Source organism: Arachis ipaensis, chromosome B5 (assembly GCF_059453495.1).
Source record: "Arachis ipaensis isolate K30076 ecotype BB chromosome B5, ASM5945349v1, whole genome shotgun sequence".
NCBI lineage: Eukaryota > Viridiplantae > Streptophyta > Magnoliopsida > Fabales > Fabaceae > Arachis > Arachis ipaensis.
In genome coordinates, this window is record NC_142440.1 from 21,559,957 (window position 1) to 21,704,135 (window position 144,179).

At 36.5% G+C, this 144,179-nt stretch overlaps 5 protein-coding genes, 1 long non-coding RNA gene and 1 pseudogene across 11 annotated transcripts; 4 read left to right on the forward strand and 3 right to left on the reverse strand.

Annotated features, from left to right (window-relative positions):
* Window positions 1–16,892: 16,892 nt before the first annotated feature.
* Window positions 16,893–28,509, forward strand: LOC148563569 (uncharacterized; annotated as a pseudogene).
* A 12,810-nt stretch (window positions 28,510–41,319) lies between these two features.
* Window positions 41,320–68,605, forward strand: TOR (target of rapamycin). 4 transcript variants are annotated; one of them, XM_088488263.1, is made up of 57 exons: window positions 41,320–41,810; window positions 41,920–42,258; window positions 42,354–42,428; window positions 42,612–42,784; window positions 43,489–43,587; window positions 44,161–44,320; window positions 44,451–44,594; window positions 44,747–44,916; window positions 45,005–45,209; window positions 45,348–45,542; window positions 46,712–46,864; window positions 47,307–47,428; window positions 47,561–47,663; window positions 47,744–47,830; window positions 47,919–48,049; window positions 49,077–49,179; window positions 49,259–49,441; window positions 49,513–49,605; window positions 50,720–50,755; window positions 50,922–51,020; window positions 51,108–51,206; window positions 51,306–51,468; window positions 51,873–51,997; window positions 52,119–52,171; window positions 52,952–53,075; window positions 53,164–53,346; window positions 54,195–54,347; window positions 54,423–54,575; window positions 55,330–55,401; window positions 55,559–55,693; window positions 55,795–55,856; window positions 55,959–56,056; window positions 56,713–56,822; window positions 56,895–57,068; window positions 57,149–57,214; window positions 58,897–58,965; window positions 59,063–59,173; window positions 59,683–59,823; window positions 59,923–60,051; window positions 60,155–60,320; window positions 60,413–60,627; window positions 61,200–61,406; window positions 61,809–61,922; window positions 63,114–63,317; window positions 63,467–63,547; window positions 64,766–64,840; window positions 64,937–65,003; window positions 65,089–65,249; window positions 65,362–65,535; window positions 65,708–65,836; window positions 65,917–66,000; window positions 66,581–66,642; window positions 66,726–66,798; window positions 66,883–67,017; window positions 67,355–67,528; window positions 67,606–67,871; window positions 68,215–68,605. In XM_088488263.1, exons 1-57 carry the CDS (start codon window positions 41,691–41,693, stop codon window positions 68,231–68,233), a joined length of 7,416 nt encoding a protein of 2,471 aa, XP_088344389.1. In that variant the 5' UTR covers window positions 41,320–41,690; the 3' UTR covers window positions 68,234–68,605. The 4 variants fall into 4 exon arrangements, with proteins under 4 accessions (XP_088344389.1, XP_088344390.1, XP_088344392.1 ...); XM_088488264.1 differs by having other exon boundaries at window positions 47,564–47,663; XM_088488266.1 differs by having other exon boundaries at window positions 41,658–41,810; window positions 44,435–44,594; window positions 47,564–47,663.
* A 603-nt stretch (window positions 68,606–69,208) lies between these two features.
* Window positions 69,209–74,108, reverse strand: LOC107643287 (inositol-tetrakisphosphate 1-kinase 4). Its single transcript, XM_088488267.1, is given in 11 exon segments — window positions 69,209–69,414; window positions 69,499–69,583; window positions 69,671–69,726; window positions 70,118–70,294; window positions 70,411–70,530; window positions 70,820–70,912; window positions 71,490–71,610; window positions 72,451–72,483; window positions 72,642–72,662; window positions 72,664–72,730; window positions 73,806–74,108. Coding segments are annotated over 11 exon segments (1,041 nt in total). The 5' UTR covers window positions 73,982–74,108; the 3' UTR covers window positions 69,209–69,322.
* A 12,601-nt stretch (window positions 74,109–86,709) lies between these two features.
* Window positions 86,710–89,872, forward strand: LOC107643290 (pyruvate kinase isozyme A, chloroplastic). Its single transcript, XM_016346887.3, has 7 exons — window positions 86,710–87,424; window positions 87,509–87,596; window positions 87,685–87,875; window positions 87,986–88,104; window positions 88,645–88,888; window positions 88,968–89,202; window positions 89,321–89,872. Exons 1-7 carry the CDS (start codon window positions 86,921–86,923, stop codon window positions 89,647–89,649), a joined length of 1,710 nt encoding a protein of 569 aa, XP_016202373.1. The 5' UTR covers window positions 86,710–86,920; the 3' UTR covers window positions 89,650–89,872.
* A 3,246-nt stretch (window positions 89,873–93,118) lies between these two features.
* Window positions 93,119–97,517, forward strand: LOC110271827 (uncharacterized). The gene is made up of 2 exons (XR_002362612.2): window positions 93,119–93,557; window positions 93,758–97,517. It is a non-coding gene; the product is annotated as an uncharacterized LOC110271827 (long non-coding RNA).
* On the reverse strand, window positions 94,066–96,151 carry EGY3 (ethylene-dependent gravitropism-deficient and yellow-green-like 3). 2 transcript variants are annotated; one of them, XM_016346886.3, is made up of 4 exons: window positions 95,582–96,151; window positions 95,300–95,497; window positions 95,007–95,231; window positions 94,066–94,932 (listed from the first exon to the last, which is right to left on the reverse strand). In XM_016346886.3, the coding sequence occupies exons 1-4, from the start codon at window positions 96,149–96,151 to the stop codon at window positions 94,183–94,185; spliced, it is 1,743 nt and encodes a 580-aa protein (XP_016202372.1). In that variant the 3' UTR covers window positions 94,066–94,182. The 2 variants fall into 2 exon arrangements, with proteins under 2 accessions (XP_016202372.1, XP_088344969.1); XM_088488843.1 differs by having other exon boundaries at window positions 95,300–96,151.
* LOC107643291 (uncharacterized) lies at window positions 96,701–97,928 on the reverse strand. Of its 2 annotated transcripts, none has more exons than XM_021123325.2 (3): window positions 97,414–97,928; window positions 97,230–97,284; window positions 96,701–97,143 (listed from the first exon to the last, which is right to left on the reverse strand). In XM_021123325.2, exons 1-3 carry the CDS (start codon window positions 97,855–97,857, stop codon window positions 96,701–96,703), a joined length of 942 nt encoding a protein of 313 aa, XP_020978984.1. In that variant the 5' UTR covers window positions 97,858–97,928. The 2 variants fall into 2 exon arrangements, with proteins under 2 accessions (XP_020978984.1, XP_016202374.1); XM_016346888.3 differs by having other exon boundaries at window positions 97,230–97,287.
* Window positions 97,929–144,179: the final 46,251 nt, after the last annotated feature.

Genomic DNA, 144,179 nt, shown 5'->3' on the forward strand with positions numbered 1-144,179 from the left:
TATTTGCATTTTATTTAATTTTGCTACTATGAGCTGCATGTTTCTTCTGCCAAATGACACGTTCACTTCCTGATCCGCGCTTGCTAATATTCGATCCTGAAATTGAAAGAATAATTTCACGAATAAGGCGAGAACAGCGTAGGTTAGCCCGCTCTGAGGGCGGATTTGAAAGTGAATTTGAGGAAGAAACCAGCCCCCGTTCTACTGATTCGGTTGTTTTACGTGCAGAAAACATGGCAGCTAGAAGAGTTACCATTCAGGAGGAAGGAACTCCTGATTTTACAATGCAACCGTTTCAAGCGCATCATCCAGCGGTAGCTACGGATTTTGAAATAAAGACCGCACTGTTAAATTTGATGCCCAAGTTTCATGGCCTACCTGCTCAAGAGCCTATCAAGCACTTGAGAGATTTCCAGGCAGCCTGTTCTACTGTCAGGCGTGATGGCACTGATGAAACTTCAATTCTGCTGAAAGCTTTTCCGTTCTCTCTTGAGGGAAAAGCAAGAGAGTGGTACTACACTCAACCTATAGCAAATGTATCCAACTGGGATACACTCAGAAAGGAGTTTCTGGAGAAATTCTTCCCATCTGAAGTTACTGATAAACTGAGGAAGGATATCCCTACAATTGTTTAGGATGACAATGAGACTCTCTTCAAATACTGGGAGCGCTTCAATAATCTTCTGGAAGCATGCCCCCACCACATGATTGACAAGATCGTGCTACTCAGCTATATCACACAAGGTATGAGGCCCCAAGATAAGACCACATTGGAAAGTGCCAGCAATGGGTCTATGAAGAAGTACAAGACCACTGATGAAGCTTGGCAATTGATCAGTGATTTAGCTGAATCTACTCGGAACCACAGACAGAAGCAAGGTCGTTCAAAAGCCATTGCAGAAGTATCTTCTGGCATAGAGACTGCTGCTCTAAATCAAAGCATCTGTGAGATGACCAACCTGCTGAAGCAAATCCAGTTGAATCAACAAGCTCAGCAAACTCAACCGCAGCAAAACCAACAACTAGTTCCACAAAGAATTTGCGGAATTTGTGCTGATTACAGCCATTACACTGATGAATGCCCGCAGCTCCAACAAGAAGACAACATGGTGGCATCCACTCACAACTTCTATGACCGCCCCAACCAAGGGTACAATCAAAGTGGAAATAATAACCATGGATGGCAGGACAATTCAAACCAGAATTGGAGGGACAACAATAATAGGGGAGGCAGAGATAATCAGGAAAATTAGATGTGGAATAATAACAACAACAAGCAGCAAAATCAACCTTACCGAGCACCTCACCTGAGGCAAAACCAAGGACCACCAAACAATCAGCAGCAAACCTCTCAATTTACTCATTCTTCTATATCTTCTAATGAAGATTTATTACAAGCTTTTGAGAAAAGACAACTGGCCATGGAGAGTACCATCGTGAACACTATTAACGCCAGTCTGAATGGTCTCACCTCTACTCTGTAAGCTTTTATGACACATCTTGGTTCAGCACAAAATTCTAGTAACCAACATTCAAGCACCACTGGGGTCCGCTCTCAACCATTACCCAATCCAAAGGGAGGCATTAATGCCATCACCCTGAGGTCCGGAACCACACTGCAGGAGAGGAATCAGGAGGAACCAAGCTCACTAGAATACGCCTCAGCTGAAGAGGTGGTAGAAATAGAAGATGTTGAAGAGGAAGAGGATACACAGGACATAGCTGAAGAAGAGATAGCTCAACCACAGAAAGAAGCACAAAAAGGTGCAGGCACCACAGAAAACACTACTCCCATTCCATTTCCACAACTTGTAAGGAAGCCCAGGAAGCAGCTGGAACCTGATACTAAAATGGTAGAAATATTCAAAAAGGTTGAGGTAATTGTCCCCCTTTTTGATGTTATTCAGCAGGTACCTAAATATGCAAAGTTTCTAAAAGACTTATGTATCCATAAAGACAAGATTAATGAATTAGAAACTATTCCTTTAGGTAGTTCTATATCTGCTTTAATGGGAGGATTACCTGAAAAATGTAGTGATCCAGGTCCTTGCATAGTTAGTTGTACTATTGGTGGTGTAGTAATTTATGATTGCATGTGTGATTTAAGAGCATGTGTCAGTATAATGCCTTTGTCTATATATGATGTTTTAAGGCTCCCTCCCTTAAAAAGGTCGGCAGCTCGTTCTGTGTTAGCAGATAAAAGCATTATTATAGTGGCTGGAGTTGCTGAAGATGTTTTGGTGAACATTAAAGGGCTCACATTTCCCACTGATTTTTATATCTTGGAGATGCCCCATAATGATTCAGATAAGCCATCATCAATCCTACTTGGAAGATCATTCCTGAAGACATCAAAATTCAAATTGGATGCTTTTTCAGGAACATACTCCTTTGAAATAGATGGCCGTATAGTAATCTTCAATCTGAATGAAGTCATTGACAACCCCCCAGAAGATCGTTCTATCTTCCAGTGTGATGTCATAGACGAAAGTGTGGCTAAAGTTCAAAAAGAAGAGTTTGAAGAGAGGCACACTGGACAAGGTCCAAGTGTGGGGACCCTCTTAACCGACAGTGAGAGCACTTTGCCATTTTCACAAGCCCCAGATAATCCAGAGCCTGCCCATGATCAAAAGTTAGAATTGAAACCTCTCCCTCCACATCTCAAATATGCTTATCTTGAAGATGAGCAGAAGCTTCCGGTTATTATTTCAAGGGAACTGACTTCTCAACAAGAAGAGCAGTTACTTGATGTACTGAGGAAGCATAAGAAGGCAATTGGGTGGAGTTTGGCAGACATAGTGGGAATCAACCCTCAAGTATGCGAGCACAGAATATTTTTAGAAGAGGGAGCAAGACCTATCCATCAACCACAAAGAAGATTGAATCCCACCATCTTGGAAGTTGTCAAAAAGGAAGTGACCAGACTATTGGAAGCAGGTATCATATATCCCATTTCAGACAGTGAATGGGTAAGCCCAGTACAAGTGGTGCCCAAGAAGTCCGGAGTCACTACCGTGAAGAATGAGCATGGAGAGCTCATAGCAACTAGAGTTCAGAATGCTTGGAGAGTCTGCATTGATTACAGGCGTCTCAACCAAGCTACCCGTAAGGATCACTACCCACTTTCATTCATTGATCAAATGCTGGATCGCCTGTCAGGTAAATCACATTATTGCTTTCTAGATGGTTATACAGGTTATTTCCAGATTCATATAGCTCCTGAGGATTAGGAAAAGACTACTTTTACATGTCCTTTTGGGACTTACGCTTATAAGAGAATGCCCTTTGGCTTGTGCAATGCACCAGCTACTTTCCAAAGGTGCATGATGAGTCTTTTCTCTGATCTTATTGAGGACTGTATGGAAGTTTTTATAGACGATTTTAGCGTTTATGGTGCTTCTTTTAACCTTTGCTTAGATGGATTATCTAGAGTATTAGATAGATGTGTTAATACAAACCTTGTATTGAATTTCGAAAAATGCCACTTTATGGTAAAGCAAGGGATTGTATTAGGACATGTGGTATCTAATAATGGCATTTTTGTAGACCCAGCAAAGGTGAATGTTATTTCTAGTTTACCTTACCCCTCTTCTGTGAGGGAAGTCCGTTCGTTCCTTGGCCATGCAGGTTTCTACAGGAGATTTATTAAGGACTTTAGTAAGGTGGCACTTCCCTTATCCAGATTACTACAGAAGGACATTGAGTTTGAGTTCAGTGACGATTGCAAACAAGCATTTGATAAGTTGAAGACTGCTCTAACTCAAGCCCCAATTGTGAGAGGACCCGACTGGAGCCAGCCGTTTGAAATCATGTGCGATGCTTCCAACCATGCAGTAGGAGCAGCGCTGGCTCAGCGTGAAGGTAAGGATCCTTTTGTTATTGCCTATGCGTCTAAGACTTTAGACACTGCCCAGTCCAATTATACTACTACTGAGAAAGAGCTACTTGCTATTATTTTTGCTCTGGATAAATTCCAGGCTTATTTACTTGGTACTAGAGTAGTAGTGTATTCAGACCATGCAGCTCTAAAGTATCTATTAGCTAAAAAGGAATCCAAACCAAGACTTATACGTTGGATACTGCTGTTACAAGAATTTGATTTAGAAATAAAGGATAGGAATGGTAATCAAAATTTAGTAGCAGACCATTTGAGTCGCCTTAAACATATTAAGGATGATTCTACTCCTATAGATGATAATTTTCCTTTTGACAACCTGCAAGTAGTATCTGAGGTAGTCCCTTGGTATGCACCTGTTGCTAATTATTTAGTTAGCCGCACATTTCCTCCATATTTTTCTAAACATCAAAGAGACAAGCTGAAAAGTGAGTCTAAATATTATATATGGGATGACCCATATTTATGGAGATGTGGCGCTGACCAGATAATTAGACGTTGTGTGCCTCAATCAGAATTTCAGTCCATTTTAGAGGCCTGTCACTCATCTGAGAGTGGAGGACATTTTGGCCCTCAACGAACAGCTAGAAAGATCTTAGACTGTGGATTTTGGTGGCCTACTCTTTTTAGAGATGCTGCTGAGTTTTGTAAATCTTGTCACCCATGCCAGAAATTTGGTAACATATCCAAGAGGGATGAGATGCCTCAACAATATATGCTTTTCTGTGAAATTTTTGATGTTTGGGGCATTGACTTCATGGGTCCATTTCCAAATTCTAGTGGATATTTTTATATATTGTTAGCTGTGGATTATGTTTCCAAATGGGTGGAAGCAATTCCTACCCGCACTGATGATGCTAACACTGTTGTTTTCTTTGTGAGAAACCATATTATATGCCGCTTTGGATCACCACGAGCGATCATGAGCGATCAAGGCACCCATTTTTGTAACAGGAGACTAACAGGATTGATGAAGAAGCATGGGATAATCCATAAAGTTGCAACAGCTTACCATCCCCAAATTAATGGGTAAGCCGAGGTGTCAAACAGAGAAATTAAGCGTATCTTGCAGAAGATAGTGAAGCCTCATAGAAAAGACTGGAGCACCAGACTACAAGATGCACTGTGGGCATATAGAACAGCATACAAGACACCCATTGGGATGAGTCCCTTTCGCTTAGTTTATGGAAAAGCTTGCCATCTTCCAGTTAAAATCGAACACAAGGCCTTTTGGGCAGTTAAAGAGTGCAGCATGGAAATTGAGAAGGCCGGAGCTGAAAGGAAGTTGCAACTGCAGGAACTGGAGAACATTCACCTAGAAGCTTATGAGAATTCCAGAATTTGCAAGGAAAGGATGAAAGCTGTGCATGATCAAAACATCAAGAAGAAAGAATTTCAACTTGGAGATTTCGTCCTCCTTTACAAATCTCGACTAAGGCTAATGCCCAGTAAGTTAAGATCAAAATGGGAAGGTCCATACAGAGTAGAGAAGGCTGAACCGTACGGAGTTTATCACCTAAGCCATCCTTCAAGCTCTGAACTTATTAAGGTTAATGGACACCGCCTGAAGCTGTACCATGGTGAGAAGGTGCAGAAAAGCAAGGAGCTTGAGATCCTCCACTTGGAAGATCCCACATCGCAGCAGATTGAGCTAGTGGAGCGTCCAACTTACGGACGTTAAAGCAAAGTGCTTGGTGGGAGACAACCCACCGCAGTATGATCGTTCTTTTCTTCACTTTTAGTTTTTCTTCTTTAATAACTCTTCTCTTTATTAGTGCTTTCGTGCTTTTTCATTTACATGTCTTTATCTTTCCTTAAAAAAAAAAAATTTTCGCTGCGCGACGCGATCGCACCAGCAACGCGTCCGCGTGGCAGGAAGAGTAAAGAAAAATAAAAATGAACAGAAAGTTACGCAGGAGGAGCGCTAGAGTCGTGCCAATGGCACAAATTACCCCACGCGACCGCGTCGCTGACGCGACCGCGTCGCATGGAAATCATGGCCTCCCACGCGACCGCATGCCCCACGCGGCCGCGTGCCCTGAGGTTTTGGCGTAAAAGGATGCACTGTCGCATTCTGTGCCAGAGTGATGCTGGATTGGTGCTGGAAGCACAATCTTTGTCACGCGACCGCGTCGCTGACGCGGCCGCGTCACCCATTTTATAACGCACACTCATGCGATCGCGTGACCCACGCGATCGCGTCACTCAATTTTGGCTATTAAAATAAATTGAACAGAGAGTTGTGCTGGAGCGAGGCTGCACTCGCGCCAGCAGCGCAACACGGGTCACGCGACCGCGTGACTGACGCGATCGCGTCTTCTTACCTGATGCGCATCCACGCGAACGCGTGCCCCACGCGGCCGCGTCGCATGCGCCGCACAGCTCAACCTAATTGCCAAATTATCTTATCTTTCTTTCCTTCAAATCCTAATTTTTCTTTTCCCTCCTTCTTTCTTCCTTCTCCCTTCCCCTTTCTATCTCACCTCTCACTCTCTCTCTCTCTCTCTCTCCTCCATTAACAAGGTTTTACCTTCTTCTTCCTTCTTTCTTTTTCTATCATTTTTTTATTGTTCTACATGTATTTTCTTTTTCTTTTCTTCTTCTTTTAATTATTCCTATTTTCTTTATTCTTCTTTTCCCTTTTTACATGGTGTTAGAAATTTTTTTGAGTCATTATCCCTCATTATATGCTTGTGACTTGTTACAATTTATTTGACAATTATTATTATTTTTAAGGGATTACTTGCATGTTCAATTTCATACTTTTTATATCTTATTTAACATGCATGCCATGTGTTTGTGAAAAAGCCTATATAGTACTATGCACTTTTCTACATTACTTTACTCTACTATTCAATGCTTGCTTTTCACAAATTCTCCTTCTTATTTTATTAATTGAATGTAATTGTCAATATAAACGTGATGGTTTGTTACAAAGTATTGCTTGGTCTATGCTACTCATGCCCTTTGCCAGCATGCCAATAAACACCTTGCATTCATTTGTCTTTATATGCACTAGCTATTTTCCATCGTTGGCTTTTCACACGTACTCGCGAGCATGTGTTAATGTCAGCATATCTTAATGTGCATCCATCACCCTCTTTTCTGTTTCCTTCCTTGCTGTATATCTCTTTGAATTTAATTTACTTTCTCTTCCCTTCTTTCAGGATGGCCACCAAGAAAGGAAAAGAGAAAGCTACTTCCAAACCACCAGCAAGAAGAGGAATTAAACGAACATTAGTGGTAGAGCCTTCTTCAACCACAGTCAAGCCCTCAACAAAAAGAGTTAAGAGGATAATAAAGGTTGACGACAAGGAGAAAGCATTTCCAGCAAAGGACACTGCGCGATTTTCCAATCGCTACTGTGAGCAGATGTTCCCTATCCTAGCAGAAAGGAACTATAACAATGAATACCTTCTTATCCTCCCATCCAATATTGCCTCATTTGTTGATCCGCAAATTGAACGAAGACAATGGGGTTTCTTACGGAGACAGCCGAGGCAGGTCAATCTCTCTTGGGTAGTTGAGTTCTACTCCAACTTCTACATACCGACCCTGCAGTCTATTTATGTCCGGCAGAAGCAAGTGCCCATTACAGAAGAGGCCATCCAGCAAGCTCTGAGTCTTCCCCCTTTTCCAACAGGAATGGACGCTTTTCAAGAAGCCACCCTTCAGCGCCAAAGATACCAATTTGACTGGGACTCCGTTCTCGGAGTCATCGCATTACCTGGCAGCCGTTGGATCTACGGATACCACCGTACCCGCCCTAAGGGAATCTTGGCTTCCGCACTTACCTTGGACACTCGCGTATGGGCACAGATCATGTCACATTACGTCTTTTCAAGCACTCATGAGTCCTCCTTTACTGCAGACATGGCTGTTCTACTATGGTGCATCCTTACAGACCAACCTCTGAATCTCTCAAGGCACATCCGGAATGCTATGGAGCATGTACAAATCGCGGGCAACCTACCTTTTCTCGCCTTGGTCTCAGATCTTGTCTCAGCAGCCGGAGTCTCCTACAGAGCTGGGGACACCAAAGCCATGCTTCCACGGGATGATCAATATGTCCCTAACGAAAAATACCTCAGACTTTCAGCAGCCACTACAAGCCAACCTACTGAGCCAGTTGAAGATATTCCTTCTTCAACACCACAAGCATCTACCACTGAGAAATTGCTCCAGCAGATACTTGAAAAGTTGGATAGGCATGAATAGAAAGCTAAGATGAGAGAGCGCCGTAACAAGCGCCGATTCACATACCTCAAGGAGCTGATCATGGGCAAATTCAAGGACTCAGACACTCCGGACTCCACTTCTTTTACCAGCACCGGGAGCCATGATGGTCCCGACTGTGGAGATACTGCCACCAGCCCACCCCTGTTCCTGACAGATGGCACCGAGGACGGTAAAAAGCCTTATGTGTGGGGAGGTCGGTCAGTACCTGATTTCCGGAGGTAATTTCTCTTCTCTGTACACCAATAATTAGAATATTTTAGTTAGACTTTCTTTCTTTTATAGAATAGAATAAATTGCATAGGTTAGAATAGTTGCATGCATGTTCTACTTGATTGAAAAGACAATAAGTTTCTTTTAAAAATCTATCTTTGGAATAAAATTTCACTAATTTTTCAAAATTTTTATGATAAATCTGCTTGAGTTGTATTTGGAACATGATGTTTGAGCTAAAGAACACACAACCAGTGAAAGATTTGAGCCTTTATGTATGGTTACATCATTTAACCATAATTATTTTATTCTTGTGTGGTTACTCCTCTATGATTGTAATCTATATTTTGTTTTATCTTATATGTCCAATATTTATTATATTTACATGTTTGCACAAGATTGAGGCCATTATTTGTTTAAACTCACTTATCCAAATCAAGCCTACCCTTTTTAATTACCCTTGTTAACCACTTTGAGCCTTTAAAACCCTTTTTGTTCTATATTTTACCACATTACTAACCTTAAGCTGAAAAAACAAATTGCATATCCCAAATTGAATCTTTGGTTAGCTTAAGATAGAATTGTGTGTGCTAGTTAAGTATGGAAAATTGTGGGAACAAAAGTTGTTAAGGGGATGTGTCATGAAAATTTAAAGGGAATTTGGATACCTATTCATGTGAAACTATAAGAATAAAAAATCTATGTGCATTGATAAGCTTTATTTATTTCAATTCCAAAAAAAAAAAAGAAAAAAAGAAAAAAATGATAAACAAATAAATAAGGGGACAAAATTACCCCAATGTTAAATTCAGAATTCAAATATCAATGCACATATGATAGAATTAAAATACAAAGTTGAAACATGAGTATGGGTTGAAAAAGGGAATTATGGGTAACTAAGCATGAATTTAAAAAGTATGTAGAATATATGTATATTAGGTGAGAGCTTAGGTTAATTAAATATTCAATTTATAAAGCTCACTTAGCCATATGTATACCCTTACCTGCACCTTGGCCCCATTACAACCCTGAAAAGACCTCATGATGTTTGCATTGGTATATTAACTGTTGTTGATTGGTTAGGAGAAAAACAAAAGTTAGAAAACATGACTAGGGAAGAGTAGAGTGATTACCCTATACACTAGAGATTAGAGCGTACATACATTATCAGTGAGGGTTCAATGCTTAAATTTTCATGTTTCCTGCTTTCATAAGCTATCTTCTTGCATTTTTATCGGTTTTATTGTATAATGATAGAATTAGTGGAATTTGATTTGTAATTATTTTGAAGGGCTTATTTACTTTTGATCAAGTGGACAATAATCATATAGTTGTATTTATTTATATATGTAGGATTGCATCGCATTTCATGAGTTTCTGCATGTTCATACTTATTTCCTTGTCTCCTTCAATTTAGCATGAGGACATGCTAATGTTTAAGTGTGGGGAGGTTGATAAACCACTATTTTATAGTTTATATTGTGTTTAATTGTGTGGTTTTGTCATGATCCTTACCCACTTATTCATCAATTTAGCATGCATTTAGATTTTCTTCCTAAATTCAGTACATGTTTGAAAATTGCTTCCTAGAGACTTTAATTATTTAATTTTAATTCTCCTCTATTCCAGTCGATGCCGTGATCTGTGTGTCAAGTGTTTCAGGCTTTATAGGGCATGAATGAGATGGAGATTGGAGAGGAAGCTAGCAAAAATGGAAGAAACACAAGAATTTGAGGAGATAACCAGGAAGAAGTGACGCGGTCGCATGGCTCATGCGATCGCGCGAAGGAGCGCAAATCGCAGTGACGCGGCCGCATGGCTTGCGCGGCCGCGCGGATTGGAAAGCCAAGCGACGCGGTAGCGTGGACGACGCGAACGCGTGGAGAGGAAAAAGCGCAAGCGACGCGTCCGCATGGATGACGCGATCGCGTGACATGCGCGATCTGCATAATCTGCAGAATTCGATGGGGGCGATTTTGGACCTTATTTCGGCCCAGTTTTCGGCCCGGAACAGCAGACTAGGGTCAGAGAATATGTAGAAATAACACAGACATTCACTTCAGTAGTTTTTAGATCTAGTTTTTCACTCTCTTAGGTTTTTCTCTCTAGTTTTTAGAATTTGGATTTTCAATTGGTCTTAGCATTGGAACATTGAGAAGAGTTATTTCCTCATCAAGACTTCATCATTCTAGTTTGTTCTCTTAACTTGGTTTTATTCTTCCATGTTCTTTGTTATGTTCAATTTTGTCATTCAGATACTTTTATGATTAATTAATGCAAGGATTATTTCTTTTTAATTCAATTTCAATTCCAATAATCATGTCTTCTTTTAATTCCCTTTCATGTGCTATGGATTCTTTATTTACAATGCGTGAGTAGTTTCATTACTTGATGGGGAGTTGATTAAAAAGGAACTCTTGAGTTGGAAGGATTGAAGGAGAAATTTGTAGTTGGGTTAAATGTTGGATTGCTATCCTGTCACCAACGCCAATCCCTTTGAACTAAGTGGGTTACAACTCGTGAACAGATCTGGCATTCCAACTTGTTTGACTTTCCCTTACCTAGTAAAGGATAACCAAACAGAGTAACCGTTAATTATAAATCAATCTTAAAAATCACTCCATCAATGATAGAGATTCTAACTAATCAATTCCCAGTCAAGGCTTTTATTTATATTATTTAAAATTCCTCAATTTAAATTCCAATTTACTTAGCTCAACTTCTTGGAACATCTGATTAATAAAACAGCACACTTTTCTGCAACTCATTGGGAGACGACCTGGGACTTAAAACTCCCAGTAATTTTAATTTAAACTCTCTGTGACATATTTCTAAATTGATAGGCAGATTTTCGGTGAGTTAAGAACTATACTTGCAACGTAACCATTTTAATAAATTTTTAATTCACCAGCTTCTGCTTCCCATCACTTCCCCTCTCACTTCTCCCCTTTCTTTTCTTTCTATTTCTTTCTTTTTTTCCATGAATTTGCTGTTGGGTTTAGGGAAGAAAAGGGATTCGGTGGCTGAAGAGATAAGGCAGCTAGGTTTTTGGGGAAACTAGGGTTAGGGTGATATTTTGGGGATTTAGGGTTTTGGTAAAAATTAGGTATAGGGATAATTTAATAATTTTAATAAAATTAGAGCATAAAGTATTAATATTTGAAAAACTAATTTAATCTCTAAAATTACTTTAAAATATTATTTGTTGTATAAAAATACTAATTGATTTTCAATAAATTACTCTAATTGAAAATTTATGATAATATAATTAATTTCTCTTTATCTTTAACTTAAAGTATTAAATGATATAAATTATCTAAAATCAAATCATATAAAATTCTTATTATTTCATAACTACCAATTTTATAATTTAATTATAGAAAATAATTCAATAATTATAAAATTAGACAAAATTCTAATTTAAATAGCCAAACCTTATTATTTTTGAATTTCTGGAACTTTAAATCATAAATAGGAAAATAATCCATAGGTATAGAGTTTGGATAAAAACCTTAATTTATTTCAGGTCCAATTAATTGCCTTTAATTATTTTCAATAAAAATAATTTCTGAAATTAAAACTATAAATAAATATATAATTTGAGATTGATTCAAAATAGGACTTTTCAAAAGTCTTAGGTCTTACATCCTACCCACCTTATAAAAATTTTCATCCTCGAAAATTGATACAAAATTAAAAGAGATTTCATATTACTTCACTCTTGAACTTATTTAAAGAAAAGGCAAAAAGTTCTCAGTATATATTCATATAGTCTCAAATACCAAAATTTTCATATGGCATAAAAATATAAAGGGTATAAGTATGATGTGAAAAAGACGTTATTAGGTAGGCTTGATGTACAAGATGATATGTTTCAAACATGTGATGGTAAAATAAGGTAGAAAAAGTTTATAAAACAAGCCGGGGTTAAAACGATGTGCTTAATGTCCGCTTACTGATCTCATACCAACTTCAGAGATTCAAATATTTAAACTTCAACATAATTTATCTCCACCATTTTCAACCGTACTTTATTAGGCAACTCATCTGAAGGTTCTCAACTTTGTTAAACACTTTACAAACCTTACTATTGGTGATAAGCCCCATATCAACAGAACTCTTTTACGTAAAACAAGGTTTCACAACTCTCTGTGACATCGTATACTTACGAGTTTCCCTTTTGTATTCACCAAACGTGTCCTAAAGGACTAAGGTGTCGTTTACCTAAATCTAATGGTCGCAAGAAGTATACTCAGAAGGATAATAGACCATAGAAAAGAAAGAAAGCAACAAAGACGGCGTTCGCGAGAATTTGAAAGACTTAATGCAATTGCAGGTAAACAAGGATGCTCAAGCAACGAAGTTTGCTAGAAAGAAATCAATTGCCAAATTTTCACAAAGTTCCATGCCTTTATCACCAATGCTTCCCAATAATTCCCCCCACACTTAGAATATACACACTAATCCACCCAAGCTAATCAAAGAACAATTCAGGGACATCAATGGTTTTTCCGCTTAAGGGGAATAATATGCTAAAATCAGAACAAAAGGGAATTTACAGGCTCAAAAGGGGTTCACAAAGGTGAATGCAAGGGTTAGCCATATAGGTTAGTGAGTTTAACATCAAAGATGGCCTCAATCATGCTAAATGCATCCAAACAACAAATACAGGACATAAAGAATCATGTAAATCAATGATCACAATAAAAAAGGAGTGTAATCATACAAGAACAAACATTATGGTTGAAGAATTCAACCATCTATTAGAGCTCAAATCTCACAAGGTATGTTGTTCTAGCTCTTTTTCTATGTTCTAAAAACAGATTACTGCAAGCAAGTTGAAAAACACAAAATTTTTCTTCAATTCAATCAATGGCTCGCCCTAAGAAAGATTTCATGAAAATTTCTTGGTGTTTCACTAAACTTATTCACTCTATTATGCAACATGCAAACATTAACCACCATATAACTATAAACAATAAAGAAAAATTTACAAACAAACCAGACAAGGGCAATAGAAATAAAGCTACTACAAATGAAGAAAAAGGACTAAAAAGGTATTGCAAAGTGTTTTGAGAAAAGAATTTTTACCCCCCCCCACGAAGTCGTCAATCCTCCCCCATACTTAGTTCGCGCACGGTCCTCCGTACAAGCTTACGATCCGGGAGAAAGATAATTTCAGGGGTCCACCTTCAGTTGGTGGTTTCGGAATTGGGTTGGTCACCTTCATCATGCTCCTCTCCAACTAGCTTGGATGAAGTTTCCAGAGTTGGGCCAGGGTCTCTGATAAACCACTATTTTATGGTTTATATTGTGTTTAATTGTACGGTTTTATCAAATCTTTACCCACTTATTCATATGATTAGCATGCATTTATAATTCCTTCCTAAAAATACTTCATGGTTGAAAACTTGCTTTCCAGAGACTTTTAATTTTGTATTTTAATTCTCCTTTATTCCATTCGATGCCGTGATCTGTGTGTTAAGTGTTTCAGGCTTTATAGGGCATGAATGACTTGGAGATTAGAAAGGAAGCTTGCAAAAATGGAAGGAACACAAGAAATTAAGGAGATGACCAGCGAGAAGTGACGCGGACGCATGGCTCATGTGACCGCGCAACATAAAGGAAATTGCAGTGACGCGGATGCATGGCTCACGCGACCGTGTGGATTGGAAACTACACAAGCGACGCGAAGGCGTGGACGACGCGCACGCGTGGCAAGGCAAAACGCTGGACGACGCGGACGCCTGGATGACGCGATCGCGTGACGTGCGCGATCTGCAAAATCTGCAGAATTCGCTGGGGGCGATTTTGGGCCCTATTTTGACCCAGTTTTTGGCCCAGAAAAGCATATTAGAGTCAGGGAACATGCAGAGACCAAGGAGAACATTCATTCCGCCTAATTTTAGTTTTAGATCTGATTTTACCTCTCCTCTAGGTTTTCTCTCCACACATTGATAGTTCTTAGGATTTCGTTTTTATTGCTTTTTGGATTGGGATATTGAGAAGAGTTATTACCTCTACCAAGACTTCATTATTCTAGTTCGTTTCCTTACTTGTCTCTTACTCTTCCATGTCCTTAATTTATTCAGAATTACTATTGGGTTATTTTTAGAATTTATTAATACAAAAACTATTTTTATTTTTAATTGATCTTTTTGATTATTATCTATCATGTCTTTCTTTATTTCTAATTATTATTTTATGAAGTTTATATTCATAATGAGCGAGTAGTTCCATAACTTGATTGGGAGTTGATTGAAAGGAGGACCTTGAGTTGGAATGCTCAAGAGAAAAATTGTAATTGGGTTTATTGTTGGATTGTCCTCTAGTCACTGACACTAATCCTTTCCAAGGGAGAGGATTGAGACTTGTGACTAGAAATAGCTTTCCAACTTGCTTGACTTTCCTCTACTCAGTAAGGGATAACTAAGCAGAACAACCTTCAATCATCAATTAATCTTGAGAGTACTCCAACAAGAATAGGGCTTCCAACTAATCTACTCCCAGTCAAGGTTTTTATTTAAATTACATAAATTCCCTAATTTAATTTCCTATTTATCAACTCAAACCATTTTTGAAAACATTTGATTAATAAAATAGCACATCTTCCTGTAACTCGTTGGGAAACGACCTGGGATTCATACTCCCAGTATTTTAATTCTAATTTTTGTGATAATCCTTCTAAATTGATAAACGGAATTTCGGTTGGTTAAGGACTGTACCTGCAACGTATCTCTTATAATAATTTCTTAACTCGCCAATTTTCGCCACGTCAATTTTTGGCGCCGTTGCCAGGGAGTTGCAACAGAGTGCTAAGTTATTGATTGGAATTTATTTATTTGCATTTTATTTTATTTTGCTACTATGAGCTGCATGTTTCTTTCGTTAAATGACGCGTTCACTTCCTGATCCAAGCTTGCCAGTATTTGATCCTGAGATTGAAAGAACTATCTCACGAATAAGGCAACTCGGCGTCGGTTAATCCTCTCCGAGGGCGAATATGAAACGTCACTTGAGGAAGAAACAAGCTCCCATTCTGCTGATTCGGTTGATTTACGTGCAGGTGACATGGCAGCACCTAGGAGAATTACTATCCAGGAGGCTGGAGCCCCTGATTTTACAATGCAACTGTTTCAAGCGCATCACCCAGCAGTGGCTACAGATTTTGAAATAAAGACTGCACTGCTCAACTTGATGCCTAAGTTTCATGGCTTACTTGCTCAAGAGCCTATCAAGCACCTTAGGGATTTCCAAGCAGCCTATTCTACTTTCAGGCGAGATGGTGTAGATGAAACTTCAATTTTGTTAAAAGCCTTCCTATTCTCTCTTGAGGGAAAGGCGAGAGAGTGGTACTACACTCAACCCGCAGCAACTGTTTCTGACTGGGATATGCTCAGAAGAGAATTTTTAGAAAAATTATTCCCAGCTGAAGTTACTGACAAACTAAGGAAAGACATTTCCATGATTGTCCAGGACGAATCCGAGACTGTTTACGAATACTGGGAGCGCTTCAACAACCTTCTGGAAGCATACCCCCACCATATGATTGACAAGATAGTGTTGCTCGGCTACGTAACACAGGGCATGAGGCCCCAAGATAAGACCACATTGGAAAGTGCTAGCAATGGGTCTATAAAAAAGTACAAGACCACTGATGAGGCATGGCAACTGATCAGCGACTTAGCTGAATCTACTAGAAATCACCGACAGAAACAAGGCCGGTCAAAGGCTGTTGCAGAGGTATCTTCTAGCAAAGAAACCACCGCTCTGGCTCAGAGAATATGTGAAATGACCAACTTACTGAAGCAGATGCAGTTGAGTCAACAACAAGCACAGCAAAGCCAACAGTTAGTCCCACAGAGAGTGTGTGGGATCTGTGCTGATTATAGCCATTATACTGATGAATGTCCGCAGCTCCAGCAGGAAGACAACACTGTGGTAGCCACTCATAACTTCTATGACTGCCCCAACCAAGGATACAATCAAGGTGGCAATTACAACCATGGATGGCAGGACAGTTCTAACTAAGGTTGGAGATTCTAACCAAAATTGGAGGGACAACTATAACAGAAGAGGCAGAGACAATCAGGGAAATCAGAGGTGGAATAATAACAACAACAGGCAGCAGAACCAGAACCAGCCTTATAGAACACCCCACCTGAGGCAGTCCCAACGACCACAGCACAACCAACAACAAGTTCCATAGATCACTCAATCTAATTCCTCTCCGAGTGGCGAGGCTCTTCAATCCATTGCACAAGGACAAAGGAACATGGAAAGTTCACTTAATGGCCTAACATCTGCTATACAAGCTCTCATCTCTCAGCTGGCATCACCCAACACTTCAAACATTCAACAGGCAAGCTCCAGTGGAATTCCCTCTCAACCCCTACCCAATCCAAAGGGTGGCATCAATGCCATTACCCTAAGGTCCGGAACCACATTGCAAGAGAGGAATCAGGAGGAGCCAAGCCCACCAGAACACGCCTCAGCTAAAGAGGTAGTGGAAATAGAAGATGTTGAGGAGGAAGAGGACATACAGGACATGGCTGAAGAAGAAGAAGCTCAATCACAGGAAAAAGCACCAAAGGGCACAGACACTGCAAAAAATGTCATTCCTATTCCATTTCCACAACTTGCAAGGAAGCCCAGGAAGCAGTTGGAACCTGATCCCAAAATGGTAGAAATATTCAAAAAGGTTGAGGTAACTGTTTTCCTTTTTTATGTCATTTAGCAGGTACCTAAATACGCAAAGTTTCTAAAAGATTTATGTATACATAAAGACAAAATTAATGAATTAGAAACTATTCCTTTAGGTAGTTCTATATCTGCTTTAATGGGAGGTATACCTGAAAAGTGTAGTGATCCAGGTCCATGTATGGTTAATTGTACTATTGGTGGTGTGGTATTTTCTGACTGCATGTGTGATTTAGGAGCATGTGTGAGTATAATGCCTTTGTCCATATATGATATTTTGAGGCTCCCTCCCTTAAAAAGGTCGGCAACTCATTTTGTGTTAGCAGATAAAAGCATTATTACAGTGGTTGGAGTTGCTGAAGATGTATTAGTGGGCATTAAAGGGCTCACATTTCCCATTGATTTTTATATCCTGTAGATGCCCCAAAATGACTCAGAGAAGCCATCATCAATCCTACTCGGAAGACCATTCCTGGAGACCTCGAAGTTCAAATTGGATGCTTTTTCAGGAACATACTCTTTTGAAATAGACGGCCGAGTAGTAAGCTTCAATCTGAATGGAGTTATGAAGCACCCTCCGGAAGATCATTCTATCCTCCAGTGTGACATCATAGATGAAGCTGAAGTTCACCAGGAGGAGTTAGAAAAGAAGTACATAGGACAAGGTCTGAGTGTGGGGACACTTTCTGAGGAAAATGAAAGTACTTTCCTATTGTCACCAGCTCCAGACAATCCAGAGCCTGGCCATGAGCAGAAGTTAGAATTAAAACCCCTCCCTCCACACCTCAAATATGCTTACCTTGAGGACAAGCAGAAGTTTCCAGTTATCATTGCAAGGGAACTCACTTCTCAACAAGAAGAGCAGTTACTTAGTGTGCTGAGGAGGCACAAGAAGGCAATTGGATGGAGCTTGGCAGACATAGAAGGCATCAATCCCCAAATTTGTGAGCATAGAATATTTTTAGAAGAGGGAGCAAGGCCTGTTCGTCAACCCCAAAGAAGACTGAACCCCACTATCTTAGAGGTTGTCAAGAAGGAAGTGACCAGACTACTGGAGGTAGATATCATCTACCCCATCTCAGACAGTGAATGGGTAAGCCCAGTACAAGTGGTACCCAAGAAGTCTGGAGTCACTACAATGAAGAATGAGTATGGAGAGCTCATAACAACCAAAGTACAGAATGCCTGGAGGGTCTGTATTGATTACAGGCGCCTAAACTAGGCCACTCATAAGGATCACTATCCTCTTCCATTCATTGATCAAATGCTGGATCACCTGTCAGGTAAATCACATTATTGCTTTTTAGATGGTTACACATGCTATTTTCAGATTCATATAGCTCCTGAAGATCAGGAGAAGACCACTTTTACATGTCCTTTTGGGACTTATGCTTATAAGAGAATGCCGTTTGGCTTGTGCAATGCACCAGCTACTTTCCAAAGGTGCATGATGAGTCTTTTCTCTGACCTCATTGAGGACTGTATGGAGGTTTTTATGGATGATTTTAGTGTTTATGGTGATTCTTTTAGCCTTTTCTTAGATAGTTTATCTAGAGTATTAGATAGATGTGTCAGTACAAACCTTGTATTGAATTTTGAAAAATGTCACTTTATGGTTAAACAAGGTATTGTACTCAGACATGCTGTGTCTAATACTGGCATTTCTGTAGATCCAGCAAAGGTGGATGTTATTTCTAGTTTGCCTTACCCCTCCTCTGTGAGGGAAGTTCGTTCGTTCCTTGGCCATGCAGGTTTTTACCGGAGATTCATTAAGGACTTTAGTAAGGTAGCACTTCCCTTATCCAGATTACTGCAGAAAGATATTGAGTTCGAGTTCAGTGAGGATTGCAAACAAGCGTTTGATAAGCTGAAGACTACCCTGACTCAAGCTCCAATTATGAGAGGACCAGACTGGAGCCAGCTATTTGAAATCATGTGCGATGCTTCCAACCATGCAGTAGGAGCAGAGCTGGCTCAGCGTGACGATAAGGACCCCTTTGTAATTGCTTATGCGTCTAAGACTTTAGACGCCGCTCAGTCTAATTACACTACTACTAAGAAAGAGCTTCTTGCTATTGTTTTCGCTCTGGATAAATTCCGAGCCTATTTACTTGGTACTAAAGTTGTAGTGTACTCAGACCACGCAGCTCTAAAGTATTTATTAGCTAAAAAGGAATCCAAACCAAGGCTTATATGTTGGATACTGCTACTACAAGAATTTGATTTAGAAATTAAAGATAGGAGTGGTAACCAGAATCTAGTGGCAGACCACTTGAGTCGCCTTGAGCACATTAAGGATAACTCCACTCCTATAGCTGATAATTTCCCTTTTGATAACCTGCAAGCAGTATCTGAGGTAGTCCCTTGGTATGCATGGTGGACGAAATTGTGATTGCACTTTGATTATGTAAAATTCATTGCTCTTTCTTTCCCTGGCAATGGCGCCAAAAAACATGATGCCAATACCATGGTTCACAACTTCGCACAACTAACCAGAAAGTGCACTGGGTCGTCCAAGTAATACCTTACGTGAGTAAGGGTCGAATCCCACGGAGATTGTTGGTATGAAGCAAGCTATGGTCACCTTGTAAATCTCAGTCAGGCGGATATAAATTAGTAATGGGGTTTTCGAAAATAATTAATAAAAGAAGGATAGAAATACTCATGTAAATCATTGGTGAGAATTTCAGATAAGCGCATAGAGATGCATTCGTTCCTCTGAACCTCTGCTTTTCTGCTGTCTTCATCCAATCAGTCTTACTCCTTTCTATGGCTGGCTTTATGTAAGGATGTCACCGGTGCCAATGGCTACTTTCGATCTCTCTCGGGAAAATGGTCCAAATGCTCTGTCACAGCACGGCTAATCGTCTGGAGGCATCACCCTTGTCGTTGGTTGCATCCTATTCCTCTCTGTGAAAATGGTCCGATGCGCTGTCACTGCATGGCTAATCATCTTGGAGGTTCTCGATCATAATGGAATAGGATTTACTATCCTTTTGCGTCTGTCACTACGCCCAGCACTCGCGAGTTTGGAGTTCGTCACAGTCATTCAATCCCAGAGTCCTACTCGGAATACCACGGACAAGGTTTAGACTTTCCGGACTCTCATGAATGCCGCCATCAATCTAGCTTATACCACGAAGATTCTGATTAAGAGATCTAAGAGATACTCATTCAATCTAATGTAGAACGGAAGTGGTTGTCAGGCACGCGTTCATAGGGAATGATGATGATTGTCACGTTCATCACATTCAGGTTGAAGTGCGAATGAATATCTTAGAAGCGAAATAAGATGAATTGAATAGAAAACAGTAGTACTTTGCATTAATTCTTGAGGAACAACAGAGCTCCACACCTTAATCTATGGAGTGTAAAAACTCTACCGTTAAAAATACATAAGTGAATAGAGGGTAAGCATGGCCGAGTGGCCAGCCTCCCATGGAGGTCTAGAGATCTAAAAATGATCAAAAGATAATCCAAAGATGTCTCCAAAGATGTCTAATACAATAGTAAAAGGTCCTATTTATAATAAACTAGTCACTAGGGTTTACAGAAATAAGTAATTGATGCATAAATCCACTTCCGGGGCCCACTTGGTGTGTGCTTGGGCTGAGCTTGAGTGTTGCACGTGTAGAGGTCCTTCTTGGAGTTGAACGCCAGCATTTGTGCCAGTTTGGGCGTTCAACTCTGGTTTTGGATCCTTTTCTGGCGCTGGACGCCAGAATTGGGCAGAGAGCTGGCGTTGAACGCCAGTTTGCGTCGTCTAAACTTGGGAAAAGTATGAACTATTATACATTGCTGGAAAGCCCTGGATGTCTACTTTCCAACGCAATTGGAAGCGCGCCATTTTGAGTTCAGTAGCTCCAGAAAATCCACTTTGAGTGCAGGGAGGTCAGAATCCAACAGCATCAGCAGTCCTTCTTCAACCTCTGAATCTGATTTTTGCTCAAGTCCCTCAATTTCAGTCAGAAAAACACACAAACTCATAGTAAAGTCCAGAAATGTGAATTTAACATAAAAACTAATGAAAACATCCCTAAAAGTAACTAGATCCTACTAAAAACATACTAAAAACAATGCCAAAAAGCTTATAAATTATCCGCTCATCAATGCACCTGTAGCTAATTATCTAGTTAGCCGCACTTTTCCTCCAAACTTTACTAAGCATCAAAGAGACAAGCTGAAAAGTGAGTCTAAATATTATATATGGGATGACCTATATTTACGGAGATGTGGCGCTGACCAGGTAATTAGAAGGTGTGTACCTCAATCAGAATTCCAGTCCATTTTAGAGGCCTGCCACTCATCTGAAAGTGGAGGACATTTTGGCCCTCAAAGAATAGCTAGAAAAATCTTAGACTGTGAATTCTGGTGGCCCACTCTTTTTAGAGACGCTGCTAAATTTTGTAAATATTGTTTTCCATGCTAAAAATTTGGTAATATATCTAAGAGGGATGAGATGACTCAACAGATTATGCTTTTCTGTAAACTTTTTTATGTTTGGGGCATTGACTTCATGGGTCCATTTCCAAATTCTAATGGTTATTTTTATATATTGTTAGCGGTGGATTACATTTCTAAATGGGTGGAAGCAATTCCTACCTGCACTGATGATGCTAACACTGTTGTTTCCTTTGTTAGAAACCATATCATTTGTCGCTTTGGATCACCACGAGCAATCGTGAGCGATCAAGGTACCCATTTTTGTAACAGGAGACTAACAGGATTACTGAAGAAGCATGGGATAATTCATAAAGTAGCAACAGCCTACCATCCTCAGACTAATGGGCAAGCCGAGGTGTCTAACAGAGAGATAAAGCGCATATTGCAGAAGATAGTCAAACCTCATAGAAGAGACTGGAGCACCAGGCTACAAGATGCACTCTGGGCATACAAAACAGCATACAAGATACCTATTGGGATGAGTCCCTTCCGCTTAGTTTATGGAAAAGCATGTCATCTCCCAGTTGAAGTAGAGCACAAAGCCTTTTGGGCAGTAAAGGAGTACAACATGGGAATTGGGACAGCCGGAGTTGAAAAGAAGTTGCAATTGCAAGAATTGGAAAGCCTTCACCTAGAAGCTTATGAGAACTCAAGGCTGTACAAGGAAAAGATGAAGGCTGTACATGATAAGCACATCAAGAGGAAAGAGTTCCAACCTGGGGACTTAGTCCTCCTTTACAAATCTAGACTGAGGCTCATACCAGGCAAGTTGAGATCAAGATGGGAAGGTCCATATAGAGTAGAGAAGGCTGAGCCGTACGGAGTTTTTCACCTAAGTCACCCTTCAAGCTCTGAACTCATCAAAGTTAATGGACATCGTTTGAAGCTCTATCATGGTAAGAAGGTGAAGAAAAACAAGGAGTTAGATATCTTCCTCTTGGAGGATCCACTCACAGCAGAAGACTGAGCTAATGGAGCGTCCAACTTAAGGACGTTAAAGCAAAGTGCTAGGTGGGAGACAACCTACCATGATATGATCGTTCCTTTCTTTATTCTTAGTTTTCTTTTTCAATAACTCTTCTCATTATTAGCACATTTAGTTTGCATCTGCATTTGCATATTTTTATTTAAAAAAAAAAAGAGAGAGGGAGAGCACGCGACGCGACAGCATCGCCGACGCATCCGCGTCACAGGTGGTTCAGAAAGAATAAGAAATCGAATAGAAAGTCATGCGAGAGTGTGGCTGGAGGCGTGCCTTTGGCACAAATCGCCCCACGGGACCGCGTCGCTGACGCGTCCGCGTCATGCGAGAGAATTGCCTTCCACGCGTCCGCGTCACTCACGCGGACGCGTGACCTGAAAATCGACGTAAGAAAGGGTGCACGAGCGAAAGTTATGCTAGAGTGGTGCTGGACTGGTGCTGAACGTACAAGCCTTACCACGCGGACGCATGGCTCACGCGTCCGCGTCATATCCCAATAATGGCCACTCATGCGATCGCGTCAACCACGCGACCGCGTCACCCTGGAATTTGGCAATAATGAGTTTTGAACAGAGAGTTGTGCGAGCGCGAGACTGCACTCGCGCCCGTAGCACAAAACGAGTCACGCGTCCGCGTCAATTCATTTAAGTGCCATCCGCGCGAACGCGTACCCCACGCGTCCGCGTCGCTTGTGCCACACAGCTTATCCTAATTTGCCAAATATCTTATCTTTCTCTTCCCCAAATCCTACTTTTTCTTTTCCCTCCTCATTAATTTCTTCCCCTTTCTTCTTCTTCCTTCTTTCTCACTTTCTACTTTCTCTCTCTCACCACCATTATCAAGGTTTTTCTTTTCTTCTTCCCTCTTTACTTTTCTATTCTTCTTCTTAATTTATGTTTTCTTCTCCTTTTCTTTTTTCTTTTTACTTGCATTATCCATGTTTTTCTTTTCTTTCTTTTTCTTTTAATTGGTATTGGATGTTTATTAGGGTCATTATTATTCCTTATGGTTTGCTTGTGGATTACTCAGAAATTGTTTGACAATTATATTTTACTTTTTAAAAGGGTTGCTTGCATGTTCAATTTAATACTTTCAATAGCTTATTTACCATGCATGCTATGTGTTTGTGAAAACGCCCGTATGGCATTGTGCACTATTTTTGGATTTCTTTTAATCTACCACTCTATATGCCTGTTTTTCACAAAACTCTTTTTAATATTTTATTATTTAAATATAATTGTCATTACAAACAAATTATCAGTTTGAAAGGTTTGGTAATCTAACTTGGATATTAAATGCTTGATTTATGCTACTCATGCCTTTGCCGGCATGCCAATAAACACCTAGCATTTAATTGTCCCCATATGCACTTGCTATATTTCTATTGATGATTTTCCACATGTAGTCATGACCATGTGTTAACATCATTCATCTTTTAATGTGCATTGATTACCAGTTTTTTCGCCCTCTTCCTTGCTCCAACCCTTGACATTTTAACATACTATTTCTTTCTTTCTTTTAGGATGGCCACCAAGAAAGGCAAGGAGAAAGCTACTCCCAAACCTCCAGCAAGAAGAGGAACAAAGAGAGCATTAGTGGCAGAGCCATCTTCAACTGCAGTTAAACCCTCAACAAAAAGAATTAAGAGGATTATAAAGGTTGATGATAAAGAGAAAGCCTTCCCAGCAAAGGACACTGCGCGATTTACCAATTGCTACTGTGAGCATATGTTCTCCATCCTGGCAGAAAGGAGTTACAACAACGAATACCTTCTTATCCTTCCAACCCATATCGCTGAATTTGTTGAGCCGCAAATTGCACGAAGACAATGGGGTTTTCTACAGAGACAGCCACGGCAGGTTAATCTTTCCTAGGTAGTCGAGTTCTACTCCAACTTCCACTGCCAACCCTACAGTCTGTCTATGTCCGTCAGAAGCAAGTCCCCATTACAGAAGAGGTCATTCAACGAGTTTTAGATCTCCCCCTACTCCAGAAGGACTGGACGCATTTCAAGAAGCCGCACTCAAGCGCCAGATGTACCAATTCGACTGGGACGCTGTTCTCAGAGTTATCGCACTACCTGGCAGCAGATGGATTTATGGATACCATCGTTCCCGTCCTAAGGGAATATTGGCTTCTGCACTTACCTTGGAGGCTCGCGTATGGGCACAGATTATGTCTCATTATGTCTTTCCGAGCACCCACGAGTCCTCCTTCACTGCAGACATTGCCGTTCTACTATGGTGCACCCTTACAGATCAGCCTCTGAACCTACCAAGACACATCCGGAATGCCATGGGACACGTACAAATTGTGGGAAACTTACCTTTTCCCACCTTGGTCTCAGATCTTGTCTCAGCAGCCGGAGTCTCCTACAGAGCTGGGGACACCAAAGCCATGCTTCCATGGGATGATCAATACGTCCCTAACGAGAAATATATCAGACCTCCAGCAGCCACTACAAGCCAGCCTACTAAACCGGCTGAAGATATTCCTCCTTCATCACCACAAGCACCTACAACAAACCAACTGCTCCATCAGATACTTGAAAGGTTGGATCGGTAGGAACACAAAGCACAGCTAAGAGAGCGCCGTAACAAGCGCCGATTCACATACCTCAAGGAGCTACTTAAGGGAAAATACAGAGACTCAGACACCCCGGACTCCACTTCCTTTACCAGCACAGGGAGCCATGATGGTCCCGACTATGGAGATACTGCTACCAGCCCACCTTTGTTCCTGACAGATGGTACCGAGGATGGTGCAAAGCCTTAAGTGTGGGGAGGTCGGTCAGTACCTGACTTTCGGAGGTAATTTCTCTTCCCTAGCACCAATAAAATAGGATATTTAGTTAGTTTCTCTTTTGTAGAATAGGATAAATTGCATAGTAATAGATTAGTTGCATGCATGTTCTACTTGATTGAAAAGACAATAAGTTTCTTCTAAGACCCTATTTTTAGAACAAAATTTCACTATTTTAGATATTTTATTCTTGTGTGTTTACTTCTCTATGATTGTAATTTATATTTTGTTTCATCCTATATGTCCAATGTTTAATATATCTATATGCTTACATATGATTGAGGCCATTATTTGTTTAGCTCACTTATCCAAATTAAGCTTACCCCTTAAGTTACCTTTGTTAGCCACTTTGAGCTTTTAAATCCCATTTGTTCTTTATTTTACCACATTACTAGCCTTAAACGGAAAAACAATTATATATCCCAATTGAATCTTTGGTTAGCTTAAGATAAGATTGTATGTCAATTAAGTATGGAAAAATTGTGGGAACAAAAGATAATAAGGGAATGTGTCATGATAATATAATGGGAATTTGGGTACCTACTCATGTAAAACTATAGGAATTAAAATTCTATGTACATTGATAAGCTGCATTTAAAAAAAAATCCAGAAATATTCAATTATTAAATAAGGGGACAAAATTACCCCAATGTTAAGTTAAGAATTCAAAGATCAATGCATATATGATAAAATTAAAATGAAAGTTGATACATGAGTATGGAATGTGAAAGAGAAATTTTGGGTAGCTAGGTATAAAATTTAAGTTATATAGAATTTATATATGTGTGTTAGGTGAAAGCTTGGGTTAATTAAAGATTCAATTTATAAGCTTATTTAGCCATATATATATCCGTACCCTTACCTTGGCCCCATTACAATCTTGAAAAGACCTCATGATGTTTGCATTGGTTTATTAAATATTGTTGATTGGTTAGGTGAAAAATAAAAACTAGAAAGCATGATTAGAGAAGGATAGAGTGATTACCCTATACACCAGAGAGATTAGAGCATACATACATCATCAGTAAGGGTTCAATGCTTAAATTCTATGTTTCCTGTTTTCATGAGCTACCTTCTTGCATTTTTATCTGTTCTTACTGTATAAGAATTGAATTAGTGGAATTTGATCTGTGACTGTCTTGAAGAACTTATTTACTTTTGACCAAGTGGACAAAAATCATATAGTTGCATTCACATATATAGGTTGCATTGCATTGCATGAGTTTTACATGTTCCTACTCATTTATTTTATCTCCTTCAACTAAGCATGAGGACATGCTAATATCTAAGTGTGGGGAGGTTGATAAACCACTATTTTATAGTTTATATTGTGTTTAATTGTGCGGTTTTATCAAATCTTTACCCACTTATTCATATGATTAGCATGCATTTATAATTCCTTCCTAAAATACTTCATGGTTAAAAACTTGCTTCCCAGAGACTTTTAATTTTGTATTTTAATTCTCCTTTATTCCATTCGATGCCGTGATCTGTGTGTTAAGTGTTTCAGGCTTTATAGGGCATGAATGACTTGGAGATTAGAAAGGAAGCTTGCAAAAATGGAAGGAACACAAGAAATTAAGGAGATGACCAGCGAGAAGTGACGTGGACGCATGGCTCACGCGACCGCGCAACATAGAGGAAATTGCAGTGACGCGGACGCATGGCTCACGCGACCGCGCGGATTGGAAACTACACAAGCGACGCGAAGGCGTGGACGACGCGCACGCGTGGCAAGGCAAAACGCTGGATGACGCGATCGCGTGACGTGCGCGATCTGCAGAATCTGCAAAATTCGCTGGGGGCAATTTTGGGCCCTGTTTTGACCCAGTTTTCGGCCCAGAAAATAGATTAGAGCCAAGGAACATGCAGAGACCAAGGAGAACATTCATTTTGCCTAATTTTAGTTTTAGATCTGATTTTACCTCTCCTCTAGGTTTTCCTCCACACATTGATAGTTCTTAGGATTTCGTTTTTATTGCTTTTTGGATTGGGATATTGAGAAGAGTTATTACCTCCGCCAAGACTTCGTTATTCTAGTTCGTTTCCTTACTTGTCTCTTACTCTTCCATGTCCTTAATTTATTCAGAATTACTATTGGGTTATTTTTAGAATTTATTAATACAAAAACTATTTTTATTTTTAATTGATCTTTTTGATTATTATCTATCATGTCTTTCTTTATTTCTATTTATTATTTTATGAAGTTTACATTCATAATGAGCGAGTAGTTCCATAACTTGATTGGGAGTTGATTGAAAGGAGGACCTTGAGTTGGAATGCTCAAGAGAAAAATTGTAATTGGGTTTATTGTTGGATTGTCCTCTAGTCACTGACACTAATCCTTTCCAAGGGAGAGGATTGAGACTTGTGACTAGAAATAGCTTTTCAACTTGCTTGACTTTCCTCTACCCAGTAAGGGATAACTAAGCAGAACAACCTTCAATCATCAATTAATCTTGAGAGTACTCCAACAAGAATAGGGCTTCCAACTAATCTACTCCCAGTCAAGGTTTTTATTTAAATTACATAAATTCCCTAATTTAATTTCCTGTTTATCAACTCAAACCATTTTTGAAAATATCTGATTAATAAAATAGCACATCTTTCTGCAACTCATTGGGAGACGACCTGGGATTCATACTCCCAGTATTTTAATTCTAATTTTTGTGACAACCCTTCTAAATTGATAAACGGAATTTCGGTTGGTTAAAGACTGTACTTGGAACGTATCTCTTATAATAATTTCTTAACTCGCCAATTTCTGCCACGTCAGTCTCTTCTCTCTAGCTTTGCCGCTATCCACTCGAAACGCTTCTGCTCCAGATACTCCATTTGGTAGATATCGTGCAAGATGTCTTGGAATAATTCCGGAAGAGACTGGAGAAACGGTGAAGGAGTTGATGAAGTTGGTAGACTTGATGGTGGTGCTGTGGGTGCCTTCCTCTTCGAGGGTGGTTTATTTGTCGATCCTTCCAATTATCCCATCGGAATGAACTTGTTGCCTCTTGGAATCTCGAACATGATATCTGTCGTTTGCCTCTGTACCCCCGCTGCTATTGCTAAACGCATCACCATCGATGGAAAAGGAATGTTGATCTTCTTCTTTTCAATCAGTTTCCAAATTGATGCGCGTATCAAAGGCACAATGGCTATGCTCTTTCCTTTCATAATAGCCCAAAGTAGCAAAGCAGTCTTGAATCTGACATGGGTAGCATGGGTGCTAGGAATGATGTAGTCTGCCACAATTTGATGTCAAATACGAGCCTCGGCATTCAAATCAGAGTAAGCAATGCTAGTGGGAACAAATTTTCTCCCTTTGCTAAACTCCTAAGATGCACCGGGATCGCCAATTCTCTCAAGAATGGGAGACAAAGACATCCTCCCCTTGAACACATTCGCTTTGATTCTCAGATAATCATTTTTCTCAGGCGGAATGTGGGGGATCATCAGAATAGCTTCTAGAGCTTGGTTGGAAGTGTCCAACCTCTTTCCCCGGAGGAATATCGTCTCCGTTTTCCAAGTTTGGTAGTTGGCATAGAATTCCCGCACCATGGATTCATTAACTTCAGTTGGGTCTTGCTCAAGAAATTCCCAATGAAGTGAGGCAATCCGTTTATGGATGACCGCCTTGTATTTGCTTGGAACCTTTAGCGCCCGCTCCCAATGGTTTGATCTTTTCTCAAATTTTTTATATCGGAAGTCGGTTCTTTGGTTAACCAAGACATTTGGGTTATCACTTGGGCGATCCATGAAGTAAGGTCTGGATGGGCGAGTTGTAGGTTGCACAATCGGTGAAGTGACCGGTGCCTTACCCTTCTTCCGCATCCTAAAAATGAAAACAAAAGATTTTCGACATCATAGGGCAACAATAAAATAAAAGTAACAAGGAAGCACTAATAAAGTTAAAAGAAGCTTTTAAAATAGTGTGATTTGCAAGAAAGATAGTGTGTATATTCCAATGGTGGGCGCGCGTAGTTGGAACACACACACCGGCCGGATATAACAGCAATCACACTCTTAACCAATCAAAGCTCAATGCTTCTCAATTAAGTGCTTAAGTTGCAAATCCAAAGCATGGATATGAAAGCAACTTCAAGCAAGCACCCAAATGATTCATTTGAATTCTTTGAGTGGAATGGTCATTGAGGTTGTCAGTGTAAAAGTTCATTAGCAAAAAGGTTGTACAACAACAATAACCATTCACTCAAAGTGACTTGTCAATTGTTCATCCTAAATAAGTTGTAATCACATGTACAATGTTCTTGATTTAGAGTCAAAAGATGTTTGATCCCATCATCAAAAGTTGAACATTTGTAAAGCGATCACTTAATCAATATTCCAAGATGAACAATGAAACTTGAATTCCATCAAGCACAATGCATTTGCAACCAAAACCACCCATCAACAAAATACACAAGTCATGAAAGATGTGGGTGTTTGGAACTTAAAGCTTACAAACAAGGAAATGTATTCGTGAATCTAACTTGATTATCATCAAAAGTCATAATTGAAGTTGCACAATTCATACAATATGCCTAACAAGAGATAAATTGAACACATATGATGGCCATGTCATATGAATCAAACAAATTATTCATTGAGGCATTTTATCAAACATGTAGTATGCAATGTGCAAGCTTATCACAATTAAGCTCAAATTCAATCATAATCAACCTAACAAACAAGTATCAACACTTGGCAATAGAAAGAAAAACAAAGAAAGCAATAAACTTAGTCTAAGCAGCATGAAAAGAAAATAAAAACAACTTCAAAAATCACCATAAAAAGAGAATAAGAACCTGAAAATTGAAGGTTGAAGAAAACAAGAATTGGGGAGGAAACAATGGCACTTCTTATAGCCATTGTGAGCTTGCGGTGGTTGGCTTTGCCGGAAAAAGCACCGGAGGAGAAAAACTCACCGGTGGGGAAGAAAGAAAAGAGAAAGGAAAGAGAGAAAGAAAGAAAAGAGAAGTAAGAGAGAGAGAGTAGGAGAGAGAGGGCGGCGGCGGCTGACAGCGGCGGTGGCCGGCGGCAGGGTCGCCTGAGGGCTGGGGTGAGTAGAGAGTAGCAGCAGTGGAGGGAAGAAGTGAAGAAGGCTGCTATCTCAACAGGGCAGGTTGCCCTATTAATGCCCAAAACGAGTCGTGTGCGTATGCACAGAAGACGAAAAATAGAGGGGTGCGAGCGCACACTGTGTGCGATCGCTGCGAACAGAGGGTGTGAAAAGGGGTGTGCGGGCACACAACTGTGAGCGCGTGCACAAGGGTCGCTAGAAAGAGGGGTGTGTGTGTACGCACAAGCGAGTGTGCATGCACAAGACGCAGAAAGATAAGGGAATGCGAGCACACACATCGTGCGATCGCTCCCAACAGAGGGACTGGAACAAAGCGTGCGGACGCACAAAGACGTGCGCTCGCACAGATGGCTTCCCCCCGTTTTTTTTAAACAGAAATTCTTGAGGAAGAAAGAATCATGTGTGCGTGCGCACACAGGTCCGTGCGCACGCACAAAAGACGAAAATAGGGGGCGTTCACGTGCACAAATGATGCCAACGATCCCACCAGAGGGGCTGCAAATTGGCGTGCAGACGAACACGTCTGTGTGGCCGCACAAGGGCGCAAGAAGGGAGACGCGTGTGCACGCACAGGTCATAGAAAAAAGTGCAGTGCCTATGCACAGACTGTGCTGGCGCTGCGACCAGAGGGCACTACAAGGGGTGTGCGGACGCACCGTCTCGTGCGCATGCATAGATGGTGAAAATCGCAGTTGTGTGCGCACACACAGCAGCATGCATACGCACAGATGCCCTGTTTCATAAAAAAAAATTTCTTCCAAAACTAAGGTACCAACCCTTAGTGCATCAACATATCAACCCCAAATCATACAAACATTCATAAATTCATGATCCACAAGTAATTTAACTTATTTGACTCAAAAACATCAAACCAAACCTAAGCTAATCATCATATCACAAGAAAGAAACTAATTCAAAAAGCTATAAACAAAAGATAAAGTTGGAATAACGTTACCATGGTGGGGTGTCTCCCACCAAGCACTTTGGTTTAGAGTCCTAAGTTGGACTTGCATGGCTTCATTGATCAATTTGAGACCTCTCCAAGGAGGAAAATCTCCAACTCCTTAGCATTCTTGGGTTGAGTGTGATCCATTGAACTAGACCTCTTGGCAACATTCTTTTCTTCTTGCTTCTTGCTAACCTCAATCACTTGATCTTTAATTATATTGCACCCAAAGATAGAATAGGCTTCGAGAACGGGCTTCTTGGATTCCTCCAAAGTGAATTTTACCACCTTGCCATCGGCCTCAAAAGAATAGACTCCTGAAAGTGCATCCAACTTGAAACGAGATGTCTTCAAAAATGGCCTTCCAAGGAGTATGGATGATGGCTTGTTTGAGTCAATGGGAGGGGTCTCCAAGATGTGAAAAATCTACCAGGAAGAGTAATCCTCGGATGTCAACTAGGACATTTTCCGCAATCCTCACAACTGATACAATGCTTTTATCTGCCAACACAAATTTCGCCCCGGATCTCTTTAGTGGCAACAAGTTCAATCTCTCATAAATGGGGAGTGGCATAATGCTTACGCATGCCCCCAAGTCATACATACAATCCATGAACTTCATTCCACCAATCAAATAAGTAAACAAACACGGACCAGGATCATTGCATTTTTCAGGAATTAGAGAAGAGATAGAATCATCCACCGGCTTTTTGTTGAGCTCGCCAATCTTGTCCTTATGTGTGCAGACATCTTTGAGAAACTTGGCATATTTGGACACTTATTGAATGGCTTGAAAGAGATGGACGGTGACTTCAACATTCTTAAAAATTTCCACCATGTTGGGGTCAAGTTCTTCTTGCTTCTTAGCCTTCTTAGCCAAAGTTGGAAATAGAATTGGCATAGGCTCTTCAAGCGGATTCTTCCTTTTTGGATCCTTGACCTTGAGTGTTTCCTCTTCACCTCTTGCAACATTTTTCTCCTCATCTTTCATCACTTTCACTTCATCTCCCATCTCTTCATTGTGGGCTTCCTCACTTAAACTTGTAGGCACAACACCAATTTTATCCAACTTGGTGCCACTCCTAAGGGTGATAGCATTGATGCTCTCCTTTGGATTTGGTTGGGGTTGAGAGGGTAGACCACTAGAAGTTGAAGCTTGTTGGGCATTTTGTGTAGTCGGAGGAGAAAGAGTCAAACGGGAGAGAGCTTCGGCAATAGTAGCTATATATGTTTCTTGTTTCTTGTGAAACTCCCATTGCTCTTGCATAAAGGCTTGGAGTGTGTCATTAATGTAAGGTTGATTTGGAGGAGGGGCTTGATTGCCTTGAGGAGGGTTAGATTTACTATTTGAGTGTTGATACCTCCCTTGAGGTTGAGATTGTGGTGGTTGTTGGTAGGATTATTGATAGGATTGTTGGTATTATGGTTGACCTTGGGGAGGTTGATGATAGTAGGCTTGCGCGTTTGGGTATGGTTGAGCTTGAGAGGCTTGGTTCCACCTTTGATTAGAATTATCCCTCTATCCTTGGTTTTGATTCCCTCCATTTTGAGGAGCTCCTTGATTATAGTTGGACCTTTGTGGGTATGGATTGGTTACCGCTAATGTAGTGTCCTCTTGGAGTTGAGGGCACTCATCAGTGTAATGGTTGTTACAAGCACAAATACCGCATGATCTTGGTGGTCCTTTGATTCTTGGAGGTTGAGGTGGAGGAGATAGCAAAGCTTGGGAGATTTGTTGCCCTTGGGTGATTTGTCTCAACAAAATCGTCATCTCACCGAGGGTCTTGGTCAAAATGGCATCTCCGGAAGGAGAAACTTCGCTTAAATCTTTTGGTTGTGAATTTCTTGCCTTGGAGTGTTGAGTTGAGTCCGCCAAGTCCGCTATGATTTTCCAAGCTTCCTCGGCGGTCTTGTTTTTGGTGAGGGATCCTCCACTAGAGGCATCTAGAAGAAGCTTATCTTGGGGGTTCATCCCTTGACAAAAATAACTAATAAGCACCAACTTGTCAATATGGTGATAGGGGAAAGCTTCCAACAACTTTTTGAATCTTTCCCAATACTCATAAAGAGCTTTCCCATCTCTTTGCATAATGCAAGAGATTTCCTTTCGCATCTTATCTGTCTTCTGAGGTGGATATAACTTTTCCAGAAATTTCTTACGTAGCAAGTCCCAATTGGAAATCACATCTCCCGGTTGAGTATAAAACCATTCTTTTGCTTTTTCCTCCAAAGAGAAAGGAAAAGTGAAAATCAAAACTGCTACTTCATCTGCACCATGTCTTCTCGCAGTGGAGCATGCAACTTGAAAGTCCTTTAGATGCTTAAGAGGGTCTTCTCCAGGTAGTCCATTGTATTTGGGGAATAAATTTATCGTGCCGGTCTTGAGCTCAAAATTTGGATCCAAAGCCGGATACCGGATTTGTATCAGTTGCAAGTTAATATCTGGAGCTCCGGCTTTCCTTAAGGTGATTCTACGAGGTGGATCCGCCATGGTGCTGTCATCTGATTCACTCAAAGAGATCTCAGCACTCCCCACAGATGAATATAAGATTTTCTCGTTAATTGAAGAATAATGGTCACAGGTTGATGGTGATAATGAATTGGTGTGCTCTTCAAGCAAGCCTGATTCACTATTCACAAATGCTAGTCGGCACCGAGCTTGCCTAATATAAGTTAAAGTTCTTTCTATTTCCGGATCAAAAGGAGCCAAGCTCGGGTCTGGAAGTGACCGTGTCATTCAACTGAGGAAGCAATGAAAGCATGCAATTATGACAAGCAAAACAAGAATAGGCAAACAAATGAAAACCAACTTAATAGTCAATTACTACTAAGACTAGCTAGATAGAAGTGCTATCTACCAATTAGTGCCAAGTAGTAAACAAAAATCAAATATTCAAACTATTCACATATTTACAACAATCAAAATTATAGCACTCATTGCATTTAAAGTGTTTCCCCGGCAACAGCGCCAAATTTGACAATGCCTCAATAGGCTAGGTTTGGATTTTCGCACTAAAAATAGGATTGGCGTTGCAAGTATAGTCCAAACCCAACAATTGAACATCAATCAAATGTTAATTCAAAGAATGTCACAATTCAAAACCATTCAATTCCGGGAGTGTTTAGTTCTCGGGTCATCTCCCAAGGACACTTAAGATCAATGAGTGTACAATTACGGTTGTGGTGCTCATGGGGTTTTTAATGAAGAGATGAACATATAAAGAAATAAAAGAACATGAAAAGTTGCAATAAATGAACTAATAAAGGAGTTAAAGAACTAACTATGTAATATAGACAAGTAAGGTATAAAAAGGATTAATGTAAATGTGTATGAAAGATTAAAGCATGAAAGGTATCTTGGCTTGGAATGAGCTAAGGGTCCTTTCCTTGTTGGAACTACAGCTATAATAATTAGAATGGATTAATCTCACTTGGTCAACCCTCACATCGGAGAGCAAGTTAAATGAGCATAAGTGTTCTTAACCCACAAATCCTAAATTGCTTGCTAATTACCATAGGAATAAATTAGCGTTAGTAGGAACAAGAACAATTAACAATCCAAGAATTGACACTAAATATTGGACATTCCCACTCTAGGAACCCAAATACTCATTTTTCCCAAACCAAGAGATAGAAAATTAGCCTAAAACTATGATTGACATTTTGTCAAATACTGGGTGGGCAAAAATACTAAACATGGAAAAAATGAGAAAATGCTTGAAACTAAAAACAACAAATAATCTCAATCAACAATAATAACTCAAGCAAGTATGTAACAATCACCAATCATCAAATTCATCAACAAGAAATTGAAATTGCAAAAGAGAAGTAAAATTGAACTATGACTTGAATTATAAGGAAGGGTAAGAACAATGTAGCTATAAAGAGTAGTAACAAAGAGATACTTACAATGGAAGCTAGCAAAATCCAAGATCAAAAATGGAAATGGCACTTGAATGTAAAAATCCTAGTATAAACCCTAATGGAGATGATAAAAAATTTAGAGAAAAACTATACTAAAGCTTCCTACTACTACTCCTAAGCTACCCTAATGTTATTCTATGCTATGGTCTTCATTTTCTCTTCATTATGAGCTATTGGCTTCAGAAATGGGCCTCCAAATCCACCAAAATCGCGAGTCACGTGCAATTTTAATGAAGCCATGTGCGGACACCTGTGCGTACGCACAGACGTGTACGTACGCACACTCTACCAAAATCTCTATTTGTGCGTACGCACAAGTAGCTGTGCGCACGCACATTAGGCGATGCTCAAAATATTCACGCGACGCGTACGATGCAGCTCACGCGCGCGCTTCGTTCTTCTTTGGTGCTTGTGCGTACGCACACATGTCTGTGCATACGCACACATCGCTGTGCTCTTCTCCTTTGATTCTTCATGCTTCCTCCTCTTTGCATGCTCCTCTTCCATTTCCTCCTAGCTATTCCTACCTTATACATCTAAAAACACTCACAAACAACATCAAGACATCGAATGGAAGGCAAATGGGATAAAAATTTGATCAAATTAGGCATGTTTTTATAATTAAGCACAAATTAGGAGGAAAGTTCAAAATCATGCTAATTAAGGGAATAAGTGCAAGTTTATATGATGAAATCCATTCAATTTCAACCAAAAATCATCATCAAATATGGATTCATCACACCACAATTCTAGAAGCATGTGGATTCTAGCAAGCTCAGAAGCATTAACACCTTGTAGTTGGATCTTTGGCGATGAGACGTTAAAATTCCAATGCAAGTTAAACATTTTTCATCTTTCAAAGTCATAAAAAATGGTGTTGTGCCTTCTACTCTTTCAATTTTAAAAAATCTTTCCTTAAATCCCTGATAGGATTCATCGAAAAGGTTGAAAATCCTCCTATTTGAGTTACATCGGAAGGAAATAAACCCACGACATTGAGAACTGAAGGGCGTAGTTAAATTAAAGAAATAAAAAAAAATCTATAAGAGGCATCTAATTCTAAAAAATAACATAGAAAATTGAAGCTTCGAATGATGTCTCAGCTATTGGGATGAAGCTGTGAAGGGGCGCATCCTGTATATCTTAGAATGTCTTGCTGAAAATCTATGAAAGAAAGTCGGACACCAAAACACGTGAATAACGTCTTATACATCCATAACTAGTCAGGTTGGGAGCCCGCATGGTGGTTAAAATGGCAAAGATGATTGTTTTGGTTTGGGGTAGAAAGGATGTATAAATTTTCTACATCTGAGTTAAAGATGACTCCGACATCTCGTAATTCATCTAACTTATCTTGGGAGATGGTAGATGTGGTGGATGTCAATTCTTTGGAAACCCAAGAGTAGGGATCCACGTGCTGAGTTGGGTTGGGCCGAGAAGCAGGTTTAGATGTTCCAACACATTCACGTGTGAGGATGACCATTTGTCTTGGCATCTTAAAAAAACTTACAGGAGAACCACCACTATGTTACAAAAGGGAAAACTTTGAGAAAAACACTAAATGAATCCAGTGAAAATCCTACAAATTTCCAACAAAGACAAGAAATACCTAAAAAACTAATATTCAAAGTAGGGAAAAGCTAAATAGTGGTACCCGTACTAAACTGTAATTATTCAAAAATGCAAAGCAATGTCACTGGTAGTTCAGTCAATAATATGAAAACGCATGTCTACAATAATACCAAAGATCAAGGCAGAGGCATTAAGAAGAAGAAATTTTTGCATATCTCATCCTTAAAATAAAACAACAAGCATGATTTAGGAATAGAAAATGTGAAATATAAGTTTTTTTACATTGATAAGAGATAGCTGTTATGGGAATTTGCAGATGGATGGCTAGTAAATCCGCTTCGGACACCCAGTAGCGCTGGAGAAATGAGAGAACTTGAAAGTTTTCTTCGAAAGAGGATGAGATTTTTTCAGGAAGAAGTTGAAAATCGTAAGTAAAGGTTAAAGTGGAGTTTTTTAATTGAAAAATAAATGACATTGATTGATGGAGAGAGATGTTGCAATTAAAACTTGACCATTCAAAAATTGAGAGAAGCTGCAACTGCTCGAAGAAAACTGAAAAGGTTTCTTAATGGTTTTTTGACGCTTAAAATATAATGGGTACAAAAAAAATTAATCATAAGTCAAGAAACACAAGTTGGGACACTATTTTGGATAAAAATAATATAGTGAGATTCTGATTAAATGAGAATAGTACATTACCATCTTTATTAATGGATAACAGATATGTCATTAAAATAAATAAAATTATTATCTTGAAAAGGTGTCAGATCATGACATCGAAACATACATTTAAGGCCGTAAATGTCTAGCAGTTACCTCGAGAAAGGTATAATATAGGAAACAAGAAACTCATGAGGGAAGAGATAATTCATTACAATCATACTAAATATACTACCAACTTAAGTATAAGAGTGCATTTGTAGGTTGTCCTTCGAGCTTGATGTTGACACAGCTCAAGTTAGGGTCCTAAAATCTTGTAAGCTCGTAACTACATCAAAAGGTACTAACATATCCACTCCTTTTTTATCCTTTTACCATTTAGTAATGAATAAATAACTAGATTTTAATTTTAAAATGGGTTGAATATTGGTATAATTCATGGTTGTGAGGGTTGGTAGTGATTAACTTCAACATGGCCCATCTCTGCCTCTCGTTAAGTGCGAGGTTCTGATTTAGGCTTCACACAGTCAGCAAAAAGGTGGGTTGTCGACACATTCCCATCCGAATCCCACTCATGGTGGTGGAGCTATTACGATTGTTGTTCTAAGTCTCGTTAGTCCGTTTTGGGGAGTGGCGTTATTTGCTGGCGACGGTCATGGAGAGGTGGCGAAGAGGTCCTTGAGCTATTGTGCCGGTGGTCGCCGTGGTGGTAGTGTTAGGGAAATCTTGCATTGGCAAAGGATGGAAGCGACGACGATGGTGATAACAGTAGAAGGACGAATGAGGTGGGTTGCTCTAATGGATTCAAAAATCTTTATGTTGTGAGATTCAACGGATGACAAAGGATTGCTCCTTCGAAAAATAACATGAGCTCTAGTATTTTCAAGTGATCAAATTGTGGATTTGGAGAAGAAGTTTATCATTCTTTGTTTTTAGTCAAGGAAACACAAAGGACTTTATTTTAGTGGTTTCTTCTGTAATCTGTATTTCTAGTGAATAAGAGATTTATGAAAGAATCTTAAAGCTATAAATGAGTGTGATGTCATGGCATATGGGCATAAACATAATTGCTATTTTGTTCCCTTTGTGAAACGTTACTGCTAAGAACTAATTGAAGTACTCTCAGTTTAAAAGGATTTTACACTCAATATATTTAAATTTTGTGTAATGTTGTGATACTTTTCATTTCCACCACAAAGATATGAAAAAAAATGCTAAAACAGACAAAGTAGACTTGTTCAAAAAGAATATTATATATTTTTTTAATCTTCATTTTTTCTCGCACAATGCAAGATTCTATTTTTAAAATAATAAAAAAAATTGTATAACACTTCTCGTTCTTTGTTGAGACACAATTTTTTTAAAACACATTTATACATAATTATCCATAAGAGACATGTATTTTGTGTCTTTTTAAAATATTAAGACATAGATTAAATTATATTTTTAGATAGCTTTAGGCTTATTACTTTTTTAAAATTCCAAAATTATCCTACTCATTAACACCATGTCTCTTCTGTCTTTTTTCATTATCTTCTTCTGTGACACCTTTTTTTCTTTTTCATTTACCTTCTTTCCTTTTTATTTTCTTCTTTTTTCCTTCTTCTCTTCCTCCTCTAGTGCTTCCAAATCCTTCTCCTCTCGTGCCTTAATTTTCTTAATCTTCTTCCTTCCTCTCCTCTTTAGTCTTCTTCGTCCTCCTTTATCTTCTTCTTTTATCTTCTTCTTGTTTCCAAATTTAATTTTTTTGTTTCATTTGGTTTTTGAATAGAACATGGTGTTGCAAAAAAGAAAGAAAAAAAATATTAATACTAATTTGATAATAATGAATTTTTTTATTTTTTTTAATATGGTAATATTTATTTTTTATTTGATTTTTTATGAATTTAATTCTTTTGATTTTTTACTAGAGATTGAAGGAATTGATAAGAGAGAATGTTAGGGATAAAGAAGAGGATAATAAATTTTGCTTGAATGAAGGGGTAATACATATTTTTTAAATTGTTTTCATCTATTTTATCAAATAGAATTCATAAAGAAATATTAAAAAATTGTTGGTTGATCTAAACATGACATCGAAGGATAGCAATGAAGGCTCAATTCATAAAGATCAGAATATACCCTAAAGGGCATGTGGCAAGTAAATATTGAAAGCCACGAGGATTTTGCAATTTGAGACCCAATGACCAATTCGTATCAAGTTAAGTCATATCTGATAACGAGAAAATGGAAGCTAAACCAGTAGATATACTTGAAAACGAAAATTTTTTTATGACAATTAAGATGTATATCATATAAGATATTAAAAAGTGACTATTTTAAGTATTCAGTCTAGTGCACTTAGTTTGGAGCGGGTTGTCAATCAAGCATAGTCGTTTCCTATCGTCGAAGCCACTTCATATGGATTCGGGAGTCAGACGCATCCGGAAACAAGTTACCCCTATAATATGCATGATATATCTTCGGGTGTACTGTATGCATCGTTCTTTCGTAGAGTACTTATCCAACTCTTGACACACTCTCTTAGAATCATAGTAGATTGATGACCCATTTACTCTGATTCTGTTTATCAGTAAATTCTGGTACGACTCCTAAAAACTACAAAAAAAAAGAAGAAAATAAAATTCAAATTACAAAAAATATAAATTTCATACACATTAAATACATAATTTAAATTTTATACTATTTATCCAAGTCTTCTAGTACTATGATCATTCCTATCTAGCCTATACAAGTTCTGCTCGTACCCTCTTAATAAATTCTGCTCCATTCATATAATCTATATAAATTTTTAAAAATATAAAAATAATCAAGACATATTAAATCGAAAATAAAATTCGCATAAAATTAAATCATATTAAACCAATAATAAAGAATATCATCATAATCCTACTTATTTTATAATTTATTTTTATATATTCAAATCTAATATGCTACCATTAATAATTTATTTCTATACTTAATTTATAATTTATTATCATATTAGACTAATAATAAAGAACACCCACATAATGCTATACTATAAATTATATTATACTATTCTAAATATATTTTAAATTCAAATTAAAATTATAAACTACTCTATTTCTATATATTGTAATTTACTCTAAAATATTTATTCTTATAATAATTAAAAACGATTCTATATATTATTATGAACTCAAATCATAAACTACTCTAAAATATTTATTCCTATAATAATTAACAACTACTTTTACATAATGATAACCTAGCTATTCATATAATACTATCATTAATATTATTTAAACTAAATACTTAAATAAATATAATATGAAAAATAAACAAAAACAAGAGGAAAGAAGAGAAAACTAACCTGGTAAAAGATGAATAATGAAGAAGATTGTCATTGAAAGAGGAGGAGAAAGGAAATTGAGAAAGACTTGGAGAGAGAATTTGAGAAAAAGCAAAAAATATGAAGGGAAATGAATGCTTTTTATAATTGGACGAACTACATTCTCGACATGTAAATTGTTGTATTACTAAGCGATTTGAAAAAATTTATGCAGTTCGTTAAAATATTAGACAAACTGTATTTCAAACCGAAAACAAATAAATCTTTATAAATAATGCTCTTTTATTTTGTTTATGAAAATAATGTATTTTTTAATTTATTATAAAAATCTTACATTTGTCTTCAATTTATATACTATATGTCCTTAAGATTCTAATTTGAAAAATGAATGAATAAATCTATCTCCGAGCATTTTCAAGAATGCAAATGAGCTCTTTAAACTAAAGTTTCACCAATTGAATAAAATAACACATTATTCAAAGTTTATGGTATTAAAATGTCAATTCATCATTTAAGAGAGTTTAGGGGTCAATTTGCACATTTACTAAAGTTTAGTGTCTAAACTTGTTTATTATTATGTTGGGGCGGAATATTGTAACGGGTCGGACTGGAGTATGTTGGGTGCGTGTGGCGGGTGTGGTGCGTTCTCGAGTCGCTCCAGTTCTCGTCTCCTCATCAACCTCACGCCATCACCAGGGTGAGTTTGGTCACGCTTGGGAGCACCCAGAAACTAGTTAATAAACCTCATCTCGAGGTGCCCCCCTCACACTCACACTGTCTTTTCTTTCTATTCTCAGGCATGGCGGGATGCTATGTCTGATTCTCCAATCCATCGTTCCTAAATTTCAATTCAATAATAACACTAATAATTTAATCTGATTTAGTTTAGTTTAGTTAGGGATTAGGAACATCACACCAAAATCAAGGATGGCAATGGCAACACCCTCTCAGTCCCACCGTTACATTGGGCCACCGCCTGTCCCCGGCACCTCCTTCGACTCGCTCAACCGCATCCTCGCAGACCTCTGCACCCGGGGCCACCCCAAGGTTTCTACCTCACACTCTCTCACTTCTTCTGCTTCTGCTCCTCCTCCTCCACTTCAATTTTCACTTTCTTTCACTCTCACTCACTTACTAGTTCATTCTGGTGACGCAGGAGGGTGCTACGCTGGCATTCAAGAAGCATCTGGAGGAGGAAGCACGTGACCTAAGTGGCGAGGCCTTCTCTCGCTTCATGGATCAGCTATACGACAGGATCTCCAGCCTCCTCGAGAGCAGTGACGTGGCTGAGAATTTGGGAGCTCTGAGGGCCATTGACGAGCTCATAGATGTGGCTCTTGGGGAGAACGCTTCCAAGGTCTCCAGATTCTCCAGTTACATGAGGACAGTCTTTGAGGCCAAGCGTGACCCTGAGATTTTGGTTCATGCCAGTAGGGTTCTCGGCCATCTTGCCAGGGCTGGTGGGGCTATGACTGCCGATGAAGTCGAGCGCCAGGTTTCCCTCCCGTCTACTTTCACCCTTACCTTTAGCATTGTAACATGCTCTGTTTGACATGAGTTTTGAGTGCGTTGATTTTTCTTATCTCGTAGGTGAAAATTGCTCTAGACTGGCTTCGAGGGAACAGAGTGGAATATCGGCGATTTGCTGCTGTCCTCATCCTGAAAGTAAGTGCCACTATAGTTGTTATTTTGTCAGAATTGATAGAGGCTTCATTCCCTTTTCCAGTTGAAGAAGATCATTTTATTTTTTGAAGTTATCATTTGATTGAGTAAGGCTGATAATTTTTTTGTTCTCTTTAGCAAGTTTGGAATATCTATTCACTATCATTTTCCTTTTGGTCATTGCAGGAAATGGCAGAAAATGCTTCAACCGTGTTCAATGTCCATGTGCCAGAATTTGTTGATGCTATCTGGGTCGCTTTGAGGGATCCAGCGTTGCCTGTTCGTGAGCGGGCAGTGGAGGCATTGCGTGCCTGCCTTCGTGTTATAGAAAAGCGTGAAACACGCTGGCGTGTTCAGTGGTAAGTTCTTACTTTTTTTAGGCTTTATGTTTTTAACATTTGTGAAGATGGTAGTAGGTTTCTTTTTTGGTTGCCTTTGGTACCAGTGGATCTATTCCAACTAAATGACATATAATTAGTGAAGCTATGTTTCATGTAAGAGTTAGAGCAATTCGAGGTTGATTGTGTAGAAGTGTGACCGTTCAACTGTCTACCAGCTGAATGAGTTGTTTCGTTCCACAACTAAACTTTCACTAAAGATATCTGAAGGACAGGCGGATTCACACCTATTACACATCCAACATGGTAGAACACCTGAACTAACTATTGAATAGACTCTGAACTTTTCGCTAAAGCAGAAGTATGAACAAATATGGACTGCATTTCATGATCATTGTCTCTACTTGAGGCTAACATCTACTGTTGGGCATCCTTGTCAAAGCAAGGAGTGCCCATCAGCATGTACCCAACATGAAACCTGGTTTTACAGTAATATATGGCACCAAATCCAGCATTATTTCATTCAGTTGTTTACTTTCTTTGATATCCTCCATGGTGGTAGTAAAAGTTGATGCCAGAGCAGTGCATTTTGGAGGTTCTGGCTACACCTTTCATTCATCTGTTTTTTCTCACATCATGCTTATTTTGATGGTTTTAATCTTCTATTGCATAATATACCCCTGTTAGAGATCAGGTCAGGTTCATTACCTTTTATTTGGTATCAGGTACTATCGAATGTTTGAGGCAACACAAGATGGATTGGGTAGAAATGCCCCAGTGCACAGCATACACGGTTCGCTGCTTGCTGTTGGAGAACTTTTGAGGTTGCTATAAGTTTGAACATTTTGCACTGATCCATGAAAATTTTGTAATTTTTTCAAGCTAGCATTCTTAACAAATTGTTTACATTTTTAGTGAGCATTTTTCTACGCTTCTTCTAATATTTTCAGATTTTCCTGCATAAATTAAAAGTTCAGAATCATTTTAAGCTTGAAAATTATTTATTAAACACTTTATCCAGTCAACCCAGTATGTTGCTAGTGTTCTGTCCTTTATGAAGCATGCTTGGGGAAAAACTATGTTTTAACAGATTCATATACTAAATAAATATGAAAATGGAATGGAGGTTGTAAACTTACGCGGCTTAATGCTGCCACTCTATATGGCAACCTGAAAGTTAAATAACTAATTTATGGAAAGTAAAAATAAAATAGTCAAGTGCCAGTTGTGCCTAATAATATTACTGGAAAAATTCTACATGGACAATACTAAGAGACTGGGTTTGTTAATCACATTATCTGCTCGCTACTTTTCTATGTGTTATTATGAAACTCGGGTTGGTTACTAGTTAATCTTATTATTCTGAAATTAGTTTATATGTAATTATTGCTGTGAAGGAATACTGGTGAGTTCATGATGTCCAGATACCGAGAAGTTGCGGAAATTGTTCTCAGATACCTGGAGCACCGAGACCGGCTTGTTCGCCTAAGCATAACTTCATTGCTTCCTCGAATCGCACATTTTCTACGTGATCGTTTCGTTACCAACTATTTAACAGTATGTTAGCTTTTCCCTGTTAGTTGATTGCATTTATTAAACTGGGAGGAAGAGTATTCAGAACGGAGACTTTCAAGTAACTTAATGATATACTTATATGAGTTCCTATGGGAGATGAAATCCCTTGCAGATATGCATGAATCATATTCTTTCCGTGTTGAAAGTACCTCAAGATCGTGATAGTGGGTTCATTGCCCTTGGAGAGATGGCTGGAGCACTTGATGGGGAACTCATTCATTATTTGCCGACAATAACTACCCACTTACGCGAGGCGGTATGTTGCAGAAACTGTTGTTTGATGTCACTATTCATCTTGTTCCATGATGCATTTGCTATTAGGATTCATGCTTGGTTGTATTTTGCTCTATAATACGTGATGAGGAATTGAGGATATCATTTGACAGTATATCCATTCTATTGATGTAGATTGCTCCTCGTAGGAGTAAGCCTTCGCTTGAAGCATTGGCTTGTGTTGGAAGTATTGCGAAAGCAATGGGGCCAACCATGGAACCTCATGTACGTGGGCTTTTGGATATTATGTTTTCTACGGGTCTTTCAACTGTGCTTGTGGAGGCTCTTGAGCAAATATGTGCTAGGTATAGGTTTTGTTTGCAACAAATTTTCCACCTTTTTAGTGATTAATTTTTTAAAATGTTTCATTTGTGTTGTTTGTCATTACTTCAGCATTCCATCACTTCTGCCTACCATTCAAGAGCGGTTGCTAGACAGCATATCTATGGTTCTTTCTAAATCCCATTACCATCCTGGGAGGCCTGCAGCTTCCATTGGTAGAGGAACAGTGATGAATGTTCCGCAGCAGGTTTCTGAGCTTAGTGGTCCTGGTCTTATACAGCTTGCTCTGCAAACTCTTGCTCGTTTTAACTTCAAGGTTCTCAAAGCTCATTTTCAATAAATATAATGAACTGTTGTCATGTTCAATAAAGTCCTTATATATTGTCTTTATCATTTTTTTAGAAACATTGGAAAATGGTAGATGTTATAACCCTGTTTATCTCGCTTGATATAGGGTCATGACCTACTTGAATTTGCTAGAGAATCAGTTGTTGTATATTTGGATGATGAGGATGGAGTTACCCGAAAAGATGCTGCTCTTTGTTGTTGCAAATTGGTCGCTAGTTCTTTCTCTGGCGTAGCATGTGCTCATTTTGGTTCTAGCAGGTCAAATCGATCGGGTGGAAAGCGTCGCCGACTTGTGGAAGAGGTTTGGTGTTTACAAATTTTTTAGTTATTTATTTTTTGTATACTTCATATCTTTTGTCTTGTTCACTTTTGACTGTGCATTTCTAATTCTTCCCCCCAATTTTTTGAAACTTTCCTTTTTCTAGAATCCAAGATAAGAAGTCCTTTTTTAATTTAGAAAATAATTAGACTCTTTCAGATAGCATTTTATTGTGTATAATGAGCCGAGGTCAATTCTGTTACAGTGGACTATCTTATGCAAAGTTTAGCAAGGGTTAGACTTTTAAAAGGCGGACTTGTTACGGTGGACTAATTGCAGTCCAGTTATGCAGAAAATCTGGTTGGAATGAATGGTTTGGTTGGAGTTTGAAGAAGTTTCTGCTCTTAGATTTGTTGGAGTTATTGGTCCTTTTTGCTCTTACTAGTAGATACCCCCCCACCCCTCTTTTCTTTGTGATGTGCCCTGTAGGGAAAAAAAAACAAAGAAAGTTTCTTTGCTGAAGTACCATCTGAAGATTTTATGTCGGCCTCTATTCTTTTTGAGGATGTCCAATTTGGTTTCTGCATAGAAGTTTGTAATTGGGGACTGTAGTTTGACTTGTTTTTGGGTCCTATTATTGAAGCATCATTTTAACTCTCTAATAGTAGGCTAGGCTGAACATGTGACACATGAATTTTTGTAACTCCTGTTTCAAAAACCTTTTAATTGGGCCCCTGATTCCCATAGTTTATAATGGTGCTTTAACAGTAGGGATCTATGTTGAAAATTTTGGGACTATAAGAACTTAATTATGAAGGTAATAAAATATTCGGTTTCAATTGGAAAACCCCAAAATAGAATTTTAATGATTAGTGATTGATTTAGTCCTGACTTTATAATTACTCTGTAGGTCTGTCAGATGGTTGACAAGGGAAAAGTAATTTTGTGAAAAATTAATCTAATATTTTTCTTTTTTGAACTATGAAATTTAGACAATTGCGCCTTTGTCAGATTTTTCATGTTTCGCGGTTAAATTTTGTCAGAAACATTTTTTAATACAAGTTGCATATGTTTATAATATGGTGCCTATTCTCTAGTCTTTAGTCCTTACTCCTTATGCTATCTTTAGTGAATCTTGGTATTTTAATTGTGCAATGATGCACACTTATATATGATGTGCTTGTCACTAAATGATTTTGGACCTTTTGCAGCTTGTGGAGAAGCTTCTCATTTCTGCTGTTGCAGATGCTGATGTTACTGTTCGCCACTCTATCTTCACTTCTCTCCATGGAGATAGAGGTTTTGATGAGTATTTGGCTCAGGCTGACAATCTGAGTGCAGTATTTGCTGCTTTAAATGATGAGGTGTGACAAAGCTAGATATGTTGTGATTTGCTGTTGTTTATTGGCTGATTCTTATAGAGTAGTTTGCAGGATGTTAAGTTTAGTTGCAACTGTGGTAGCTAGATATCTTGGGAAATCACATTCACATTTATCTTTTATAATTTAGAAAAATGTTTTTCACATATTATATCAATAGACAACTTTGATGGTATTATGTACTTGTACTTTTAGTATTTAACTGGTAATTCCAATCTACATGTTTTTTTTTCCTGATAAATTTTGTTTCAGATTCATTGGAGAAAAATCGACAGATCAGACCTCTAATATCTTCTCTAGACCGAATTATGGCTGTGATTTAAGTGTTGTATAATGCTGTACACTTGCATAGGATTATATTTCCCTTATTTTTATTGGAGCTTCATTTTGTTGAATACTGTTGATATTTAAGAGTCTATTTCTGCAGGATTTTGACGTTCGGGAGTATGCTATTTCATTGGCTGGAAGGTTATCAGAGAAAAATCCTGCATATGTTCTCCCAGCTCTTCGTCGCCATCTTATACAGTTGTTAACATACTTAGAGCAGAGGTGAATTTGAATTGTTTATAATATTTAGTGGATCATCTTCATGTATTATGTATACCAAGATTCATTATTTTTATAGGATGCATTGGTAGCAGAACTATTCTGTTCTATTTCCATTTTGTTTTGCCATGTCAGCAGTGCAGATAGTAAATGCAAAGAAGAAAGTGCGAAGTTACTTGGGTGTTTGATAAGGAATTGTGAAAGGCTTATACTTCCATACATTGCTCCAGTGCATAAGGTTTTACTAGTTCTGGTGTTAGAGATACATTCTTATATTAAGTTTATTTAGTAACTTAACGAGTTTTCTCATTATTTCAGGCTCTTGTGGCCAGACTTGTTGATGCTAGTGCGAATAGTGGAATCATTAGTGGAGTCCTTGTGACTGTCGGGGACCTTGCCAGAGTGGTTAGTGAATTAAGTCTTGTTGGGCGTTTATTTGTTATTATTTTTTAATTTTGGTAAGTACCAAACTAACTTGGATGGTTCTGTGTAGGGTGGTTTTGCCATGAGGCAATACATTCCTGAACTTATGCCTTTAATAGTGGATGCTTTAGTGGATGGAGCAGCCGTCTCTAAACGGGAAGTGGCTGTTGCTACACTTGGTCAAGTTGTACAAAGCACAGGGTAAAGAACATGGTTGTATTTGTGCCTGTTTAGAAATTTTTTTATAGTTTTCTATAACAGTTTTAAAATCAGGTTTACTTTAAATTCAACTTCTTTACAAAAAAATAAATGAATAAAAGAACAAAAAACTAATTTGTAACAGTGTTCTTAAAATAGCATCTTAATGATTACGAATAAAATCTATTTGAAATGTTTGTTTTTTTGAACAACAACGATAAAGCCCCATCTCAATAGGTGCAGATAGTTACATGGATCAAATGATGCAATTGCACCCAGACTTGAATCATGTCTGAACTCATATCATTTATGCTTAAATCTCTTTTTAATTTTTTTTACAAGTATTCAAAAATTAATAGAACTTGAAACTTGTTTGGCAATATTATTTTAGAACTAGCAAATTGATATAATATGGCTATATTATCTTTTACATAATATTGTTTACATAATGTTCTTTTTTTTCTCTCCTAATTTCTTAACATTGAAAATTTATTTTGAGGATGATTGTTAAAGAAGTTCTTTGCTAGTATATAAATTATAAAATAATTCAGGATATCTTATCTTCCAACTTCGTGTAATGTTCTCTTTGTTCAAATGATATTTCTTCTTTTATCCCAAAAAAGTGTTTTCTTGTGCATCTTGATGATAATTTATCCAGATGTGTTTTCGTCAACAAAAAATTTGAAATTTAAAACTAGTACCCACGAAAGGGGAGCTTTAGGGTAACGGGTGAGTTGTTTCTGTGTGACCTCAGTTACAGGTTTAAGCTGTGGAATAAGCCACTGATGCATTTATTAGGTTAGACTCTCTACATTGCATCCTTTGGGTGTGACCATTCCTCGGACTTTGTGTTAGTGCATGATGCATGTATACCGGGATGTTCTTTAAAACTAGTACCCACGTTCAAATTCTTGCATTACCTTTTTTTATCGAGATGTACTTATGAATAAAATAGTTTGAAGAGGGCATTGAAGTCTAATGCTCAATTTTTCTATATTAATGTGATCAAATTTGTTTACAATTTTGATAGGTATGTTATAACTCCATATAATGAGTACCCCCAGTTACTTGGCTTACTCTTAAAATTACTGAATGGTGAACTGGTGTGGTCCACCAGACGGGAAGTATTGAAGGTAATAGTAAAAACTAAAAAGATGATATCTTTTGATATAGGCATGCTTTTGTCCTTAAATTGTACTTGGGTTCTTCCAGGTTCTTGGGATTATGGGTGCTCTGGATCCTCATGTGCATAAACGGAATCAGAAAGCCTTGCCAGGGTCTCATGGAGAAGTTACCCGCCCGGCTAGTGATTCAAGTCAGCAGATTCAGTGCATGGATGAATTTCCTGTTGACCTGTGGCCTTCATTTGCTTCATCAGATGATTATTATTCCACGGTAGCACATTAACACAAAACTTCTGTACCTTTATTTTTCACCCAACTTGTGTTGATTTTTTATGATTTCAGGTTGCAATTAATTCTCTGATGCGTATATTGAGGGATCCATCTCTTGCTAGTTACCATTTGAAAGTGGTTGGTTCTCTCATGTTCATATTCAAGGTATGCCAGCATGCAACAGGCCTGTGTCTTGTGCTTCCTCTATTATTTTCTGTGTATCCTGCAATTTCTAATTTTCCTGGTTTGTATTCTCCTGGTCTCCTCTTTCTTAGTAAGTTCTTCTATAAAAGTAAACAGGAGCAAAGTGTTGTCTTGTTATGATCAGCTCACTTCTGTCCCTGTATCTGATAAATGAATTAATTTGAGGAGATGCACCTGAAACTGAAATACAGAATACAACATTTCTAAAATAGTTGACATGGAATTGCAAAATAAAGAAATAATAATGGGCCATTGTCCTTGTCTGGTTACCATAGTTTTTTCTCCTCATAAATGCTATAAAATTTCCTTATTTTCTTTTATGTTCATTAATATATTAATGCAAGAAAAATTTAATTTAATTCAAATACAATTACACTTGTGATGTTATAAGTGTTGCTGAATGATTAGACTGACATAGAACTTGATTCTGCTATATATTTATGCCCTTCATTTTCTACTTACTTTCCTTTCTTTTTTTTTTTTTTTGTTTGGGGGGGGGGGGGGGAGGAGCAGGAGAGACCCCTTTTTGCTTATCCTTTATATTCTATACTCTATTTTTTGAATCACTTCATATTTTGTAAATTTTTAAGTTTGCATGTATCTTTAGTATTTCTATATCTCTCCTATGAAATTCATGTCCTGAACCAAGTGGTTGATTAATCGAAAGAACACACCAAGTTGATGGCAAGTCTTACCAGGATGGTTAATTTCAACTGAGTGTTGCATAGTTTGCTATCCTCTTTGCGGAATCCTCCTGCTAGCTTTTCTTGATATAGCAGATTTTGTGAAGGAAGTGTTGTTAAATACAAGAGTTTTAACCTCAGAGCATGAATTTTTTTATTGGGCTGATGTACGTGTGTTACTAATATTTGATTTATGAAATACACTGTAAAAGAATATTATTTAAGCAACCAAGTATTTTGATTTTGGTATCTTGATAGAATTTTTGTAACTGAAGGGATATTGAAGTGTTCTCTTTCACCAGTTGGATGTTAAATTGCATTTATGCTTCCATGCATCTACATTATTGATACTCATTGCTGGTATGATTGTTTTTTGTTGTTTGTGAGGTCAGTCAATGGGTCTTGGTTGTGTTCCGTACTTGCCAAAGGTTAGTTCTCTATCTTACATCTTTGCTCAGCCATACTTTTTCTTATGGTCTTTAGTCCATGTTTGTTGTTATTGTTGTATTTGACTTGGTGCCATAGTACTTGTCTATGGCATTTAAATTCATTTTGTGACCTAAAACTTTGGGCTTTGTCCTTGCTTTATTGTAGGTTTTGCCTGATCTCTTTCATACTGTTCGTACATGTGAAGATAGTCTAAAAGACTTCATTACATGGAAGCTTGGAACTCTTGTTTCTATTGTGCGCCAGGTAGTACATATATGTGTGTGTGTGCGTGCGTAATCAAATTGATCATTGTTTCCTTTTCTGCTCACATGCTTGGTTCTGAATTTGCAGCACATTCGTAAATATTTGCAAGATTTGCTTTCTCTAATATCTGAACTGTGGTCATCATTCACACTTCCAGCCCCAGCGCGTCCAGCTCTTGGATATCCTGTTAGTAGTGCTGCTTTTCCAATTTATGTAGATTAACCTAGAGATTTTCTCTGGTGGTTTTTCATTTTCTTTGTTTGGTTATTTGCTTGAATGTCACAGGTTCTTCACCTGGTGGAACAGCTTTGCTTGGCTCTCAATGATGAATTTAGAACATATCTTCCAGTTATTCTGCCAGGTTGCATTCAGGTTATTAGTGATGCAGAACGGTGTAATGACTACACATATGTGCTTGATATTCTCCACACTCTTGAAGTGTTTGGTGGTTAGTAGTCTTTACATAGTATGTTGTTCCCTTTTTTGTTACTCGTGCTAAATCACACAGGATTCCTTCAACTTGTGTCATTTGTCATTGCAACTTACAACTTGTTATTTATTCTTGAACCAGTCAACCCAACATTTATGATTGTGTATAACTGTATATCATACCCCATATTGCTACTATTCCTTTTGAATGGTTATTTGAATTTGAAATGCAAATTTTATTGGAAATAACATGAAATTCAGCAGAAAGAAAAGCGTGAGTGTCACTACTAGTAAAAATAGGTTTTATGCCTTTGATTTCATGAGTTCTATATCAGATTTACTGTACAAAAGGAATTTATAACATATGTGATTGTCTTGGCCAGAAAATGGTTAACCATGACGACCTTATTCTTGGTAATTTAGGCACCTTAGATGAACACATGCATCTACTTCTTCCTGCTCTTATACGTTTGTTTAAAGTGGATGCCTCCGTAGACATAAGACGTGCCGCAATCAAAACTTTGACAAGATTGATCCCTCGTGTGCAGGTTGGTTTATGAGGATCCATACGCATATATTTATAGTGGGCTTGTTTATGCTGATATAACATGACACTTTTATTTTTTTTCTTTTTGGTTATTCTATTGGTTTTTCTCCCTTTATCTGCAGGTCACGGGTCATATATCCTCTCTTGTGCATCACCTGAAACTAGTATTGGATGGGTGAGTATGCAAATTCTAGAATTTCATATTGTAGTGGAACCCATTGTCCTTTCCCCTTTGTTTGACATAATAGTTAATAATTAAAGGTAACACTTAAAGAGATCTTTGTTTTAAATGTGAACAATGATCATAAGGAGCTTTAAATTGTAAGGTGTGTATAATTAATTTGCAAATCTATCGCATCCTTACACAGAAGTTCATTCAGAATTATTATTGGAAATTTGGAATTTTGTTGCCATTCCTCTCCACACTATTTGATCTTAGGATTTTAACAGTGTCGAAAATTATTCCTAGAAGATTGCTAGTTTGCAAACCCTTGGCTCTTTTTCTAGCAAAGGGGTTATGGTGCACTATGAGGAGATAATAATTGTACTAAATACTTTCTGAAGTATGAAGTAATTGTAAGTCAGAATTTTGGTTTGTTATTGAGGAATTTGGGATTTGTTATCCATAATTAGAGAGTTTAAGGGCCTGTTTGGTTCTGTTCTCATATTTTGTTTTCTAGATTTTGTGAAGGAAATCGTGAAAACATGATGCGAAAACTGGAAATGATTTTATCTTTTTTACTGTTTTTAGTATTTGCTTTACAAACATTTGAAAACAGAAAACATGGAGATGAAAGCAGAAATTAAAAACAGAAATTAAAAGTCTGTTGACCTCCCATAAATTTTATATCTCTTAGTAGCTCAGTTTTCTCCATATTTAGTTCATATAATTTTTTAGACATTCATGTTAATTATCTGGTCTGGTAGTTCTTACAGTTTTGCTTCAAATTGACAGAAAGAATGATGAGCTCCGGAAGGATGCCGTAGATGCACTTTGTTGTCTGGCTCATGCCCTTGGCGAGGATTTTACAATTTTTATTCCATCAATACACAAACTTCTGCTGAAATATCGCCTGCGGGTCTGAGTTTTTCCAATTCTGTTTGGATTTTTAGGTTACATTAACATATCTTTCCCTTGAAAATTTGTTAAGTAATATATTACTGCAGCACAAGGAATTTGAGGAAATTGAAGGGCGTCTACAGAAACGTGAACCACTTATCCTTGGGACCACAACTTCTCAAAGACTGAGCCGAAGGCTTCCTGTTGAGGTTGTTAGTGATCCTTTAGATGATGTGGAGATCGATCCTTATGAAGATGGATCTGATGCCCATAAACTCAAAGGCCATCAGGTATCCTCTTGTGATGAGTCGAAATATGTTGGCTTTTTCTAAAACATGTCTACTACAAATTGGAAACCCGAGGGTTAACCAATGAAGATGAAAATCTTAAGGCTTCTGTTGTTGCTGTATTGATTAATACTGGTTGTAGAGATAAACAATTGGCAGAGGGGTTCCCTTTTTTTCCTTTTATATATTTATATTTTCGTGTGTTTTTTTTTTGGGGGGTGGGGGTGGGGGTGGGGGAGAGCAAGTGACAGGAAGATAGGATTTACAGAAGAAGCAGTGAAGTCTGAGTACTGAATGAAAAGTTTAAACTGGGAAAGGAAAGTATAAGTGCAAGTCGGTATAATTGAAGTAATGCTGAGGCAGGGGGAAAAATGGAAGTAAAGGAGAAAGGCAAATATTTGAAGATTGCATTTGTAAGATGTTTAGTTGGGTTAAGTCTTGTTCAGGTTTTATATATTGCACCTGAAAGCAGACAATAGTTTTCCTTAATGTTACATTTATATATTGCATCTGAAACCAAGACAATAGTTTTCCTTAATGTTACATCTGATACCACCCCATTAACAACACTTAATTATAACTGATTTAACATGAGATTATTCATTTGGGATCAATTGGTTTGTATAATCTATGAACCTTCCAATAAATAATTTGTTGATTGTCTTAATAATGTCATTACACATTGTGCTAGTGGAATCCCTACACACACGTTAGATGGGAACTCTACTCTAAAGATTGGTGTATTGGGACTCTTGAACTTGAATTTGGATATATGACATAGGAATCCAATTCATAGGTATCTAGGTTTTGTGATGTTCATTTTTAGGGTTTAAGCACATGTCTCCATACAGGTTAATGATGGCCGATTGCGGACAGCTGGGGAGGCTTCCCAGAGAAGCACTAAAGAGGACTGGGCAGAATGGATGAGGCATTTTAGCATTCAACTTCTAAAGGAATCTCCTTCTCCAGCCTTACGAACCTGTGCTAGGCTGGCACAATTGCAGGTATAATTGCCTGTTGATATTGTTCATTGTGGAATTACTGTCCCCTATCCAATATTCACTTCTTGCCTTTGACAGCCTTTTGTTGGACGAGAACTGTTTGCAGCTGGATTTGTCAGCTGTTGGGCACATCTGAATGAGACCAGCCAGAAACAGTTAGTTCGAAATCTAGAGATGGCCTTTTCTTCACCAAATATTCCTCCAGAAATCTTGGCTACACTTCTTAACTTGGTATGCCTTTTGTCTTGTTAACTCTATAGAATCTGTGAGAGGAAACTATGATATCTTTATATTTGCTTCCTAAAGATTATTGAATAGTAACAGCATCTTAGAAAGGGTCATGGGTGAGACTTTAGTTGATAATATGTAGATCAGTGGATATAATGTACTAGGACAGTGAGGAATTTAGATAATTGTGATGGAAATCTATTCTTGTTTTTAAGCTGTGTTGCAAACCTTATAATGTACCCCCTCTTTTTCCCACTAATATTTTTGGATTTCTGAGAAAAATACATTCTATCATCATTTATTTCTACTGTTTTTTTTTTAACATATACTTTTGCTTGAAGAAGGCTGAAGTGATGTACTTATTAATGTTAATTTTTATTTCCCAAATAGGACTATAATGGTAAAATGGTGTGGCTCCATAGAGAAATTTACTGCTGTAGGCTCATTAAATGGATTTTAAACTGAAGAATGAATTGCCTCTTGAATTCCATCAGCCAAATTACCAAGCATACTATTTTCCTTGTTCAAAATAAATACAATTTGATGTTTTTAGTAGTTTTGTTCTTGAGAGATCCCTTATCACTTGAATTTTCAGAGACTTTACTGTTGTGTTGGAAATTTTGTATAGCATGCTTGACTTTTGTTGAAGTTTAGTTTTAGACACTGTTCATATTTTAATATTAACGATACATATTTTGAAGATTTGGTGAGGTGAATCTTTTGCATTTTGCTCCTGTTGAAATTTATGCTCTTGCAGGCTGAGTTCATGGAACATGATGAGAAGCCTCTTCCTATAGACATTCGGCTACTTGGTGCTCTTGCTGAGAAGGTCTCCTCTCTTTCCCTTTATGTCTTTGGGTGTGTGTATTACATGTCTCCACTGTTCAACACATTTTGCTCTTTTAACAACTTTTAACGACGTTTTATTGGATAATTTTCCCAGATTTCTATGCACTTTTTCATGCTGTTATTTTTCTATGTTGCAGTGTCGTGCATTTGCTAAAGCCCTACACTATAAAGAAATGGAATTTGAAGGAGCACGTTCTAAGAAGATGGATGCCAATCCTGTTGCAGTAGTTGAAGCTCTTATACATATCAACAATCAATTACACCAACATGAGGTTAGTTTGAATTGATATGATTTCTCATCGAGTTTATAATTTGGCTGCTTCCCTCTATGTTGACTTTCTTCCCGTCCATTTCAATTTAACATATATTGTAGGCTGCAGTTGGTATATTGACATATGCACAACAGAATCTGGATTTTCAACTTAAGGAGTCATGGTAACTTTTGCTTTTTATCTATATCATTGATCTTGGTTTATTGAGCTTATATTTCTGACAAACTCTTCAAGACATTGAAGTTTTATAGTATGTATTGTGTAGGTATGAGAAACTGCAGCGATGGGATGATGCCCTCAAGGCTTATACTGCAAAGGCTACTCAAGCAACAAGTCCACATGTTATCTTGGATGCTACTTTAGGTCTGTAATGAACTATTGATGCATTTAACATCCTTTATTAGTCCCTTATTTTGAATTATTTGAATTCGCCTCTATATTGCCCTAGTTTGGCATGGCTGTGTACACTATAGGTGTATCTATATTATGCTGAACTAAATTTCAAAAATTCAAAACTCAATAATATCGAGACAAAAGAATTATGCAACTGTTGTATGTACGAAGTCTGGTTGGGATGCTTTGAAGATTGATGTTTCTGCTATATGGGCCAGCTACCAAGGTAAAAGAATTAATCAACAATTAAAAATAATAAAATACAAAGCTTGATGCAATGCACACAAGTTTCCACATTTTTGTCTCTGACAGTGAGGCATAGCTAACGATGTTGTGCCACTGCTTCCTGGTTAGTGAAACAATCTTATCCTATGTAAAGGGTGATGCCCATGTTGGCCATGAGATGAATACAAATATTGGCAATTTATAGATGATGCCCCAAGCAGAAGTGGCTTGATTGGCCTCAACAGTTTCTTGTTCATTCTCCAGTTTTTCCTTCTCAGTATACACTAAATATTGATAACATTTTCTTGCAACTGTACGTTTAAATTTGTTACTAGCTTAGCTTTTCATGTTGGAACTTCTTTTCCATCTTGGAAAATGTGTGATTGGAGCTGGCTTTGCAGGTAGGATGAGATGCCTTGCTGCATTGGCTCGATGGGAAGAATTGAATAACCTATGTAAAGAATACTGGACCCCAGCTGAGCCAGCTGCTCGCCTTGAAATGGCATCAATGGTTGGTTTCATAGCCTTTCCTTGTGTGTAAGATTTTTTCACTTGCCTGTGCTTATGCTGATTGTTATGTTAGGCTGCAAGTGCTGCTTGGAACATGGGAGAATGGGATCAAATGGCAGAATATGTATCTCGATTAGATGATGGTGATGAAACAAAACTGCGGGGCCTGGGGAATACTGCTTCCAATGGTGATGGAAGTAGCAGCGGTACTTTTTTCAGGGCTGTTCTTTTAGTTCATAGAGGAAAGGTATTTGTTTACTTGAGGTATCTGACCTTTCTTACCATTTTCTGTAGTTTGCTTATGTTGTGATCTAATTCTATTGGCAGTATGATGAAGCACGCGAATATGTTGAAAGAGCTAGAAAATGTCTGGCAACAGAGCTTGCAGCTCTGGTTAGTATGCTTCATAAACTTTCCTTATTTGGTTTTGTCCTTCAGCATTGGTTAACTTGAATTTCACTAATATTTAGTTGGTTACATAGTGTTTGTGAGTTATCATTGCACTACAATCACTCTCCCAGATACTAATTGATCAGTGTCACTCTGGAAACAGGGTGGGGAAGTTTTAAAGTACTTTTTCATGCTGTACTTGTGTTGTACTATATTCTATTTCTGGTAATGGTCATGTTGAATGAAAGATAAACACGAAAAGGTGTGTTTATATTTGTTTTTTGAACAATCAAAGGATGTGTGTGCTGGACCGGCATTCACAAGAAGTTCTCATACCATGTTTAAGTTGTTTTCGCAAGCTCTATTATTAATTTGATCTCAGGTTTGGGATGCATTAGATGACTTGAAATCTTGAATGTCACAGTGTTCATAAAAACCATACTAGATCTTTCTAAGCAATTGTGAATTGTGTTTTGCTGAGTTGATCTTTCACTTAATGGTCATAAGCTTTCTACAATTTTACTTTCATGTTTGAATCTTGTGCTGATTATGATCATTATTTGAGTAATATTGCTTTATGCACTGATTACCATCAAATGTTGGTTGATAAGCCTTTTATACATACTAGCTTTGGATTATTTTTATTGCCTAGTGCAATAACCTTGTACTGTCCACGTATTATATGATGTAATTCTTTGGGAAAACCATTGAATAAGGGATACTCTTTCAACCTAGCCTTTCCTCCTCTTTATCATCTATCTTCTTTGCATAATTCTCTTATTCAGTTATTAGGTCCTTTTGCATTACACAAGGTTCCTCTTTCTCTTGGGACTTCCACTTCTTTCGTAACCTTTATGATATGGAATCCGCTGAACTTTTGATTCTCTTAGGTCTCCATAATTTTTCTGTCTCCTAACCCTGACAAAGATATGGTCTGTTGACCCCTCTAGTAGTTTTAGTTGTAATTTCTTCTTCCTTTTTCCCACTCATTCCTCTAACACACCTTTCCATATAGCCAAATCCATTTGGAAGTCCAAACATTCCTCTAAAGTCAAATCTTTTATATGGATAGCTGTGCTTAACAGAATTAATACCAATGACTTCTTGTAGGTTCGAAGGCCACATAAGGCTATGTGTTTTATGTGTGGGGCAATTTCAGAATCAAATCCACATCTGTTTTGCATTGCCCAATAGCTGTTTTCTTATGAAACAACTTATTTAGCATCTTTGATGAGTGTTGGGCTACCCTAGACCAATTTCTTTTGACAAGGATTGATCGGTTTGATAGCGTAATGCACACACCTTCAATGACTGATTTTCTGACAAGCATGTTTTATGGGATAGAATTGAATGCCTTGGATCCAGTTGGTGTAACACTCATGATCTTTATAGGGGACTTTCCCTCTCAGACATGTTAGAGATTGGAAAGTTATGCTTTATAGATAAAATCTTTTGGTTTTTGTTTTGTTTTTGTATCGGGGATCCCTTATCCCCCAATTTGTACGGTCCTTCTCCTCACCTTAACCCTGTAGTTGTGTGCGAAGAAATTTGCTGTTCTTCAGTTTTAAGGTTTAATTCAATTTTTCGGTTTCCGATTTGTTCAGTTCTCAGTTTTTTTGGTTCAGTTCGTTGGTTTTGTTCGGTTTTGAATACTCCTAAATTGTATTATTTTATTTCATTTTCAGGTTTTGGAGAGCTATGAACGTGCATATAGCAACATGGTTCGGGTTCAACAACTATCGGAACTGGAAGAGGTTTGTTCTAATATGTCCAGAATTCTTGCCTTAAGTTACTACCCGTTATTTGATGTTATAATTGTAGCGTAACATGGTAATGCTTTTCTCTTGACAGGTTATTGATTACCGCACACTTCCTATAGCAGACAGGGTTGCTGAGGAGCGACGGGCTCTTATTCGCAATATGTGGACTCAGCGTATACAAGGAGCTAAAAGTAATGTTGAGGTAAACAGATTTTCCTAAAAGCAAATATGCTTAAACATAAGAATTTTAGGGATTCTTGCAATTAAACAGTCTTCTGACTGTATGCATGGAGTTCATCACTATTTCTTTGAAAATGAATGGAATTATAGATAAGTAGTGTCACAACCCTTGTTGCTACATGAGGCCATAACTGCGGTTATAAATTTGAATTGTAAGTCAACCAATAAGACAAATTTTTAAATATTGGGACCTAATTGAAAATTAAGTGAAATATAGGACTTCTAGAGTAATTAAACCTTTACTATTCAATGCTATGAGTGGGTTACTTCAGAGTTTTTGTTCTGTCTCAAGATGTGGGTATCTAAATTTTTTGTTATGAACATCATTTGTTTATGGGGTTATTGGGATTAAAGGAGCTCATGCAGCCAGAATTTTATCTAGGTAACATTGTTTAAAGTTGGGCCTTGATTCCCTTCCCTGTTTGTGATCTATTTTTTCCCTTTAATTTTCTGATACTTGTGTGTGTGCAGGTCTGGCAGGCACTTTTGGCTATTAGAGCACTTGTGCTGCCTCCTGTGGAAGATGTTGAAACTTGGCTTAAATTTGCTTCACTTTGCAGAAAAAGTGGTCGAATTAGCCAAGCAAGATCGACTTTAGTAAAGCTTTTGCAGGTTTGGGTTGTTACCTGCTTTGAAAAAGTTTCTGTTTTGTGCCATTTCTCATTATCCTGTACCTGACAGTCAACTACTCCCCCACCTTCTTTTCCTCAGTATGACCCCGAAATGTCTGCCGAAAATGTACGATACCATGGCCATCCTCAAGTAATGTTGGCATACTTGAAGTACCAGTGGTCACTTGGGGAGGATTCAAAGCGCAGGGAAGCATTTATTAGGCTGCAGGTAAAATATCTACAAGTGGTATTTGATTTTTTATGTTGAACACTTACTGGAGTTCAAATATTTAGCACCAATGATATGCATGCCTGCTTTACTTTTGACTTAGAGTTTGGCTATGGAGCTCTCAAGTGCACTGAGCATCCAACCTGTTTCATCTTCGGGCTTCACTAGTGGTTTAAGTCCGACTGTTCCCCTCCTTGCTCGTGTTTACCTAATACTTGGATCCTGGCAGTGGTCGCTTTCTCCTGGGCTGGATGATGATTCCATAACAGGTTCTTAGATGTCATAGTTTGAACATTAAAGATACAACTATATTGATCTTTTCCATTTTTTTTCTTTTACTTTTCTCCCCTTTTATGTTTAGATATACTTGGTGCATTTGAAAAAGCCACTCATCATGCAAATAAATGGGGCAAAGCTTGGCATAAATGGGCACTTTTCAATACAGCAGTGATGTCTCATTACACTTTACGAGGTTTTCCAGATTTCGCCGCTCGGTATGTTGTTGCAGCTGTCACTGGATACTTCCATTCGATAGCATGTGCAGCAAATGCTAAAGGTGTTGATGACAGTTTACAGGTAAGAGACAATTTCTTATAGTATGATCCAAAACGTGTTTCCATCAATTTTGATTTTGCAGTATAATGACAATAACGTAATTTTTTGCTGGTACTATTAGATGTCATGACCCAAGCACTAATCATCTTAGAATTAATTAGTGGATTTAAAGGATGAGAAAATCCCGTGGTTATTTGATAGTATCATAATTTTAATTCCACCTTTACATGTTTGTCTACAAATTTCTTTTAGTGATTCCATTATTCCTACTATTATCTTCTGTTGTTACCACGGCATTTTGTGTTTTGACCATTTTTGTCTTCCGTTGTATTCAATGGTGCTGTAAATCTCTAGGATTCAAATTGGCGTCTCTAAACAATCTGCTGGGGCCTCATGCTCATGCTGGTTTCTATTCTCTGTGTTCCTAATTTATCCACATAATATTTATTATGAACAGGCGACGTGACAATTTACTATTGTGCTTCCTTGGATTTTGGCCTGCTTCACAGATTGCCCTCCACAATTAGCTTCTGGCATATTACATTTCACCTTATTCAATCATTTGATTTATAAAACTTTGCTGTTGGTGGCAGGATATCCTTCGCCTTCTGACACTATGGTTTAACCATGGAGCCACGGCAGAAGTTCAAATGGCCCTGACGAGAGGATTCTCTCTAGTTAATATCAATACTTGGCTAGTCGTTCTTCCTCAAATAATTGCCAGGATACATTCTAACAATCATGCTGTGAGAGAGTTGATACAATCACTTCTGGTTCGGATTGGGCAAAATCACCCTCAGGTATGTGGCTTGAGCATGGAGCCATGCCCACCCAGTTATTTACATTTGTTAGTTGCACCCTTTAAGTGTTTGATTGCTGTTTCACACATGGAAGCTGCGAAGTGTTGTTTTTTGGAATATTTCACTTATTGTTGCTGCCTTGAAATGAATGAATTTATTGAAAATTGAGTACAATTTTTCAACCTTCCTATTTGGTTTTAACCTTAGTGGTTTTTTCTTTTTCCTTTATTGAAGCATCCTATTTAACAAATGACAATTTATTCTTGAGGGAAGAACCAGAGTGTTATGTGTTAAGCTTATTTAATGTTTCATGTTGTATTGTTGCCCACGTCAACTTATAATGCTTTGGATGCCAAATTTGTTATTAACTGATCGGCTGTTTGCATTTGATTTGTTCTGTAGGCTCTCATGTATCCTTTGCTTGTGGCCTGTAAATCAATAAGCAACTTACGTAAAGCAGCAGCTCAAGAAGTTGTTGACAAAGTTCGGCAGCATAGTGGTGTACTTGTAGATCAGGTTTGCATGTTTGAGACAATGATCTATCTGTTGTTAGTCCCTACCTTGGAAACGACGATAGAGTACTTTTGAAAATAACGTCTGCTCATAAATACTTGTTATAGTCATTTGGTCTGGTGCTTTGGATACAAACTAGGATTACTTGGGGAATTCGGTAGTTTGTTTTCATCCTATAAAGGAAGGAAGCTTGGGTCTTGGCAATATTGTGTCCAAGAATGTTGCTTCAGTACCAAAAATGGTGCTTTCCTTTAGAATCTCACTCTCTATAGCATCAAGTTATCAAAAGTAAAGATGGTATGGATAAGAATGGCAAGAATACTAGTTCTGCTAACCATGCTACTCATTTTATCCCTAGGAAGTTCATTTCTCAAGGTTACACTATTTTGAAATCTATTATTTCCTTTACGGTAGGTGATGGGATCTCATTTTAACTTTTGGGAAGACCATTGGATAGTAGATACCTCTTTTAACTTAGCCTTATCTCGTCTGTATCATCTATCTTCCTTGCACAATATTCTTATTCGCTCCTTTTGCACTTCATAGGGTTCTTCTTACTCCTAGGGCCACATCTTTTGTAACCTAAATGATAGGGAATCCTCTAAAATTTTTATTCTCTTAGGCCTCCTTGATTTTTCTCTCTTCTAACCCTGACAAAAAGATAAGGTCTTGACTCCTCTGGTAGTTTCAGTTGTAAATCTCGCTGTTAAGTACCTAAGGAAAGTGGGAAACCACATCTTAAAAGCTAGTTATTAAGGGGGAAGAACTACTCTCCTTAAATACATCATCAAGCATCCATACTACCCAATGTGGCACTTTGGGCACCCCATAATACCCAAGTCCCTAACATCCGCTTCCAGTTTTCAATCCTCCAAAACACAACCCCTTGCCATCTAGACAAACCCATTAGGGATAGGGTTAGATGCCTAGCATCTATTTGGTGTAAAGCTCGACTCAGAAAGATTGGAAAGTTAGGCTTTATAGCATCTATTTGTAATATTCTTCTCATTTTAACAAAATTCTTCTTATATATATATATATATATATATATAGCGTATGATCAATGCTGTTTAAATAGACATACAAGTTTAGATAACATCTTCTATTCATCGCTTACTATTTTACTTTCTTAACGCTTACTGTTTATTGTGTAAAACTGATGCAGTTTTAACCTTAACTGGGTTTTATTTGCAGGCACAACTTGTATCCAAAGAACTTATCAGGGTTGCTATTCTTTGGCATGAAATGTGGCATGAAGCACTGGAAGAAGCTAGCCGATTGTATTTTGGTGAACATAACATCGAAGGGATGCTAAAGGTTTTGGAACCATTACATGAAATGCTTGAAAAAGGAGCAATGGAAAACAATGTTACCTTAAAGGAGAGAATATTTATTGAGGTCATACGGTGATTTTCCATTTTGTTTCTTTATCCATATCATTATCATAAATGTTGGCGTAGCTTCATTAAAACCATATTATATTTCCACAGGGTTATCACTTTAAAGTTTTTATTTTAAATCCTTCAGTGCTTTCTTTTTATTGTCAGGCCTATCGACAGGAATTATTAGAGGCTTATGAATGCTGTGTGAATTATAAGAGAACGGGGAAAGATGCTGAGCTTACTCAGGTATGACATTTGGAATTGAAAATGTTACTTGTTATGAATGAAGGTCCTGGATATTGGGATGCTATAATATTTTGGCACAGACATTGTTCTAAATCTTATTCCTATTCATGGTAGAAAACTTCTCTCCTGGTCTCCACGAAGGGGGGAACCCTAGATAAGTTCAACCAAAATATCATGATCCCACTAGATCTCTTACAGCTAAAAGGATACACATAATGCAACACTTTGTCACATCCATTAAATTTTGGCAACCTTATTCCTATTGAAGCCTGTGAAGTTTAGGTCAATTTATCCTGGAAAGAGTGATTTGCAGACTAATCAACATGGACAGTGAGTGCTGAGTAGGATAAGAATTTTTGACAAATATGTACAATAGTACTAAGCACAGCTGCAAGAAGGATTCGGAGTTTCTGTCTTTATCTGATGCGGAGTTAAAATTGGAAGGACAACATTATTTTACCTATAGATCTTTATGATAAGATTACCACTGCATGAAGAATTTGGACTCTGGTGGGATTGGGTTAGAAATTGGAAGTAGGGGTTACATGTCTGGAGAATCTAGAGCCTAGACCAGACCTGCTATGTGACAACAGAAAATAGTTGAGCAGAAAAAAAAATGCTAATCTTTTTTATAATATCCAGGTTTCTGAAGTATTGAAGTACCAAGAAATATTGCAATCCTGAGTAGCATACAAATGCTGGGATTCAAATAATTAAATTAAAAATCTATTAATTGTTTGCTATGTTGTTTGATCCATTGTTGTCTGTACATTCTATTCTCTATTGGCAATGACATAAAATTTACTCCCTTTGTTTCATGATAACTTCCCCAAAACCAAAATGTCAAAAACAGACATCAAATGAAACAAAAAAATGTCTTAGTAATTTTAGAAAATTATATGGATAGATAGAATTATCCCTATGAAAAAAACACTTTATTTATCCTTTATTTAATACATGTATTCTCTTTCTAAAAGCTACATTTTTAGTATTGACAAAAATGGAAAAAGAAATAAATGCTACCTAGATATTGTAAATGGGACAAATATTTTGAAACCTTCAAAAATGCAAATGGAACAATTATTTTGAAATGGAGGGGAGAATTAAATATATGGGAAGGAAATATATATGAAAGAGATAATAGTTGCAGTCTGCTTCTGCCTTTTTTCCTTCCTGTGAATTTATTTTCCCCCTCTTTTCTGATTATTTCTTCATTAGGCATGGGACATCTATTATCACGTATTCAGAAAGATAGATAAACAACTTCAGAGCCTTACAACATTAGACTTGGAGGTAAGAGTAATGCTTAATCGTTGATTCTCTTTTTTAATTATTATTAGCATTATTTTTTGATAGTTATGCCCCCGTACTTTTGTGCATGTTTTCTAGGCTGTTTCTCCTGAATTACTAGAATGTCGCAATTTGGAGCTTGCTGTTCCTGGGACATATCGTGCTGGTAAATTAGTTTTTTTCTTTCCATCTTCCAGCATTAAATTATTTTGTACATTAAGCATATCAGGATGCCCACATCTTTATTTCAGATGCACCTGTTGTTACAATTGCATCATTTGCACGCCAGCTTGTTGTCATAACATCTAAGCAACGACCAAGAAAGTTGACAATTCATGGAAGTGATGGTGAAGATTATACCTTCTTATTGAAGGGACATGAGGATTTACGCCAGGATGAAAGAGTCATGCAGGTATCTTTTCTCTTCTGGTTATGAGCATGGTTCTTGTATAGTGGTACCTGGTCAATTTCTCTAGATTCTTTCTTGCTTCCTACTTGATAAGAACTTTGTTGTTCTTTGACAGCTTTTTGGTTTGGTGAATACTCTGCTTGAGAATTCTCCAAAGACAGCAGAGAAAGATCTGTCTATTGAACGATATGCTGTGATTCCTTTATCACCAAACAGTGGTTTAATTGAATGGGTCCCAAATTGTGACACCTTGCATCATCTCATTCGAGAATACAGGGATACCAGAAAGGTGGGGTCAGAATGCCCTTGGTGGTTTCTTCTATCTGTTTCTCCCATTCTCTCTCTTGTTTTCACTTAGTTTTGGATAAACCAGGTTTTAATAAAGTAGTTATTTCTTCACTCGTAGCTATGGTAGTTTCCAATTTATATTTTCTTGAATTTCTATATACTCTCTTTTGTAGATTACCTTGAATCAGGAACACAAATATATGCTCAGTTTTGCACCTGATTACGATCATTTGCCACTAATAGCTAAAGTGGAGGTGTTTGAATATGCTTTGAACAATACTGAAGGAAATGACCTGGCAAGGGTATGTGATGCTTTATAGATGTGTTATATGGTCTTCTATGACATACTCATTTGAGTTTCGCAATGTTCCTATTCCCCTAGGTGCTTTGGTTGAAGAGCCGTACATCTGAAGTGTGGCTGGAGAGGAGGACAAATTACACTAGGAGCTTGGCAGTTATGAGCATGGTGTGTGATTAATATGCATGAGTGGAACTTGTGATCATGTCTGTCTGCCTTATAAGTACTTGTATCATAATGAAATTTCAATATACACTGTACAGATTTGACTGGAGAACTTGTGCTTTTCAGGTTTTTTTTTTTTTTTTTTTTTTTGTGGTGGGGAAAGGGGGGGGGGGGGTTCTTCAATAAGGATTTTATTTTATTTTGAAAGCATTTGTTAGTCCTGTTGATTAGCTGAACTTAACCAGTTGGAATAGATGCAAGTAAAAATTCTTCCCATCACTTGATGTCCTTCCCAGGCTTCCCAGTTTTAAACTGGCTCATAACCACTATTATGAACCTTTAGTAGTGCAAATTGATCCATTTTCTTTTGTCAATAAGACTAAACTGTAAATCTAACATGCTATGCTATTTATTTTTTTTATCAACTCTTAATTAGTTGTGACCTTTCGTCATTTGTTTTTATTACATATAGCATATTGTTTTGTGGTTTAGTTATTCCATCTCTAAGATTTACCGTCTGTAATTAAAATTTCCCAGTTGTTCTCATTGTTTTCTGGGCCAAACTAAGGGTTTTTTTTGTCAGGTTGGTTACCTTCTTGGCTTAGGCGATCGCCACCCCAGCAATCTTATGTTGCATCGGTTTAGGTAATCTGTGATTAAGAAAGTTAGTTAGATTGACATGATTAGTAAAAAATTTTCATGTATCTCATGTTTATGATATTCTGCAGTGGGAAGATTTTACACATAGATTTTGGAGATTGCTTTGAAGCTTCAATGAACCGTGAGAAGTTCCCAGAGAAGGTGGATTCAAGAACAACTTATGAACTGTGGATCATAGGGACTGTGGATTTTTTCCTCCCTTTAACTTTTTAAATTCATGTGCAGGTTCCTTTTCGTTTGACAAGGATGCTTGTGAAAGCCATGGAAGTCAGCGGTATTGAGGGAAACTTCCGCTCAACTTGTGAAAATGTGATGCAAGTTTTGCGAACAAATAAGGATAGTGTTATGGCCATGATGGAGGTATGGATACTTGGATGAGCAATTACTTGTATCTTCACAACTTAATTTTTAAAAAAATAAAAATATATTTGACGACTTGGGAGTTGGTACTTGGTAAGTACTGGTTCAAGCTGCCACGTTCTGGAGTACAAGTGTTGGCATCTTTTATGCTTATGTGGGTTTTACTGTTCTAGGTTGTTAATTTACTAACATAATATAGTAAAATTTGTTTGGATGGAAAACATAAGGAAATTTGTGGAGTATTCATGTGTTGGACCATAGTGATGAGTGATCAATTAAGGCTTTGAGCTTTACGTGAAAGATCATAAAGTTGATGATTTGCTCTTCCTGCATTCAGGCTTTTGTACACGATCCTCTCATAAATTGGCGTCTTTTCAACTTCAATGAAGTTCCACAAATGTCCATGCTTACAAGCAATCATGTGCCTCCTGTTGTAAATGCTGAAGAATCTGCCCCAACTAGAGAGCTTGCCCATCCTCAGCGTGGTGCACGGGAAAGGGAACTTCTTCAGGTAACTAAAGACTCCGCAGAGATTTATTTTGTTGCTTCTTGATTAATGTTGCTTATTACATGTACGTACACTTATAGGCTGTTAATCAACTTGGAGATGCCAATGAGGTTCTGAATGAGCGTGCTGTGGTTGTCATGGCTCGCATGAGCAATAAGCTTACAGGACGTGATTTTTCAACCAGTTCAGCGGTATTGAACAGCTCTCTTCAGCATGCCATGGAACATAGCAGCTTAATTTCAGGGGACACACGTGAAGTAGATCATGCTTTATCCGTGAAATTGCAAGTTCAAAAGTTAATTGTGCAGGCTACCTCACATGAAAATTTGTGCCAAAATTATGTTGGGTATGATCTCTGACTCCTTTAATTTTCACTGTATAAATATACTACTAATACAAGGCAAACTTTTAATGTGTCCGAAATTTGGCAACCGCTATGGTGTATGGGCCAGTTATGAGAAATTTAAGAATGAGTGCTCCTCTTCGATCGTAAATTTGGATTGCTGTTGGGTTGTGATCAATTGGCTGCACATTCATTTTCCTCTCCTTTATTATTATTATTATTATTAGGAGAAAAATATTTTTAACCTGATGGTGATGTGATAATGTAAGTTCATAATGAAATAATTTTGATGGTTTCAGTGAATAGTAGCTTATAAATTTTAATGTTTTTCTCTTAATGTTTTCAGGTGGTGCCCTTTCTGGTGAATCTCATGGGAGCAGTAAATATTGTATATAACCTGTATATAGTGAAGACTCCCCGTGGATATTGCGAGATCCGGTTCCTCCCTCGTATTTATGTATGATATACACAGCAACTTGTTCAGTCCCTGTACTAGTTGGACCCCGTTTCGACCGGGTCTCTGTAAATATTTTTTGGAACTACGGGATTGTAGTCATGGTATTTTTTTAACATTATGTTGGGCTTCTTATTCTTAGATGAAAACATCAAACCACGAACAATGGATAAACAGCAATTAGTCGCTTTATAGCTCTGTTACGGTATGATTGTAAATAAGATGAACCAAAGACTACATTAACGTGAAATATAGAACTTTTTACAGAGGATTAGGAAGCTTAGTTCTGCTTGCCCAGGTCTGTTTTCTTTGTTTTGAAAATTAAATAAATAAATGGTTTGTTTGTCATAGCATGCAACTGCACACATGCGAAATAGGGTTTGCGATCGTACTTTTGCAACTACGGTGTATGAATGCATTTGTTTCTTGGAGCACAGTACTTGCATCTATGTTAATAACTTAATATGTTATACAGTAGGACAGTTCTGCGTCCGAATTTGTTCTTTTCCTTGCGCTTTAATGTAAAATTTAGGTGAATACTTGTGTTGTTGCGGTGGAATATATTGTGGCGGGTTGATAAAGATTAGATTATATTCGCAAGCTTTAGTCATCACACGCAATCAACAGTGACTGGAGCATATCGATCATTGGGGAGATGTGCGCTGCAGATCCCAATGGTATTGATATTTTAGTCGAGATGTTTCTTAGAAGATCATGTTTCAAAAAATTTAAATATCAACGGGAATGGGTTTGAAAGGCAAATAACATGAATTAAACAATTTACGAACCCGAATAACACTAATCACAATGTTATATACGAGAGAAAGCTTATTGGTGAAGCCTGGAGAGAGAGAGAGAGAGAGATTAGCGGGGCAAGATTATGATACCCCTATTAGAACATTTTTCACGAGGATTAAGTGTTAATGTATATAGGATTGATTGTTCGTAAATAAACACGTTAAAAGCAGAATGCAATTGGCAAGGATAGAACAGTCATTCCTCAGGTGTCAGGTCTCTTCTTAAACTTGTTCTGAACTAAGCTTAGTAGGAAGTCTGTAAATACGTGCTCATAGTCTGGCATTTTTCCATATCCTGCACACACAGCATATGCAACCATGGTCAGAGGTCCGATAAATATATGCATCATCCTCATCATCATGTGCTTTTGATACTTGCCAGGAAAGTAATTGATATCAATGACATAAAACACATTCTTCGTCCCATATTCCCGTATCATATCTATGTTGAACAAGTGGAGTCCCTAGAACCGAAAATGCAGTTCTGTTTTAGTACATTGTCACCGAATGAAAAGTATGAACATAACAAAATAGATAGTTACAGATAATACCAAACGACGTCAAAGCTCCCCTGCAAGCCTCTCTAATAAAGATCTTGGTGGATGCTCTGCAAGAAGTTGTAACAGTAAGTTCAGAGACGCTTTAGTTTCAACAACACAGTTGGAAGCAGATACTTCTCAATCATACAGTACTCATTTATAAGGCTTTAAAAAAATGGCCGTGCATATCAATAGACTCAAAACACGAGTTCATAATGAAATAAATTTTTGACTTTAGCATACATGGATGGATATAACACCATTCATTTCCCTCCTACCCAACAACTTAAGCTATTAGAAGAATTGGTTCTATCTATGACAAATAGGTTTAGTGTTTGATCCGATTTCCCCATCTTATGAAAATGAAAATTCAAAATAATATGATAGCATTCAAGTATAAAAGAAGCTTTTGTGTGAGAGTGTATATAAATGTTTTAAAGACTATTTTACAAGTCTCACCAGCAATAGTAGGATCAAGATCAGCTTCATCAGCAGACGCGGCTGCACACGAAACTCTTGGAAATCGGAATAAACCATCCACTTTAGATAGCTCATGTTCACTGATATTAGGCAGAGAAAAACGCCTCACAACCTTAATGGTTTCCCCAACAATATAAATCTTGAAGAGAAGTCCACCTGCGATGTTACAAGTTACAACCCAACCCCAAACAAAGAAAAAGGGGGGAAAAATGGAAATTAGAGAACTGAAGATCAAGCAGAAAAGGTTATGGTGTTCAGATCAATTCACAAACCATGATTGACAAACTCTTGCAGAACAAGTGGTGGCTCAAGCTCTGAAAGAGAGAATTCATCATATGCAAGAAACAGTTCATGTGACTTTGCAGTCCCATCCACAACTAGTGGTTTAGCAACTGAAATGAAGACAATATTACATGAATAATACAGTAAATATTTAAGATACACCACAGTAAATTCTGTAGTAAGAGATATTATACTATATGAGAATTATATGGGAGCATAACAGCAATAAAAAAAAATGTCTACGTATAGATTCTGTTTACCCTGGTTGATTGGCTTGTTTCTGAAATGCTACATATATCTCAGTTAATAAAACATATCACGTTCTAAATAATCATCCAACCGATATACACCCTAATCAAAAGAAAGTACAGACCTCAATGAGAAAATAAAGATAGGTACCTAATGGTAACTTCATCCCAGCCTTAGTGATTTCATAAGGGATAGTAGATGGATTTTTTGTTACAAACAATTCCCGGGGAACTCCAACCTTGCCTAAAATCAAAAGTTAAGGAGTAGTTCAACCACTAATCCAATTTACCATAATAGAAACAGTTTCACTCTAAAACATTGCAAGAAAATAACTTCTTGTTATATTAGCTAAAATGACTTAATAGTTAATACTAATTATTAGCATGGAGGTATGAATAGACAATAACAATCCTGAAACTATAAGATCAAGGGTTCAATTGATCTTGTTTAAAATATCTTTTGAAAAATTAAACCTATTTTACATTTGGATCTTTTAAAAAACCTAAATTAATTTATATTTGGATGTAAAATATTAAGCTCTTTTATCCTTGAATATATTTTTTATATTACAAAAGATCATTTTTTTTAGAAGATGGAAACAATAGCTAATCAAATAAGACATTGTTTTATTTTACTAATGAGTCTAGTTTTACTAAGACTATATCCAAAACATAGTAAAATAAATAAATAAATAAATAATATCTTCTTTTTTATTAGAAGAAATTTGATTGAAATAATGGCAGCCAAACAAGCAAGCACCAAGTGCTTGTGTAATCATGTATCACAGTAACGGCAAGGAAAATTTTTGTAAACAAGTTACCATAGCAATCAGATAAGTTTAGATCTGCCACATCTTGTAGCATGGATTGCCGGTTTTGTAAATGTTGAATTGCATCAGGAGGATCAAGGATGGTTACTTCAGGATGTTTTTCACTGTATTCCTTTAAAAATAAAACAAGAAGAAAGGTAATTCTCATCATAATGCAAATTTCACACAATAATCAGAAAGTATGACATAATCACCAATCTATACTTCCACTCAGCCATGAACATAACCAAAGGTTTAACACACTAAGACAAAGACATTCAATGGTCTCAACTCTCAATAATGAAAGAACTGGCAAAGATTCCAGGGAACCAAGTTATGATGGATATAGGACATGCGAGAAAAGGATGGCCAAAATGAAAAACCTAATCAAACAGCCAAATTCACATTTCGTCCCTTTAAAGGAAATAGTATTCTCATTTTGATACAGCTAGTCAATACAATTAATATACAAGCATAGAATTGACAATTAATAAACGCCCAGCCTTCTGATTGTTGAAAAGAGGAAGCATATAAAATTTTATCAGAAAAAAATTATTTCTTTAATAGTGAGATTAGGAATGTATTCAATCTATGGAACACATAATACTCGTCTAGGGAAATAAGAATTCTTTATGTTTGGAACAAATCCATCAATGCCTAATCAAGTTATTTAGATTAATCATAAGAGTAAATCCTCACTTGTTCCAATACTTGAGGGACTGATTTCAACTCTCTGATCATGATTCATTATGAGGAGAGCAAGAACTCTGCAAGTTATGTCAGACAATAAGAAGTTTTTAGGAATGTAGAAGATTAGGTTGTCCGGCCAATCATCACCATTTCACACTTTAACAGCGTTATCAGATGCTAATGATTTCATGCAATGCCACAAATGGATATATTCAACGACCATAACAACACAAGATTGCTAGTACAATGTGAGACTGGGTAGAATTACTTGGAGTTCACAAACCTCAATAACCTCACGCCACTCTTTTCCTGACAACTGTAAAGCATGAATTATGATACACAGAACACAAAACAATAACAATTATTAACATAGTGAAAATGATGTTTGACAGGCAAAGATGAGGCAAAAGCAAAACAATAAATCCAGGCTTGAAAGAAAAAATGAAAGAAGAGAATATGAAAACTTTCACAAACCTTATGCAAGACAACATCAAAACTCAAAAGGACCTTGTTCTAACAGTGGCTTGTTTAGATCAATGGCAACAAAGAATATTCCCTTATTCCTTCATTAAATGTAGCAGCATTCAAGGATTAGTATCGTGGGTGACAAAATTAGCAACACATTCTTCTCAGATAGCATATATTCAATATAAATTTCTTGAGTAGCGATTTATAGGAAAATTATAATTCACCATATATTAAATTTTAAATAATAATAAAACAAATTAAAAAACACAAAAAAGAAACAGCTGCACTGTTTGCTACAGTAATTATCACTGCAGTTGGCAGCAATCCTGTGTGAATTGGAGTCAGAATAAAAAATAATGGACAATTATGTAAAGAGAAACTTTTTTAGTATTTTTTATTGTTATTTGACTAGTATAAATACTAAATTATTTTTAACAAATAAATTTTATTAATTTATATATAGAAACTCTAAAAAATATGAGTACAAACTATATTGATTTATATGTGTAAATTCTGGTAAATATAAATACAAATTATATGTTTTTTGTGTGCAAAATTTTTGTAAATATAAATAAAAATTATTACGGATAAAATGCAGGCCAAAAATAATAATATTTGCTGTAGATTACATTATCATTAAAGATACACCCACTAGGAATAAACGTAAATATTTTGTTTGGTTGTCCATCATACTAATTCGCCGCAGATCTGAGCTCAATTTGAAGACGCTGGCCAATGTGTTGCTGTATCCATAAGACCGAATTTGATCCGATGCTTAAGCAGACGAAGGAACTAACACTGGACCAAGTTGGTTAAATATTTAAATACAGATGAAAGAACAAGGTTCTACTAATAACTATTTGACCTTGAATTCTCATCGTTGACAAATCAAAAGGAAGAGATGACGGAGCATACATGGTGGAATATTCTCATGAGCAAGACCTCTAACATTAAGAAGAGAAGAAGAAGAAGAAGAAGCAAAACCAACCAATCAATCAATGTAACAAATGTTGACTGATACACGAAAGTGACAGCCGGGGTGTGGCAAAAATAGCAGAACAAGAAAAAACTAACGATGAAACCCATTTCTCTGGAAATGATGAAATTAAACAATGCATAAGAGGCACGTGAAGATGAACGTGGAACTGTTGCAGCAGATGGCAACGCAACAATGTTGAGGAAAAGTGGGTACCTTGCAAAGCTAAGAAACTTTAACTCTTCTTCTTGGACGTCAAGGCGTACCCGACCACAATTTCCTGCGACGAACCTACTTCGTTCTCTGCTTCCTCCTCCCCTTCTCCTTCTCCTTCTCTGTCTCGGTGAGAGATTTCTCCGTTCAACCTCATGTCTGCAATCCCCAACAAAGCCCTAATTAAAATCGGTTCTTTTTGTCGTCGTTATGATCTCGCTTCTATTTGCCTTCGGAATGAATCCCCGATCCACGCGCAAATGAAATTTGCAAAATCATAAGAGCAGAGAGATTCTTGTGTTTTGGCCTCTCAAAAACTGCTTTTATCTTGTTTCGATGTAATAATCTTGAGCCGAGAGTGAATCAAGTGTCACAGAGAGAGAGAGAGAGAGAGTTGTGTGCAGATTTTGTGGGAGGAATATTCAGGTTGCAGAGTGTCTCCGTGCGCGAGTGCAAGAGAGATGCGATTTTGTGTATGGCCAAGACAGTGAGTCTCTGAGTGACATGCATATATATATATAACCAAAATCAATTAATTATTATAAAATATATGTTAAAATAAAAAAATATATTAAAAAAATTTAAATAATATATATTTATAATAATTAATTTTAGTATATATTTATCACATTAAAATATATGTATAATTAAAGAAGGTATATATATCTTAAAAATTAATTATCAAATTAATTATTATATATTTATATATAAATATATATAATTAAATTTATTTTAATATATATTTTATATTTTGATATGTATAAATACTGATACTGATTAAACATAATTGTTTTACTTTCATCAAATATATGATGCAAAAAAACTTATGGATAGAATAAAAAATAGAAATAATAAATTCTTTATATATATATATATATATATATATATATATAAAAGTAAATAATATATGCACCATTTTTCTTGTCTTTTTATGTCCTTTGTTAAATTAGATGTTTGATTAGTTTGAGCCAAAAATTAATTATAAAATATAATTATATCAAGTGAAAATAAAATATTAGTTATTAAATTTATAAAATAAAAAATATTATATACATATTAAAACTAAATTTTTATATTTTATAAAAATACACATATTTTTTATTTATTTTTTATTTTAATATATATTTTTTATGAATGATTAATTTGATTATTAATTTTTTATATATAAATAATATAATTAATTTAAAATAATATATAAAATATATATTAAAATAAGTTAATATTATACGTATTTAACTATTATACGAAGATATAATAACTAATTTAATAATAAATTTTTTTATTCACATCCTACTTTTATATAAAATAATAGGTTTCCGTAATTTTGTAAAAAGAAAGAAATCATTTGTATAGAATCCAAATATCAAATTTGACTTTCGATGTTTAAGGAATAGCCCGACTTACAAATAAGAAATTGTTTTTGGTTAGGGGATCAGATTAGTTTTATCTATTAACCGAGATTGGAATAGAAATTAATAATAAAACTGTTTGGAAATAATTAAGAGTAATAATATCTTTTTTAAAAAATTATTTGTTATTTAGAAATTTTTTTTTTTTAGTTCGAGATTTAGGACAATGAGATGTAATTTGTGAAATAAATTGTTTGAAGACTTTCAATTTTGTTATGAAATATCATGATTTAAAAGTGGTATATTGATAGACGTTTAATTTTAAAAGATGCAAATATAATAGCAGATACTATAACAAAAATAGAAATGAGATCTCATTTTTAACATGTAGAGCTTCTAATGACATAGAAAGAATTTAAAAATAATATGCAACCAAACTATTCTATACTTTCGTAGTCCCTTACGACTTTATTTTTCTTTTTTATTTGGTTGTATTTTATTTTCTAGTAAAAAAAAAAACTATTTATTAAAGGCATATTATCTTATTGAAAATCCAAAAATGTTTTAGATCTTTAAATACTCTTTTTCATTTCATAGTAAATATCGTGTTCTAATTTTTAATGATGTTTTTGTTACCTAGTGTTTTATATAGTAGTTAGGGATACACAAAATTCAATTCGATCTAAAATTTGACCTAGAATTAAGATATATTTTAGCAAGTTTGAATTTATTATTTTCATTTAGTGTTATTTTTATATTAGATTCAAGATATATTTTAGGTCACACTACAAGAAATTCGTCGGATATCGTCTGATTTATCTGTGAATTTACCAAAAAAATTTGTCAATAATATATTTTATTGTTGAAATAAATTAAACGGTATAAACCTTGTCGGTAATTGTATAAAGGCATATTAAAACTAAATAAATAATTATATATGTCTCATCAACATTTTATCAAAATACAAATCTTTCCACTAACATTCTCACACTTAAACAACAGAAATATAAAAAAAAAAATTATAACAGAGAATTCTAACAATAACAAAACATAACTAAAATTAAGAACCAAGAATATCAAACAATAATTGGAGAACAATAAAAAATTGCAAAAAAAAAAATCTCAACCAAAAATCAATAACAAATTAAAAATATAACAAAAATGAGAAACATAACAAATTAAGAACAAACTAGAATTGAAATCATAATAGAAAATAGTGAATTTAGAAATCAGAAATTTCAAAATTAAAATAAAATAATAAACTCAAATTAAATCCTAAAATTCAAATAAGAATAAACCAAAAAAAATCAGAACAAATTCTAAAATCTAATAAAAATAGAAACAAAATCAAAATAAAACAGGAACAGAGGAATACACCATAAATTAGGGTTAGAATTTAACTATTCTAAACTAATTAGTGATGAGTGAGTTACCCAGAGATAGTAGTGGCACAGAGGACATTTCTGGTATAATGGCAGCATGGACAACACAGTAGCGACTGCAGTGACCAACTGGCAAGTTGCATTAGGGATTTTTTAAACAATTGCAAAAAAAAATAGCAAAAGAGTGGATGACAATATACCTGGAGGAAAGGAGGGAGTTTCCGCGACAGAGGGAGCAACGGCAGGAACAACGAAAACAGCAGCTATAGAGCGACCAACATGACACAAGGAGTCCATGCAGTCTTTGGAGACTATTAATGGCATCGGTGCTGCCAGAGGGGGCTGTTGAGGTGGTTTGGGGTTGAGAGAGAGAGAGAGAGAGAGAGAGAGAGAGAGAGAGAGAGAGAGAGAGAGAGAGTGTGTGTGTGTGGGTCTTTCAAAATATGAGGAGAGGGCACATGATTTCAATTCAGGACAAATTTACTATAGGATTTACTGGCGGATAAATCCAACCGTAATGCATTGCGCATGACCAAAACACAATATTCCATTAGTTGAGTTTTATTGGCGGATAAATCCACTGGTAATTTCAACGATAATGATCGTGCCGATTTTTTCTCTCTAAATATCAGCGAATTTACCATTCGACGAATTTATTGTCAAATCTAAAGGTAAATCCGCCACTAAATCTGACAGTATTCAATGTTTTTCTTGTAGCGCCACTCGGTCCGACGCCGCCATCAGAGCATAACCAGTGCGCGGTTTGCCAATAAGGGGTCGCAGGTGAGGCAGATGCCTTGCAAACACGTCTATGGCAGGGGGCAGTGGCGGCGATGGTTCGAGGTCTGGCAGTGGCAGTGGCAACAGCAGTGACATGCTTGGCAGTGGTGATGAAAGTTATCGGGGGAGGCGCGACAACGTCCATACGCGTCAACATCCATGCGATAGCAACCATGGCGTCTGATGATGGTCATGGGAGCGAAGCACGAGGCTTGGTCTTGACTCCTTGTAGCAAGTGACTAAAGTTCATCTTTGATGACGATGTGTCTTGGTCTGCAAATTTGATGGTGAAGAAGAGGTGGGTGGGTCTCAGGATGGGTTGGGTTTCATGCGGGTTCTGATTGTGGTCGGTCAGTTCTCTGGCAGTATCGAACCATAGCTGAGCTCTTGCGCTCGTCCTCTTTGGTTACCCCATTGATGAAATTGAAGAACCTCGGCGTCGAGGACTCGTAGGTCTTATCGATCATGGTTATAGTGGTGCTGTTGCCATCACCGATGCTACTGCTTCCAGTTTCCTCCGTTGCCATTACTGCCATGTCCAATTTATTTGAACACAACCTCGAATTGAGGTGAAAGAGGGTTTTTCTTTCCTCTGAGTTTAGGTGTCTCTAGCTTAGATAAACAGAGAGAAAATAGAGAGCGGGTGTGTTTATTTTCTTGCTTGCTATCGAAGAAAGATGGAGAGGGAGAAACGGTGACTTTCACTCTCCCACCTCAACGATGCGTTTTGTGCGCTATACCCTTAAACGGCATCGTGTTGGTGGTAAGGATAGGGACCGATTTGTTCATCTGGACACTTGTACACATTATCGGATACTCTGAAAATTAAATATGCCACTTCAATATTTTTCGTTGCCACAAACGGAAAAGCGTGCCAGAGACTATTAGGTAGCGTTTGGTTACTGTCCATGTCCCTCTAAGATATAGACACAGTAACACACTTCCTCCGTTTAGTTTGGTTAGACACAAAAATTTAATGGACATAGATGGACATAAATACGCAAAATTTATGTACCATTTATAAGCTAAGACACTAAAACATAGACACAAGACACTGATTTTTTCTCTTTAAATTCTAATTTTAACCTTAAACCCTAATAACGTTTCTTCCTCTCTTTCATTCCCTCTTCCTTCCTCCATCTTCTTCTGCCTCTATCTATATCCTCTTCCCTCAATCACTCATCCCTCTGTCACCGCCGCTGTTGCCACTCCTCAAGATCTGTCGCCCACCATTAAAACCGTCATCGCGCCGTCGCTGTCCAAGTCGTCGTGTCGTTGCAGAACCATCATCTATCGTCCACCCCTCGCAACCCAGCATTGCATATCGCGTCGCCCTATCATTGCATATCATCACTGCCACGGGTCTCATGGTGGTGATGGGTCTCATTACTTCACAGCCACGGTCTCACGGCTTTTTCACTATAATTTTTCAAATCTATTCCAGCTCTCTCTGTTTTCTTTTATTTTTGTTAGATCTGCACTTTCTTCGACTCTCATTACATCCTTTTCATCTTCATTTTTGTTTTTTTTTTTAATTGTGGATTAGTGTTTGATTTTTAAAAGATAATTACTAAATTTTTTGCTCTGATTCATTTTTTAGTTTAAATTATTGAAGTAATGATTAAATTTTGCTGATGATATTAATTTGGACTAAAGTTGAAAAATTAACATTAATGGTGAAAATAAGTGATAACGATAGTGACAGTAGTGGTCATGTTTAGGATAAAATAGACATTTAAATTAGAGAATTATGTCTTGTATAACATCACCAAATATAATAAAAAAAATTTGTGTACATCTATGTCTATGTCTATTTGTGTATTTATGTTTGTGTCTCTGTATCTAAAGAATACCAACCAAACACAGTTTGACGTAAAAAAAATATTAGAAATTGTTCTACTGTTAATCTTTTTGAAGGACTAAAATGTTGTTTTTAAAATTTTCGAAAACTGATTTGAATAATTACTCTAAATAATATTAGCCATAATCAATAACTGAAATTTATTTTTTTTAGAGATATTCTCCACATCCAAACAATTTTGGCATCCAAGCTCATCCAAGTAATTTTAGGTATGCGCTTTTTCTATTTTTCTTCTTTCCTCACGCTTCTTCTCTTCTTCTTCTCTTTTTCCCGTGCTTCTCATGCTCATTTACGCACGAAGCGTCTTCTTCTTCCTCGCCTTCTTCTTCGCGTTCCTCCTCCTCCTCCTCCTCATTCTCTTCCTTTTTTTCGCGTTCCTTCTTCTTCATATGTTTTCTCCTTATCGTCATTTTTTTGTTATTATTGCTGCTATATTTTTTTGTCTTTCCCTCCTCTCCTTGATGAAGAAGCAGTAGAAGGTAAGGAGGAAGAGTTTTGAATTGTACAGAACAGAAATGAACCGAACATGTTATTATGGTGAAACAATTGTATAGTACTAAATGAATGGAATATTATCCATTATATAAATTCGAATTCGAACAGCTTTCTGCGTAATGAACTGCACACGTACTCATAGTGAAACAATTGTATAGTATTGAGTGAACGAAACATAATCCATTATATAAAATCAAATTCGAACAACTTTCTGCATAATAAATCGAAACACATACTCATGGTAAAACAATTGTATAGTACTGAGTGAACGAAACATAATCCATTATATAAAATCAAATTCGAACAGCTTTTTGCATAATGAACCGAACACGTACTTATGGTAAAATAATTGTATAGTACTAACTGAACAAAACATAATCCATTATATAAAATTAAATTCGAAATACCTCTGTCTATAATTTAGAGATTATCAATTCAATTCAAGTTAATAATTACAATCCATTCAATTCGATTGAAAAATAATCTATTAGCAAAATGTTGGTGTTGTTGGTGATAACGATAACAAAAGAAAAAGAGGAGAAGGAGAAGCAGAAGAAGACTCTGCGTGCGCAAAAGAGAAGGAAGTATTCATGAATTTGAGAAAGAGAAGAAAATGATGTATAATTGTATATGTATTTAAAAGAAGAAGAAGAAGCACGAAAAAAAGAAGAAAAAGAAGTGCGTAATAACGTTCTTTTTGTTGCGATAAGGATAAAAATGGATGACCATGAGCATATCATATTTTCCATGCTGAATGGCTACATTATCAATGTCCTTATATTTAATGATAGTTGAAAATTATAGCCTCCTTGCATGTATAAATAGACATCCTCAGTGCATGATATGAACACTACAAGCAATAACAAAATACTATTCTCCCTTCCTTTTCATACAAATAAATCAATCTTATTTTATGCTGCAATCAAATACTCTTCTTCTTATATTTCTACTACAATTCTTTCTCTTCTTTTATTTTATAAGTATTTTAAATTCTATTTTCTATTACTCTTTACATATAATATTAATAGCAATATTAACCATCTTTATTATATTGAGATTGCAACAATAAACAGATGCGATTCTCTCTCTCTTTATTTTTAATACTTCTTTCTATCTTTGTATATATATACACATTACAACATATAATATTATTATATATATATAAATTATTATTGGGCTAATTATTTTAATACTAGAGTCTTCTATTTGTACATCTCTATTATATATCTTTTATTTCACAACACGTTATCAGCACGAGACTCTGATCAAATTTTTAGGAAGACTCAGGTAACAAATTTTCATTATGTCGAAGCTCTCTCATCTTGAATTCAATGCTCTTGATATATCTGGAAACAATTATTTATCATGGATACTAGATGCTGAAATCCATCTTGATTCAATGGATCTTGGAGATACCATTAAGGCTGAAAATAATGCATCCCAGAAGGATAAAGCCAAAGCCATGATTTTTCTCCGTCGTCATCTTGACGAAGGATTGAAAAATGAATATCTTACATTAAAAGATCCTGCAGATCTTTGGAAAGACCTTGAAGAAAGGTACAATCATCAGAAAACGGTGATACTTCCTCAAGCCCGGTATGAATGGACGCATTTGCGTTTACAAGATTTTAAATCTATAAATGAATATAATTCTGCAATGTTTCGGATCACCTCACGAATGAAATTGTGTGGGGAAAAAATAACTGATCATGATATGTTGGAGAAAACTTTCTCAACTTTCCATGCCTCGAATGTGCTCCTGCAGCAGCAGTATCGAGAGAAAGGGTTTAAGAAATATTCTGAGTTAATTTCTTGCCTTCTTGTTGCCGAACGCAACAATGAGTTGTTATTGAAAAATCATGAAGCGCGCCCAACTGGCGCCGCCCCATTTCCTGAAGTAAATGCGGCAAATCATTACCCCAGAAGAGGTAAATGGCAAGCTTTTAATAACAAGAAAAATTATGGAAGGAAAAAGAATTATGTTCAAAAGAGAGGATCTCACCAGAAGTGGGACAAAGAAAAGAATATCGGGCAGAATAAATCAACCGAGGAGAAGTGTTTCCGCTGTGGTGGAAAGGGCCATTGGTCACGTACCTGTCGTACCCCAAGGCACCTAGTCGATCTTTACCAGGCATCTTTGAAAAAGAACGACAAAGGAAAGGAAACAAATTTTGTTTCAAATGATGCTGAGAACTCCACCACTCATTATGATGTATCTGATTTCTTTGAGGACCCTGAAGGAAATATTGGCCATTTGATCAATGATGGAATAGTTTAATATGTGAAATTGTGAAGTATCTATGTAAATAAATAATGTAAAAAATTTATTGTTAAAATTTTATTTTCTATGTATTTAAGTTTCAAATGTGATGTACATAAATAATGAAATATTAATATTTATGAATTTTGAAATTATTAATTGTGTCAAATTTTAAAATAAAATTTTGGTATATGACATTATTTTATGTACAGTGTTTCTTAGAAAATAATTCTGATCAAGTATTCGATTTAACTGTGCATACTACTCATTTTATTATTATTTGTTTTTGAAGAGAATGGCAAGGATATGTAATGAAGATGTATGCCTTGCGGATAGTGCAAGTTCGCACACTATTCTCAAAAGTGATATATATTTTACCCATCTTGTGCCAAAAGAGGAATATGTTAACACTATTATTGGAACAGGCAATGTGATAGAAGGCTCCGGAAGAGCTATAATTTTGTTTCCTGGAGGAACAAAATTTATAATAAATAATGCACTATTATCTACCAAGTCTCTGAGAAACTTGTTGAGTTTCAAAGATATTCGCCGAAATGGATATCATGTTGAGACGATGAATGAGGGAAATCATGAGTATTTATGCATCACAACTCATGATTCAAATAAGAAAGTTATATTAGAAAAATTACCCTCACTTTCATCTGGGTTGTATTATACCAAGATTAGTGCAATTGAATCACATGCCACTGTAAACCAGAAGTTTACTAGCTCAAATGAGTTCATAACTTGGCACGACCGATTGGGTCATCCGGGAACAACCATGATGAGGAGAATTATTGAAAACTCTCATGGACATTCACTAAAGAACCAGAAGATTCTTAAAACTAGTGAATTTTGTTGTGCTGCATGTTCTCAAGGGAAGTTAATTTTAAGGCCATCACCAGTAAAGATTGGATTTGAGTCTCCTGAATTCCTAGAAAGGATTCAAGGAGATATATGTGGACCTATTCATCCACCATGTGGATCTTTTAGATATTTTATGGTCCTGATAGACGCATCTTCGAGATGGTCACATGTGTGCTTATTATCTTCTCGCAACCTGGCGTTTGCGAGATTACTGGCTCAAATTATTCGATTAAAAGCACAATTTCCAGAAAATCCAATTAAAGCAATTCGTCTTGATAATGCTGGTGAATTTACTTCCCAAGCGTTTGATGCTTATTGTATGGCCAATGGAATAAGTGTTGAACATCCAGTAGCTTATGTTCACACACAAAATGGGTTAGCAGAATCACTTATTAAGCGCCTCCAATTAATTGCTAGACCCTTGCTTATGAGAACAAATCTCCCAACCTCGGTTTGGGGGCATGCTATTTTACATGCCGCAGCACTTATTCGTTTGAGGCCAACGAGTTATCATCAATTCTCTCCTATACAATTAGCTTTTGGCCAGCAGCCAAATGTTTCCCATTTAAGAATATTTGGGTGTGCGATATATGTTCCCATTGCACCACCTAATCGCACCAAAATGGGACCCCAAAGAAAATTGGGGATATATGTTGGATATGATTCTCCCTCTATAGTGAGGTATCTTGAGATACAAACTGGTGATGTGTTTAAAGCCCGGTTTGCGGATTGTCATTTTGATGAATCAAAATTTCCAACATTAGGGGGAGAGAATAAGCTTCCTGAAAAGGAACTTAATTGGAATGCATCATCGTTGATGCATTTAGATCCTCGATCAGCGCAACGTGAACTAGAAGTTCAAAAGATTATACATTTGCAAAGAATAGCAAATGAATTGCCTGATGCATTTTCCGATACAAAGAGGATAACCAAATCTTATATACCAGCGGAAAATGCCCCAATTCGAATTGATGTCCCAGTAGGACAAGTAGCTACTGAAGCGAATTCACGCCAGAAGTGTGGCAGGGCGGAAAATGTCCCAATTCGAATTGATGTCCCAGTAGGAAAAATAGCCACTGAAGCAAATACACGCCAGAAGCGTGGCAGGCCTGTCGGTTCCAAAGACAAAAATCCTCGAAAGAGAAAAGAGGTAAATAATATTCCTGTTGAAAAAGACATAGTAAAGACACCTGCAGTTGTCCAAAATTCTGATATAACGCCAGAAGACGTTCAGGTACCTGAAAATTGTGAAAATGACGAGATCTCGATAAATTATGTCTTTACAGGAGAGAAATGGGACCGAAATAAGACAATTGTCAATGAAATATTTGCATATAATGTGGCATTAGATATCATGCATGAAAGTAAGGATCTTGAGCCAAGATCAGTCGAAGAATGTCGACAAAGAAGTGATTGGCCAAAATGGGAAGCAGCCATGAAGGCTGAATTAGACTCACTTGCAAAACGTGAAGTCTTTGGACCTGTAGTCCGTACACCTGCAGATGTAAAACCTGTTGGATACAAATGGGTATTTGTGAGAAAACGAAATGAGAAAAATGAAGTTGTGCGCTATAAAGCCCGACTTGTGGCACAAGGTTTTTCACAAAGGCCCGGTATAGATTATGAAGAAACGTATTCCCCAGTAGTGGATGCGATAACATTGCGTTATTTGGTCAGTTTATCTGCATATCATAAACTGCATATGCATTTAATGGATGTGGTAACAACCTATTTATACGGCTCATTAGATCGGGATATCTATATGAAAGTCCCCGAAGGACTAAAGATATCTAAACCATCCAATGAATATTCGCAAGGGTTATACTCAGTCAAATTGCAAAGATCTTTATATGGTCTAAAACAATCTGGACGAATGTGGTATAATCGTCTTACTGAGTATCTGGCCAAAAACGGATTCAAGAATGATGATATCTGCCCATGTGTTTTCATAAAGAAAACTACATCTGGGTTCATTATAATTGCTGTGTACGTTGATGATTTAAATATCATTGGGACTCCTGAAGAGATTCCAACAATTATAAAAACTCTAAAAGAAGAGTTTGAAATGAAAGATCTTGGAAAGACTAAGTTTTGTCTCGGCCTGCAGATCGAGCATATAAAAGGTGGGATCTTTATTCATCAAGCAACATACACAGAAAAGATCTTGAAAAGATTTTATATGGATAAGTCACATCCATTAAGTACCCCAATGATCGTAAGATCTTTAGATGTGAAAAAGGATCAATTCCGTCCTAAAGAAGAAAATGAAGATATCCTTGGTCCTGAAGTACCATATCTTAGTGCCATTGGAGCACTAATGTATCTTGCTAATAATACGCGACCCGATATATCATTCGCGGTGAATTTACTAGCAAGGTATAGTTCCTCTCCAACCAGAAGACATTGGAGTGGAATCAAGCAAATCTTTCGATATCTTCATGGAACGGTTGATATGGGATTATTTTATCCCTACGGATCCAAGTCACAACTAGTTGGCTATGCAGATGCCGGATACTTGTCTGATCCACATAAAGGGAGATCTCAAACAGGATACCTGTTCACATATGGTGGTACAGCTATATCATGGAGGTCCACGAAACAGACGATTGCAGCAACCTCCTCTAATCATGCTGAAATACTGGCGATTCATGAAGCTAGTCGTGAATGTTTTTGGCTGAGGAGTCTGATTCAATATATTCTGTCATCATGTGGACTGATTGATCATAAGATAGCTCCAACTGTCCTGTTTGAAGATAATACAGCATGCATTGCTCAACTTAAGGGTGGATACATCAAAGGTGATAGAACAAAGCATATTTCTCCCAAATTCTTCTTCACTCATGACCTTCAAAATCAAGGGACAATTGATGTCCAACAGATCCGCTCAAGTGACAATCTGGCAGATTTATTCACAAAGTCACTCCCGAAATCCTCCTTTGAAAGATTGGTACATGAGATTGGGATGCGCCGATTTCGAGACATTAAATGATGTCGGCAAGAGGGGGAGACTGTACTCTTTTTTCCTTGGTCAGGTTTTTTCCCATTGGGTTTTTCTTGACAAGGTTTTTAATGAGGCAGTCCCCATCACAAAGGATATTGTACTCTTTTTCCTTCACTGAGGTTTTTCCCACAGGGTTTTCCTTTAGTAAGGTTTTAATGAGGCAATAATCCTTAATGGTCATCCAAGGGGGAGTGTTGCGATAAGGATAAAAATGGATGACCATGAGCAGATCATATTTTCCATGCTGAATGGCTACATTATCAATGTCCTTATATTTAATGATAGTTGAAAATTATAGCCTCCTTGCATGTATAAATAGACATCCTCAGTGCATGATATGAACACTACAAGCAATAACAAAATACTATTCTCCCTTCCTTTTCATACAAATAAATCAATCTTATTTTATGCTGCAATCAAATACTCTTCTTCTTATATTTCTACTACAATTCTTTCTCTTCTTTTATTTTATAAGTATTTTAAATTCTATTTTCTATTACTCTTTACATATAATATTAATAGCAATATTAACCATCTTTATTATATTGAGATTGCAACAATAAACAGATGCGATTCTCTCTCTCTTTATTTTTAATACTTCTTTCTATCTTTGTATATATATACACATTACAACATATAATATTATTATATATATATAAATTATTATTGGGCTAATTATTTTAATACTAGAGTCTTCTATTTGTACATCTCTATTATATATCTTTTATTTCACAACACTTTTAAAGAAAAAGTGATTTTTGTTAATGTTTGACGTACTTAGATAAAACTTGAATAAATAAATGTTTGGATGTGTATCATAATCCTTTCTTTTACAGTTTTACGGTTTTACCACAACAGTTTTATATAATCACGTGCGTTAATATGCAAGTGTTTTACAAATTACAATCGTAGTTGTATTGCGACGAAACCAAAGCAAAGTATAAACCCCTGACGGAGTTTACGACGGAGTCCCATTAAAACCCACATCAGCAATGGCGCAAAGTTCAAAGCTTTGAGTTCCGCATTATTTAGACTTTGACCTTTTTTTTTTTTGCCTCTTCCAACAAAAAACAAGTTTGCCTCACACTTTCTGTGGTCACCATGGCCGCGGCGGCGCGCGATCTGAGTCTTGTTTCGCAATTTTGCGTTGCCGGAAGCCGTCTAGCTGCTTTGGGAAAGTGTGGGGTTCATCTGTTGAAGAAAGGGAGAAGGGGAAATGCTGGGTTCAAGGTTCGTGCAGCTGTGCAACTGGGTTCTGAGAGTGAAAAGGCAACTAAGCCATTGGAGAAGACTTTTGGGATGGATGTGGTTTCAGAAGTGGGTTTGAGAGAGAAGGGCTTCATGGGTTTGAGGAAGACGAAGCTCGTTTGCACCATTGGCCCTGCTTGCTCCTCACTCAACGATCTGGAGAAGCTTGCATTGGCCGGTATGAACGTTGCGAGGCTCAACATGTGCCATGGCTCCAGGGACTGGCACCGTGACGTCATCAGGAAGATCAAAATGTTGAATGAGGACAAGGGTTTCTCTATTTCTCTCATGATTGATACTGAGGGTAGCCAGATCCATGTTGTTGATCATGGTGCTCCTTCCTCTCTCAAAGTTGAGGTTAGTTCTTATAATTTGGAACACCATGAAACATCCAACACTCTTTAAGAAATGTTTCTTCTTTCTTGTTTGTTTCACTGTCAGGAAGATTCTATTTGGCTCTTTACTGCTAAAAATATTGAGGGTTCTCGTCCGTTCACCGTTCAAGCCAACTACGAACGCTTTTCTGAAGGTGCTAATCTTGTGGCCAATCAAAACCTTAACTTTCTTTCACAACAAATTTTCTTTATTATATTGGTGAGCTTGTTAGTGATAACCAGGTATTGAAGTGGGCGATGAAGTTGTTATTGATGGTGGAATGGCATGCTTTGTGGTTTTTGAAAAGACTGGAAATGATTTGCATTGCAAGTGCATAGATCCAGGTCTTTTTCTTCCTGGAGCCAAATTTAGTTTCTGGAGAGATGGAAAGCTTGTACGAAGGAATCACAGGCTCCCCACCCTGTCCACGAAGGTATTCATTTTTCACCTTCCATTATTCAGAACCCAGCATTTCCTGTAAAACAATAATCGTTCTCTTAGATTGCATGTGTTTCTCATATATTCAGGTTGTTTAATGCACAGGATTGGGCTGATATTGATTTTGGTATCTCCGAGGGAGTTGACTTCTTTGCCTTGTCCTTTGTCAATCATGCTGATTCTGTTCAACATCTGAAGAACTACCTCTCTACTAAATCAACCAAGTAAGAAAGCACAAATTTATAAAAGGGTTATTATGTACAGTTCTATCCATATTAAGAACCACTCTAGGAATTTGTCACAAGGGAGGCATTAGATCCATTGTTTTGCATTACTCACCATACATCATGGGGCTTTTCATTCACTGAAATGTCCTTATCAATCCGATGTGTCATTTTCCATATTTTATTACTTGATATCATTCAGGTTGCAACTGTTACCAGTCTCATAAGTTTATGTTTTGAATCTCTTATGAGAAATTGGCTTGTTCAGCACTTTTTCTAGATTAAGCACCAATGCATTGCTAGATTTATAATATCAATCAGGTCCCTCCCTGTCATTACTGCATGATAGTTGTTCTGAACATCCTATTCATATCATGGTTAATTCCCTCATATTGTCTTAACTCTAAACATCGTTGCCTATTCTGCTTAAAAAAAAAGCTTTGTAATTTTAACTCAAATCTCATTGGGATGAGATTTCTTAATTTATCAATTTATTGTGATTGGAATATTAATATCATGAATCATAAATGGTCATTGAAGATCCATCAAAGTATTAGCAAAAATAGAGAGCTTAGAATCCCTTCATAATCTGAAGGAAATAGTACAAGCTTCCGATGGAATCATGGTAGCTCGTGGTGACCTTGGAGTTGAAATACCACTGGAACAGATTCCCACAGTTCAAGAGGATATAATTTACATTTGTAGACAATTAAACAAGCCAGTCATTGTAGCATCTCAACTTCTTGAGTCAATGGTTGAATACCCAACACCAACACGGGCCGAGGTAAGCGAATCACATTATTCAGTCAATTTGGTCGAAGGGAATCATATCAAATTGATAGCATTTGGTTTTATGCAATAAGGTAGCAGATGTTTCTGAAGCAGTTCGACAGTATGCTGATGCTTTGATGTTGTCTGGTGAGTCAGCCATTGGATCATATGGACAAAAGGCTCTTGCAGTCCTAGATATGACAAGCACCAGAATCGAATCATGGGCCAGAGAGGAAAACAGGCAAAGCCTTCTCAATCACTATCAACTTGGAGTTTCTTTACCAGATCGCACTGCCGAGCAGATATGCAATTGTGCTGTTGAAATGGGTAATTCCATGCAGTTCTTCTTGCAACTTGTGATTAAAATAGTTTAGTATACAATGAATTCATCTTCTTGCGAAATGTAGTACTATCTTATGTTTGTACGTGTATGCATTGTTTGCAGCCAACAATCTTGGTGTTGATGCCATATTTGTGTACACAAAGCATGGATACATGGCATCACTTCTATCACGAAATCGTCCCAATCCTCCAATATTTGCATTCACAAAGGACGAAAGTACCATAATGGCTCTCAACTTAAATTGGGGTGTTGTACCCTTCCAGGTTGACCTGTCAGATGATACAGAATCCAACATCTCAAAATCCATCGAGTTCATGAAATCCAGAGGACTTATCATGCATGGGGATGTTGTTTTGGTGGTGTCGGATGTTGCTCCGACACGCGCAACTCCGATGGCTTCCCAGTCAATTCAGGTGAAGACCATTGTCTGAGACGGAGAGGCTATGTTGTAGTATTGTTATACTGGGTACTTACTATGTAATTTATAGACCTTATTTTTAGTATGCCTTGACAGTTTATCTTCATTTCGAGAACCGACTTTCAGCACTAGTCGTTTGTACTTTATGTTATGCCCATTTTACTTTCTGCAATGATATTTAATATTAACAACTATTAGTATGAATTGCATGATGGATGGACTTACTTGCCTTGAGCAATTTTTCAATGTTAAAATAATTAGTAGCATACTGGTTTACACGCAAATTGAATCCAAGCATCATTCGATCCCAATTTTTTGAGTAAAACCTCTCTCCAGTACCTAACCATTTACGAAAAGGACCTGGTCCTTATTCATTCTCTCGGTTCTTATTCATTCTCTCCGTGTGATCGAAAGGATCCTCTTGTCGATTTTCGAATAAAAAGTAACCGGAAGAGCCTAATAATTAGGGGTAGGGCTGCACATGGATCGGATAATATTTGCATATCCGCAGTAATTATTTGCATCCGATCCGAATTTTGCGGATATTATCCGATCCGCAGAGCCATTGGATCGGATCAGATCCGATCCGCACTATGGTAGGATCGGATTGCGGATTTGGCAGTGATATCCGCGGATCCGATCCGCAAATCCGCATATCCGCACATCACATATAAGTAGCATAGTTTAAGAAAATAAACCCTAATGTGATATGAATTTTAGTGTGTTATTTTATAAATTTTATGATATCTTGTTTTTTATTTTTTATGTTGTACTTCGACTTAGAATAATCAAACTTAAATCTTGTGTTATTATTTTTTTTTGTTATTCATGAGAACTTTTATTGATAATATTTTAGAATTAAATATGTTTAAACAAGTGAAAAATGAATCTTTTTTTGTAAAAACAGCCAAATGGAATTTGAAAACATTTTTTTTTGAATTATGCAGATATATCCGATATTCGATCCGATCCGATCCGCAAATCCGGCCTGAAAAATTGCGGATATCGTATCCGATCCAATCCGATGAGTGCAGTGCGGATCGGATAGAATTTTAGGCTATATCCGATCCGTGTGCAGCTCTAATCAGGGGACGCCAAAAGAGCATTGCGATCACACGGAGAGAATGGATAAGGATCGTGTTTATTTTTTAATGGTCAAGGGATGACAGATCTTTTTCATAAATGGTTAGAGGTCGGGGAGATGTTTTACTCATTTTTTTATGAATCTTATTGGAATTCTTTGTGGAGAATGTGAGTGTGTTTAACAAACGCGTTGTGAGGAGAGAAGCGCGTTTGAGCTTTTTGAAAATTTCAACTTTATGTTTGACAATTTTTATCTTTAATGATTAGCTTCTATGTTTCACATTCATGGTTGCTGATTATCCTTAGAAAATTAGGTGAAAAATTTATTTCTTTTTTACCAACCCTACCCTTCATCTTCTTCTATAGAAAGGATACCAGTAACTATTACCTTCATTAGTTCTTTGTAGTTCTTTCTACTTCTTCATAATTCTTTGTTCCAATTTTTTTTTATCAAAATCGTTCAAATTTGTTTCAATTACGAGCAAATTGAATATTTTAATTTTTTTAATTATTTTTAGTACTCATTTTCATATTTTAATTTTTATGTTTTTTAATTATATTTTTATTTATATTTTTTATTTATATGATAAATATTTTTATATTATATGTGTAGTATTTTTATTTCTCATGTTATGTTTTTACGAGTTTTTTTATCATTTACTATACTATTTTTTATATGTATACTTTTTATGAAATTTATTTTTTTTGTTTGGCTTTGTTCATATAATTTTTTATTTATTTTATTGTATTTCTTTTATTCATATGACAAATGTTATTGACTTTTTTTTATGATATTTTTATTATTTTTTGTTCATATGAATTCTTTTTTTTATCCTTTACTGCACTGTATTTATGTTGTGTATGAATTTTTTTATTTTTTATTTAATTTTATTCATATGAATTTTATTTACTTTTTATTGTATTTTTTTGTTCATATGATATATGTTGTTGGTTTTATGTAGGGCTGGAAGTGAGTCAAGCCAGCTCATGAGCCAGCTCGAGCTCGACTCGTTAACAGCTCGATAAGCTAAGCTCGTGAGCTAGTGAGCCAAGCTTGAGCCTGTAATTGAGCTCATAAATTAAATGAGCCGAGCTTGAGCTTGGATAAGCTCAGCTCATTAGCTCGTGAGCTGGCTCGATTATATATATATATATAATATTTATATTTATTTTTTACATATAATTTTAATATAGGACATAAATAAAAAATTTATAATTTATTGATAGATAAACAATATATAAAATTGATCTTTTCAAATATTTTTTAAAATATATAAGTTATAATTTATTGATATAGAATTATAGATTATGTATTTATGTTTCTCTTATTTGATCCAGCTTGTGAGCTCGAGTCAGCTCGTGAGTTTTTGGTGAGCCGAGCTTGAGCTTAAGAAATAAGCTCGATTGTTAATGAGCCGAGCCGTGAGCCAAGCTCAATTTTCGTGAGCCGAGCTTGAGCTTGGTCTAGCTCGGCTCAGCTCGGCTCACTTCCAGCCCTAGTTTTATGGAATTTTTATTATTTCTTATCTGTATGATTTTTTTCTATTCTTTGATATACTCTATTTTTATTTTGTATTAATTTTTTATTTTTTATTTTGACTTTGTAAAATTTGTAATTGTAATTATTATATACTACATTTATTATCAAAATTTTGTATAATATAAATTATGATCCAATAAAAAAAAGACAAAATAAATAAAAAATTAATTATAAGTAACAATAGAGCCATAAATAATGAAAATTTATAGTCTAAAATAATACTAAATTAAAGAGCACTGACGGTACTAGAAAAATTATAGAATATTTTCTTCTTGCTTGACATTATAAAAGTTATAGTACTCGCTTTTATATTTTTATTTTTTATTGTATTATTTTATTTATATGATAAGCATTTTTTATATTATTTTTATTAGTGTTCTAATTTTGCATGTATATAAAAATAAATTATTTAAATTGATGTCTCTTTTAGTAATTTTTCATCTAAAAATAATTTTGAGCAATATAATCCAAACAACATTTATTTTATTATAATAAATTTTGATATAAAAATTGTCAAACATAAATCACGTTAACCCAAACTTACTTTTCATCAAAATTAATTTTATACAAACTCTCGTTTACAAACTGTAGTCCAAACACATACTGAATTATTCCAAAAAAAAAATGTTAAATAACCAATATAATTTATTATTTTTGTCGATACCTGGTCAAGATAGATATTTCTATACTAAATTTTAAAATCTAAATCCTAATAGTATAAATATAAAATGTTATTTCAAAATATTAATTAATATTAATAAAAAATATTTCTGATTTTTTTTCCTTAGAAAATGAAGTGAATTCATTAAAGTTTTACCTTACACTTGAATATGAGATGGAGTGTATTCTGCATTTCCAATTTTCTTTTGCAATGCAAGGATTTTTCACTGAAATAAAATAAAAAAATTTATTATTTTTCAAAACTCCATTTTTTTTTTTGAGCATTTGAATTGAGCTATAAGTCATTAGCGAAATCTTGATTTTATCACAGGAAATAATAATAATAGTAATATTCGGTTTTCGTTTTATCCCGTGGCCGGTATACGGTTAACGTGAGCCTCAAATTCTGGCCACAAGAAGGGACCATATTCCGCGCACGTTAGACACTTGTCCGCCTGCTACCGCTTCTGTCTCTTCCTTCCTCTAGAAGAGGAGAGACTTTGGTGTTCTGCTTGTTGGCTATGGCTTCCTTGCAACTTTAGAAACCCGCCTTCTCTTCACGTTCGCTTTCTCAATCCAATTTTACCAGAAAATGGAGCGATCTATGGCCCTCAACAGTCAACAGCCAAGGCCTTGAGGTTGCTGCTTCTCTTCTCTTAACACATTCATTTCTTTTAACTGCATATTAGTATTAATTAATTAATTAATTAATAATTGGCATTGTAAGTGTGGCTTCATTGGATCATACTCCTACTTCTATAGTGTGTATTGTACTGAGATCTTAATCAACAAACCTGCTTTGATGAAATTGCTGAAATCACTTGATGTATTTTGTCAGGGATTGGTCCCTCGGGCTAAAGTGCCGTTGACACTTGGAGGAACATTTTTCTTGAAATTTTGGCCATTGATCCTCATAAGTCATAACTGTGGCATCTTTTTCTGCTCTCTACTTTATAAGCAATTTGACTTGACCATCTTTCTTATTTGAACAAGAAAACTTTATAGAGCATTACTTGAGTGTGTGAAACATGTTGCCCTCACTAACTTAATGCAGTTTGTGCATGATGGGAGTAAGATGCAGCTGTTATGTGGATCCATATGAACTCCTCGACGAAGACTCTAAATCCCAGTTTACATACATAGCTCTTAGCTAAGAATCTAGCTCCATGTTGATTTATTTCCTTTTATAATGTATATGAATCACATTTACATAAATAGCTGGAATTGAAATTTGAAATATAAGCAAGCAAAATTGGCAGAAATCTAGATGTCTCCCCGGAAGAAGGGAGCAGAGAGGAAGGAAGAGGAGAAAGTGCCGCCGCCGTTGGGGAAGAGGGTGAGGAAAGAGATGAGCGCAAGGACAATACCCCAAGCAAATCTGGATTCCCCGAGAGGGGTAATCTCGTCCTTTGCAGGCATCTCTTCTCCTCCCCTCAAGAAGGTTGCAAACAAGCCCCATGCCAGACACAGAACGCTCCCACTCAGCCCGCCGATCCCAAGCAACAGCGACGTCCCAAAAGACAAGATTGCAGCTGTGCTTCTCCCAAACATGGCCTGCGCAATGCGCCCTCCCTCTAGTCTCCCGCATGGCAAGAGGTTCAATGACGTCACCACCATCCCCAACAGCCCCGCAAATGCAAGCGGATCCACAGGCACTCCCACTCCCTCCACCGCGTACGGCAGCACATTCCCAAGATCATCCGTGTACGGCCCTATTACCAGCTGGATGAATGACAGCAACGGGTTGTTGTAGAAGAACTGCGGCCTTATGTACAGTGCATTCTCCCCTCCATTGAAGCTTCCATCTGCTACGAATGCCGCTACTGCAAGCACTAGTGATGTCAAATATGCACTCGCTGTTCGGGCCACTGGAATATCAAACAGTGCTTTCTTGTTTGGGAGCAGGCTTTCGTAGTTGTTCATCACTCCCAAGCACCCTGTCCAATTTGATGGAACCAAGAACGACGGGCTCAGTTTCACACCATAACGAGCTGCCGTTACTCTCGTTGCTATCTACACATTAGGAACACATCCATCATCATCATCATCAATTCGTATACAATAGAATAAAATTGACTCTTTCTTACCTCAGAAACGCCTAGAATAGATAAGAACCCACCAAACAAAGGTGCAACATTAGCTATATAATCATCCAATGTTGCGTCCGGTTTGAGGAAGAAGCCACTCATGAGAGCAATTGTCCCAACGGTAGTAACAGATAATGCAATGGCGCTAAGATAGCCCAAGGGATTACTCAGCTTAGTTGACTCAAATTGGAGATCTATTTCTGCTTTGGGTTGCACCACACAAGCCTGAAAATAATGTGTATGAGTATGTATCATGTATGTCTACGTACATTAGTTCATCAATGTGCGTGTACCTGCTTGGTAATGTCATTTGTTTTCTCTTCCATGAACCAAAGGACGACCTCACGGCCAGCAGCATCGGAGAGCTTCTTCTCCAACCTGGGAATGACTTCATCGATGGGTCTCCTCAAGTTGCCGATGAAGATGCCTCCATCTCCGAACCTTCGAACATCGGTTGCAAAGAAAGTGTCAAAGCCAAAGCAACTCTTCAACTGCATTATTAGAAGTAGCAAAAGAGCAGAGTGAGTGAGAGTCATGCATAATGGCAACTTGGCAAGGGTGATTGAGTTGCCTACCTTGTTAAGATCAAGAGCCCTGAAGGTTTGCTCTGCTTTCTCCAACCTCTCCTTTTCCTTGGTTAGAGTATCACGGCGTAAGGTATTCAGAAGAGCCACAAGGGGATTAGTAGCACCGCTTGATTCTCTGCTTAGCTGCTTGAGCTTGGTGTCGGCCCTCTTCTTCTCAAGCTTGATGGCGGCCTCGATCGAAGGGTTGCCCATGAACTTCTTGAACTCCTCATCCGTCTTCCAATCCGTTTCCTGTTCTTGTTTCTCCTTTTGCTCCCCATCTTCTTCTTTGTGGCTCTCATTCGTAGGATTCCCATCAGGGGAAACGGCAACCGCAGTAGCAGAGTCAGAGTCAGAGTCAGAGTTAGAGTCAGCGGAGTGGGTTTGGTGCTGGTAGTCGTCTTGTTTCAGGGAGCAGTTGAGGGGTTTCAACAACGAAGCATGTTTTGAGCGCAGAGAAACGGAAAGATGGCCGTTTCGGTGGCTGAGTGGAAAAACGAAGAGGCTTCTCCCGCATCTGCAACTGTATCTGTATCTGTATGGGATCGAAGAATAGGAAAGAGCAGAAAGAGTTGCCATGGGTGTAGATAGATGATCATATAGTTGAGAATTTGGAGATGAGGGGACATACTTCTACTTGTGCCAAGTTTCACGTATATGTTGGCAAACTCCAGAAGGTTTGAGAATTTTACAGGTGTACACTGCAATCAACTCAGCGACAAATTTCCACACAGCATCTCGGATTTTGATGGTGACACACGCCCCACTTCAATTGGTGGAATTTTCATACTATCCCATCAAATTCTTTACACTTAATTAGAAAAAAATGTGGGTCCATTCCATTTCAATCAACTTGAATTCTTCATAAACCCAACTCAGAAGCAGACAGGTCCAACTACTTTCTTTTCTTTTTTTCCTTGAAACCTTTCCACTGAGGTGCATCTTAAATCTCCAACGGACATTAAATCTAGTTACCTGATTGATTAACCGTATAATGTTAATAAATTCAGTTAGTCATGTTAAGCGTTAATTAAGCCATATTATTGGAAACCAAACGAAGACAAGGCAGTATATGCCTTCTAGATATGAACATGGACCATGGTGTATCTATTTTATTCAAAGTTAAAACTAAAACAAATTAATTGTTTCGCTGATAATGTCATATAAGATGGCATCTCCTATCTCCATTTGTATCTCCCCACTATGTACTATTTGGAACATGTTCCACTCCTGGGATGTGACACAACATTCCGTATAAAAGAGGTCGCTGATACTATTAACTTTTCTCCACTGTTTCCCAAAGAAGCTTAAGTGCTGATCTTTAACACTTAGAATGTCATCTGAATCTGCTTGTATTGAAAGACTTCTGCCTTGGTCTTGCTGTAAATAGAACTCTAACGGTAGCTGGAACCGCTCCCTCTTGTCAACCGCATCCTCTAGTTTATGCTTTCTTGCTGGCCTCAATTTCAGAATATTTGGGTTCAGTAGTAGCTTTCTCAAATAGGTGGAGAACAAGGAGTCTCGAACGAGTTCCGGTGGAGAATTTGGCAGCTGGGATTCTAGACTTGTCTCTGTTCCAATACAACCAAAATTTTGAGAAATGGATCATTATCCTAAATGATAGTACTATTTTGAGACTGTGAGGGGAATGTGGAACCTGCGTTGGGTAGTGACATTCTGCTGATCCGATATGGTTCGTAAGCTATATGCAGCTGCTGTTAGGTTAATGAGTTAGTTTAATGAGTTAGTTTTTGACAAATGATGTTATGATAATGAATCAGTGATTATGTGATTGCATAATGCATAAACATAGGCATATGAATACAACACCTTGTACTTACCTCTGATGTTGTGAATGTCTGAAACACGTCCTCAACTTGGCTCTTAGTATAATAATCAGGAGCAGTTAATGATTTCAATGAAAAGAGCTCATCATCTGTTTGTTTTTTGTCACCGCTGTGGCTGTGGTGTTCATCATCCCAGTCTGAGGGAATGAACTTGTAAAGTAGTGTTCTTAGGATGCCAGTAGCATGTAAGAACCTCTTCCTTATCTTGTGTATATCATCATACTTGAGATGCTTTGCACTACTATTATCAGACTTGCACTTGTTGAACAAGTAACTTCTTTCTATGATGTAATCTTGCAACGAAAACGGCTCTTGTTGTCTTTGAAGATGTTCTTTAAGTGTCTTGGAAACATCCATGTGAATGTGAAGGACAGAAAAGAAGATGTTCACGCTCTGAAAGTGAAAGTGAATGAGAATAGAGAGAGAGAGCATGGCCATGGCTGTGTTAGTTGTAATAGCCTATTATAATTAAAGCAAGGGGTTGGAGTTGGAGTGAGTGAGTAGGGAAGAGCTACTCATGTTTGTGGTGCCATCCTGTCTGTTTATTTCATATATCAAATTTCTTCATTGCTTTGCTTTTTTCTTCTTTTCCATCTTTTATGCTCCTCTGTCCAAATTTCTTATATCTGTTATTCCTTACTCTAAAAGCAATAGTAGCAAGTATTTGTTAATTATTTATACTAGAAATATTAAAATGAACATGTGGGGGTGGGTCTTGATGCAATGAGCAATATACATTATAGTGGTACTTTTATGATCAGGGATTTGGGGAAAGTATGAGTGACATGGGGACGTCATGTTATTGTTTAAGCATCCAAAGGAGGCTCTTAGCCTTCAAAGGTGGGCAAAGACAGATATAAATAGAATCAATGCAGATTTTCTTTCATAAGAAAAAAGACCATTTGAAGTACTTCAAAAAAAATATATTTATTTACTTTTAACGTTGAAGAGAGCAGATATCTGAAATGATCTTCGACATTCGGCAACCTTTTACAGCAGGAGAGACGAGCCTAAAGAAAATGGTTTGTCCTTCCTTGCAGTGTTTGAGGTGCCTCTGACATATCTGAAAGGAAAAGTATCATTAATTCACATTCACTACTTGCCTTGCCGTTGCCGATTGTATTGCCTAACCTCCATCTCTCTCTGAATTTCTATATTATTTATTTTCTTCTTGATACTTGATTCAAATGTTCGTGATATGAAGAGTTCAAGAGTTATTTAAAAGATATTTTAGTTTACATTTTTAAAATATTTTATTTAATGTATTTTAATTTTGTTTATTTAATTACTAGATTGGACCTTATATTTATGGGCTTTAGGGTTTTCTTTGTTTTAACCTAATAAGAGGTTATAAATACCTCTTTGGCTATTGTAGTCGTAGCATAGAATTTTTAGAGGTTTCAAAACCCCTTTTTGGTTTCGTGATGAAACCATGGTGTGGACAATTGAGGTTGAGGAGTCCCTCTACTGTTACATCGGGAAATTGAGTAGAAGGTTGAGGAGTCCCTTCGATTCAATTTCCAAACTATGGCGTTGATAAGTTAGGTTGAGGAGTCCCTTTTTTGTTGCGTCAAGAAATTGGATAGAAAGTAGAGTGATTCTTTTTGTATTCAATTTCAATCTATCTTTTTTATTTAATTTCAATTCTTATCTTGTTTATCCTATTATTTCCGTATCATTTGGTATCAGAGTTTAGGTATTAGATTAATTCTTATTAATCTATATTTGTTCTTCTTTTATCATAAGAAAAAGAGTCCAGTGTTTGTCGCGTCTTTCTTTTTGTTCTTGTGTTCTTGTTTTCATTTGCGTTTCATTATTGTAAAAAAAAAAAAGCATAAAGTGAAAAAAAAAAACAAAAAAAGAAGAAAAAAAAAAAAGAAATTATATTCCTTATAATTATTGTCCTTTTCATATATTTTTTTTCACCTACAAGATTCGAGGACGAATCTTTTTTGAAGAGGAGGAGAATGATACGTGCTTCAAATGTTCGTGATACGAAGAGTTCAAGACAAGACAAGAATTGAAATTAAATAAAAAAGATAGATTGAAATTGAATACAAAAAGAATCACTCTACTTTCTATCCAATTTCTTGACGCAACAAGAAAGGGACTCCTCGACCTAACTTATCAACGCCATAGTTTGGAAATTGAATCGAAGGGACTCCTCAACCTTCTACTCAATTCCCCGATGTAACAATAGAGGAACTCCTCAACCTCAATTGTCCACACCATGGTTTCATCACGAAACCAAAAAGGGGTTTTGAAACCTCTAAAAATTCTATGCTGCGACTACAATAGCCAAAGAGGTATTTATAACTTCTTGTTAGGTTAAAACAAAGAAAATCCTAAAGCCCATAAACATAAGGCCAATCTAGTAATTAAATAAACAAAACCAAAATACATTAAATAAAATATTCTAAAAATGTACACTAAAATATCTTCTAAATAACTCTTAAACTCTTCGTATCACAAACATTTGAAGCACGTATCATTCTCCTCCTCTACAAAAAAGATTCGTCCTCGAATCTTATAGGTGGAAAAAAAATATATAAAAAGGACAACAATTATAAGGAAGATAATTTCTTTTTTTTTTCTTCTTTTTTTGTTTTTTTTCACTTTATGCTTTTTTTTTTTACAATAATGAAACGCAAATGAAAACAAGAATACAAGAACAAAAAGAAAGACGCGACAAACACTGGACTCTTTTTTTTATGATAAAAGAAGAACAAATATAGATTAATAAGAATTAATCTAATACCCGAGTTCTGATACCAAATGATACGGAAATAATAGGATAAACAAGACAAGAATTGAAATTAAATAAAAAAGATAGATTGAAATTGAATACAAAAAGAATCACTCTACTTTCTATCCAATTTCTTGACGCAACAAGAAATGGACTCCTCAACCTAACTTATCAACGCCATAGTTTGGAAATTGAATCGAAGGGACTCCTCAACCTTCTACTCAATTCCCCGATGTAACAATAGAGTGACTCATCAACCTCAATTGTCCACACCATGGTTTCATCACGAAACCAAAAAGGGGTTTTGAAACATCTAAAAATTCTATGTTGCGACTACAATAGCCAAAGAGGTATTTATAACCTCTTATTAGGTTAAAACAAAGAAAACCCTAAAGCCCATAAACATAAGGCCCAATCTAGTAATTAAATAAACAAAATTAAAATACATTAAATAAAATATTCTAAAAATGTAAACTAAAATATCTTCTAAATAACTATTGAACTCTTCATATCACGAACATTTGAAGCACGTATCACTTCTGGTGTTGTTCTATATTTACTTTTAACATATTTTTCAGTAAATTAAAAAGCAATGTTTAAAATGAGTAATATAAAGCTACAATCACCCACTCACATCGAACCTCTTTTTACACCATCTATACATATCAAGGTCTAAAGAGTTAAAATGAATTGCAGGAAACAAAAAGTATCTCAACATCACAACGTTTTGTACTATTTGCTTGCTATTTTCTGATAACAAACTGCCAAATGGGGTGCAAACACAGAACCTAATGTGGAATTCAGTACAACAAACTGCCAAATGGGGTGCAAACAACACTAACGAAATTCATAAGTTGATCTATATCAAGCGTGTGAGATGATAAAATGTCAACACTGTATTTTTTTAATGTACAACCCCTGACTAACACTCTCATACTTTGGTTTTTGGTGTTAATGATTTTGATGCTTTCTGATTAGAAGAAACTATGTTGGGCCAAAGAAATCTATGTTCCAAGTTCCAAGTTATGGGAGTTTAATCGGCCATACACGAAGTATGACTAAACAGAGAGCTGGAACCATGATAGATATGATACGATTACGATAACTAGGAGATAAGGGATTATATAATATTATCAGATGTAAAACCTTGGTCCGATAATAAAGCAGGAAAAATTTTAAGTGTATATGTGGGGGTTAATGTTCAAATTCGTCCCTGAAAGATTACGCGATCTTCATTTTCGTTCCCGAATGATTTTTTTAATCAAATTAATCCCTGAAAGATAAACTGTTAGTCAAATTAGTTCTTCCGTTAATTGGATGATGACGTGTCATGTTAAGTGCCATGTGGCATGATGACGTGACACGCCACGTGGCAGGTCAGTAACACGTGCACGTCACGTGACAGGTCAGTGACACGTGGCATGCCAGGTGTCACTTGACATATAAAAAAGTTTTTTTATTAGTTAAAATAGTTCTTGAAAGTCCAGACGTAAGTCATTTTCATCCTTCAAATTTTAAAAATTAGTCAAACTAGTCCTTATATAATTTTTTTAATTTTTTCTTCATAAAATTATCTCTCTCATTTAATTCTTCTCAAAATCTCTCTCATTCTTTTCTATTCTAAAACATTTTTCTTACATTACTACATTTTGCTGGACTATATATACATATACTCAAAATTGAAATGTATGTATTTATTAACCTAAACAAAGTTATATGCTCAAAATAAAAATTTATGTATGTTAACCTAAACAAAGTTATACCACTATTTTTTTCTACTACATCTTTTTTTTTTCATTACGATATTACTTATATATAGGATGTAATGGTAGTGATACTTAGAGTCAAAATTCAAGAAGATTGATGATGGGCTTAGAGCGCATGAGAAGTGGGATGAGATTGGAGCGACGAGAGAGGTGCGTGAAGGAGGAGGAAGAGAGAAAGAGGGTGAAGAAGAGGGTTCTTGCCGTAGCTCCCGCCATTACTGTTGTCGTGGCAACACCTTACTATGTTTTCGAGTTTTGAGTATAGAATATTATAATTTGGACAGGGGTATTTTTGATATTGCACAGTTTAAGTGAGATTTAGGTGAGAATTGATTTTGAAATCAGACCAAAGTAAGTCTGATTTGTAAATGAGGGTAAAATGAAAATTGGAATTCTCACCGGAATTCAACTTCATGCTTTTTTTCTATTCCAAAGCAAGGAATAGAATTCAATTCATCTATGATTTCAAATCAGATGCATTCTAAACAGGCTGTTAATTTCACAAATCAATGAGATAAAATGAAATAGGAAATATTATACATATGCATAACACAGGCTACTCCGCACTAGTACATTATATAAATAGATATGCTTCATATTAAAATAAAATTCCTTTTGTTTTAAATGAAATACTTAAAAAATTATATTAGAATATTAAGATTCAAAAAGTGATTCCATAAATCAATTTTTCAATTATTGAGTTTTACTATATAAATTAAATAATAATAAAAGTTATAATTTTAAAAAATTTAAAAGATTTAAAATTTAAAATAATTACTATATTATTTAGTAAAATTTAAAATATTAAATTTTTAAATATATAATCAACAATAATTTGATAAACTCATTTAAATAAAAAAAATTCACATAAAAAATTACAATTTGAAAATGTAAAATTTTAAAATACAAATGACAAAATAACTTTATAAAAATTTAATTATTTTTATTATTTTATATAAAGAGAAATTTGTTTATTAAGGTTTAAAAAATAATATTAAAATTAGTAGTATAAAAAATATTATAAATTTAATATTATAAAAAAATTATATAAGGACTAGTTTGACTAATTTTTAAAATTTGAGGAATGAAAATGACTTACGTCTAGACTTTCAAGGACTATTTTGACTAATAAAAAACTTTTTTATATGTCAAGTGACACGTGACATGTCACGTGTCACTGACCTGTCACGTGGTCATCATGTCATGTGGCACTTAACGTGACACGTCATCATCTAATTGACAGAATAATTAATTTGACTAACAGTTTATCTTTCAGGGACTAATTTGATTAAAAAAATCATTCGGGGACGAAAATAAAAATCGCGTGATCTTTTAGGGACGAATTTGAACATTAAGTTCCGTGATTTTCACAGTTGATTTTAAGTAGTGTATATTATATATATTTTTTCTAATTAAGATCAATGGTTAAAATTATTACAATACCGACATTTGATATTTTAGATATACTTAAAATTCTTTTAAAAAAGCATGTATGTTTTATTTGTGATGGTATATAAAAAGTAGACGAGAAATACTATTTCTATCTCTGAGTATCCAACTCGATCCAACTCGTTTAGATAAGATTAATAATCTGATATGCAGAAAGGTGAGTCAAAAATAAAACGAGTTAAACTACAAATACAGTTATTTTATTATTTTTAATTTTAATATAAATTTATTTTTTTTATTTTATCAGTATAATTATGAAATATAGAATTATTAAATATTGTGTTTGATTGAAAAAAATAAATTTTTTTGGATAGAATTGGATGAAAAACTTTACGGTTCAGATTAAAAATTTTTTGACGATAAAATTAAATTTTAAAAAGATTTGATCTGCAAATAAGATTGAAATAGAGTTTAAATCCTATCCATCACTAGTCCTAATAAAGAGTTGGTTTAATTACTCCGTATGTCTCTGTTATTTTACCAAATTTTCAATTAGATCCTTAAATTTTTTTTTTCAATTGGATTTTTATACCGTTTAATTTTTTTCAATTAAGTCCCTATTGGCGTTAAACGTCTAAAAAACGTTAGTAAAGTGTGAATTTATTTATGGGTAATGCTAGGTAGACAAAAAAAAAAACAGTCAGAATTTACCTTATTTAGCATTGATTTTCTTTGATTACTAAACATTTTCGTTTATTTACCTATACTCTAGATTTATAATTTCTACCCTTATTGCCCTTCACCACTCCCCTCACCTTGTCCACCATCTTCTCACCCTCTTTCCCCATCACCACCCTCCTTCTACCAACAAGCTCCCTTTCTACATAGTAGAAGGAATGGGGATCGTACTTTCAAGCAAATTTCACGGCCAATGGTGCGACGAAGCTGAAGGAGAGTGTGAAGGAGAAACTTAAAGAGTTCATGGGAGAGTACACCTAATGCAACATGTGCAACACAGTTCCACCCAATAATAATAAAGTCAAAATCCAATATAAGTACAAAAAAAATTAGTATGCATTAAAACTTGCAATAGGCATTCAATCAGAATACAGATTATTGGGCCATCATGGAAAGCTCTTGACAACCGAAAAGACTTCCGGGAGGAATCAAGTGAGAGAACATAAGATGAAAGCCTCCTCACACTTGCAACATTAACAATCTCTCCCTCAAATGTGAGCCTCCACATCAAGCATCAACTCCCCCTCTTTCTAACTTTTCCACCACGAGTATTCGTTCATCATACTGCCGCAACCACACCGCGGGACACGCCGCCCGGACCACCTTTGTTGGGAAGACTTTCGATACTTCACCTTGAGTACTTCTTACACCAGACCGATTAACCACCGGCTCTAATATCACTTGTTGGGCCACTGTGGAGAGCTCTCGACCACATGAGAGACTTCGGGGAGGAATCAAATGAGAGAATATAAGATAAGAAGACACCACATCCAACTCAAAACCTTAAAGTAATAAGTTAATAGATCTCTCATCTTATAAATTTCTCACTCTTTCTTACTTTTTTTGATGTGGGACTAACTTCTTATACTCTTCACACTTGTAACATTAACACAGATAACCTTCAATTCTATTACCAAAAGTAGCCTCTAATTAAAATTTATATTTTTACTACTAAATTCATAGAATTCTACACCTTATATGCACTTTTTACAGGAAATTTCAACAGAAATTCTACTCCAATTCATCCAACTGAACTCATACCACATCAATATATTCAGAAACTGACACCGACAACGGACGGGAAGAGAGCAACTCATTGGCAACAAAATCACGGCAAATTCAAATTACAACCACAATTTCAAATCTACAATTGGAGCTTCTGATTCAGGAACCAACCTACTTGAATGCAGAGCATGAGCTTTGAACGCTGGCGATCATACGTCGTGAGGAATAGAACCAGTTGAGAAAGACGACGATGTCCGCAATGGCAGATCACCCAACACGATGATAGCGTGCGATGCACGGCTGGAAACGGCGCCTCAAGTATCCCGAGCTTATGAACTGAAAAACCCGCTTCAACGTTGTTGTTTTGGTGGCCAAAGGGTTAGAGTACTTGCACCATTGCTGTGGCCTTCTAGTGATTCATGGTGACATAAAACTGAGAAATATTTTGTTGGATTCTGAGTTGAGGGCTATAATTGGGGATTTTGGGCTTGCCAGGGTAAAGGAGGAGGTTGAGGTTGTGGTAGTGGCGGGCGGTGGTGATGAAGAGTGTGATCGAAGTTCGGCGGTGAAGAGTGTGCGGAGTAGGAATAAGAAGAGGAAGAGTTTTGCGGTGATGAGGGTTTTGGATTCAGATATGTCTTCGGCGGCTGCGGGGACTTCTCCGGAGGTGGGGTTAGAGAAAGGTAGCTTCTTGTCGGATGGGGTGAGTGTGGAGAGTAAAAATCAGAAGAGGAAGAGTGACATTAATGGCGGTGATTTCGGCCGCGCAGGGATTGGTGGTAGAAGCAGGACAATGATAAAGGATTATCTTATGGAATGAATTAGTACTGAAGAAGAATTGAAGATAGAAAATAAGAGGGTGATTTTGGAATTTAGAAAAAATTAAACAGTATATGGATCCAATTAAAAAAATATAAAAATCTAATTAAAAATTTGATAAAACTATAGAGATTTGAAGAATAATTAAATCTAAAGAGTCACTAATACTTAAGGAGCAATAATATAATCGATTGAGTCACAAAATAAAAGGCTGGTATTAACCATGGTATGAGCAAAAATTTTGGGTTAATAGTCAAATTCGCTCCTAAAAGATTATTCATTCTTTAAATTAGTTCTCAAATAATTTTTTTAGTCATATTAGTTCTTGAAAGATAAAACGTAAGGCAAATTGGTCCTTCCGTTAGTTAGATGATGACGTATCACGTTAAGTGCCACGTGGCATGATAATGTGGTAGGTTAATGCCACGTGTCACAAGATGATTGGTTGACGTGTCAAGTCAGTGACACCTAGCACGCCACATGTCACTTGACATGTAAAAAAGTTATTTATAATCAAAATAGTCCCTGAAAGTCCAGACTTAAGTAATTTTCATCACTAAATTTTAAAAATTAATCAAATTAGTCCTTATATAAATTTCTTTTATTTTCTCCATAATATTAAATTTAAAATATTTTTGGATCGTACTAATTTTAATATTATTTTTTAGACTTTAATATACAAAATTCTCTTTACATAAAATAATAAAAATAATTAAATTATTATAAAGTTATTTTATCATTTGTATTTTAAAATTTTATATTTTCAAATTGTAATTTTTTATAGTGAATTTTTTTTATTTAAATGAGTTTATTAAATTATTGTTGATTATATGTTTAAAAATTTCATATTTTAAATCTTACTAAATAATATAGTAGTTATTTTAAATTTTAAATTTTTTAAACTTTTTAAAATTATAATTTTTATTATTGTTTAATTTATATGGTAAAACTCAATAATTGAAAAACCGATTTGTGAGATCACTTGTTGAATCTTAATATTTTAATATAATTTTTTTAAATAATTATTATATTTATTTAGTGAAATCTAAAAGATTAAAATATTTAAAATAATTACTATATTTATTTAGTAAAATTCAAAATTTTAAAATTTTTAGTATATAACTAATTTTAATCTTTTAGATTTTACTAAATAAATATAGTAGTTATTTTAAAAAAATTATATTAAAATATTAAGATTCAATAAGTGATTCCATGTTTCAATTATTAATTTTTAAAATTTTAGGGATAAAAATAATTTACGGTTGGACTTTCAAAGACTATTTTTATTGTAAATAATTTTTTATATGTCAAGTGATACGTGGCATTAACCTACCATGTCACCATGCTACGTGACACTTAACGTGATACGTCATTAACTAATAGAAAGATAAATTTGACTTACGTTCTATCTTTCAAAGATTAATATGACTAAAAAAAATTATTTGAGGATTAATTTAAAAAATGTGTAATCTTTCAAGACGAACTTGACTATCAATCCCAAAAATTTTATATTAAAATGATTCTCCACGTGTACAGTGGGTAGTGAGCAAGCAATTTCGATTTACTTTTCAAATGTAACATCATTACACTACACTAGTCACTGGTCAGTAGGACACAAATCCAAACTTGATCCACCACCAGTAGTAGTAGCAGCAGAGATTAGAGCTGAGGGAAGGTTGAGTGTGAAGTGTGAACTCAATTTTGAATCCGTCATCATCTCTATTTATACAAGAGCCACCACCCATGCATGTATCCTTTTCAAAGGCAACGAATCTCAACTACATTTATAATTATGAATATGGTGCTCCTACTTCCTACTATGTAGTAGAAGCTCGTGAAGATACTATTACTGATCGAGTTTGATTGCATTATAGACTAGAGTATAGACGCAAATGAAAAGTACCATCCATATTATTTCCAAATTAAATGTCTCATCTAATCTAATAAAGGCGAAAAGAAGTGCCCTCTCATCTCATCGTTGCTTGATGCTGCAAATGCTGCCCGGAACTTTCACTGCAGAAAAATATATATTATGATAGTTGTCAAATTTAGGCTCACACATTATATGCATGGGTTTCCACTTTCCACTTTCCCAGTTAGGTAGCACGCATGCCTCGTTAATATATTTATGACTTTATTTCGTGAGCAACAAAAATCATTCTCACTTTTACGCAGATTTTTTATAAATTTGAGTTGGTTTGATATTTATAATTTGGAAGCCAAATTTACTCTTCTTTCGTGAGTATCAATTTTTTTTTATGCATTAAAAACTTTACTTTGAACGAACAAAAAGAAAGAAAAATAAAATACAAACTGAAATAAAGATCTTTAAATTTAGAAAGAGAAATTGAAAATTAAGAAAAAAATAAACCATTGTTTTTAATGAAGTTGAAGGAGGTTGAAATTAAAATAACAATTTAGAACTTAAAAAAAAAAGAAAATGAATTTTGTGAAAAAAAAAATGGATTACATGCATGAAAGTAATTACAAAAACTTAAAAGAAATGTAAATATATGGAAAGAATTTTACTGAAAATAAACTCGTGGCAAACTCAGGAAGTCATTGGGATATAAATGTGCGAGAGTATTTTTTGAATATAAATTTCAACTTCTTGTTTCCTCCGAGTCTTGTCAATTTATAGACCAATCTAATCAATCTTGTGCTGCCAAGTATCACCTTTGAAGACTTCGAAAGAATAACGGTTTCCGCCAAAGTGCAAAGCCAAGTAACTGCCCTTGTGCATTACATCATTGAACTCGACATGTCAATTATCAGCTTCATTAATCGACGTGTTAGATCAAATTGAGACCCCTTTTGTCAACAACCACTTTTCAAATTGGCATTTTCAAAAATTTAACTAGCAACTATTCGACTAACAAATTGTCCCCTGGTGATTAAGATTACCTAGTTTATCGTCTAAAAAATCTGCAATGACCTGACCTTTAACTACCCTAGTAAGAACATATTGTAAATCGTATTCTATCATGATAAGTATCCATTTTCCAATTCAACCTCACAAAACAGGATAGGATAACATGTATTTGACAAGGTCAGTTTGTGCAATAATCCTAATAGTTTTGGCTATCATGTAACATTTAAGTTTAGTACAAGCATAGTAAAAAAAATAGATATAGTCTTTCGATAAGGGAATATCTCGTCTCAAAGTCGGATAAGACTACTAAAGTAATAAATAGTCCTTTCATTTTGTACTTTATCATTCTGTGCAAGCATACACCCAATTGTATTTGTTGAAGCTGCGATATACAATTTTAGTGGTTTTAAAGGACGAATAGTAGCCATGATATGTGCGTTAGAAAGATAGGCCTTTATTGAATTGAAAGCCTCTTGATGGTCCTTAGTCCATACATATTGTGATGCATCTTTCAATTTAACTAAGGAAGAGAAAATTCGAATTCGACCAGACAAATTCGAAATGAATCATCGTAAGAAATTTACTTTCCCCAAAAAAGATTGGACTTCCCTTTTCGACTTTGGAGGAGATAATTCCAAAATAGCTTTAGCCTTATTTTGGTCGATTGCAATTCCTTTTTTTTAGCTACAAAACCTAAAGAAATTTTCAGTAGACACACTAAATACTCATTGTAGGGAATTCAATTTTAATCCTTTTCGATGCATTATCTTAAAGGCTTTATGCAAATACTCAAGATATTGGCCGATAGAATTTTGACTTGACTATCACATCATCGATATAAACTTCCATAAATTTTCCAATATACTCTAGAAAATTGCATTCATTGCGCGTTGATATGTTAATCTTACATTCTTTAAACCAAAAGGCATCATCATCTATTCATAGGTACTCAAAGCACCTGGGTAACGAAGGCCGTTTTTGACACGTCTTCCTCGGCAATAAATATTTGGTTATAACCATCCATAAGACTTAGGACTTCATTACTAGCTACAGAATCGATCAACATGTCCGCTATAAGCATAAAATATTTATCCTTAGGAGTTGCATTATTTAAATCTCAAAAATCAATACACACATGCAATTTCTCATTCCTTTTCATTACAGGAGCAATATTCGATACCCAATCACCATACGAGCAGTCCTAATGAATTTATCTTTCATCAATCGTTCGATATGCTCTTTAATTTTGAGATTTATTTCATGTGCAAATCTCTTAAGAGCCTACTTTACTGGTCGAGAATATGGCTTTAATGGCAATCGCTCAACTAAAGATTAATCAAGACCAGACATCTCGTCATAATCTCAAGCAAAATAATCTTTGTACTCACTCAAAAGCTTAGTAAATTCCATTCGAAATTCTCCATGAATATGTTTACTAATGTAAGTGGGCCTCGCGGCACCATCAACTCGCAAATTAATTTTTTTGAGGTGGATCTTGGGATTCAAATCCCTTTTCGATATGATCATCGTTAACTAAAGTTTTTTCAAAATCCAAAGATTCAAGATCATAGATACAATCGAAAGATAAATTAATTGAATCACATAAGGAAATATTATTAGAATCATCAGCCAAATTAATTGTCGAGTAATTTACAATACAAAGATCTTGGGATACATCAACACTTGATTGACTGACGATCTTAGACTGATAAACAAAGTAGTACTTATGGCACTAGACTTAAAAGGGAAGGTACATGCTGTAGAAAGTAAATTGCTACCAAGTTTGATCTTAGTAATCGAAACTGCCTTAGAAATTGAATTACATGTTGCTGAATTTAAATCCCTAATTGATTCAACTTTATCAAAAGAATCATCACTAGAAGAAGAAAAATATGCTGCAGAAGTAAAACTATTCACATAATTTAAAAAAAAAAAAAATAGTCTGACACATCCTTTTCATTAGAAATCTTGAAACGTTCCTAATCAAACTATTTTCAAATGGAGACACTGCTCCTAAACTAAAGGAGTATACTCCGATGTTAGGCACCTAAGCTTTATGTTAAGACCCTCAAAGATTAAGAAACAACCTTCAAAGTTGTAAGAATGCAAATTCCTATCGTCATCAAGAGGCTTCAGTTTGTCGTTGTAAATCTTGAAGTCGACGTGCATCTGCTCATCATAAAGACTATCATCAGCATCTATAACTTTAGTCTTTCTTTCATAAGTCCAAAGGAGAAGTTTCTGGTGAACAGTCGAAAGTACCACACTGACATCGTGGATCTAGTCTCGACCCAACAGAATATTATAACTAGCCTTTGAAGATGCCACTACGAACATAGTTGTTCGTTTTGAAGAACCAACTTGAACTTTGAGAGTAACCAACCCTTTTGCTGGTATTGAAATTCCACTATAATAAGTGACAGAGATATTGGTGGGTACAATATCATCGAAATGCTTCCCAATCTTGACCAACATTCTTTTCGGAAGTAGACTAATCGCTGCCCACCATCGACCAACACTTTGTTGATAGAAATAACACTCATCATGGACTTGATATGGAGTGGTCGAAGGTGTGCTCTTTATTTATCAGTAGGCTTATTAAAATATCCCACTTCTGCATGATCGCAAATGAATGCGAATGCATCTTCATCTTCAAACTCGGCATCATAATCCCCACTAAGATTTCTTTCATAACTACCCAAGAACTCAAACGAGATAACGGAGACTGTACCAACCATCTCATCATCCCCTTCCTCAAAATATTCTTCGTCAAGATCAGGGTTTAAAACAACATTTTCATTAGTCTTAGCAGGAGTCAACTCGACTGCTTTCCCTTTTTCCAACAAATCTGAAGACTCTTTGCCCTTAGCAATAGTCTTGCCATCAGACGGGAAAACCACTCTTGTCAAAGCAGAAGGTTTTACCCCCTTGTCTGCAAAAGTTGAAGGCTTATCTATTACTACTCGACGGAAATGTCTTGAACCTCGATTATCCCCATCCTTCCTTAGGGATATGGATATCAACCTAACCACGCCCTCGACAACCCCTCCGAGCTTGTTGCTGTTGATATTCTCGAAATTTACGCTCCCCAAACTCTTGAAAATTTTTTATCCTCCAAACACTAATAGTCTGGGAGTGGAAGAATCAAGGAGAATAGTTTTCTTAAGGATTTTGAGAATCCAGACCTTCTTGTCATCAAGGAGGGTGCCTCTAACGAGCTTGCTCCTCTTTATGAGCTAGCTCTTTCTTCATTCTTTTCTTCTCAAAGATTGCTGCAGATGCAACATCAAATACAACATTGCACCTTGGACATAATGACATATCTCTGTATTTTAATTTTTGGTGCATTAAAAATTCTGGTAGCCTATCATCGATACTAGGGTACACTTGCCAGACATTAGTCTCAAAATCTCCCAAAGTTGTATCGAATTCAAATGAAGTAAAACCAGCCATATTCCCCCCAGGAAATGAGGTTCAACAAGTTTACAGCTACGTCAAAAGGATCTACATCAACCTTCATGTCCTTTTTCCTTTTTTCGAACTTCAATCTTCCTTCCATAACTGCTTCTTAAATTAGATCCCTGAAAGGAACACAATTATTCGTCAAATGACTAGTTGCTTGATGAAACTTACAAAAAAGTTTTCCTTTTAAGTCTTTAATCGAGGGTAAAGTTTTTTCTCAGAAAAAATAAATTGCTTATCTTTAAGCAACACATCAAATATTTGTTCCAACTTCGAAATATCGAAACTATATTTCTTACCACTCTTATACATAGTTTCGCTAACTTTATCAATATTTGCAACTTTTTCCACCGAAGCACAGACAAAAGGTGGTGTGGCCCGTTCTTTAATTCAGCCAAATCAACTTCAAAATATTCGCGTTCAGAATCTTCACTCGATGATTCTATTTCAACGTAAGAAACCTTTTCCTTTCGAACAAGTGACTTATAATTCTTAAATTTTTTTCTCATTTTTAAATGTTTCTTTTTGTTTCTTAAACAATTTGATCTGTCTAACTCTCTTGGCCAAATTAGAAATATGAACATTCAACAATTTTCAACGCATGTAAAAATCCAAACTTATGATAGCTATTGGTGCACGAAATCACAATCACACTTTTGCAATTCTGCACAACTAACCAGCAAGTGCACTGGGTCGTCCAAGTAATACCTTACGTGAGTAAGGGTCAATCCCACGGAGATTGTCGACTTGAAGCAAGCTATGGTTATCTTGTAACTCTTAGTCAGGATATCAATAATTCTCATATTTAATTGTAAAAAGTAAAAGAACATGAAATAAATACTTGTTTTGCAGTAATGGAGAACAGGTTGAGGTTTTGGAGATGCTCTATCTTCTGAATCTCTGCTTTTCTACTATCTTCTTCTTCATGCACGCAAGACTCCTTCCATGGCAAGCTGTATGTTGGTGGATCACCGTTGTCAATGGCTACCACTCGTCCTCTCAGTGAAAATGGTCCAAATGCGCTGTCACCGCACGGCTAATCATCTGTCGATTCTCACTCATGTCGGAATAGGATCCATTGATCCTTTTGCATCTGTCACTACGCCCAGCACTCGTGAGTTTGAAGCTCGTCACAATCATCCCTTCCTAGATCCTACTCGAAATACCACAGACAAGGTTTAGACTTTTCGGATCTCAGGAATGGTCGCCAATAATTCTAGCCTATACTACGAAGGTTCTAATCTTAGATTAGAAACCCAAGAGATATGCACTCAAGCTATTGCAGATAGAACGGAGGTGTTTGTTAGGCACGCGTTCATAGGTGAGAATAATGATGAGTGTCACGGATCATCACATTCATCAAGTTGAAGTGCGAGTGAATATCTTAGAATAGAAACAAGCGTGATAGAATGGAAAACAGTAGTAATTGCATTAATTCATCGAGATACAACAAAGCTCCTCACCCCCAACCATGGGGTTTAGAGACCCATGCCATAGAGAATACAATATGAAATGTGTGAAGTGTCATGAGGTATCCACATACAATAGCAAAAGGTCCTATTTATAGAAAACTAGTAGCCTAGGGTTTACAGAAATGAGTAAATGATGCAGAATCCACTTCCGGGCCCACTTGGTGTGTGCTTGGGCTGAGCATTGAAGCTTTCACATGTAGAGACTTTTCTTGGAGTTAAACGCAAGCTTTTGTGCCAGTTTGGGCGTTTAACTCCAGATTTTATGCCAGTTCTGGCGTTTTGACACCAGAATTTTTATGCTGACTTGGAACACCGGTTTGGGCCATCAAATCTCAGGCAAAGTATGGACTATTATATATTTCTGAAAAGCCCAGGATGTCTACTTTCCAACGCAATTGAGAGCACGCCAATTGGGCTTTTGTAGCTCGAGAAAATTTACTTCGAGTGCAGGTAGGTCAGAATCCAACAGCATCTGCAGTCCTTTTTTAGCCTCTGAATAAGATTTTTGCTCAGGTCCCTCAATTTCAGCTAGAAAATACCTGAAATCACAGAAAAATACAAAAACTCATAGTAAATCCAGAAATATAATTTTTGAATAAAAACATAATAAAAACTAACTAAAATATACTAAAAACATACTAAAAATAATGCCAAAAAGCGTATAAATTATCCGCTCATCACAACACCAAACTTAAATTGTTGCTTGTCCCCAAGCAACTAAAAATCAAATAGGATAAAAAGAAGAGAATATACTATAAATTTCAAATTATCAATGAAACTTAGCTCCAATTAGATGAGCGGGACTAGTAGCTTTTTGCTTCTGAACAATTTTGGCATCTCGCTCTATCCCTTGAAGTTTAGAATGATTGGCATCTTTAGGAACTCAGAATTTAGATAGTGTTATTGATTCTCCTAGTTCAGGATTTGTTGATTCTTGAATATAGTTACTTTATGAGTCTTGGCCGTGACCCTAAGCATTTTGTTTTCCAGTATTACCACCGGATACATAAATTCTACAGACACATAACTGGGTGAACCTTTTCAGATTGTGACTTAGCTCAGCTAAAGTCCCCAATTAGAGGTGTCCAGAGCTCTTAAGCGCACTCTTTTTGCTTTGGACCACGACTTTAACCGCTCAGTCTCAAGTTTTTACTTGACACCTTCACGCCACAAGCACATGGTTAGGGACAGCTTGGTTTAGCCGCTTAGGCCAGGATTTTATTCCTGTGGGCCCTCCTATCCACTGATGCTCAAAGCCTTGAATCCTTTCTATTACCCTTGCCTTTTGGTTTAAAGGGCTATTGGCTTTTTCTGCTTACTTTTTTTTCTTTCTTTTTCTTTTATTTTTTTTCACCTTTTTTTTTCGCAAGCTTTTCACTGCTTTTTCTTGCTTCAAGAATCAATTTTATGATTTTTCAGATTATCAATAACATTTCTCCTTTTCCATCATTCTTTCAAGAGCCAACAATTTTAACATTCATAAACAATAAATTCAAAAGACATATGCACTATTCAAGCATTCATTCAGAAAACAAAAAGTATTGTCACCACATCAAAATAATTAAACTAATTTCAAGGATGAATTCGAAATCATGTACTTCTTGTTCTTTTGTGATTTAAAACATTTTTCCTTTAAGAAAGGTGATGGATTTATAGGACATTCATAGCTTTAAGACATAAACTTTAAATTTTATTAATCATGGAAAATAAAAATAAGACTCAAAAATAAATATAAGAGTAGACCAATAATAATAGAAGACAGAAAATTAAAAACAGAAAAATAAATGACTCTTAAAATAGATTCATAATAATAAAGGTTATCACAGAGTTAGGACTCAACAACCTTGATTTTGAGAAGTGGATGCTCCTTCCTTCTGTGGGGTGTTTGGTCCTTCAAGGGAGAGCTTCTGGCGCTTCAACTCCTGTAGCTCACGCCCCTGCTTTTCCTGTTCCTTAAGCAGCTTGCAGAGCATGCAGTTTTGATTCTGCTGTTCTTCCTTAAGTTGCTCCACAGCTTCTTGCAGCTTGGTGACAGATGCTTCTAGGCGGGTCCAGTAGTCAATTTCAGAGATTTCTGGGAGGAACTCCTGCGCTCTCCTTTTGATGGAGTTATCTTGCACTTGTTGTCCTTCCATTGACTTCTTGGTGATTGGGTGTTCGATTGGGATGAATTCATCTACTCCCATCCTCACCCCAACATCTTTACATAACAGAGAAATTAAGCTTGGGTATGCCAGTTTGGCTTCAGTGGAGTTCTTGTTTGCAATTATGTAAATCTCACAAGAAATCAGATGATGAATCTCCACTTCGTTTCCCAGCATAATACAATGAATCATCACTGCTCTTTTGACAGTGACCTCAGAGCGGTTGCTAGTGGGCAGTATAGAACGCCCAATGAAGTCCAACCAGCCTCTTGCGACTGGTTTGAGATATCCTCTCTTGAGTTGGTTTGGGACACCTTTTGAATTGGTTATCCACTTAGTTCCAGGGAGGCATATGTCCTCTAGAACTTGGTTCAACCCCTTATCTACTCTCACCATTCTCCTATTAAAGGATTCTGGATCATCTTGTAGTTGAGGCAGTTTGAAGACCTCTCTTATTTTGTCCAGGTGGAAGTAAATAATCCTCCCTCTGACCATAGTTCTATAGGTATGAAAGGCGGTTCCAGTTATTCTCTGCTTATCTGTCAGCCACAGATTTAAGTAGAATTCCTGAACCATGTTTCTTCCAACTTTTGTCTCAGGATTAGCTAGAATTTCCCATCCTCTGTTTCGAATTTGCTCTTGGATCTCCGGATATTCGTCTTCTTTCAGATCGAATTTAACTTCCGGGATCACTGACCTCAGACCCATTATTTTGTGGTAATGGTCTGCATGTTCTTTGGTTAAGAACCTCTCTTGATTCCAAAGACTCTTTGGAGTATTCTCTTTCTTGCCTCTTGAGTTGGTTTGTTTTCCTTTAGGAGCCATGATCTTAATGAGTCTTAGCTCGGTGATCACGGAAAAATACACCAAACTTAGAGGTTTGCTTGTCCTCAAGCAAAAGAAGGGAAAAGAGAGAGATAGGAGGATAGGCAAATTTGAATGGTGGAGAGGTGGGGATGGCCGAATGTGTATTTATAAGTGGAGGGGAGAGATTTCGAAAATTTGAAAAAGATATGACATAAAGATATGATTGGTGAAAAAAAATAGAACCATGATATGAAAAAGATGAGATTTTTAAATGGAAAAGATATGAAGAGGTTAAATCTGAAAATTTGTTGATGCATCTAAGAATTAAGAGATGATATGATAAGTTGGAAAAGATTTGGAAAGAAATTGAGAAGATATTTGAGTTTTTGAAGAAGATTTGGGAAGGATTTGAAAGAAATTTGAAAAGAGATTTAGAAAATTGTTAAATTTTTTAAAATTGAAGGTGAATGATGAAAATTTGTAACATGTTTATGCAGAAAATTATGAGTCAAAACATGAAAATTTGAAAAATTTTGAAGTGGAAAACAAAATCCTCTCCCCCTGCCTTTCTGGCGTTAAACGCCCAGAATGGTATCCATTCTGGCGTTTAACGCCCATATATTGGCCATTGTGGGTGTTTAACGCCCAGCCAGGTACCCTGGCTGGCGTTAAATGCCAGAAATCTTTTGTTACTGGGCATTTTTCTGAACACCCAGGATGCTGCAATTCTGGCGTTAAACGCCCAGAATGGTACCCATTCTGGCGTTTAACGCCCAAAATGGTATCTTTACTGGCGTTAAACGCCCAGAATGGTATCTATTCTGGCATTTAACGCCCAAAATGCCCCTTACTGGCGTTTTCTTGCCAGTGAGCTCCTTTTCTCTGCTTTTTGCACTGAATCCTTGTGTAACTCTGTGAATTCCTACAATTTGATGATTAATCTTGAAGAAAATTTATATCAAACTTCTATAAGTATTAATAAAAACAAATAACTTGCTACTGGCTGGGTTGCCTCCCAGTAAGCGCTTCTTTATTGTCTTTAGTTGGACCTTGACTGAGCTTTATTCTAGTCTCAGTTTTGAGCATTCTTGCTCAATTTGATTCTCTGTCCATTAACAATGAACTTTTTGTCAGAGTCAATATCCTGAAACTCAACATATCCATAGGGTGACACACTTGTAATCACATATGGTCCCCTCCACTGGAATTTCAATTTCCCGGGGAATAGTCTGAGCCTAGAGTTAAACAGCAGAACCTTCTGTCTTGGTTCAAAGACTCTAGATGACAGTTTCTTGTCATGCCACCTTTTTACTTTCTCCTTATAAATTTTTGCATTTTCAAAAGCATTGAGTCTGAATTCCTCTAGCTCATTCAGCTGGAGCAATCTTTTCTCTCCAGCTAACTTAGCATCCATGTTTAGGAATCTGGTGGCCTAGTAGGCCTTATGTTCCAGTTCCACGGGCAGATGACAGGCCTTGCCATACACAAGCTGGTATGGAGAGGTTCCTATAGGAGTCTTGAATGCTGTTCTGTATGCCCACAGAGCATCATCCAAGCTTTTTGCCCAATCCTTTCTACGGGCAATTACAGTCCGTTCCAGGATTCTTTTTAGTTCTCTATTAGAGACTTCAGCCTGCCCATTTGTCTGTGGATGATATGGAGTTGCTACTTTATGGCTAATTCCATATCGGACTATAGCAGAGTAAAGTTGTTTATTGCAGAAATGAGTGCCCCCGTCACTGATGAGTACTCTGGGAACACCAAATCTGCTGAAGATATGTTTCTGGAGGAACTTCAGCACTGTCTTAGTATCATTAGTGGGTGTGACAATTGCTTCTACCCATTTAGATACGTAGTCTACTGCCACCAGAATGTAAGTGTTTGAGTATGATGGTGGGAAAGGACCCATGAAGTCAATACCCCATATATCAAATAACTCAATCTCTAAGATCCCTTGTTGAGGCATGGCATAACCATGAGGTAAGTTACCAGCTCTCTGGCAACTGTCACAGTTACGCACAAACTCTCAGACATCTCTATAGAGAGTAGGCCAGTAGAAACCACATTGGAGGACCTTAGTGGTTGTTCGCTCACCTCTGAAATGTCCTCCATACTGTGATCCGTGGCAATGCCATAGGATTTTTTGTGCCTCCTCTCTAGGTACGCATCTGTGGATCATTCCGTCTGCATATCTCTTAAAGAGATATGGTTCATCCCATAAATAGTACTTTGCATCAGAAATTAATTTTTTCGTTTGCACCCTGATGTACTCTTTGTAGAACCTATGCACAATTACTCAAGAGGGGGGGGGGGGTGAATTGAGTATTGCAACAACAATGAATCTTTTTGCGAAAGTTAAAGACAATATACAAAAGTGTTATTGTACTAGTATTTTTCCAAGAGCTTAACTCAATTGCTAAGCATTTATAAGGAGCTTTTACTTTCCAATAGACACCAACTCAAATAAATTGATCAAGCTTTTCACCAATCGGACTTAAGCCATTCCTTAAGTACTTACGAAGCTACTTTTCGATCACAATTTATTTGCTCAAAGGTAAAAGACAATAATATTGAAGAGATGAGTTTGGAGAGATGCAAACGCTATTTAGAGTGGTTCGGCACAATCCTTGTCCTACGTCCACTTTCTTTCTCAATCGCTATTGAGAAGTTCCACTATTGCCAAGCTTCAAGGTGCTCGCGCAAAACCTTTTACAATCCGAGTCCTTAGTTTCTAACACCTCACGGTATATGATCACCACTCGTATACTAACCCACTCCACTTAGAGATTCCTTCTCTAAGATTTGCCTTGAGTACTTAGTATACTTCCTTGGTATCCTCACCGACTATAGTGTTTATAACTCTTGACTCAACCTTGGAGATCACACTCCAATTTACAAAGTGTTACAAGAAAACAATTCTCAAAGAATTGTTGAGATGAAATGAGTACTCTCTAGAAGAGTGTATGATTACAAGTTTAGCACTATTGAACCAATTGATATTGCTCTCTCAAATTGTGTATTATAACACCTTAAAAATGTGTAGAATGAAAGAATATGAACAAGATAGTTTGCAAATACTCACATGTGTGAAATAAGGCTTTAATCCATCTATTTATAGACTTCCCAAACCTTAGAAACGTTTGGGAGTTTAATGGGATGGAGCCGTTTTGTTAAAACTAGCCGTTTTTTATGTTTTTGAATCATTTGCATCGATGCATAACACTTTGCATCGATGCAAATGTGTCTTTGAAGCTGAAATTTGAATTTTCAGCTAGGTTGCATCGATGCAAACATCTTTGCATCGATGCAACAAGTCGTTGCATGCTTTGCATCGATGCAAGATGAGTGTGCATCGATGCAAACCTTAAAGAATGGCTTAAAATCACTTCAAACTACTTAGGATTGATCTCAAACTTGTTGGAGTCAATTCCTATGCTTTTGTACCTTTGAAAACAAGTTTTTAAACCATTTGGCTAGCATTGAATTGCAAGATGTGCATCAAAACATTTTGTGAGTGTGTGTTGAGAGATTTAGCAATTGGTTCTTAACAAGAAGTTACCTAAGTCCTAAGACACTATACTTGTCTTCAAATGTTGTGGACTTGAGTTTCTTGTTGTTGTTGTGTTGCTTTCAACTCTTCATTCCTCAACGTTGAATGTTGGTTGATCTTTCAATATGCTTGTTCATTCAAGTTGTTTGTTGGTTTGTCTTTCATGTCGTTTGTTGGTTTGTCATTCATCAAAACCTATGAATACAAACTTCGCATACAAGCAACATGATTTACAATTTCCCCCTTTTTGATAATGACAAACCAATTTTGAGGATATGCATTTATAAATGATTTTTGAAAGCAACAATAATGCACTTTGTTTTATAGAAAGCTTTGGAGAAGACTTCACAAAAAAAATTTTGCAGGAGTTCCCCCTAAATATGTGCATTTGTTCCCTTAATGGGCGTTTATCAAAGAAAACAATTTAGATATCAAAGTTTTTGCTTAGCGGAAGTCTTTTTGAAAAAATTGTTTCGCAAACTTATTTCTTCTTTTCAAATCCTTAAACTTCTTCTTTTTCAAAAGTTTAAAATTTCAAATATCCTCAAACTTCTCTTCCCCCTTTTGACATTATCAAAAAGAAAGGAGTTTGAAATGTGTCATAGAAGCATGCATAAAACAATGTATTTTTTTAAGTTCAATTTCTCTATTAATTTCAAGGATGAGATATTCCCCCTTTCAAAAAGAATTTGATTTCCTCTTTTTATATATATAAAAAACATGCATAATTCCCCCTAAATAAGTGAAATATATTAAAGCATGTACATTAACTTAAAATAGGGGTACCAAGCCTATTTTGAGTTATTCACCAAATAAGCATACAAGCATTAATCATTAAACAAAATTATGAAGGAAATATCAAAGTATTTAAACCATAATAGAAATCCTTAGCTTACTAGGAGTTAGTTTAACAATTCATATAATCAAATAAACATAAAGCAATAAAAAGTGACTTGATGAAGAGGAGACAATCAATCTTGGTCTTCATATAATCCTTTGGTGGTTCTTTCTTCAATCCTTTGAGTTCCATCATGTATATACTCACTTAAACTATTATAAACTTCAATTTGTTGATCTTCCATTGTTTATAATCTTCAAATTCTTCAATCTACCTCAAGATTAATCACTCATTCATCAACTCATAAACCTACAAGACAATGGCTAATTGGATATCTCCAATGCTTAAGTTAGTAAGAGATACAAAAATAGTAATATAAATGCAATGAATTCAAACAAATCATATTAGATTAGAATCCAAGATACCAAGTTCATTTCAGATGTTAAAAAAACTTTCTTTACATAAAGGTTTAGTGAAGATGTCCGCTAGTTGTTTACTAGTTTCGACAAATTCAATAACCACATCACCCTTTTCAACATGGTCTCTTATGAAGTGATGTCTAATCTCAATATGCTTGGTTCTTGAATGTTGAACCGGATTCTTGGTTAAATTTATTGCACTAGTATTATCACATTTGATAGGAATGTGATCAAGCACTAGTATTATAACCTTTAGCTACCAATCTAGCTTTGTTTCTAACAATTGTACCATTTTCATTGAGTTTATTTCTAAAAACCCATTTTGTTCCTACAATTGTTTGATTACTTGGTTTAGGCACCAATTCCCAAACGTCATTTCGTTTGAATTTGTTAAGCTCCTCTTGCATTGCCATAGCCCAATGTTCATCATCAATTGCGGACTCAATGGTAGATGGTTCAATTTGAGAAACAAAAGCACTATTTGTAAATAAATTTCTAAAAGTAGATCGAGTTGTTACCCCTTTCGAAACATTACCAATGACGTTGTCTAGAGGATGGTCCTTTGAAGTACGCCAGTCCTTTGGAAGTGCATTTATTTGTGCGTGTGATGGTTCAATTTCTTCAACTTGAACGCTATCTTTTGTTGAGCTTGTAGAGGCTTCATTTAAATCTTTTTCTTTGTCTTCACCATTCAAATTTAGTGAATCAAAGTTTTCTACATTTTCATCAAAATCTTTTCTAGCACAACAATGGTTAGTTTCATCAAAAGCGACATGAATACTTTCTTCCATAGTCATGATGCGTTTATTATATACTCTAAAAGCTTTGCTAGTTAAAGAGTAGCCTAAGAAGATTCCTTCATCAGCCTTAGCATCAAATTTGCCTAAGTTATCTTTTCCATTATTTAGAATAAAGCATTTACAACCAAAGACGTGAAGGTGGGAAATATTTGGCTTTCTTCCTTTGTACAATTCGTACGGTGTTTTCTTAAGAATAGGTCGAATGATAATCCTATTCATAACATAACACGCGGTACTAACCGCATCCGCCCAAAAGTACTTAGGAATATTAGCCTCATTGAGCATAGTTCTCGCCATTTCTTCTAAATGACGATTTTTCCTTTCAACCACACCATTTTGTTGTGGTGTTCTAGGAGAGGAAAAATTATGCTCAATGCCATTTTCTTCACAAAAAGTTTCAAAAAGATTGTTTTCAAATTCTCCACCATGATCACTTCTAATAGATGATATATGCAAATTCTTTTCATTTTGAATAACTTTGGCTAATCTTTTGAATGCTCGAAATGCATCACTCTTGTTTGCTAGGAACAAGGTCCATGTAAATCGAGAGTAATCATCAACAATAACTAAAGCATAGTAATTGCCACCAAAGCTCATAGTCCTGGAAGGACCAAATAAATCCATGTGCAAAAGTTGTAATGGCCTTGTTGTTGAAACAATGTTTTTAGATTTAAAAGAGGCATTTACTTGTTTTCCCTTTTGACATGCGTCGCAAAGGACGTCTTTTTCAAAACGTAGCTTTGGTAAGCCAATTACTAACTCTTTAGAGACCAACTTGCTAAGATGGTCCATGTTAGCATGAGCTACTCTACGATGCCATAACCAAGTTTCATCATTTTTACTAACAAGGCATTTCACATCATTTGAGGAAACTTCATCTAGATTAATCATGTATACATTGTCAACACGGTGTCCAATTAGCACAATTTCATTAGTGTCTTGCCTTTTTATCAAACAACATTTTGAGTCAAAGGTGACTAAGTTTCTTTTGTCACAAAGTTGGCTAACACTGATGAGATTATGTTTGAGACCTTTGACAAGTATAACATTATCTATGGAGGTAGAAGAATTTTTACCAACTTTTCCAACGCCGATTACTTTGCCGGTGTTGTTGTCTCCATAGATCACGTTTCCTCCGTTTGTAGGCTCTATTGCGGTGAACTTTGATTCATCACCGGTCATGTGTTTGGAGCATCCACTATCAACATACCAATTTGTATCCTTAGCTCCAACACGTACCTACAAAACAATTAAAATTGGGATTTAGGTACCCAAGTGAATTTGGGTCCTTGATGGTTAGTATGAGCATAATGCCCATAAGGTGCCCATCTCGTATCTTGACTACGAAAGTTTATATGTTTAATTCTAGTAAAGCATACGGGTGCTATATGACCTACTTTTTTACAATAATGACATATGACATTTGGATTATGCATCCTATGCATGTTTCTAAATGGTTGCCTAGGTTGTTTCCTAAATGCAACATCTTTTGATCTATATGCATTGTGATTATAATTTCTAAATGAAGCATGTTGAGGAGGATGTTTAAAGGCTTCATTCCTTTTAGGCATGCTTGCCTTTTGGGCTTGCGGTTGCCTAATAGGAGTTTTAGCATTTTTAAATTTTCCTTTTTCAAAACCTAAACCTTCCTTATTATGAACATGCTTTTGGTTTTTCAACATTTTATCTAAGTTCTTTGAAGATTCATTGAACTTAGCTAAAGTGTTCTTAAGATTTGTAATTTCATTTTCATGCATTTTACAAGATTTGTATGGATCACTACTTGTGCTACACTTATCTTTTCCAAGATTGATATTCTCATTTTTCAACATCTCATTTTGTTTTAAAAGATCCATATTCTTTTTCTTTAGGAGAGAATAATCTTGGGTAAGTTTTGTGTACACCTCAAGTAAGGCATCATATTCATCTTGTAAATTAAAAGAAGTAGAGTTGTCATTACTAACCTTTTCTTCGCTTGCCATTAAGCAAAGATTTGCAACCTCGTCGTCATCGGAGTCGGATTCATCCTCGTTTTCCCATGATATGTATGCTTTCTCCTTCTTCTTAAATTTCTTGTTTTTGTCCTCCTTTTGAAGTTTTGGACAATTGGGTTTAATGTGTCCAACTTCTCCACACTCATAGCATTTTGGTACCTTTGTTTTGCTCTTGAAGTTTTTCTTCATTGCAAACTTATTGAATCTTTTTAATAAGAGTGCAAATTCTTCATCTCCTTCTTCTTCATTATCATCACTCTCTTCTTGTAGTGATGTTGTTTTAAGGGCGAGACTTTTCTTCTTGCTTTCTTCACCTTTTTGTCTATTTAGCATAGTCATCTCATAGGTGAGAAGATTACCTCGTAGTTGATCAAATGTAAGTTGATCATAGAGCCTTCCTTCCACAATGGCGTTCACTTTGGAGTTCCATTTTGGTGTAAGGCTTGTAAGCACCTTGGTCACAATTTGTTTATCATTGTATTTTGTGCCAAGCATGTTTAGGTTGTTGAAGATCTTGGAGAGTCTTTCAAGAGCTTCTTCAATGCTCTCTTCATCTTTCATTTTAAAATTTTCCCATTCATGAACCAACATAAATACCTTTGATTCTTTAACGTGGTCGGTTCCTTCGTAAGTGATTTGGAGTTTATCCCAAATCTCTTTAGCGGTTTCACATGTAGAGATCTTCATATAATCATGCTCGTTAAGTGCACAATGAATGAAGTTGATGGCTTTATCATTCATTGCCACTTTCTTCCAATCATCGTCACTATATTCATTTTCTCCTTTCGGTACTTGCTTTAAGACGGAGACTTCTCCTTCTTTAGCGCTTGTTGTCTTTGTTGGAATGTGATTTCCATTCTCAATCACTTTCCAAATTCTCACATCTTGAGAACGGATCCAAATTCTCATCTTATTTTTCCAATAAGAGTAATTTATTCCGCTAAAAAGAGGAGGTCTAGCGGTTGAGTTACCTTCACTAGTGTTGTTGTTGTTAAAGCTTGTGCTTGCCATGATCTTTTCCCTTAAACGGTTAAGTCTTTCAAAGGGTTAAGCTCTGATGCCACTTGTAGAACCTATGCACAATTACTCAAGAGGGGGGGGGGTGAATTGAGTATTGCAACAACAATGAATCTTTTTGCGAAAGTTAAAGACAATATACAAAAGTGTTATTGTACTAGTATTTTTCCAAGAGCTTAACTCAATTGCTAAGCATTTATAAGGAGCTTTTACTTTCCAATAGACATCAACTCAAATAAATTGATCAAGCTTTTCACCAATCGGACTTAAGCCATTCCTTAAGTACTTACGAAGCTACTTTTCGATCACAATTTATTTGCTCAAAGGTAAAAGACAATAATATTGAAGAGATGAGTTTGGAGAGATGCAAACGCTATTTAGAGTGGTTCGGCACAATCCTTGTCCTACGTCCACTTTCTTTCTCAATCGCTATTGAGAAGTTCCACTATTGCCAAGCTTCAAGGTGCTCGCGCAAAACCTTTTACAATCCGAGTCCTTAGTTTCTAACACCTCACGGTATATGATCACCACTCGTATACTAACCCACTCCACTTAGAGATTCCTTCTCTAAGATTTGCCTTGAGTACTTAGTATACTTCCTTGGTATCCTCACCGACTATAGTGTTTATAACTCTTGACTCAACCTTGGAGATCACACTCCAATTTACAAAGTGTTACAAGAAAACAATTCTCAAAGAATTGTTGAGATGAAATGAGTACTCTCTAGAAGAGTGTATGATTACAAGTTTAGCACTATTGAACCAATTGATATTGCTCTCTCAAATTGTGTATTATAACACCTTAAAAATGTGTAGAATGAAAGAATATGAACAAGATAGTTTGCAAATACTCACATGTGTGAAATAAGGCTTTAATCCATCTATTTATAGACTTCCCAAACCTTAGAAACGTTTGGGAGTTTAATGGGATGGAGCCGTTTTGTTAAAACTAGCCGTTTTTTATGTTTTTGAATCATTTGCATCGATGCATAACACTTTGCATCGATGCAAATGTGTCTTTGAAGCTGAAATTTGAATTTTCAGCTAGGTTGCATCGATGCAAATATCTTTGCATCGATGCAACAAGTCGTTGCATGCTTTGCATCGATGCAAGATGAGTGTGCATCGATGCAAACCTTAAAGAATGGCTTAAAATCACTTCAAACTACTTAGGATTGATCTCAAACTTGTTGGAGTCAATTCCTATGCTTTTGTACCTTTGAAAACAAGTTTTTAAACCATTTGGCTAGCATTGAATTGCAAGATGTGCATCAAAACATTTTGTGAGTGTGTGTTGAGAGATTTAGCAATTGGTTCTTAACAAGAAGTTACCTAAGTCCTAAGACACTATACTTGTCTTCAAATGTTGTGGACTTGAGTTTCTTGTTGTTGTTGTGTTGCTTTCAACTCTTCATTCCTCAACGTTGAATGTTGGTTGATCTTTCAATATGCTTGTTCATTCAAGTTGTTTGTTGGTTTGTCTTTCATGTCGTTTGTTGGTTTGTCATTCATCAAAACCTATGAATACAAACTTCGCATACAAGCAACATGATTTACACTCTTTGGGTATGAACCTCACAGCTTTATAGTTTGCAATGTCTGCAAACCATGGTGCTTCCTGAATGGCGAAGAGTTGCTCATCCGGAAAGGTCTCAGAGATCTCAGTAGGAGGGAGGGACGCCCCTGCTACTGGTTCTATCCGGGACAGGTGATCAGCTACCTGGTTCTCTGTCCCTTTTCTGTCTCTTATTTCTATATCAAACTCTTGCAGAAGCAACACCTATCTTATGAGCCTGGGTTTTGAATCCTGCTTTGTGAGTAGGTATTTAAGAGCAGCATGGTCAGTATACACAATCACCTTTGAACCTACTAAATAGGATCTAAACTTGTCAATGGCATAAACTACTGCAAGCAGCTCTTTTTCTGTGGTTGTGTAGTTTTTTTGTGCGTCATTTAGAACACGGATGGCATAGTAAATGACGTGCAGAAGCTTGTTATGCCTCTGTCCCAGTACTGCACCAATGGCATGGTCACTGGCATCACACATTAGTTCAAATGGTAATGTCCAGTCTGGTGCAGAAATAACTGGTGCTGTGACTAGCTTAGCTTCCAGAGTTTCAAACGCTTGCAGACACTCTGTGTCAAATACAAATGGTGTGTCAGCAGCCAGCAGATTGCTCAGAGATTTTTCAATTTTTGAAAAATCCTTTATAAACCTCCTATAGAATCCTACATGCTCCAGAAAGCTTCTGATTGCCTTAACATTGGCAGGTGGTGGTAATTTTTCAATTACTTCTACTTTAGCTTGATCCACCTCTATTCCCTTGTTTGAAATTTTATGCCCAAGGACAATTCCTTCAGTCACCATAAAGTGACATTTTTCCCAGTTTAAAACTAGGTTGGTCTCTTGGCACCTTTTCAGAACAAGTGCTAAATGGTCAAGGAAGGAGCTGAATGAGTCTCTAAATATTGAAAAGTCATCCATGAAGACTTCCAAGAATTTTTCTACCATATCAGAGAAGATAGAGAGCATGCACCTCTGAAAGGTTGCAGGTGCATTGCACAGACCAAAAGGCATCCTTCTATAGGCAAATACTCTAGAAGGACATGTGAATGCTGTTTTCTCTTGGTCTTGAGGATCTACTGCAATTTGGTTGTAACCTGAATAGCCATCCAAAAGCAGTAATAGTCATGACCTGCTAGTCTCTCTAGCATCTAGTCTATGAATGGTAAAGGAAAATGATCCTTTCGGGTGGCTGTATTGAGCCTTCTGTAGTTGATACACATACGCCACCCTGTAACTGTTCTTGTAGGAACCAGTTCATTCTTTTCATTGTAAACCACTGTCATGCCTCCCTTTTTGGGTACAACTTGGACAGGGCTTACCCAGGGGCTATCAGAAATAGGATAAATAATCCCAGCCTCTAGTAACTTAGTGACCTCTTTCTGTACCACCTCCTTCATGGCTGGATTTAGCCGCCTCTGTGGTTGTACCACTGGCTTAGCATCATCCTCTAATAGGATCTTGTGCATGCATCTTGCTGGGCTAATGCCCTTAAGATCGCTTATGGACCACCCAAGAGCTGTCTTGTGTGTCCTTAGCACTTGAATTAGTGCCTTCTCTTCCTGTGGATTTAAAGTAGAGCTTATGATCACTAGAAAAGTGTCACCCTCTCCCAGAAATGCATATTTCAAGGATGGTGGTAGTGGTTTGAGCTCGGGTTTAGGAGGTTTCTCCTCTTCCTGAGAAATTTTCAGAGGTTCTTTTATTTCCTCTGATTCCTCCAGATCAGGCTAAACATCTTTAAAGATGTCCTCTAGCTCTGATTCGAGACTTTCAGTCATATTGATCTCTTCCACCAAAGAGTCAATAATATCAGCGCTCATGCAGTCATTTGATGTGTCTGGGTGCTGCATGGCTTTGACAGCATTTAACTTGAACTCATCCTCATTGACTCTCAGGGTCACCTCCCCTTTTTGTACATCAATAAGAGTTCGTCCAGTTTCTAAGAAAGGTCTTCCTAGAATGAGAGTTGCACTCTTGTGCTCCTCCATTTCCAGCACTACAAAGTCAGTGGGAAAGGTGAATGGCCCAACCTTGACAATCATGTCCTCAATTATGCCTGATGGGTATTTAATGGTGCCATCAGCAAGTTGAAGACATATCCGGGTTGGTTTGACTTCTTCAGTCAAGCCAAGCTTTCTGATAGTGGATGCAGGTATTAGGTTGATACTTGCTCCAAGGTCACAGAGCTGTCTTGGTACAAGCACCCTCTAATGTGCATGGTATCATAAAGCTTCCTAGATCTTTAAGCTTCTTTGGTAAGCTTTTCAGAATGACTGCACTGTATTCTTCAGTGAGAAAAACTTTTTTCGTTTCTCTCCAATCCTTCTTATGACTTAAGATCTCTTTCATGAACTTAGCATAAGATGGTATTTGCTCAAGTGCCTCTGCAAACGGGATCTTTATCTCAAGAGTCCTGAGATAGTCTGCAAAGTGGGCAAATTGTTTATCCTGTTCCACTTGGCGGAGTTTTTGAGGATAAGGTAACTTGGCTTTATATTCTTCAACCTTAGTTGCTGCAGTTTTATTCCCTACAGAGGTGGTTGGAGAAGCCTTCTTAGAGGGGTTACTATCAGCACTTGCAGGTGTCTGATCCCTCATTGGCATTTGAACGCCAGGATTGGGTGCTGGATGGGCATTTAACGCCAGCTTCCCACCATTTTCTGGCGTTTGAACGCCAGAACTGGGCAAGGAATGGGCGTTTAACACCAACTTTTCCCCCTTTTCTGGTGTTTGAACGCCAGAAGTGGGCATCCACTAGGCGTTTGACGCCAATCTTTCACCCTTTTCTGGCGTTTGAACGCCAGAATTATTCCTCTTTGGGCTCTTGCTGTCCTCAGAGGGATTTTAGGCAGTGGTTTGGTTATCCTCTGTCAGTTGTTCCTTTCTTGGCTTTCTGCTACTTTGAGCTGAATTATTCAATGTCTTCCCGCTCCTTAGTTGAACAGCTTGGCATTCTTCTGTTATCTGTTTAGATAGCTGCTGTCTTGTCTGATTCAATTGTGCTTCTATATTCTTGTTAGCATTTTTAGTGTCTTGGAGCATCTCTTTAAATTCTGCTAATTATTTTGTCATAAGGAGGACTCACTGCTTGAGTACAGATGTTGATTTCTAGCAATCGTATCTATGAGTTCTTGAGCCTCTTCAATTGTGTTTCTCATGTGTATAGATCTACCAGCTGAATAGTCTAGAGACATTTGAGCTCTTTCTGTAAGCCCATAGTAGAAGATGTCTAACTGTACCCACTCTGAGAACATTTCAGAGGGGCATTTCCTTAGCATCCCTCTGTACCTCTCCCAGACATTATAAAGGGATTCATGATCCTCTTATTTAAAGCCTTGGATGTCTAGCCTTAGCTGTGTCATCCTTTTTGGAGGATAAAATTGATTCAGGAATTTGTCTGATAACTGTCTCCATGTTTTTATGCTTGCTGAGGGTTGATTATTTAACCACCTCTTAGCTTGATCTTTTACAGCAAATGGAAACAGTAATAATCTGTAGACATCCTGATCCACTTCTTTATCACGTGCTGTGTCAGCAATTTGTAAGAACTGTGCCAGAAACTCAGTAGGTTCTTCCTGTGGAAGACCGAAATACTGGCAATTTTGTTGCACCATGATAATGAGCTGAGGATTTAGCTCAAAACTGCTTGCTTTGATGGGAGGTATACAGATGCTACTCCCATATGCAGCTGTAATGGGGTTAGCATATGACCCCAGAGTCCTTCTGGACTGTTCATTTCCACTTATGTCCATGATGGAGAAAAGAGAATTGATATGAATTGCAATTAAATTATATTTTTAAAATTTTTTTATTTTATTTAATTAAAAGTAACCGAATAAAATAAAACAAAATAAATGGAAGATAAAATAAAAGTTTCGAAAATTAGAAGAAAATGAAATAAAAGCAAATTGACAACTAAATTAATTAATTGATTAAAAAGATTTTAGAATTAGCAATCAGAAAGATATGATTGAAAATTATTTTGAAAAAGATATGATTGAGAAGATATGATTACAATTTATTAAAAAAATGATTGAAAAGATACGATTGAAGAAATTAAAACGATTTGATTTTTGAAAAAGATTTGAAAAGATCAATTTTTGAAATTAGAATTTTGACTTGACAAAAAAAAAGATATGATTTTGAAAATCTTTGACTAATTTAATGCAAAATTTCGAAATTTATGAGTAAAATACGGAAAAGATATTTTTTTTAATTTTTGAATTTTAATGAGGAAAGAGAAAAACAACAAAATGACACTAAACTTAGAAATTTTAGATTAAAACAAAGAGAACAAACAAGAAAACTTTGAATGTGAAAATGAACACCAAGAACACTTTGAAGATCAAGATGAACACCAAGAACAAATTTTTGAAAAATTTTTAAGTAAATAAAAGCACAAGGGATACCAAACTTAAAATTTTTAGAAAATCAAACACAAATTTTTGAAATTTTAAAGGAAAACACAAAGAAGACACCAAACTTAGAATTTTTAAAGATCAAGAAAGAACTAAGAACATGCAAATTCAAAAAATTGAAAGAAAATAAAAGCATGCAATTGACACCGAACTTAAAATATGAAACTAAATTCAAATAAAAGACTCAAATTTAGTGACTCTAAACCAACAAAAATAAATTATTCCTAATCTAAGCAACAAGATAAACCGTCAGTTGTCCAAACTCGAACAATCCTCGGCAACGGCGCCAAAAACTTGGTGCATGAAATCACAATCACACTTTTGCAATTCCGCACAACTAACCAGCAAGTGCACTGGGTCGTCCAAGTAATACCTTACGTGAGTAAGGGTCGATCCCACGGAGATTGTCGGCTTGAAGCAAGCTATGGTTATATTGTAACTCTTAGTGAGGATATCAATAATTCTCAGATTTAATTGTAAAATTTAAAAGAACATGAAATAAATACTTGTTTTGCAGTAATGGAGAACAGGTAGAGGTTTTGGGGATGCTCTATCTTCTGAATCTCTGCTTTCCTACTGTCTTCTTCTTCATGTACGCAAGGCTCCTTCCATGGCAAGCTGTATGTTGGTGGATCACCGTTGTCAATGGCTACCATCCGTCCTCTCAGTGAAAATGGTCCAAATGCGCTGTCACCGCACGACTAATCATCTGTCGGTTCTCACTCATGTCGGAATAGAATCCATTGATCCTTTTGTGTCTGTCACTACGCCCAGCACTCGTGAGTTTGAAGCTCGTCACAGTCATCCCTTCCTAGATCTTACTCGGAATACCACAGACAAGGTTTAGACTTTCCGGATCTCAGGAATGGCCACCAATAATTCTAGCCTACCACGAAGGTTCTAATCTTAGATTAGAAACCCAAGAGATATGCACTCAAGCTATTGCAGATAGAACGGAGGTGTTTGTCAGGCACGCGTTTATAGGTGAGAATAATGATGAGTGTCACGGATCATCACATTCATCAAGTTGAAGTGCGAGTGAATATCTTAGAATAGAAATAAGCGTGATAGAATGGAAAACAGTAGTAATTACATTAATTCATCGAGACACAGCAAAGCTCCTCACCCCCAACCATGGGGTTTAAAGACTCATGCCGTAGAGAATACAATAACAAAAGGTCCTATTTATAGAAAACTAGTAGCCTAGGGTTTACAGAAATGAGTAAATGATGCAGAATCCACTTCCGGGCCCACTTGGTGTGTGCTTGGACTGAGCATTGAAGCTTTCACATGTAGAGACTTTTCTTGCAGTTAAATGCCAGCTTTTGTGCCAGTTTGGGCGTTTAACTCCAGCTTTTATGCCAGTTCTGGCATTTTGACGCCAGAATTTTTATGCTGACTTGGAACGCCGGTTTGGGCCATCAAATCTCGGGCAAAGTATAGACTATTATATATTGCTGGAAAGCCCAGGATGTCTACTTTTCAACGCAATTAAGAGCGCGCCAATTGGGCTTCTGAAGCTTCAGAAAATCCACTTCAAGTGCAGGTAGATCAGAATCCAACAGCATCTGCAGTCCTTTTTCAGCCTCTGAATCAGATTTTTGCTCAGGTCCCTCAATTTCAGTAAGAAAATACCTGAAATCACAGAAAAACACACAAACTCATAGTAAAGTCCAGAAATGTGATTTTTGAATAAAAACTAACTAAAATATACTAAAAAAATACTAAAAACAATGCCAAAAAGTGTATAAATTATCCGCTCATCAGCTATCTTGACCACTTCACTTTCAGGAAGTGATACATAGCATTGATTATGTGTGTTTTTAAAGAAAATAATAAAATCATCAATTGATTCACCAACATCATGCTTGATTGTGTCCAAATTTGTTACTGCAATATTTAACTCCCCTATATAAAATTTAGTATGAAAAGTATTTTCTAATTGTGTCCAAATCAAAATCGAACTAGGCCTCAGATTTAAAAAGCATGTGAAAGTATTTTTTGGTAAAGAGGAGGGAAAGAAATTCATTTTCAAGTTTTCATCATTTGCCAGATTTCTTAATTGACCATATATCTGGCAATATGCTCAATGGTAGACTCTCCAACCGTTCCAGCAAACTTTGTTACTATCTTAGGATTTTTCATACCCCCTGGCACCTCAGCCATTTGAATTTTAGCAGAAAAACTTGATACAAAATAAGGTCGATTTATAAACCCTACATTGATACCTACCCTATTGTGAACATTTTCGACAATTCTAGTCATCCGGTAATAATCTCCACGTTGGTTGCACATTATCAGTATTCTAATTGCGTCAAACTACATGAAGCATATATTCTTCCTCATCAGTGTTATCATGTAAATTTCCTCGATTATTGCCTAAGTTCTTTGGATCTACTCTAAGATTTTGATGATGAGGTTCCCTTTTATCATAATCAACAATTCGAGCAATTCGTTTGACTTGACTAGGCAAATGCTTGTACTTTGTTTCTTTATCAATCATTATAGGATTTAGAATAGCAGTCGTTTGTTGAGTTAACAAATTGACTAAATCATGATGGCTTTCATCAATATGCTGTCGAAAGACAACAAAAGACCCTGCGCTATTCGACGTCAAACCAATATGGTAATCTAGACTCATATCGGAGTGAGAAAAACTTGGTTGGTTATTTACCGCACCTGGCGCATTTTCAAATCTAACTAAAAGTGCATAACCACCCATGGGTGGGGTATAACCTGGAGGAAGGCCAAAAGGAGGCCAACCAATAGTTACCGACGATTGAATTTGAGTTGGAGAAATTCGAGAACGCGGGTTATGCCCACTATGCCCAGCGATTGCATTATTAACTGCAACATTCTCCCCAAAACCATTTCCAGGATTCTGAATACATTCTTCTGTGTGGGATGTTAAACTTGCAGAAGTTTGTGCTACAACTCCAGGGATATTATTGTTTGATGAAGATTCTATATTACTGTTTGAAGTTTCGTTAGTCATATTAATATTCTTATCACTCTGAAGTTGCATACACTAAATCAGAGGCAGAGCTTCAGAGTGGGGAAGAGGGCAATGGCCCCCTAATTATAATTTTTTACATATAAATGATATATAAATTTCAGTTTATTCCCTTTTTAAAATTTTATTTTAGTCTTATTTTATTGTAAAAATATTTTTGGCCCTCTCTAATATTTCATCTAGCTCTGCCCCTGCACTAAATTAATACCATATCAAAATGAAAAATCTTTAACACAATTTTATGAAAAACTATCCCATATCTATGTTATACAGATTTTTCATAAATCTTAGTTGGTTAGATATCTATGATCCAGGGACAAAATCTACTCCTCTTTTGTGAGTACTACTTTTCTTTTTTATGCACCAAAGATTTTACTCTAAACGAATGAAAGGAAAGAAGTAACAAAACACAAACTGAAATAAAGATCTTTAAATTCAGAAAGAAAGAGATTGAATAAAAGTAAATACTTCGAATTAAGTAAGCAATTGCCTTTAATGTAGTCGAAGGACTTTGAAATTAAAATGACAATTTAGAACATAAAGAAGAAAGAAAATGACTTTTGTAAAAAGAAAATGAATTACATGAAAGTAAATTACAAGAACTTGAAAAGAAATGTAAAGACATGGAAGGAATCCTACAGAAAATAAACTCGTGGCAGACTTAGAAAGTCGCTGGAATATGAGTGTGTGAGAATACTTTCTGAATATGAATTCCAAACTCTTACTTCCTCTAAACCTTGTCAATCTATAGATAAATTTGACCAATCTTGTACTGCCAAGTGTCACCTTTAAAGAATTTGAAAGAATAATTGTTCTCACCAAACTGCAAAGCCAAGTAACTGCCCTTATATATTACATCATTAAATTCGACATGTCAACTATTAGCTTCGACTTGTTATATCAAATCGAAATCACTTGCCACTTTTCGAATCGGCATTCTCAAAAATTCGACTAGAAATTATTTTCGAGGGTCCTATACTTGAGCCTTCTCGAGTTCTGGGAGTTCACACCATTTTCAAACATGGAAAACCAAAACAACAGGTCCATGTGCAATGGGGAATTGGAGACGCTGCAGAAACATCCTAGGAACCAATAACAGACGTGACTAGACTATACCCTGCTCTCAACCTTGAGGACATGGTTGATCTAAATGGAGGGGGTAATGTAATAAAGTGAATAACATAATTGAATGTGTGTGAGCACTCTAATGCAATCAATACTACTAAGGGGAAGTTAGTTACAGAGCAAAGATACATGGTTGCTGACCCACCTCCTTTAGACGTGCGTGAAAGCATGAGAGGATACATCATAAATACTAAATGGAAGGATTATGCAAGGTAGCTTGAGCCTGGTATAGTGTCATTCTATCATTATGTTCTTCCCTCTTCTGGTTACATCGAATCCTTGTATCTGTTCTAATTAATTCTTCTCTTCGTTCAGATCCTCATGCACAACAAGCATTGCTATGTTTCTGCTTCACTTTCTTTTCTTAGTTCATAACACTGTTTCATTGGTTTATTTTTTCTTCAAGTAATATTACAAACTCATATAGCTCCAATTTCCTTGTAATTATTATTCTGAATTATCAATACAACATCACTTTTCTATCTGCATTATTAAGTACCTTTCATTTGGTGCTTTCATTGCCATGGCCGACAACACCAGAATAAAGGGTTTGGAGGCCGATGTCAAGAAGTTGTTTCAGATGATGTAGATGATAATGAAGGAGAATAGATCTGAGCGAGCTCGATTGAAGAAAGCAACAGATCTGAAATTCGAGTCTCTTCAAGCTCCCATTTCCCAACTCACTAATGAGTCATCTCAGGCTAGATCGGTTGTTTTGGGTTCTCACCATGGCGCGAACTCTGGAGGGGATCATTCTTGGCGTGAAACTACACAACCCAGGAAGGTAAACTACGACTTGGCCATATTCGATGGATCTGATGCTTTAGCTTGGATTTTTTTTCTGTTGATCAATATTTTGAGTTCTTCTGGGTTCCTGAGGAGGAACAAGTGGGTCTCGCTGCGATGCACATGTCGGGTATGGAAATCCCATGGTTTCAGATGATGCAACGTACATCACTTTTTCGTTCTTGGATCCAATTGAAGAGATCAATTGAAATTGAGTTTGGTCCTTCGCTGTTCGAGTCGCTGAGAGAACTTCTTTTCAAACTCCAATAACAAGGGTCAGTTTTCGATTATTATGCAGAATTTATGGCATTGGCTAACAAATCCCACATTGATTCCCTGGAGGCCTTGAGGGATTGTTTCATCAGTGGGTTACAACAGGACATTAGGCGCAAGATCAAGGCACAATGTCTGCCTTTCTTGATGAGGGCCGTGAGCTTCGCCCATTTATACGAGGACAAATTCTCCTCCTATTAGAGTACCACTACGGTGCCAACCTCGTTCCGCTCTGTTATCCTTCAGACCCTAGCTTTAACTCAACCTAAGCATTCTCTACATACAAGCTTACCTTCATTACTGTCAGCGCCATCCCAACAATCCTTCGCTTCTCCATGAAATCCGATTTGCTGGTTATCCTCAGCTGAAATTCAGGCTAAGAGAGCCAAAGGCTTGTGTTATTGGTACGATGAGAAGTACACGACTCTCCATAAATTCCCAAATCAGCACTTCATGTTATTTTAGCTTGAAGAAGAAGAAGCCTCGAATGTGGAACAGCAAATTGCAATTGACAAGGTAGTAGATCCTTTACTCCAGACCCATGAGTAACAAGTAACTGACCATCACCTATCCTACAATACCATCCATGGTACCTCTGGTTTATCCACTATCCGAATTAGAATCTCCTTTAAGGGTTAGAGATTTAGGCTCTACTAGATGGGGGAAGCTCTGACAGTTTCCTCCAGCCCCGAATAGCCAAATTCTTGAATATCCCAATGCAGCTTGCCCCTAGTGTGAGGGTGATAGCGGGAAATTTTGGCATCATAGATGTTGAGGGTTATATTCCTTCTCTGGATGTCACAATAATCAGGTGGAAAGTCACTATTCCACATGTCGTTGTGGTGCATGTTGCTGGAGGTGACTTCGTGATTGGTTCCCCTTGCCTCAAGCAACTGAAAATGCACATTGTGGACTATGATGCTGCTTTTCTTCGATTCCTTCATAATGGTGAGTTTGTTACAGTTCATGGTGATAAGAACTCTACCCCGGAGTAAGCTCAGTATCACTACATTCGGCATTTTCTCAACACTGATGCAATTGAGGAAGTCTTCACAGTAGAAGTTCACTAACCTGCACAGAATCCAGTCACTCCCCTGCCGTTTTCTCCTACCATGGAGCCTATTTTTGCTGAACTTCTCCAGAAGTATCAAATAGTGTTTTAACAACCTACAGAACTTTCCCCACAAAGATGGCATGATCACTCTATTCCCTTGGTAGAGGGGGCAGCGCCAATTCGGGTCAAAATCGATACCCTCACCACCATAAGACTCAGATTGAGTGCATGATTCAAGAGATGCTTAAGGATGGCGTCATTCAACCAAGCCATAGCCCCTTCTCATCACCAATCCTTTTGGTCAAGAAAAAGGATGGCTCTTGGAGATTTTGTACAGACTATCATGCTTTGAATAATATTACAGTCAAAGATTGATTTTCCATTCCCACAGTGGATGAACTTCTCAATGAGTTATTTGGAGCAAAAATTTTGTCAAAGTTGGATCTCAGATAAAGTTATCACCAGATTTTAGTGAAGCCAGAGGATAGATATCTTTTATCACCTTCCAACATCTTATGAACGATATCTTTTAGCCATTCTTAAGAAAGTTTGTCCTTGTGTTCTTCGATGACATATTGATCTACAGTCCTTCCACTTCTCAGCACTTAGAACATTTGGAGATCGTGTTACAAACATTACAGAAGGAATCCTTATTGCCAAGATGTCAAAATACTTGTTTGCTATGTCCGAAATGACTATCTGGGTCACACCATCACTGAGAAGGGCGTCCATATGGAGAAGGATAAAGTTCAGGCAATAATAGCTTGGCTGACACCTGAGAACCTCAAACAACTTCAGGGATTTCTTAGGTTGACAGGTTAGTATAGGTGCTTCATCAAAGGCTAGCTTCTCTTGCATCTCCTCTCACAGATTTGTTGAAGCAAGATTCCTTCCAGTGGAGTTCCGTTGCTGCTCATGCCTTCGAGTCATTGAAGAAGGCAATTACTTTCAAACTAGTTTTGGCTCTTCCCAAGTTTGATCAACCTTTTATAGTGGAAACTGATGCTTCTAGTACAGGAATTGGAGCGGTAATTTTGCAAGATAAACACCCCATTGCCTTCTTTTCTAATAAATTATCTACTAACAAGCAGCGCCAGTCAGCTTATGCCCGAAAATTCTATGTGGTGACTGAAGCAGTAGCCAAGTTCTACCATTACTTATGGGGGAAGAAATTCATTATACGTATAGATCAGTAAAGTTTAAAGACTCTGGGAGATCAGACCTTGCACACCTATGACCAGCAAAAGTGGATACATAAGCTCATGGGAGTGAGCACTCTAATGCAAGCAATTTTGCACGAATACCATGATGGCGTGATTAGAGGTTATTTCAGCATTTTCAAGACTGTGGAATGGATTTGTTCTGCCTTTTATTGGCCAAATATGCAAAGAAATATAAGAGCTTATGTTCTTTGCTGCTCCACTTGCTAGCGCGCCAAAAACAGAAGCCTGACTACCTACAGGATTGCTCCAACCTCTCCCAATACCATAACATGTGTGGGAGGCTATCTGCATGGATTTTATCACTGCTCTTTCACAGTCTCATGGGTACACGTTATTATGGTGGTCATTGATAGATTGACAAAATTTTCTCATTTTATACCCTTGAAACATGACTTTGACAACCCTTCAGTGGCAAAGGCATTCATCAGAAAAATTGTCAAACTCCATGGCTTTCCTAGCTCTATTGTCTCAGATAGGGATCGGATATTTATGAGTCACTTTTGGCGGAGATTATTTAAGTTGCAAGGCACTACTTTATCCATGAGCTTAACATACCACCCACAAATGGATGGGAAAAGTGAAGTCGTGAACAAGACATTGGAGATGTATCTTTGTTGCTTTTTTTATTTTTATTTTTGAGAATTCCAGGTTATGGTTCGATATGCTACCTTGGGCCCAGTATTGGTATAACACTTCTCATCACAGAAGCATCAAAATGTCTCTTTACATGGCTCTATATGGTTGTGCCTCCCAAATCTCATTAGATATGAGTTCTCTCATGCTGACGAATCATCATTGCAAGAGTTGTTAACCAATTGGGACACGTTGATTGAACAGCTTAAGGCCAACCTCAATCGTTTCCAACAATATATGAAGACGTTTGTTGATAAAAATCATCGAGATGCTGAATTTGAAGAGAATGATATGGTACTGGTTTGTTTATAGCCTTACCGCCAACACTCAGTGGCTTTGAGGAAAAATCAGAAGTTGGAAATTAGATACTTTAGACCTTTTTGCATTGTCAAGAAACTTAGCTTGGTGGCCTATAGACTCGAACTTCCTCCAGAGGCCAAGATTCATAATGTGCTCCACATTTCAGTGTTAAAAAGATTCCGCGGGGATATCACTGATCATTACTTGCCATTGCCTCTACAGACTAGTGCCATGGGTCTTATTCTTGAGCCTTCTCGAGTTCTGGGAGTTCGCACCATTCTCAAACATGGAAAACCAGAACAATAGGTCCAAGTGCAATGGGATTGGAGACACTGCAAAAACATCATGGGAACCAGTTACAGACGTGACTAGACTATACCCTGCTCTCAACCTTGAGGACACGGTTGATCTAAATGGAGAGGGTAATGTAATAAAGAGAATAACAGAATTGAATGGGAGTCAGCACTCTAATGCTAGCAATTCTACTAAGGAAAAGTTAATTACAAAACAGAGACACGTGATTGCTGACCCACCTCCTTTAGACATGCGTAGAAGCATGAGAGGACGCATCATAAATACCAAATGAAAGGATTATGGAAGATAACTTAAACCTGGTATAGTGTCATTCTATCATTATGTTCCCCTTCTTCTGATCATATCGAATTTCTTGTATCTATTCTAATTAATTCTTCTCTTCGTTCAAGTCTTCATACACAACGAGCATTGCTACATTTCTACTTCACTTTCTTTTCTTAATTCATATCTGTTTCATTGGTTTATTTTTTCTTCAAATAATACTATAAACTCATATAACTCTAATTTTCTTGTAATTATTATTCTGAATCATTAATACAACATAACATCACTTTTCTATCTTCATTATTAAGTACCTTCCACCGTGCCAGCGACTTTGCTAATAACTTGCCATTTTATGCCCTTGATGATTTTTAACAAAATATATTTAAGGAATTAAGGTGGTGAAGAAGTCATTGAACCATTAAGCAATTTCTTTCCCCCAAGAAATGAGGATAAATCTAGAATAACGCGAAAAACTATTCGATAGTAATGATATCTATATCTGATAATAACATATACATTGACTTAATACAAAACTCATTTGTCACATTTTATGTCCCCATATTTAGCCTTGAGAGTGTGTCCACTATGGTTGAATGCTAATCACAATCATTGGCTGTGAACAGAATAAGCAAGTCATGAGAGCCTGTAGTTATTCAACCTTACTTGATTTTATTGTACTCTGTAATTACTCACTTTTATTTAACTAAGAGTCCAACTGAAGTTACATCTCTGCCCCTTGAGCACTGTCTATAAATTGGCATCAACTCTGAGCGAGTATTGTGGAAAGAAAGCAAAGAATGAAAAAGAAAAGCGTTAGCACGGCAGCCGTCTTCTTCTCTTTCTTGTTAACCCTCGCATATGCAGGCAGACCTGCCCCTGCCACTGCTCCTGGCTCTGCATCTTGCTTTGATGTTTCAAGCAATATTCAAAATGAGGTGAGTTTGTTTCATTCATTTATTTAGAAGAATAATACTTCACCCAATTTTTTTAAAACTATTTTGTTTTATTTTAAATTCTAAACTTTAAATCATAAATCTTAAACCGTAATTGGTTCGTACTTTTTCTGTCCGGAGTTATTACTGACAAGTGCCAATTACATAACAATTACAAATCATCATGAGCCCTTGTCTTGTATATTCTTAAATCTTGAAGGTTTTGGAAGAGAAGGACACTTGTGAAGGCATGGGCAAAGAAGAGTGCTTGATGAGAAGAACACTTGCAGCCCACATAGACTATATCTACACACAGAAGAAGCAAAAGCCGTGAACAATGAAAATCCAATTGTCACTTGTTTCAGTTTCAGGAAATTTCATACTATAAACCAGTGTGTAATAAGTTTTTCTAGTGACATAATCTTCAGATTGGAAACTTGGAAATGTAATCTTTCATGATGCATTAGCTAAGTGTCCGGTGTAAACCTTGCATTAGCTAAGTGTCCGGTGTAAACCTCTCAACTTGTTTTGCATATTATAACCAACAACATGGACCCAAAGTCACTTTAATTTCCAAAGTGAACACACTTTTGTAGGCAGGCAGAGACAAAGAAAAGCTTCACATTTTTAAACTCTTTCAAGTTTTAGTTTAAATAAATATAAAATTAATATTAAATATACTAAAATATCATATTAATATATAATATTCTAAATATATTTTACAACCATGTTATATGTATATCAAAATCAGCCACTAAAATAAGCTATTAATATAAAATACATATTAGAATAAAAATACACATTAAAAATAAATTAAATCACACATATATTTATATACAAATACATTAGTGACTAATTTTATTGTACAAATAGTATTTTTGTATATTCTAACATATCACAATCGAAAAATAATTACACTATTTTATCCTTAAGAATTAGCATAGAGCTAAACAGGTGGAACAAGTTCATAAGTTATCGCAGAAAACTCCTGGCCCAATCTACTTCACAGATCTAAAACCACACTCATCTAACAACTCAACGTAGTGATATGCGCATATGTTCCCCTTTCCTTAGCTTGTTTTGTCTTGTCATCGGTGTCTGTAGGAAGACATCTTTCTTTAAGATTGCGTTTGGTTCATGTCTTAAGACTATGAAAACACAGATACAAATACATAAAAGTATATAAATGCAAGAAGACATTAATTTTATATTTTATTTGATAATTAAGACATAGACAAAATATTCAATTCACAATTCTATTAAAAAATCAATTTTATCCAATTTATTTTTGTATCACCATCTGATGGGTGGAAAAATATCGGTTAAGATTTTTTGGTAAAAGTAGCGTTGCAAGTACAGTTTTTAACCGACAAAAATTTCACTATCAATTTAAAAGGATGTCACAATTAAAATCAAATAACTAAGAGTAGAATTTCCAAGTCGTTTCCCAAAGAATTGACACAAGGTGCAATTTATTGGTTAAGAATTTTCTGTGTAATTTTTGAAGTTTGAAAAATGGAAAAATAAATAACTAGGAATTAACGCAAGGGGCAAATAACAAGAGATGTGTATTTGAAATAAAGGACCTTGGCTGGGAATGAAAACTAGAGTTCCTATCCTTGTTGATTTTTTCAAGTATAATAGTAAAAGGTTATTACTTCCACTTAATTATCCTCTAACTAATAAAGAAAAGTCAAGTAAGAAGCACTAACTCTGACTCACAAGTCCTAGTCACAACCTAAGGAAGGACTAGAATTAGTGAAAATAGAGTTAGCTAGCAATTTCCAATTACAAATTAATACTTGAGTATTCCAACTCAAGGGTTTTCAATTAATCAACTCCCAAGCCAAGTTGGGAGCTTTAAATCATTAACATGAATGTCATTTTCAACAACATGGAATAAGAATAAATAAGAGACATAGTGATTTAAAATAAATTAGTAAAATTAAAATTGGCACTAATAATTAATTAAAAAAATTAAAAAGTAATAGAATTAAATATAAAAATACTTAATTGCATTAATAAATTTAAAATTAACAAAATCCCAATATGAATTCCAGTAACTAAATGGAAAAACAAAGAAGTAGAGGTAATAGAAATGCAAACTATAACGATAATAACTCCACTTGAAGGTAGTAGTAGCTCTCTCTGGATCCAACTTGAAGATAAACTAAGAATGATAAGAACCCTAGAAGAGGTAGTGTTTCTCTCTCTAGAATTCAAAAAACTAAAACTAAACTAAAAAAAATGAAAGTGAAGTGTCCCCTCAGTCTCAGCTATACCCCTGCCTCTAGTCTGCGTTTTTGGGCTTGAAACTGGGTCCAAAATAGCCCAGAAATCGCCCTCAGTAAGTTCTGATAAGTGCAGCACGTGACGCTCTGTCACGTGTACTGTCACTATGAAATGCGCCAATGCGCGCACACGCGTCAGCCATGTGTGCGCGTCGCTGCTCGCTTGTAATCTCTTTAGTTTCTTGTGTTCCTTCCACTTTGACATGCCTCCTTTTTATCCCTTAAGCCATTCATGCCCTGTAACTTGAAAACACTTGACAAACACATCACGGCATCGAATGGTAATAAAGGAGAATTAAAAACTAACGATTTGAAGGCTTAGGAAGCAAGTTTTCAATCATGGAACAAAATTAGGAATGATTTGTAAAACCATGCCGTTTGTATGAATAAGTGTGTGAATAATTGATAAAATCTACTCAATTTAGCACAAGATAAACCATAAAATAGTGGTTTATCAATCACCACTTATACTTTTTCACATTCCTTCAAAATCATCACAATTTACTATGGCATCACTATCTTCAAAACTAACACAGATTCTTTTTTAATTTTTAGTAATTCTTCATCTAAAACAAAATCAACCCCAAAAGCATCAAAACTAACCCAAAATTGCTAAAAATCATCATAACAAACACAAATCTCCATTAATCCAAACAGAGAATAAGTTATCACCCCGTCCACAGCAAAAAACACCACAAATAAAATTCAATTCGAAATTTGATATTTATA

What these genes read in the sequence shown, in the direction of transcription:
- LOC107643290 (XM_016346887.3), top strand. Translation starts at nt 86,921, where the DNA reads ATGGCCGCGGCGGCGCGCGATCTGAGTCTTGTTTCGCAATTTTGCGTT. An exon ending in CTCTCTACTAAATCAACCAA is followed by an intron (nt 88,105 to 88,644) that starts GTAAGAAAGCAC and finishes TGGTCATTGAAG; the next exon opens with ATCCATCAAAGTATTAGCAA. An exon ending in CAATTGTGCTGTTGAAATGG is followed by an intron (nt 89,203 to 89,320) that starts GTAATTCCATGC and finishes CATTGTTTGCAG; the next exon opens with CCAACAATCTTGGTGTTGAT.
- EGY3 (XM_088488843.1), bottom strand. Translation starts at nt 96,151, where the DNA reads ATGGCAACTCTTTCTGCTCTTTCCTATTCTTCGATCCCATACAGATAC. An exon ending in CAAATGACATTACCAAGCAG is followed by an intron (nt 95,232 to 95,299) that starts GTACACGCACAT and finishes CATTATTTTCAG; the next exon opens with GCTTGTGTGGTGCAACCCAA. An exon ending in CTATTCTAGGCGTTTCTGAG is followed by an intron (nt 94,933 to 95,006) that starts GTAAGAAAGAGT and finishes CCTAATGTGTAG; the next exon opens with ATAGCAACGAGAGTAACGGC.
- TOR (XM_088488263.1), top strand. Translation starts at nt 41,691, where the DNA reads ATGGCAATGGCAACACCCTCTCAGTCCCACCGTTACATTGGGCCACCG. An exon ending in CTGCTGTCCTCATCCTGAAA is followed by an intron (nt 42,429 to 42,611) that starts GTAAGTGCCACT and finishes TGGTCATTGCAG; the next exon opens with GAAATGGCAGAAAATGCTTC. An exon ending in TTACAACATTAGACTTGGAG is followed by an intron (nt 64,841 to 64,936) that starts GTAAGAGTAATG and finishes CATGTTTTCTAG; the next exon opens with GCTGTTTCTCCTGAATTACT.
- LOC107643291 (XM_016346888.3), bottom strand. Translation starts at nt 97,857, where the DNA reads ATGGCCATGCTCTCTCTCTCTATTCTCATTCACTTTCACTTTCAGAGC. An exon ending in AGACATTCACAACATCAGAG is followed by an intron (nt 97,288 to 97,413) that starts GTAAGTACAAGG and finishes TTAACCTAACAG; the next exon opens with CAGCTGCATATAGCTTACGA. An exon ending in AATGTCACTACCCAACGCAG is followed by an intron (nt 97,144 to 97,229) that starts GTTCCACATTCC and finishes GTATTGGAACAG; the next exon opens with AGACAAGTCTAGAATCCCAG.